At 39.7% G+C, this 144,179-nt stretch overlaps 5 protein-coding genes across 10 annotated transcripts; 3 read left to right on the top strand and 2 right to left on the bottom strand.

The window, feature by feature from the left end:
* Nucleotides 1–31,303: 31,303 nt before the first annotated feature.
* LOC122991762 (basic leucine zipper and W2 domain-containing protein 1-A-like) lies at nt 31,304–38,345 on the bottom strand. Of its 3 annotated transcripts, none has more exons than XM_044365055.1 (12): nt 38,155–38,345; nt 36,909–36,982; nt 36,426–36,602; nt 35,966–36,060; nt 35,797–35,862; nt 35,490–35,625; nt 34,018–34,127; nt 33,576–33,746; nt 33,090–33,236; nt 32,711–32,849; nt 32,297–32,419; nt 31,304–32,052 (listed from the first exon to the last, which is right to left on the bottom strand). In XM_044365055.1, exons 1-12 carry the CDS (start codon nt 38,328–38,330, stop codon nt 32,021–32,023), a joined length of 1,446 nt encoding a protein of 481 aa, XP_044220990.1. In that variant the 5' UTR covers nt 38,331–38,345; the 3' UTR covers nt 31,304–32,020. The 3 variants fall into 3 exon arrangements, with proteins under 3 accessions (XP_044220990.1, XP_044220992.1, XP_044220991.1); XM_044365057.1 differs by lacking the exon at nt 38,155–38,345 and adding an exon at nt 37,968–37,991; XM_044365056.1 differs by lacking the exon at nt 38,155–38,345 and adding an exon at nt 37,737–37,901.
* A 621-nt stretch (nt 38,346–38,966) lies between these two features.
* On the top strand, nt 38,967–103,861 carry myo1b (myosin IB). Of its 3 annotated transcripts, XM_044365052.1 has the most exons (32): nt 38,967–39,284; nt 48,498–48,644; nt 51,362–51,477; nt 69,976–70,070; nt 73,540–73,644; nt 75,040–75,086; nt 77,503–77,566; nt 79,727–79,825; nt 80,863–80,966; nt 83,736–83,883; nt 84,764–84,882; nt 85,484–85,570; nt 85,716–85,781; nt 88,700–88,804; nt 90,671–90,733; nt 91,019–91,219; nt 91,546–91,772; nt 92,248–92,448; nt 93,378–93,471; nt 94,582–94,731; nt 94,853–94,921; nt 95,025–95,111; nt 95,541–95,627; nt 96,737–96,823; nt 97,680–97,766; nt 99,195–99,269; nt 99,448–99,582; nt 99,959–100,065; nt 100,226–100,358; nt 100,764–100,916; nt 101,301–101,431; nt 101,531–103,861. In XM_044365052.1, the coding sequence occupies exons 2-32, from the start codon at nt 48,519–48,521 to the stop codon at nt 101,661–101,663; spliced, it is 3,501 nt and encodes a 1,166-aa protein (XP_044220987.1). In that variant the 5' UTR covers nt 38,967–39,284; nt 48,498–48,518; the 3' UTR covers nt 101,664–103,861. The 3 variants fall into 3 exon arrangements, with proteins under 3 accessions (XP_044220987.1, XP_044220988.1, XP_044220989.1); XM_044365053.1 differs by lacking the exons at nt 95,541–95,627; nt 96,737–96,823 and having other exon boundaries at nt 38,969–39,284; XM_044365054.1 differs by lacking the exons at nt 95,541–95,627; nt 96,737–96,823; nt 97,680–97,766 and having other exon boundaries at nt 38,969–39,284.
* A 14,368-nt stretch (nt 103,862–118,229) lies between these two features.
* On the top strand, nt 118,230–122,670 carry LOC122992295 (motor neuron and pancreas homeobox protein 1-like). The gene is made up of 3 exons (XM_044366056.1): nt 118,230–119,095; nt 120,195–120,355; nt 121,376–122,670. The coding sequence occupies exons 1-3, from the start codon at nt 118,633–118,635 to the stop codon at nt 121,706–121,708; spliced, it is 957 nt and encodes a 318-aa protein (XP_044221991.1). The 5' UTR covers nt 118,230–118,632; the 3' UTR covers nt 121,709–122,670.
* Nucleotides 122,671–122,880: 210 nt separating this feature from the next.
* cfap65 (cilia and flagella associated protein 65) lies at nt 122,881–136,113 on the top strand. The gene is made up of 35 exons (XM_044366238.1): nt 122,881–123,018; nt 123,279–123,361; nt 124,201–124,388; nt 124,562–124,664; nt 125,101–125,267; nt 125,624–125,832; nt 126,298–126,434; nt 126,522–126,747; nt 126,894–127,162; nt 127,247–127,441; nt 127,527–127,765; nt 127,878–128,034; nt 128,249–128,380; nt 128,594–128,848; nt 128,945–129,084; nt 129,233–129,317; nt 129,436–129,582; nt 129,735–129,900; nt 130,016–130,144; nt 130,252–130,465; nt 130,680–130,808; nt 131,037–131,127; nt 131,274–131,359; nt 131,596–131,662; nt 131,890–132,000; nt 132,464–132,655; nt 132,928–133,086; nt 133,276–133,419; nt 133,574–133,690; nt 133,882–134,001; nt 134,098–134,148; nt 134,450–134,670; nt 134,883–135,020; nt 135,181–135,528; nt 135,679–136,113. The coding sequence occupies exons 2-35, from the start codon at nt 123,281–123,283 to the stop codon at nt 135,719–135,721; spliced, it is 5,256 nt and encodes a 1,751-aa protein (XP_044222173.1). The 5' UTR covers nt 122,881–123,018; nt 123,279–123,280; the 3' UTR covers nt 135,722–136,113.
* Nucleotides 136,114–136,531: 418 nt separating this feature from the next.
* On the bottom strand, nt 136,532–141,778 carry LOC122992446 (FAST kinase domain-containing protein 3, mitochondrial-like). Of its 2 annotated transcripts, none has more exons than XM_044366240.1 (10): nt 141,661–141,778; nt 140,479–141,393; nt 140,128–140,278; nt 139,829–140,016; nt 139,510–139,678; nt 138,973–139,058; nt 138,591–138,762; nt 138,336–138,405; nt 138,061–138,175; nt 136,532–137,585 (listed from the first exon to the last, which is right to left on the bottom strand). In XM_044366240.1, the coding sequence occupies exons 2-10, from the start codon at nt 141,346–141,348 to the stop codon at nt 137,484–137,486; spliced, it is 1,923 nt and encodes a 640-aa protein (XP_044222175.1). In that variant the 5' UTR covers nt 141,349–141,393; nt 141,661–141,778; the 3' UTR covers nt 136,532–137,483. The 2 variants fall into 2 exon arrangements, with proteins under 2 accessions (XP_044222175.1, XP_044222174.1); XM_044366239.1 differs by lacking the exon at nt 141,661–141,778 and adding an exon at nt 141,569–141,652.
* Nucleotides 141,779–144,179: the final 2,401 nt, after the last annotated feature.

The following is a 144,179-nucleotide window of genomic DNA, read 5'->3' on the forward strand; positions in this document are numbered from 1 at the left end:
TCAACAATAACTTTGACCAGTGTATAAAATCAGAGCTTACAGTGCAGTCAGTATAATGCATGAATGTGTTAATGTATGAATATGTTGCAGGGGTATTTTGCATATATAACAGCTTTTGTGCAAGCATATGCCACCTATTTCAAATGAAATGAGCAAGTGATCCAGATGACTTACAAAGTGAAAAGGGAAACAGAGGGATTGTCAAAGACTGGGATGCATATAATTTTGAATGCAATATGCCTCTCACTCGCCTGTTATGCCATCTGGAATTGTTTGGGGGAATGCTGCAAGGCACATATTTTCTAAGCGGTAAGTGAAAATGAAAATTTATTCTTTTTGTCCTTATCTTATGCACTTGTACAGTGTGTATTTCACGGAACGCCATGCAGCACAAGACACTTCCACTTCCTTGGGGTTCTTTTATTTGTTTGTGTGTCTACAAAAGTGCAATGTTGCAAAAAACACATCCTTTATGTATACAGGGCATCACATGTTTTATGTTTAATGTTCATGGGTTCAGGATAAACCAGACATAGAAAACAAGACTGTATAAAAATGTATCCTCTCTAAATCCACAGTAATACACTTGACACTCTTATATGTCTCTGGAATGCTTGACGCTCAAGGTCAAGTTCATACTTTTGTCCATTTACTGTAAAATCCAGTTGAAATGGTTTGTTGAATGTGGTTATTTAGACCTTAGCCACAAATAATACTTGTTTCTGATTGGCCTGATGGTGGTCATTAAAATCCCATATTAGGATAGCTCAAAACTTCTAGTCAACAATTTAACCATTGATCTACATCAGTGTGTAAAATGTACTACAGTAAACTGCAGGTAGCTGTAGCAACAATTCGTCTTTTGAGCATTGAGATTCATTCTTGACCTTGGGAGCACATACAGAAACTTTTGACTGGTACTGTATTTACATAGTTGGAGAGCTTTCGACCATTTTCACAGCCTTTTTCATATACGACCACTTAACTTCACCATTATCACATAACTGAAGTTCTGTACTCAGGTCAAGTGTTGAAAACTGAGCAAGTTTCATTTACTGAAGAACGCTGCGCAATACAGTCGGAGGCTCTGGAAAATGCTAGTAAATAAACTTTGACTTTTACCACAAGTAATTCAAGCCAAGTCGAGTCAATTTTATTTATATAGCACCAAATCACAACAGAGGTTATCGCTGGGCACTTTTCTCATAGAGCAGGTCTAGACCGTACTCTTTAATTTACAGGGACCCAACATTCCCACATGAGCAAACACTTGGCGACAGCGGCAAGGAAAAACTCCCCTTTAACGCCAAGAAACCTCGAGCAGAACTGGGCTCTAACTTTGATTTCATGCAACATTGGTTAACTCTCACAGGCATGGGCATCGTCTGGCATGGGCATTTTTTTCTTTAGCCCCGAATAGTTCTCCACTTTGATCGGTTTGTCAGTAAAGAAGACGACTGTGTTGTAATTTTGTATCTGCAGTGAACAGAATGGAGGCAAGACCAATCACAGAGGGTTTACAGGAAAATACTTGGAAATAGTTGTGTCTTATTGGCTGACAGTTCTCCGTCAATTCTTCAGCTGATGGGGTTTCTATGTAAAATGCTAGCTGGTTGGACAATGGGCAATTAAAAGTCTTTGCCTTGATTGTAGATAACATTCTGTATCGATGATAATTATAAAAATGTTTGTTTTACTTGCAAACTTACAAAGTAATATTAATCATTCATAGATTTAAAGGCTGTTCACTTCCTTGCAAACACTGTTTATTAGCTTCAGAGAACAAAGTTCTATTTCTTTCTTTCATTCTAACTGCAAATAAATTCAGTCATTTCATTTAATCTTAATCTATTATCTGTTCCCCTTATACTGCAGCCTGGACAAGTTGGGTCGTAACAATCATGAAGGAGGCAAAATATAACCAGAAAATATAATTTCAAAAAGACAGAAACCAGTCATTGTCTTCATTTTTCCACAGGTAACAATATTTTCCCATGTTTTACTGCCCGTACCATTGAGGTGGGAATTATGGTTCATATCAAGGAGGTCCATCGGCAATGATTTTGCAACCAAATTATGAAAGTTTACTCATTCACTCTGAGTAGTTATCCATTTTCAGCTTTCATTCAGGATATTGCCATTGTATTATGGGTTTTAAGGATTTTTCATCATGTAGGTCTAGTGATAATGGTATATATGATATGATGCTCACGTACGTTAAAGTGACTACAAATAAACATTGAGAAAAGATGAAAAGACTAGATTTGCAGTGGTATGAGCAAATGAATGCATGCCAGGCTTCAGCTTCACAGTGTAGCGTTCTTCAGCTCCATCTTGTTTGTTATTTAGAATATCAGGACACCTTTTCATGTATTACTGCTTACTTGTCTTTGTACACACAATTGATGTTATAATATTTAAAATATATATATATATTATTCATGGACTACCGGTGCTATTCATGAGCGCCTCATTATATTGTATGAAATCTGAATAATCTGCAAGAACTTCAAAATACTCTGTAACAACCCGTGTTTGCAATGACTGACCCACATCTTTAGAACTAGACTACATTCTTCAACCTCTGGGTTAAAATATACTGTACTTTTGATGTACTGATCTCATATTTGCATGCTTGAAATGTTTTAAATTTATCACGGTCATAATGTGGTTTGAATCTACATGGTTGCACAGTTGGAAATGACTTGTGTTTTATGATGACATGCCTTGCAGATTTTTCACTACACTTCACTACATCTTGCATTCACAATCACATTTGTACCTGAGTAATCTGCTTGGCTGCATTTAGCTGCATTATTCAGGTATGCCCTTGGTCTGCAGATTCTTTGGAACAGTGGGAAGCCACATTGTGAGAAGAATATTCATTTACACCTTTGAAATGCATACTGCATATATGTATGTACATGGACTAATGCCCATATACTATACAGTAGCACACCAAAATACCTTGTAATTTGAACTGGGCTTGAAAATCATTAACCCAGTGTCAGTTAAACACATAATAAGTGTCTCTATCTTGATGAGCTAAGAACTTAATTACACAAGCTAGAGAATGACATGTAAAAATTGTTTTCATTCTTGAACAAGAGAACCAGATTTGCACTCATTGTAGATCCACCATAAAGTTTCTTTTCCAGCTGGATATCATCTCTCATTCTCAAGGCTACTGGCATAATGGTGGTATGCTAAACTGGATACAACTCACAGCCGATTGAAGGTTTTTATTTTGTACAATCTGAGATTAGAAATATTGCTTGGTTGACCTTTCATTCATCGTGCATACCGTAGTAGGAAAATTGAATCAAGACATCAGCGAATCACAGACTTTCCTTTATTTGAGGATATCAGTTCTGCTACCTGTGCATCTCACAAAATTTACTGCCACAGGGACTGGACAATGTAATGTGCAGCTTGCTTTAATTAAAAGCTAATTCCTTTAAGAGCACTAGAGGAAAAATGACTGCATGATAAAAAGGTCAGCATGTCTGGGGCTTCTAAGTTTTGATGTGGATTGAGGCCTTTATTAAAATGAGCGTCACACAGTCTCAGCAAGGCTTACAGCGATCAACGGTTTTCACAGGGCAATTTGAGAAACCATCCATTTCCCAAACTAAAAGCTTGGTGTTTCGACTCACAGACTGAGAACATGTGATATCGAACTGGATAAGGTGGCTAAACATGGCAGCTCATTCATTCAGACAAAAGCAGCTCACCCAGGGCATTCACTAAGAAAGTTCCTATCACTTTCACCCATTTCTGGTCATTTTTAATTTCAAGAGCTGAATTTAAATGTTTGTGATACTGAGGAAATTGTCTTTACAGTATTACCACCACTTATTTGCAAAAGAAGTTGTAAATAATAAAATAAAAGCAGAAATATATAAAAAATAATCAGACTTGATTTCATTCTTCTATGCCTCTTAGCTTGGGACACTACATTGTTCTTCTTATTATTCAACATAATATATATTGTATATTTAAACACTGACATGAAATGAAAGAAAGAAAGTTATTCCAAATTGAAATGTGAGTCTGAAGTCAAACTCTCACAGCAGAACTGTGCCTTTTAAGATGCTGTCAGCACTGCAGAAGTCAGAGCAGCTCCGCTTTCATCTCCATCTAGTGCCACTAAATGAAACTGAACAATAGATAACAACGATCTCAGCAGATCAAAAGCCGAGCCGTGCTCTGGGACGTTTCCTGCATATTTCCCTGCTGCATCTCACCTTTACTGTAGCTCTCACGCTGCAGCCAGAAGGGAAAGTCATCACTAATTAACATGTCAGAGCTGGCTGCTGCCATATGAGCTCCAAAACACTGATTGACTCATGGCCTCAGGTCTCTGGCATGAACTATTCAAAGTGCACTCCAACATGTCTTCAGGCAAAGACAACAATGAGGTTTATGTACTATTTATATTATTTAAGCTGGCTCTATGTGTCTCTGGGTGACTCTGTCCTTTATGTTGTGGTACAACATTTGCCACAATAGTTGAATGCATACCAGACAGAAAAAAGGGAACTTGAGGAGCAAGGTGATCCCAGTGGAAATATGGCTCATGTGCATCCAATCCCTCACCTGCAGATTTTCGTGCATTGCCCTGGTCCAGGTCATTTCCATTTAGATGGGCTGGGTTTTTGGTGGTGAACTTTCTGAGACAGAAGACACGAGTGGATTAGCTCCACACATGGTTTCCTTGTCCTCACTGATGTATGGTAACATGAAGGACAGTCCTGAAGAGTCTCATCAGTCTGCAACCCCTACTCCAGTACATCATCTGCACATATGTAACGTAGCCTTGGTTAACCTCCAAATGTAACAATTTGACACCATCATCGCTTATGTATGCAACACCAGTGGTGTGTGATGAAGTCTCCTCTCACCTCCCTGAGAGCTGCATGAGCAGCTGTTTGATTCAGTTAGGATATCAAGAACAGTGAAGCCACTACATAAACCCAATGTAAAATATTTGAATGCTTAGCTGGTTAAAACATGGAATGACAACTGTTACTTATAACTGTACTGCTACTTTGTGATGAATGAATGTATACATAGCATAGCTATTGTAAATGTCAGGTGAAATAGGCCTGTTTCATGCTGGCAAAAAAAAGCTGCCAGTGAATGCAAAAATGTGCAGGCATGAGAGGAACAATGTGTGGTTTAGTTCTGTCAAACACAAAGCTGCTGAATAAGTGCTTAGATTTCTGCTCATGCCTCCAAACCCTGTCCATAAATGGTCTGCACAGAGCCCTGCAGGTATCGGGGGTACATTATTCATAAATTGTTTTAATGAATTACTGTAATTTGTATTCCAAATAAGTAATATGCGTCCTAAAATTAATCATTCTTGTGCACCATTTGTACCCCAAAACCCTGCATGTCCATGCTACGCAGACTGCTGCTTTAGAGCACTGGCTGTTTCAGTTCAAACAATGACTTACTGTTCTTTTCTCTGTGTGTTTCACATGAATTTAATATTATAAGAAACATTATGAGAGCAAGATAACCACAAAGTACCCTCTGCAGGAGACCTTTTTGGAGCTTTTTTGATAGAAAAAACTAGGGAATGGGAAAATATAGCCACAACCATTTCTGGACATAAAAATATGCATTAATATTTCATTGCTTTCGACATCATTAGTATGAAACTATTGCATATACCAAACAACAACCAATAAATTTAGCTCATCTGCTACATGGGAGTAATTTGCAATCAATACCAAGCAAATGTATACAAATAAATCAAGCACCATTATGGAGCAAATTTAGCAACCAGCAGTACTAGACATTACAGTATGCAGGAAGGCAATAAAACCAGGACAATTCTTGCCTATAATAAATCGAATCTCAAGCGATGCCAGCAGCAAGTACAGCAGAAAAGCTAAGAGAAGAGAAAATAGCCAGCAGCAGCAGGCTTATTGTTAGCTTACTGACATTCAACAAGCTAAAGCAGACTGAGCAAAGACATCTCTAACAATGCATGAAAGAACAGCATAAGATAATACTGTATATCCCAACAACTGTTCACAGTCCAGATGATTGCAATTATTCTCTATCAAGTGTTATTTGTTATTAGATATGTTATTTTAAAATGATTCCTTTCCTTGCTGAGTCATTTTATGTTTCTGGTTTTGTGGATTTGTCTGAGTTGCATGCCACAGTAGAGTACCAACAAATGTCCACAACACATTTATTGCACATTTTATGTGTTTACACACCATATGGTCTATGTTAGATATGGGGGATGCACAGATCACAGCCCAGCTGTATGTATAAGATATTAAAAACAGAGTATCCCATATGCTACACATACAGACAACTAAGACCATCCCACAGTTGTACATTTTGATACAAGTCACTCAGTCATTGGTCAATAATAATCCAAGGCTAAACCAGAAAAGGAGAACCAAGTGCTAATAAACTCAGTTAACTCAAAAAAAAAACTCTTGTGGAGTTTTAACATATTAAAGTTCATTAATTGAATTCTGTAAATGAATTCTTGCAAATGTAAGGATTATTTATATTTCAGAGCTAACAAGCCAAGGTCAGTTTTAATTTTTGTGATAATGCCTTGTATTTTTGGCTGTAGGATCTATTGTTCTGTGTATCTGTCTCTGTCTTGATTGACTGAACAAGAGGCAAGGCGTATCTAAAAATAACAAGTAGGGCTGAGACATCCCATACTACAATTTAGCTCACTAAAGTAACCTCTGATAGATGTGTTTATTTCAGACAAAATGTTACAATTCAATATCAGGACCTCATCAGATTTTAAAGGACTAATTATGCCTGGTAACAAAGAAGGTTTTTCTCCTAGTTTTTAACATATCCTATTCAATCTGACGTAACTGGACCAGAAACAGCAGTGATTGTGAAGGTCATTCGAAGTGGCTGTGCACATATTAATGAGCCGCAGTCATCACTAATGGAGCTACAGTAATAAATATTGACACTATTGAATCATTACCATGAATCCCAGGTCTCACGGTGGCTGTGTACTTGGTCAAGTTCATTTTTCCTCATCTGTTACTTTTCATCTTCTCCACTTTCACACCCCATTAGTGCATGCCTGAGTCTGGCACACAAGCAATTTCAGATCAATGTGGATACTGTGCCTGCACCTCCCCTCCGTTGTTCCTCATCCTTCACACCCCAACAATGAATCAACAATGGATACATGTTGGCCATCAATATCATAATCTAAAAGTTTAGAAGGCACTTAAAGTGCAACAATGTGAAGAACAATACTCTTAGTTGCAGTAGATTGAATTGACTTTGCATTACAGCCAATCATCATCATCACTGTGGTACAAGCATTTCATTAACAATTTCCCAATAAAACGTGTTTTTACTGGCCCAATGCTTCAAATGATGCACGTTAGTACAACCTAATTACTTACACCTTACTTACATTTAGATGATGCATGAGCTTTCTAGAAACCTCAGCATTACAAATAATAAATGGACAGTAATTAATTGACAAACGCTCTGTTTCAACAGCAGTCTCCATGTGGCTGACCCATATACTGTCGTAACATTTATAGCTCATAACATCAGTGGAGGGACTTCTTTGATTAAGCATGGGTAATGGACAAGACAGAAATGCATTGTAAAGCACTATCGTGCTGGCTCCTAATTGCCTGATGACTTTAATTAAACTTCAGGCTCTTATTCTTGACTAATCACACAGCCTCACAGTACCCAACCCTCCTTTCAATGGTACTCGCATGACTTTTTGCAGATGTCAGCATTCTGTTAATAGGAACTTGTTTCAAAAAGTGGCACTTAACAGGACTCATATACTGTACACAGATGAAGCCCAAGTGTTGTCAAGTGAGACGATTTGTCAGTGCAACCATTACAATTTGTCAGCAAACAGTTACCATGGAGTACAAATCAATATGCTCTCAAACAGCTACCAATTGCATTTCATCTCTGAAATTAAGTATCACTTTATTTTATATTAATGACACTTCATGGTTCCTCCCAGTGACACTTTGTAGCAGAAGCTGTAAATGTCTTCCTTTCTTTGCAACTCCAACAATGTGCAACCTACTAGGTTACCTACATTTCTTCACACCTATGAATAAGATTTTGTGAGCACGCTTTTTATTGCTTAAATGATTCAGATGAAAATTGCTCCCTGCAGTAGCAGAAAAAGCACTCAGAGGAGAAGCTTTTATTTCTAGAGGTCCAGGAGTTCATGCCTTACTTTTATATTTTGTAACCTTTGAAATTATTCCAACTTTGTTACAATTCTGCACACACATGCAGTTGCTCTGAATGTAACCTTTAAAAAATGTGCTAGCTATGGCCTGAAGTAATTTACATTACTCATCAAGAATATTGTGGATATTATAAAAAATGTTAGTAGTGGACAAAAATACACAAGGTACACAAGGTACATTAGGTGACATTGTAACTATATGTGGACAATCTACTTAACATTCACTTCTTTTGCAGTTTCGTCTTTATTTTGCCTTATGTAGGTCTACATATTGTACTCTCTGGATAGCATAATGTGCAGGAAATGAAAATGAACTGACATTTTTTACTCAGCAGTTATTTTGACTTCCAGTTATAATAACATATAATAACACTGAGGGAAAGTATTTATTCAAAGTAAATAATTCAAATACACTATCATTAACAGGCTTTGAAAATTGAGAAGTGCAATATATTGAAATCTCTTTGGTAGATAGTCTGAACATTCACATATTTACTATTTCAAGAAAACTCTTAACGTCACTGGAGAGATTGAGAGATATACATAAGTGAATTTACCAGTAGGGTTTGTTGGACTGTGAGTAATAATGTATGATGGTTGCAAAAAGAGGTATACAGGATACAATCAAGCATGATCTTCACTCATCAGTAAATTTGAATTTGTTCAGTAGACAGAAAACATCACCTTTCACTTGTAATGTCATTAGCGATCCAAGCAAATCAGCCTTGAAAAGCTCAAACGTGTTTATTTGAACCTAAGTGCTTTGGCACCATTATGTGGTGGTAAGGTCTGACCCCAGTTACTGTATTTCACTTAGAGAGATCAAGTAGAGATGAATAGCAATATTTTATGTTTTTTTTAGATACAGAAAACAGATGCATCTTCAGAGAGACATAGGACTTAAGAGTAAGGACAGGATCTCCCTTGGGAGTCTAGATGCTGATCGAGGTAAAGGAAGAGTGGAAAGAATAAGGTTGTACCAGCTGGGAATATACAGCAGATCTGTATGATGATAAGAAAAGTGATGGTTTGTTCAATGCTCTGACATTGAGAGATCAATAACACAAGCCAGTTGGTTCATTGACTGCAGGAAGATTGCTGAATGTTTAGATATGATGATTTGTGAAATTTGTAAATGAGAGGCTTTGTGCTTTGACAGTGTGGTAAAATGGAAATGATGTGGATTCCAAATTTATGAATGAAAATGACAGCAGGGAAAGTTGCACCCATTGACAGATGAGGGGTAAATGTGAGAGAAATTATCTTCTTTGTTGAATTTTTGCAAAAGCTTTCTGACAAATTGTTCCAGTCTCCACAAAAACACCACAGGATATCAAAAGAAAAGATCGCTGGTCTGTGAGTTTGTGACAGAAATGTTTGAGAAAGTGAGAATAGGGCATCTTAGTGCCTTATCTCTCCAGTGAAGAGGTGGATTCAAACACTGAAAATGAAATAGAAGATTTATTTTGATGTGAGACTGACTGCTTCATCCCAAGTCATACAAAACCCTTCTCTTCTAGCAGAAAACATGGCAGATATCCTACTTTCATGTAGCGTATGTGGGTGTATACTGTAGGTATTTCTTTGATTCTTTGGTTCAGATATCAGAGAGCACATGTAATAACCTGGTAAATCAGAAAATAATACCACTAGGCAGAAGACATAGCAGGACCAAATCCATAACAGTGAAATGACTTTGTTTTTTGTTTTTTTTTCACCTGCAGAGGACAAGATTGCTGAACCATCCTGGCTCAGTGCTGTTATGACCACTGCAATATTTGGACAATAATTCTCCAATGAACATTTTCTTTTCCTGGGTATCAAGTAAAATGTGTTTTAGTGGTGCAGAAAGCCAGTTCACTCTCCAACACTGCTGTACCATATTTTTCCTTTTTTTTTTTTTTTTTTTTTTTTATTAAACAAAGAAAATACATTGTAGTAGCACATAGGGTGCTGCAGTCAAGGAATATAATTAATGAACTGCTGCTGTGTTTCTCCCTATATGGGCCAACACGGTTGAAAGTCAGGTTCGAAATGATGCAAAGTAAAAACCTTTCAACTCAACTCAGCAGAAGGCTGTGTGATTCTTTCAAGCTGTTAGGACCCTTGAGGCACACAGCAGCAGATCAGTGTAGAAGGTAAAAATGGGCATTTTCCAAAGCTGGATGATTATTCTCACCTAGCCAGTCATTACTAGAAAAGAAGAATGAAGTGCATTCATTATTCGTGCCACTGCACAGCTTCTATCATCTCAGAGCAACATATTACATGCAGGATATATACCCTACAGCTCGCATCGAACACTCTGCTACTGGACACACATTCTGTGTGAAGTCGTCTATCATGCTGAATCTGACAGACGGTTCAGGTTATTGATTTTATGAGGGAGGCTTGGTGGGAGATATCTACGGGTGCCATCAGAGACCAAAGAAACTCCCACTGTTTAACATTTATTGGTTCACCAACTCGCTAAAACTTCCTGTGGTTTTTTCAGTGTTTAGACTGTAGTGTACTGTATGTCAGGGAGGAAAGTAAAACTTCTACGTGACTAAACAGTTTTGAACCCATGAACTTAATGAGCAGTCTGACAAAAAATAAAATGCTCATTGTTAAAAAGTTTTCATTGATGGTTGCACACCCAGTATGACATTCTTTGTAATTCATGTTTGTGAAATTCTCACTTCAGGCTGCTTTAGTCCATCTAAATCAAGACTATAAATAAGTATAAGACCATGACTGTGCTGTCACGCTCCATAAGGTTGATGTGTGGTCTATTTTGCTATCGACTTCCAAGGGGAACTTAGAGGTAAGAACCAGCTCAAAGGCACCCGGAGTGCCTTTGAGCTGTATAAAATATGCATGCCTACTGGACACAGTATATCAGCTCTTCTTAATGTTTTCCTTTCCTGTATCTTCACATCTCATTGTCCTTAATGTATTTTGCAACTATTTTATGAATTTATAGTGTAATGATTGAATAAGTGTGATACTTTTAATGTAAAGATATGACAGACTGTTTTGCTCTTCCTTTAGTAAACCAGTTTACTTTTTTGTTCACGTGTTCATTAGCGATTCTGTTCAGGGAACTGGACATACAGCAGGATCCACTGGACTCCACACCAAAAGGCAATAAGAAATATCAATAATTTATGCCTCTTGGAGTGCTATTAAAATGATGAAAACTGAACCTGACAACTGAAGGGCTTCCTCCAAATGTTTAATGAGCTATTATACTGTCAGGGATGGTTGTTGTTGACATGGATATGCACAAACAGGCACACACACACACACATTGCAAGACTGTTACTGGTAATTATATGAGAAGGCAGACATTTCTCATCTTTTGTCATATAAACAATGAGCTGTAGCAAAATAGGTCTCACAAGCCTGCTATCAATCAAGACAGAGGGATTAGAGCGGCTTTAGGTTAAGCTTTAATTTCCATACACCGGTGGTGGATGTAGTTTTGGTTCTATCTCTCTATTTCTTTACCACATACTAAAGAGGGATGGACTCCCTGAGGTCATTAGATCAATGTAGGTAAAGCAGTAGTGGTTTGAATTAGCCAGCTATGAGCAATAACTCTGCAGTATGGTAAGTGATTTAAACTTGCACAGGGAAAATGTAAAGATTCATCCATCTTACTACTCCAGAACATAGGAGATGCAACATTAAATAGTGTCCCCTTCTTACTACTGGAGATGATGTGGATTTGTACACTTATGTGTCTAAATGAAATTCAAGTGTTGCATGTGGGAATAAACTTAAACTAAACAGTGAAGAAAAAAACCTCATCTACAATGATTGAATCTGTCAGTGAGAGAAGTATTAGTAGTTGTAGCAGGAGTAGTACTGGTGGTAGTTTTGCTGCTTTACCACCTTGACCTCCACCAAGAAAGAGATGGTAATGACGTCCTTCAGGTTAAACCTGTCACTGCACTTGGGGTCATTAAAATATGATGTTGCCGAGTGCAGATATAACACTGGCATTAATAAACTGTGGTCATCCATGACAATTCCAGATTCATTTTGAATGAATTTTGAATGACTTTCATCTACAGTGCAGAAGCATTTTCATCACATCTATTTTTATACTTCAATCTTGCATTTCACTGCCACCCTTGTAGCATAACATTGGCTAACTTGATGGTGGTCAGCTTGTGGGATTGATGTCACTGGCTGCTGTTATAAACAATCAAATCTTTGGCTGCACAGTGCACTGTGGCTTCTTGGCTGAAGTGCCAGAATGTTTTCTGAAAGCAGAGTGATAGTCTGAAAATATAAACAGGACCTGTGACAGTCCTCTGAATTTATAAGCTAGAGCTTTTAGCAGCATGGTGCCAGGAGAAGCCCTGCTGCCTTAAGTGCCTACCTTTGCACTAAAAGGTTTAAAAATATAATAAAATCAAATCATAATGCTGTCAGTTACAGGGGTGTTAAGAAAATAATGTGCAGGCACGTACATGTAATGAAAAAGGAATTTCAGTGGAAATAAACAATTATTGAAAACAACATAGCAATTAGCAGTATTTGTCCACCCTTCAGTGAGCCAGCATGCACAACACCAGGATCCTAAACCAACACCAACAGCTAGATGAATTTCAGCATTAATTTCAGCACAGCATTAGTTGTATTATTAAAATCTGTGCTTTTCCGACTGTGACATGTGTAAATGTTTTCTGTGAAAAAGGCCTATATAGGAATCGCTCATTTCGACAAACCCACAGATAATTATGACCTGACTCTGCAGTCCCCCTCAGCCATACATAGAGATTTAGTGTCTCTCAGCTCAGTGTTTTTGGTTTTACGGCCCACAACTTTACATCACTTTCATCAGCTGTGTTTTCTGACACAGCAGGCAGCAGTTCTCAGTGAAAACTATCTGATAAACACACTATACACACTAATTATCATCATTTTGCATCTTAAAAATGTGAAACATTGCTTTGTGGGATTGTTAACAGAAAGTAGCATATATGCCATTGAAACTACTTTCTTTGTTCCATTGTGGATTTTTTGAGGACACTTAAATAAAATTGTGGAGGGTAAATATAGTGCACTATGTAGTAAATAGGGAGTGATTTTGTACACAGCCAGACTAAGTTGGCAACTAGCTACTAACTGGTGAATATAGACGAGCATCTAACAGCTAAGAGTGATATTTCCCCTCAAGTTGTGAAGGATTGGCTTATCATTTTAATGTGCAGAGTTGTGCAAGGATGATCATTTGCTCTGTTAATGCATGCATGTCCTTGAGAGAAGGAATGTGTTTTAGGAGGCCCACTCCTCTCTTTCCATTCTGGCTTAGACTTAGATAAGGTAACATCTTGGATCTTGGAGTAAACAGGACAGATTAAAGGGTCAAAGGCCGCATACAGGTTAAGGCTCTTGCCTTCCTGTGTCCTTAGGAGATGGGCACATACATGAGCATGTAAATATATACCTTGTGGCTGTTTGCCATTGGCTGTAATCCATAGGTTTGTATGATTTGACCAATCGGTGACCATTTCTTTGTCTCTGAAGACTATAAGAAGGTTAGTTTGACTTTGTATTGTGAGACAGGGGAATGATTCACTTTGTGTGAGTTCTGTCTCCTTATTGATCAATAATAATTCCATTAATCTTCAGATCAACCAGAGTCTGTGCTTTTATTTCTGTGTTTGTGTCCAGTGTTTTTGCAGCATTTCCACGACAAAGTTAAGAACAAAACAGAAAAAAAAATGAATGATTTAATTACATGTTCGCTACATACAACAGGATGTGGTTAGCCTAGCTTTGCATAAGGACTTGAAGTAGCTAGTCATACTTTCACCAAAGTGAAAAAAGCCCACTAGCACCTCTAAATCTGACTAATTTATATGTTGTTAGGGGGATTGACATGATGTATAGTGATTATTTCTTGGCGGCATCCTGGGGTTTTGTTGTCAAGGTGAGTTTGCCAGATTTAGTACCATTATGTGTATACAGAGACAAAAAGCCTGTGCTCACAACCAAATCTGGTAACAGATGCTGAACAGATGGATAAACTACTGGTCATCAAAAAGTGTTACAACATTCAGTTTCTATTGGTGTATCCATCAAGTAAATTAGATACGTGTTAATTGGTGAGCTTTAGATTTGTTGGTAGGCCTACTTTTAAACTTTGGAGAGAAGCAGGCTAGCCCAAATGAACATTGAAATAGGTTTTTCTTGCCATAATAATTCCTCCTGTTCATACTGACCATTAGAAGATCCATTCATAATACACTTACAATGTCAGTGATGGAGGCCAAAATTTTCAGTTTTCCTCCTGTGCAAAAATGTATTTAAAAGTTTATCTGAAGCTAATATGAAGCTTCAACATGTCCAAATTAGTCAATTCAAGTAGATATGTCTTAATGTTACAGTCTTTTTAGTGCCAAAGTCCTTCTTTTTGTAACTATACTTCCACCACAGCTCAACAGGGAAACACTGTCTGAGGAAACACAAAGAGGGAATTTGATGCTAAAAAGACCGTAAATGTGGCAGATATCCACTTGATATGACTAACTCAGACTGCTGAAGCCTCATATAAGCTTCAGATTAACTTTTAAATGCATTTTTGCACAGAATGATTGTGTGGACACACTGTGGATTTTGGTCCCCATCACTTACTTTGAAAGCGCATTTGAAGGGATATATTTTAATAGCTAGTATGAATAGGATGAATGATTACAGCAAGGACAACGTCTTTCAGTGTTCATATGGGCACCTGACTTGAAAAATTGTAAACCTATCCTTTAAGCCGGTCAGTATTGTTATAGTTCAATCAGGAGAGACATTGTGAATGAAGTAAGAATAATTGTTTTTTATAACAGATGATGTAGTGGTGATTAAGTCTTGGTTAGGAAACTCTTTGGCCCTTACACTCTACAGAGAAATTTTTAATCGGGGGGCATCAGCCCTGAGCAGCAGCATAATAAATCCCCCCATGGAGTCCAGTGGTGGTGGTGGTTGGCTAATGACTTCTGCTGAGACTGATAAGGCCCAGGCTTACGAAGTGATGAAACTGATGAATCTGCGATGACTAGGTGGTAATGGCGAGGTAGAGGGGCCATGCATAACAGCAGCATGAATGCATTAAAGGCAGAAGGGAAAACATATTTAAAAAGACAGCAGGAATATGATAGGCTCACAATGGAGGTGTGTCGCTGTGCTATTGGATAGACATGAACAGCTGATGTGAGCAGCTGATAGCTCAATTGACAGGCCCAGATAATGACAGCAAGGGAAATTATGTGAGAGATGTGAATGGAAGGATAAAATGAGAAATATAACTACAAGCCTATGCATGCAAAAGATAGTCTTCCTGACAGAAATTTCGCTAATTGGTCCATTTACTCAACTCAAATCTAGTATTTCTTTCAGCTGGGGCAGCAGCTAAAGATCAAGTACCCATGATTATCATTTGAACTGAAGAATCTTATCACACATAAAAGAATTTACAACAAGGCCCGCTTGTGTATTTAGTCATATCTGCTCTTTGTCTATATAGGCACAGCATGAGTTCTACTTATCCACATATTAAGCTTTTATATAGGGGGGAAATGTATTTCCTCTCTCTTATCTAATGTAGATCAGAATCACACAGTGTTGTACAGGATGTGTGCATTTTTAAATTTTTCTGCTATGTATTCAGTGATGCTGGTCCCAGTATGTTTTATTCAAAGAGATGGGAGTTTCACCCTTATAGTCATGGAAGGTAGCTGATGAGGAAATGCACTACATCTTTTATCTCCATCTTATTCTCCATCTTAGGCATGATATTTTCTCCTCTATTCATATCACCCAGCTGCCAGGCTTTCAAGGCAAGGACTACCTTTCTTCAGTGCCAGTGATGACATCATGAGACAGACCTCAATGTTCTGTGCTTTTTAAAGGGTCTCACAGTTTGCTCGCTCTGCTGTCTCTGGGTACAGTTTCGAAAAAGAAAAAAAAAAAAAGACAGAGTTCACTTTTTAATTCATTATACCTACTTAAGGTCTTTAAGGTCAATGGGGTTACATGTATAGATGTTTTGAAAAGGAATCTCTAGCTTAGAAGAGAACATATTCAAAAAACCTTGGTTATGTAGTCTTCAGAATATACAATAAGGAAAAATCATCACATTTCTGATAGCATTCAAAAAGAATGTATAGTGTATAGCAGCAGTTTTCACAGAGCCTGTAACAAATTCATATCAGTTGACTTCCAGTGTAATTCTTTTGGAAGAGCATAAATCTGACAAATATTTGCATTGCGGCAAACATTTCATGATAAAATGCCCACTGTTATGCCAGTTCTGTAGATGAATGACTTTGCTTTTGAGTGTGTTGGTGCTTGCGCATCCGTGCATGCCTGTGTGTGTTACAGTTCCACTGCTGCTTTTTCTGTGGCGCGTGGAGTTACAATGCGGCTGTTTTAATACACACCGTCTGCATGACTTAGTCCTACTGTCTCCTATCAGCCAGCGGAGATAAATCAGGGCTTGTTGGGTGCTCGCTGAGGCACTAACAGTACCGGTTATTCTGATTCTCAATACATTTACACAGCTTACAAGCTGCAACAGTTATTCTAATTCAAATCCCTCATGCTATGGATGAAGAAACAAGATTTTTAGACATCTTTATTCAGCTGAGTCAGGCCCTCTGTGGCATAGCTCATATGAAGAAGGGCTGTCTACTGTATTCAAGTAAAATACTCTTACTTAAAGTATAAAAAAAAACATACATAATGTGAAAAGCAAATAATGCTGTCAGACTTCAATTTCACAACTGTACTGTTTTTTTGTTTTCATATTTTAAATCTGCCTCTCCCATATCAGTCTTTTCATACTATTTATGCACCTTGTGCTCTTTAATACTCAATATACAATCAGTAATATTTTACCGTCTAATTGCACAAAAGGACAATGATACATCAGCAGGGGTTTGCAGGTGTAATTAATCATTCCACTCACAGTTAAAATAACCTGTCTTGTCTACACTCCTTTGCTTTGGTTCCACCCCCAAGCCTGATTTTATTATTTTATCATTTTTATCTCTCACCGGTTTTTACAGCCAACAGTAAAACAGTAAATTCATTTTGATTCCCACACAGTGAATAGAGCTGATTGAAGGTTACTGTAACTATTGTTTTCTCCTGAGTGAACAAGCATTAAATCATTTTGCAAAGACATCAGGTAATAACTACAATCATTTTAAAACACTAGTGGCACTGAGATGGCAAGGGGCACCCATTCATGTGGGTGAGTAGAAAAGGCAGAGCAGCGTGGAGAATCGGCTCAACCTCACCTGTGCTGTGATTGTCTCACACACATCCAAGTTGCCTCCAAGTTAAGCCATAACTTCTGAGGTAAAGCAATGACGGGGCAGTAAGCAGATGAATTTTAGGGTCTTGCAAAGGTCCATAATTATTTGGCAGATATTTGCTGCTACTGTACCCCTGTACCCCAACATCAGAAAATAACAACTGCAATGGTAAATTCATCAAAAAAAATCATCAAATCAAGTCTCTATTGTAAAAATGCATGTTAGTTGTCTAGTTATGAGCCAGTGGGATGGTAGGGCCTAGAGAAATAGGTTAAGGTGGAGCTGGGGGCAATTCTGGAGAATGTTGTTGAATTCCTCACTAGTGAATGTTGTACATTTGTATATCAAAATCACAATCTGGAAACTACACTCTGTGTAAATGCAGTTTGAGAGCTACACATGTAACAACGGTTCTATGAATTTTGGATGACCACCAGAGTTCTCTGTCACTCTGTCACGCTACGTCATGCCAGGTCACATTTGACTTTGTTGACATTACATACTCGACCTGCATATGTGCGAGACGGATAGCATCCGCCTTTGGCAGCCAGGAAGAATGAAATAGAACATTTAATTTAGTGGCTGCAAAAAAATCTCCAAGCTGCAACAAACAATATTAGGCTTTTTCCCTCAAACTTCTGTATTAGCCTACAAAAAGATGCTGGTTAACTAGGGTAAGTTGATGTTGTAATTAGTGGCCACAAGTTTAAATTTGTGGACTATTTTACTAATAAACTGCCACTTGTGTTCTCAAAAGAGCTCTTTGGTTTATTGCTATGTTCACATTACAGACCTTAATGCTCAATTCCGATTTTGTAGTCAGATCTGATCTTTTTGTGTTGATGGTTCACATTCATGTATGTAAGTGACATCTATCTGTATCGGCTCTGGTAAGAACACGACTGAGGTCCTAAGCTGCCATGAATGTGTACAAGAATAACAATAATGTCATTCGTGTGACGGTCAAACAGAATAGAAATAGAATGAAATAGAAAATAAATAAAATAAATAAATAGAAGCTTCTACGTAATTGTCCACATTTGAAACTTCCTCATCTTTCCATTGACCCTTGTCACTATTGTTGCTCTCCACCATTTTTACTGGGCTGTGAGCTGCTGACACTGAATGATGGCGACAGGCAATATGCACATGTGCAGAGAAGTGAGACATTAAAAAAAAAAAACACATGAATCTGGTCTGAGATCAGATATGAATCATATCTAGGACCACATGTGCAAGTGGCCAAATTAGATTTGGTTTGTTCACACTTCCATGAATAAATCTATAATGTAAACATAACCAAATTTACATGCTCAGAAATGAGTCACACAACAAGTCTGTTCCTAAGACATGACTCATCTTTGCCACCTTGAACATTTCAAAGGTGGACATTACAAGAGTTCGGGTGGTTGCCATTGTTATCCTGCAGTAATGTTAATACCACAGCAAAACTCCAGGATGCCATATATCTGAAATGAATAAAAAGGAATCATGAATAAATGGAGTTTGTAAAAAGTAAAAGTAAATTGAGAGCCAGCTGGCAAATAACACTAGAAAATAATCCTCTTTTTATATTTTAAAAACAGTATTGTTAGATGTATTTGAGCAGCCAGGCTAGAGTGGAAGCAGTCTCCAGACCCTATTGTTACCTTGCAACTCAAAAGCTGCACACTTTTTTATTATAATAGGATGCTTTTTTGTGTCAAGTTAGGTTGATTGTTTGTGCAGTGGTGAAGTCCAAGAACAGTGTCATATCTGTTGTGTGTATCAGGGTGAGGGAAAGCTTTTGGGGAAAAATCCATGAAAGTAAAGCACAGCTTCTGAAATGTTTTCTGTGTCCTTGACAGTGAGAGCCCCACTGAATCCTATGTTTTCCACACTTTTTTGAATCCTGGGGGCCACTAAGGAACACAGACAGGTTGTTCTTCTGGAGATATTCTCAATGATTCCTGTAGGTTTCTTAAACTTGAGGGGTCCAAGGAGTGATAACATTCTTATATTGGAAATTCTTTATTAGGAATAACCCCTTGAGATGTGCCATCTCATTTTCGAGGGTGTCCTAAATGACAATTATACAATATAAGCACAATTAGACAAACAAAAAAACCCAAGAGTAATTAAAGATTAAAGATAATTAAACAATATCAAGGACCTGTACTAACTAATAGGCTTCATTTTCACTGAATATGTTTTCCTCAGGTACTTGGTATCACCATTTCATCTCATATCATATGAAGTTCATTCAAGGTTCTGATGATGTCGCTCCTAATTAATAACCCCACCTCTTTCACATGAATGCGCTGGATAGGAAAATCCAGATTTGACTGAGCTAGTTGACAGCCAGCTTCATGAAACTGGTTATCTGGATGAACTGTGTTTGGCTCAGTGAAGTCAGATAATGAAAAGATATCCTGGGTATATTGAACTTGCTTTGTAGTACGGGCCCCAGGCCTGAACTACAATAACAACAACAAAAAGCAGTATATATCAAATAATAAGACATACAAGATCAAGAGATCATACTACAAGCAGAGCAAACAGATCATTCATTTACAAAAAAGTATTAATGTCAGTGATAGCATTAAGTAATAAAGTCATAAAATATAATCATAGAGGTGTTATTATGGACATGTACAACTGATCTCATAATAAGAAGACAGGGCATTTTTGAACAAGAGGAAAGATGACATGGATCGAATATTTACAGGTAAATTATTCCGATCAGATGGAGCGTTAAACATAAAGGCTTTCTTAGCTATAGACTACAGGAACAGAAAAAAGAGTTGTATTGAGTGTCTCAATAGATAATTGGAGGAGAAAGGTACCATGACGTGTTATAAATAATGAGGGTAATTGAAATGTATACAATTAAAAATAACCTGCAGCCAATGTCACTGTTTTCATATGATGAGAGAGGGCCAATTAAGAATTTCATACATTGTACGATGATGAGTTATGAAAGGACAACCAAGAGAAAATCTGAATAGTCTATTATAAACTATATTGAGAGGATGAAGATTAGTTTTGAATGCAGCCTGATATACAACGTCAGCGTAATCCGATATTGGTAAAATGAGTTGTGAAGCAAGCTTCTTTTTAACAGTACAAGAAAAACAATTTCTGGATCTGTAAAGAACACCAATACCGAAGTTCATTTTCTTCACAATATGATTAATAAATGAAAATGAAAGTCAAGCCATAGGCCCAGGTATTTGGTGTGTTCAACTCTTTGCAGTTATGTACCATCGAGATAGGCAATAACACATGAATGAGCTTTAAATTTGGATTTAATGCTTTGGCGGGTACCAAAAATCATAATGTGAGATTTAGTTTTATTGAGTAGTCATTTATTAGCTGTGAGCCAGTATTGTAGGATATTAAAATCAGACCGCAAAGCTGATTCAATCTGTAATAAATTAGTTTTAGAAGTGTATATTACTGTGTCGTTATGGTCAAATCAGTGCAAATTAAAGTCTTGGATGTGACTATAAATGCATAACATTACTGAGCAAATCAACTTTGACTTGGATAAACCTGGGATAAGCAAATATCAAAGGTGGGATGCACAAGTTGGAGACTTACAGTGTGAAACTTTCTCTCTGGTTGCTGTGTTAGAAGCTGCAATAAAAGAAAGCTGAAAATAGTCCACGTTCCAGTATATTTCACTGCTGTGTTCCCCATGATTAATTACCTCTTGGTCACAAAAACACGTCTACTCAGACATACTAGATGTCAGCATGAAGCTGGTTGAATTGGAATAATTTTGACCAGTCTGTCCAGCAGTGTGCAGTGATGCATAGATAAGCGAGAACCTGCAGGGAAAAGTAATGAAGAAAACACCTCACACAATCCAGCTTGGAGCCACCAAACAGCAACACAACAGATACAGGCATGACTTGTTGTGAAATCAAAGTTGGGGAAAGTGTATATTTTTAGCCACTAAATAAAACCTATTATTGACTCCTTGGATCAAGCTAAAAAAAAAAAGCTGAATTTAATGTGCTGCACAAAACCGCATGCACAAAATACATTTAATGAACTAGATATTAAAGACATATTCTTGATATTAAGCAGGAGCCCCACAGTATCGCCTGTCTCTTAAAAATCTTTCTCTGCCTGGTTTATTCCTCTTAATCTCCTCCTATGAAAGGGGAAATCAATAAGGCATGATGTCTTTCACCTCTTTCATCTCACCAGTGACAAAGGCAAAATGTCCTTATTGTGTATATTCTGTGCAATATCACCAATAACACAAACCCGGAGCATCGTATGCAAGCAAATGATAGTGCCAGATTTTAGCAGAAAGATGAAAATTCACATCTCACCATATTGTGTGTAACATAGAATTGTTTCATCAATCAACTGTATGCACTACTCTGATTCCAAGCTGTGTAATTTTAACATGTGTATATACAGTATGTTGGTAATGAAAAATGAGAATCAGCACTGCTTGTGTGATTCTTCTGGTAGTAGATAAAGATGGTGGGTAAGAAATAATGAAAATAATCTTTCCTCGGTGCAGGAGAAAAATATTCCTGCAGTCTCAGTATAATCACCACTTTCTCCCACAGTGTTGCTTGGCTTCCTGTCTTTTTTTTTTTTTTCTCATCACAAGCTCAGCTCAAATAATCAATGAAAATTACATGTTCTTTCTTCATGTTAGAAAAATCTCAATGATCTGTCCTAAAATAAAAATCTGAAAACCTTTATACATACCTTCATTATTTTCCATTTGGAGTATGGCTGTAAAATGTCTCTCTTCTGCTGACAACATGTCAACATGCCAGATTTTTAAGGTGTTTAACCAGCACTAAACAAACAAGAAAATATAACTGCAATGCTAACATCACTTGACTGGTTAATTCTATGATCTTAGTCATTGCTTTCAAAGCACATTTCAGGTGCTTTAATTCCACATCTACTGGTTCATTGTTTTGCTTGTTCAAAGGAGAGAATAAAGAAGTTTTTACAGTAGCAGATGGTAGAGATGGTAGCAGATTAGAACAGGTTAGCAAATGCATTATCACCTTCATATTTCATTCTCTGATTCATTTTCATATTTCACTTGTTTTAAACGGCCAATTTATTTTATTTTATTGCATGTTATAAAGGAAATTGCTTTAAAGTATGCCGGTGAAAAACAATAAAAGGTAATTGGGAAATAATGTGTGGACATATAGAAGTATATATATATATATATATATATCTGCACAGCAGGAAAATTGGTTGTAAGTTCCCATAATGACCAGCTACAAGCTCAGCACAATTAAACATATGCATAAACAGGATATGTCATCCAGGGCTCTAATCAGAATTGCACATTATCACAGTTGTATAACAGACAGCAGCAATCTGATGGAGGCATTTTGTGTTCAGTGCAGGAAAACTTTCTAAACCTTGTGAGATGTTGATGTGATGTATCTCTGATGTGATTTCCTCTAGGCCTATATTTAATAAATGACTGTTAACCTTCAAGTCTTGCCCTGTCGCCTCTGTTTCCTGCATGATGCAAAAGGATAGAAATCAAATTCAGTTTTGTATCTGATGTCATATTCATCTTAAATTCTTTTTTCTTGTTGCCCTGTCCAAAGGAGGTCAGAGTTTAAAGTCAGCTCTTGATAACAGCACCAGAGGAGCACCAGCTCCGATATATCCAACTTGGCATTTAATAACCTGAAATCCAAGCAAACATGGGCACCTTACGTCAGCCAAAGAATATCGTTGAATGTAATTAAACCCAAATTTAATGGATATAATGTAATTTTGTCAATGCACAGTATTTTAAATCCTCATACAACCAACTCAGTTATCATACAACCTGCCTGAGTTGTCAGATGACGGGAACACTTGTAAATCCTTAAAGGGGACATATCATGCACGTTTCCAGTCTCTATATTTATATTCTGGGGTTCTACTTGTATATCTTTGCATGATTAACAGTTAAAAAAACACACGAAACAGGCCGTTTCAGCTCCTGTCTTTTTAAAGCCGCCCTCATGATGAGCCCATTCTGTTCTGATTGGCCAGCTTCCAGAAGCTGAACATCCGACATCATAACAGTAAAAAAAATTACAGAGAATCACAAAAAGCATGATATGTCCCTTTTAACATGGGAATTGTTCTGATCCCCCCTATCCATCCAACATAGCATGGCCTGCACATCTTTTTTAGCTAGTGGCGTGGCTCTATAGGGGTGGCAATGCTGGTCTGTTGGTCAGTCAGTTGGTCGGTTAATCACTTTGGTCCATGCTGAAATATCTTAACAACTTTGTTCAAACATGCATGTCCCCGGAGGATGAATACAATACTGACTTTAGTGGTCCCCTGACTGCTCCTCTAGCATCACCATGATATCGACTTTTTTGTTGTTTGTGTGCTGTGATGTAGTTCACAGAGATGGTAGTGTCTTGTTTAACGTCTGTCCACTGTAGGTTTCCGTTAAGGTTATGTGGTATCTAGCAGTTTCACAACATAAGAAAACGTATCCAGTCTGGAAAACTTGACTCAACTTCATGACTTGTGTGGCAGGCTTTGTTCTTTAAATTGTTACCCAGATTTTAAAATATAAAATGTGTAACTTTCTGCAAACTGTCACTCTCATCAGCAGCAAGAGGTAATAAAAACATTGTTTAAACAACAGCAAAGGTGATGGAACTGTTGTTAATATTTGGGAGGAAGCCTGCTGTTTATTTGAATTAGCTTTTGCAAAATTTGACAGATAACCCAGCTAGCAAGGTGCAATTTTCTTATTCACAAGTGAAAATATTCATTTCCAGCATGCTGACTGTTTTGAACAGACTTCCTTAGATGAAGACAAAACAGATTATCAACTGATGAAGTTATAAATCTCAGTTTTTCTCAATGCCAACCTCAGTTTTACAAGATCAGCTTTTTATACAAAATTATATTTTTGGCATTTATAGCAAAAATATGAGGTTTCTAACTAAAACCAGACCTGGAGAGACTTGCTCATGCTTTTGTAACCTGTAAAACAGATGTAAGATGTGTAGATACTGTAATATCCTTCACCTCGGTCTGCCTCAGAGGATTGGGGGACAGCTGCAGCTCATTCAGAAAGCCAGTTAACAGGAACTGTGAAAAGGGAGCACATTGCACCTCTCCTCAAATCACTGCTGTGTACTGGTTTCCAGAATGAACAGTTAGCTTCTCTTGCTTCATATAAAGCACTGAATGTCCTTGGTCCACAATATGTGTTGGGAAATGCTTTAGAGCTATGAGCACTACACATTTCAGTACACTACACAAGCATTGTAAGGGTCTATTCAAAATCTTGTGAAGCTACTGTTAGTTTTTGCTTCTCGTTGCTGTAAGAGCCTTTCCGAGGACTTGAGATATGTTCAGACGCCCACCTCTTTTAAAAGTAGCCTCATAACATTTTTTTTTTTTGGAAAATTCTTTCAACAAAGAGTATCGTATTGAATAGTAGAAAGAACATGCATGGTTTACTGTATGCTTGTGAATGTGTCTTTTTTCTTTCTTTCATTTTGAATTTCATGTAAAGCCTATTGAATATTTCCTTTTTATATAAAATATGCTTTATAAATTTAAGTTTCCCTTGCCTTTGCTGTTGTCAGCCAGGATAGGACCCAAAATGTGGATTTTTTTTTGCAATCGCATAATATGAAGAGTATTTCTAGTCTAAATCCAACTTGAAATCTCAACTGCAGATGTGCTGTTTGTTATGTTATAATACAATACACAATACTGTAATACAAGAAGTAGAGTAATAATATTCGTAATAAAAATTAGCATCATGGATGACATTTTCAAAGCTGTGCAGCAGAAGGAAACAGTCACTCAACAAGCACATGGACCTACACAGACAAAGGATAAGTGCAACATTTTGGGCACAGAAGGCTGATGATCTGAAAGAGGTGTGAAGGAATCCATTAATGTCAGGCGGCGACAATCATCTCTCAGCAGTCAGGGAGGACTGTGACTTCACCTCTCCGTTTTTCAAAGCGTTGTAATAACCCCACCATTTTTACACCAATTCATGCTCTTACACAACTCAAGCAACGCCCACGTGATGGTGTGACTGCCACAGAGGTTCAAATGCTTCTTCTTTGAAGACGTGACACCTTTTCAGTGGACAGAACATGTATCATTTTGGTTTTCATTTTTTCATTTTCTTGAGATAGCTAACTTTTACTTGTTAAATACACAAACAAAGATCATTAGCCGATACTGTTACAGTTACTATAATGTTGTTACTGTTACTGTATAGGCATACATCTCCTCTATGTATGCCTACAATGCCAAATTGCAATAATTATTTGGTCAAATTTGAATTAAGACTCAAAACTGACTTACTGACATTTTCTTTTACCACATGGTAAATAGCGATAAGCCATAGAAATATATAATTTCTGTAAAAATAACACATCAAATGTCCTTTATGACTGAAAATGAAGTGAAAGCTAGCTGTGAACAGTTAATTATTTTTTTAAATGAAATTTTCATTAAATTACATCTTAGTAATTGATTTGGTATTTCACATAACTTGAAGCAATAAATCCAATCATGACTGATAAAAGAAAACACACCTGGGAAACTCATCCGCTAAAAGTAACTCGCTTAGCAAAATATCATTTGAGCTTGATAAAATTGATGTGATTTGGTGTGTTAATCATCAGAATAATCAGCCTAAAAGGGAACAACATGAAGGCATTAAAACCTGTAAAAAAAAATATCTGTCTTGTAGTTTCACAGACCAGCCTCAAAACTTTAAACTTTTTTCTCTTAACTTCAGTGGTTCTGTACCTGACTTGGATAAATGATCATGCAAATGAAGAATCTGCATGTGGTCTTCAACACGTCCTTATACGAGTCAGCTAAATGTAAGTGCATGTTGGACATCGGTGATGATTATTTGTTTGCCGTTCTTTAAAACGCATCTGCTTCACATGCATGTTTCATTAATCTGCTGATGATCTGACTGAAACGACCATATTCACCATGTAAAAGAATGAAGATGAAAGAGTGAAAACGGATCAAACAAAACCTTCTGGGTAGTTAATATATTCCCACCCTGTATTCAGATCTTCTGGCTATCATAGATTCTTCCCTGCACAAGTTTGAGTGATTATGAAAAAGAAGTCCTTTAAATATTGGAAAAGCTTGGAAGTCTTGAAAAAACAGTAATTACCCAGCAATGTCAAATTTTGTGTCATTGCTTCTGCATGAGCTATTCTTTGCAAGAGGCTTTATTCTTGTCGGTTTTTGAGAGAAAAATGTATTGAAATATGAAATCCCCCCAAATTAAATTTATATATTGGATATGTGGACACAAAGAACAACCTTAAGTCTACTCTTGTAAAAAGTATTTCGTGTTGCTTACATATCTGCCCTTGGTGAGGTTTTATTAATTACATTTTTGAAAATGTCAATATTCTTTATGTTTTGTATGTTTTTATTGAATATTTTTAAGTATAACCTGGGAAGAAGTAGTTATTTAATATTAAGTGGATTCCTCCTCCCTACTCCGCCATTCCTTACAAAAACAAACAGTTTTGTAGAGGCTTTTTCATGTCTTTCCACAGCCTGTCTGAGTCCCTAGAGCCACTGGTGCATAAATGGGCAAAAGAAAGCTGAGAGCTGCATGCAGACCGAACACTCACACACACACACACACACACACACAGCCTCTCTCTCTCTCTCTCTCTCTCTCTCTCTCTCTCTCTCCATTCCAGAGTTACAGTCATTATACCACACTCCAGGGAGACTCGTTAAAAACATTCTGGAGATGCAAACTTTCATTCCATTTGCAAGTTATCAGTGCGGTTTGTCACAGCCAAAGTGCTGTGATGTAGCTTTGGTGTTCCCGTGACGGCTCTGTCAAAGTTCCCGTTCACTTCTCGCACAGCTCCAACCCAATGTGTACCTCCAGCAGTGGCCTGTTAAGCCCTGATGATAGTGATTAGATGTACGAATAATCAGTGGAAACCCTTCAATAAGCAACATGAGCTGCAGCAGGTGGGATGGTAATAATGTGTGCTCGTCAAAGAGCTTTTTTTTTTTTTTTTCTTGACATGGAGCAAGAAACTAGCTTGTACCCAGTGAATAGCAGCCCTTAAGTCAATCAATCTTTATCAAAATAGGCCATCCATCCCTTTGCTCCCAGTCGTTTGTACACAGCTATCAGACCTGGGCCACAGAAGAGGGAAAAGGACAGGCAAAGAGAAAGTAATGATGTTTGTGATGAGCCTCAGTGTTGACTCAAGTTTAGCTGCTAAATCCCTCGACTCTCACAGCCAGGCCATTTCATACACTCGGTGTGGTCCCCGTAAGCTGGTGGAAGGGCTTTAAGGGAGTGTAGATGCTCTTATTTGAGGCTGTTTTTTACCACCAGATAACTCAGCCCTGTCTACAAAAACTGCATGTTTAACCCTTTGAATGATTTCAACTCTCACCCAATTTTGCAGTGCTCATCTTATCTTATGATTTAACTATTTAACTGTCTTGATTTTTTTCTTGCTGCACATCTGCCTTGACCCCCTCGTTTTTAAATAGCATGGTGCAGCATATGCAAACAGCATGGCGCCTGAATTATTTGAGGAGAACCTCAGCTCCAGTTGGGTAATTTGAAATGATTCTTTGCTCACTGTTAATATTTCCTTTTTAAGTAGTCTATTAGTCTCAGTCTATTTGAAGAAACATATAGTTGTGAGATCGGAGTTGATAAAAATGCAACACCTTTTTATCTCTGACATTATTGGGACTAGTAATGTCAAAATGAAAGTATATATGTTAACGCATACACACCATTGCAGTTGGACTTGTATGTCTCTGGCCCATTGCCTTCCTTTTACATTATATCTGTTAATGTGTTTCTGACATAGGGGATGTCATTAAGTCACACTATATGCAAAGGTGCGATTAGAATATATCCTGCCAACATTATCTATCAACAAATGTGACAACGTGGGTCTAGACAACTAAGACACATGATCTGAAAGACCTATATGCTATTACCGTAGCAACAAATTAACTAAGATAACCAAAGATTCATCTGGGAATTTTTTGAAAGTCACACAGCAGCCATGGTCTAAAAGCTTCAAACCTGTGGTCGTCATCTTTGATTAAGCTGCTTCTGGAGTGCAGGAGTATTATACATGATGAATAACCTTGAATATAATGGTTTCAGGCCATAACATTAAAAAAGGCTGCTATGTGCTGCCTGCTTCCAAGAGACAAAGCCGATGAGGATGGCAGAGTTATACCTCCAGCAACAGAGACCAACATGAGCTGAGTGAGGACAGCTGACAGACAACAGCGGGTGTCAGCCTATAACCCAAAAACTCTTCAGTCCTCTTGGTTTTAAGAGCTTAGCTGCAATTTCCTGTCACAGAGGTGCTCAGTTGTCCACACTGTAATATGGCTACATAGAGGTTGGGAGGCTGCACTGCTTTAGGATGTTTGGCAAAAGTTGATCCGAGAACAAATTGGCAGAATTTAGAGAGTCAACATGTTGATCCTCATTTCCATATTTCACCTGGGTGCTAAGCCCAGCATTAGAGTGGTCTCCCATAAATACAAAAGCAGCAGAGCAGAAAAAACTGGTCTGCGTGCAACACAATGCTGCTTGAAATGCAAAGCAAACAGATATCACTTACAATTTAAATTCAAAACAAAAACAACCCATCTTTTGTGCTCTGCACATCATGGCACAGTGGGGGAAGGAGGGAGGGGGGGGTATTTTTGTTGAAAACCGGGTAATTATCGTAAGTCTCTCTCTTCTCATTCAAAAGAACCGTTGCCCTGTCTCCCTCTGTTTTCTGACAGCATTATTCAGATGAGTTCTGCATTGCAGTCTGAGTCATGTTTACTGACCAAAGCCGCAGTGTGAAATCCAGAATAATTGCTCTCCACAACTCCCCTGGCATTCCCTGGCACATTGTGCTGTTCTGTTCAATTCAAGCAGGAAGTCCAACTGAGAGAGAAATTTCCAAAAATAAATTAAGTCAATGTTCTGTTCCTCTATTTTTCTGACACATTTTTCAGTGTCATTGAAAAATTAATGATAAAATATCAAAAATAAAAATCCCCATATTTTTTTTTTTGTCATTAATGCTGCAGGGTGATAAGATGAAAAACACAAAAAGTCACTCAGGAAGGTAGACACCTCCAGCCTCCCTGTCACTGAAAAAAGGTCTCTACAGTATATTTAGCACCACCAACTTTCACACCTTGAGATACACCTGTGATAAGGTAAGAGACAGGTAAGCTTTGAGATACCTGCTGTGTATCCACTACTAATTGCTTAAAAAATGGCAGATAAGCAAAACAAACAGATGTGTCAGGGCACAGTGTGCACAGCTCATTATAGCAGAGCCTTCTTCAGTATGGAGCCATACTCTGTGCCTGTACAAAATGACATGCAGGGAGGAGCTCATAGTGTGTGGTGTCAAGCGAGGCAGCGCTGGTAACAAGCAGATAACAGTCCCACCAAGATGGCATTACCAATGCTTGGCACAGGAAAGGATGGGGTTGGGTGTATCATTGCCATTCAGAGACGCACAAGTGTAAATATGCGCACGCTCTCTCACACACAAATCTCACAAGCAGCCGTGTTTCCTCTTGCCTGCGTGTCAGTCTCCCCAAATTGTTTCATGTTCTTTAGAGTGACAAAGTAAAACCAAAAGGCAAACAAATCCTCCTGGGACAGAGAGGCAGAGAAAATACTAGTGTCAGATATTTTGTAGTGCCGCCTGTGCCTAATAGGTCTTTCTAGTCTTGTTTCTTCAAAATGGCATTTTCTAGTTGAGCTCCGCTCTAAGGCTTTAATAGGAGGAAGCATCTCCAAAGGACTTACTGCCATCTGTTGGTACTGAATGTAACTGATTATCAGTCGATAATCTTTGTGCTCTGCTGTACAGTACATTCCTTTGTGATATGCATGCTGACTTGGACTACTATTAGCCATTGTAATAAAAAAAAAAAAAAAAGACCCTTCAGAAAATGTGACCAATTCTGATTCACAATGGGTTATTCAGCTACGTCTTTACATATGGATTTTCTTACATTCAAAGCCTGAGTACTCGCCTGAATGATAGCTGGAGCTGAAGAGAAAAATTTACCTCTGGAAGCTGCAGTACATGAAAAAGGCTCAAACATACACAAATCCTTTCCAGAAATAATGGTTATTCCTCAACACCCGGTTAAAGCCCAGGTCTACTAATATAAAAAAACCAAACATCAAATATAGAAATTGTGGTTAGGAAATCAGAATTAAGTTTGCTGACAATGTAACATCATCAGGCAGGCATCGGTTTAAACATACCCACTGAAAATTTCAGGATTGTTTCGCAGCACCCGTGACATTAAAATGAGCTGTCTGTTCTTTAGACTTTGTAAAATAACTTGTCATAATGAATGTACGTGGATCTCCGTTTTCATAACATCTTGAATCACCATCTCACTTTCATTTTTGCATGCTTCACTGAACCATAATTACCATAGTAAGTAGGTTGGGAGTGTAGTGAATGAGATCGTTGTTTGCACCTCAGGTCACGCATGCCAAGCTGCCTTTCGTGATTACTTGATTAGGTGAGACTAGAAGCGACCAGTCAGTTGGACATTTTCAAGGGTGTACAGGTTGATCTCTGGCACAACAGATGGATTTTCTAAATGGACCTTTTTGTATGTTTGGCTGCTTATGTATGACTTTTCACACTGTGAGTTATTTGATGTGACTAATTGTACCCAGCAATAATAAAGACATCAGTAATGAAAACCATTCATTTCCTTTTATTTTAAAAAGTCAAACTGTATGGTAAAGGAAAACAAACTTACAAAGCTACTATGGTTCTGTTACATAAGATGTAAAGAAAAAAACAAAACAAAATTCATTTTGTGGGGCATTGTCATCGTCACCGTTGCTATTTAAAATGGCACAGGTCCGTCACCAATGATGGAGAAGAATCTAAAAACGAATTCAAAGTTGTCACATAATTGGCAGAAATGTAAAATTAGGTTACAAAAGCAATTTGCCTTTCACAGGACCAAGATATCATGGCTACACAGACGGACCTCTGGCAAACTTGAGTTTCAAGAGTTCCGTGACTAAATACTATAGCTGTGAAATATGCCTTCAAACTGGGTAATTTTAAAGGGAACCATTCAGAAAAAAAAAAAAAATCAAAAAAAAAAAAAATTCCCCTTTGTTACATGAAAGGGGTTTCAATCTATTTAGCTAAATGTGGCACTGTGACCGGCTCCCGAAGGAGTATAAAGAAGAGTACAAGTATTGAGTCAGACAGAAAAACATGTCTAAAATTAAAACAATTATTACTACAACTATTAAAGCCCTTGATGAGGAGGTAGAAGAGAAAAGGGAGGAAAAAAAAAAAGAAAACATAAACAGACTTCTGTAACAAACTCTTCTACTGCATCTGATGTTATGTTAATGTAAAAAATACAAAATCAGGATAGTAGAGGTTCTTCAGTCTGCCTCCTCTTCCTCAGACTCGGACTCTGGAATAAATAAAAATAAAATTAAATTAAAAAACAACAACAAACACATCTGTCAGCACTACGCACAAACATCAAGTTACACTAAGCATTACCACCAATGACACATTGTCTTAGAAGGGGGACAGAAAGCAAGACACCTGGTAGCACTAGTAGCTTGAGTGACAAATACAAGGGATAAATCAGTTTAATCCATTTGTGAACAAACCCATGTCAAACATTTGGGAGGTGAGTGTGAGGTGCTTACCTTCCTCTGCGCTCTTAAGCCATTCGACAAACTTTTTCATCTGTTCAAGGAAAACGCTCTTTCCTTTGGCTAAGTGGGCTTCATTGTACCACTTCAGAATTGCCTCCTCACTCAAGACATCTGCTAAAAAAGTAACCAAAAAAAAAAACAAACAAACACATACATAAAACAAACAAACAACAAAAAAAATCTATTCAACATGACGCCAGAAGCACAGATGCGTCTGCAGGTGCCTGATAAACAAATGTCGCCAGGCAGGTTGACGACATCAATCAAGAAAAACTTTTGGCTATAATCTCTGGCCATCTGGTATCATTCATACGTGCCTACATAGCTTCCCAATACAAAAATCTACTTTTTCCACAAATGTGAGGATGGGAAAAAAAGGAGCCTTATGGACACCAAATAGCTTACCTTTGTAAAGTAGAACAACTATTTTCTGGAAGGCCTTCATGAAATGGATGTTGTCGTAGCAGTACTCCTGGATCTTCAGCAGGAGAGTGAGCTCAGAGAGACCCTGGGATGTAAAGGCCTTCAACAGTGGGCTGTATTGCTGAAAATGTACAACGGGGAAAATTAGAGTTGTATAAATTCAGAAATAGTAAAATTTCAGAGGATAGAATTATTTTCTAAATGCTTCCATTACTTCTACTTTTCTGACGGTTAGTAAATCAATTGTCCTCTCTGCTTAGTTCGTCTACATTCTGTTAAGTACATCTCTCATTTCTGAGAGTGTGCTGTCATGACAGCGTGAGAGCCAAGGAATAGCAGAGCCGTATAACGAGGGGGTCACCTTTAAATGTTTGATGGCTTGTTCTGTGACTAGCTCCTCCTTCTTGTTCCACTCCACGGAGCTCATTACACTGGACCAAATTAGTCCAATCATCATCTGCTCTGAGATGTTGTTCTTCTTGATCTCCTCGCGGATGTTGGCGATGATCTGTAAGGCCCAAGCCCAGAAATGAACTCACATTATTGGCAAAGCAGGCAAACCATGGCCGGCATATGCTGAGGCTTATTGCTTATCAAATCCTGCAGACGTCTGAGGTATGAGAACCCTGGCAGGAAACAGAGGCTTGTGGCAACAGATAATATGTGCAAGTTGACTGGATTTCAGCAACTTGTCATTGATTCATAGCATCCTTTTCTGCTGCACTCCTCAAGACAAAAGGGGGCAGAGGTTAAGTAGGAAGCGATCTTAAGTGCCACCCCTCAGTGGTGTGATTGAAAAGAGGGACCCAGTAAATGTAAAAGAAGCTGAAAAACTAACAAAGCTTACATCTTTGAGGGGTTCCCCACGTGACATCTGCTCCTCAAGCTCTTTCTGCAGCTCTTTGCGGGCACCTATGGACTGCTGGTTTCTGGCAAAGTCCGAAAGCTCCTTGAGCCCTGCGTCTGTGAAGTACTTCGAGAAGTGCTCACAACTCCGCTTGTTGGCAGGGAAGAGCTCCTGAAATAGCACACAGTCAAAGCTTGAGACAGACCTTGCTCAGCAGACAAGACCTCTTCAGCAATTAAGTACTGCCTTGAACACCAAACTCAAATAAATTCATGATTATTAACTTTTGTTTTCATCAAACAAACAATCTAAAAACTGCTTACACGTGAGTAAACAGACTGTTGACCCTTATTAATCTAAGAAGCATAATGCTTAAAGGTTTCTGTTAAAGGACCAAATCCAAATCCTGTTAAAGGTTTGATATTTGAGATGTCACTCTCACCATGAGTCTGTTGTCCATGCCAACCTTTCGGAGACTGGCAGCAACAGAGTTGATGTCCTTTTCAGAAAGCCAGGATTTGAAGAGTTTTACAGCAAAGGATGTTGAAACACCTGAGCAAATGCATTCAAATGTGAATCATCTGTTAGTAACAGACCTGCTGGGATAAAGTTAGGCCTGAGTAAGACATTGGTAAACACAACTCCAGGATGCGATTAGACAGGTTTTAACTGGAAAAATGATGCATGTGTCAAAGAGTAAACAAAATTGGTGTGGACCAAAGGCATATAAATGAACACCTAAATTAAAAGAAATACTATAAAAAACAATATGGTTTCAGTAGAGCTGCATCAATTATTCAATCAACAGAAAATTAATCAACAATTATTCTGATCAATTATTCTGATTTTAATCAATTAATAATAAATGATAATCAGTTTTTAAAGAAAAAATGCTAAAATATATTTGGATTGTGGACTTTTGGACGGGACAAAACAAGACATTTAAGGTTGCATCTTGGGCTTTGGGAAACAGTGATCAACATTTTTCACCATTTTCTGAAATTTTATCGACCAAACAACTAATTGATCAATCGAAATAATTGACTGATTAAATCTACAAGGAAAATAAGTTAGTTAGTTGCAGCCTTAGATTTCAGTAACACAGTTTGAAAACATGAAATGGACAACCTCATTACAGAGCTCCCTCCCTGGTGTAAAGGCCATGACACATCAAGCCAAGTGTTGACAACAACAGAAACAAAAAGTCAAGCCATCATTAATTACAACATGGCTAAGTAACTCTGCTAGTGGCATCATTAGTCACTTCTCACCTTTACCACTCTCACTGTATTTATTCCTGCTGTCCATACTGGCTGTGAAGAGATATGTTCCTCAGGCAATTTTAATGCAAGTGATGAGGAACAAAAGTCCTCGTTTTGTGCAAAAATGCATTCTTAAGGTCAGCTGAAGCTAAAATGAAGCTTCAGCAGTGGGGAAATTGTAAAAGAGTGCAACTTTGGAAAATACCCACTTGAACTGACTAACTCAGACTGCTACATTGACTTAACAAAGGATTTCACTCCAGTTCTCTGAAAGTGTGCCAATTTGTGAAGTCTTCCTGGGGTAGTGTCTGGTTAGAATGAAAATGTTGTTAAGTGAAGCATTTAGGCAGATATAAGGATGTAAATTTATGTTAATTCAGACCTCAATCCTTAAAATGTTTGATAAATTTGCAAGGAAATCCTCAAGAAGACAATAAATCATTAATTCAAAGAGGACAGATTATTGGACAAATTGTAAAAATCAATGAGAGAGAAGAAAAGAACACAGTTTTATAATGTTCTACAAGATTAATTTGAAGGTACATGATGCTCCTCCTCCCTCTTCAAATCTGCTTCTGTCTGTGGACCTTATCTTCTAAACAATGAACTAACAAATAAACTTGGTACGCCTACAAGGCAGAAAAGTGGGTACCTTCTTTGACCAGGTTCTCATTGAAGAGGCTGCTGAGAATGGATGCAGAGATATTGCTGTTGGCCAGCAGAATCCCTGTCAGCATGGCCAGCTTGTTGCGCTCAGACTCTGTGAAGCCCTTGAGAAACAGCAGCAGCTGCCAAAGAGCAAACATACAGTATCAACACAATCCTATAGGTTGAATTGAGTCAGACATATTTTCAGAATTTTCTAGCTTTGGGTTGTAATAAAATAGTCATGAAGACAAAAACTTGACCTGGAAAGCTTTTATACTATGTGTTAAAAAGACCTCCAGCCAAAAACAAACCTTTTTAATCTCCTCCTCAAGTCCTTTTTCCAAATATTTGTAACGTCTGATGAGCTTGTTGAGGACCTAAAGGAAACACAAAACATTTTTTTCATTTTTTAATACTAACTAGAATAGATTTTTAACTTCCCTGCAATAACATTTACAATAGTGCAAGACTGAAATTCACCTGTGCATATGCCTGCATGGTCTCCATGTCCTCTTGTGCTTTGAAGAGACAGAATTCTGTGCAGGTCATGTCATCTGACAAGGTACCACCTGGGGCTGAAAAACACAATTTCTGAAGTGAGTCTTAAGCATTACCTCCTGAAATACTTTACTTGTGCAATTACGTTTCTATGATTGTATTAAAAAAAACTTGAATGAATAAATCAATAAGTTCTTTTTTTCTTTCTGTAAACATGTTTTTAGAATTTAGTACACATTGTCCACACACAACTGCAGGCTCTTGTTTGCAATTGTCATGGGTACTATTGTTAGTTTGATGATAATACTCAGCTGTTCAAAAGACTGATATCCTCACAATCAAACCAATAACAACACCAAAAAAGGCCCTCTTTAGGTATAAGTGCAACTTTTAAAATCTCTCTGTAAAGGCAGAACAAATATGAACGAGCCCTGTCTCTTACCCAGCATTCCACCGGCCACCAGGATGTCGAATAAAGTCTCAGCATAGCGACGGTAGTCAAGTTTGGCACCAGAGGCATCAAGGAACTTTGCGACAGCCTCCAAATCAGTGCCACTTTGGTTCAGACCTTGTACGATACTTTCCTGAAACTGGGTAGGGTCAAACCTCTCCTTTTCATCTGTTGAAAGAAAAAAGGTTCACTTGAGTTTCACCCTGAAACTTACATATGATCTTTTGACATTCTGAAGGAAATATCAAACCCTATGAACAGTTCAAACATATAGAGATGTGTAAATTCTTTTGACTTAAGCTCTACAAGCCAAAACACTAATACTAAGCTGCTACCTTACTGTGTGTGCTTAATCTTCATTGCCACTGAAAAAAAGACCCTTTCATGTATATTTATTTGCCACAAAACAGTTTTGGGCTAAGTGTAATCCAGTTGCTACACACATCATTTACGAGTCATCTTGAAGTCTCTCACCTCTTTTTCGTGTTTTGAAACGTTGGCCTGTTAGTGTAGGCTTCTGCTGCCTTTGATTACTCATAAAAGACACTCTGGAGGACACAGGGAAAAGCAGAAATATGATTGGGATTAGCAACCAATAATGATAATAATCATCTGTACCCCTTGTACTCCCTCCATTTATCATGTTAAGCTATGCATGTGGCTGAAAACATCAGTTCCAGCAGTCACCTCCTTTTATTAAGAAACTGAGGACATTGTGCCATACTACATTCCTTGGTGAAGGTCGTTCTTAAATGAACATTAATCAAAAGATAATGGAAACAAACAAGGGAACAACAGTGGAGTTAAAAATGGGTGTAATGTCATGCTTATGTGTAATCACACATGCAGTGTGGGGTAAAACAAGCCAGAGTTACTCTACTCATACCAGCATTAACGATAGGTAACGTTACAATTAGCTAAATGTAGTTAACATTGCAAACACTGTCACATCTAATTAACTAGATAGAAACTAACTTATCTAACTTACTCATAGCAAGTCACTAGACGTTTATGCCGGTATTCACTGTTATGATGTAAATCTAACAAACGACATGACGTTAGTTACATATTTTCTAAAATAACGATTAAGCTAGAATTGACAAAGTAACATTAAACTGTGACAGTAATGAACATGTCTAATGTTAGCTAAAGCCAGACAGAGCCAAGCAGGACTTCAGTTAACACCGGGAAATGTTAGCCAACTCCAGCCAGCTTCCTTTATTTTCCTGACGCAGTGCCTCAGAAATCATAAATATATAACCACCGCTCAATTACGTTGACCTAACACGAACAGCAACTCACCGAAGTCCTATTTATGGGCAAAAACAGTCTGTGAAACAAAAAATATCGCCACTGGGTTGTAGCTTAGTACAATCAGTTCCAGACAGTGGAGAGGAAATTATAGTAACGACGCATGCGCGTTAATGCTAAATCTATTTGGGTCATTACACTCCTGTGGGGAGAGAGTACAGTCCACAAACGGCTAAAAGTTGACAAAATAACGTTAAAGTGAAATAACAATGGGAAATTTACCAATGAATGTAGTATTTCGTGCATTATGGCTGCATTACTTCTCTGCCTGTGACGTTGGCAGGAGTAATATAACGACAGTTCTTGTAAATTAACCCCCTGTGCATTTCCTAAAATTAACGGTCAAACAAATAGGCTAGCAGAAATGTTTCAACCCCGTTAAAAACTGTAATAGAATCACTCTCCTTACCGCAGAAAAGACGTTTTAATTTGTAATACAGAAACACCAAACTGCCCCAGAGCTGGTATCGTCAAATAATTGATTAAAAAGTCGTTGCTATCTAGAATTAAGACACAGGAGGGGAGTGTTGTGCTGTCCGGTGGAGTAGTAACCGTCTGTCTTTGGGATAAAGGGAAAACTTTCATGATGCGTTCACTGTTGTTATTTCATCTCGTAGATCTTGTTTCTGATTCCAGCAACTTCTTTTACTCAGATAAAATTAGATGTTTTTAGCAACGGATTGAAATTGGAACCTAACAATTCCCATAATGTTTATATATGCTAAACAAAACGTTGTTTTTTTTAATCAGCCCATCATTTATTCATTAAGTTTCCAGAGAGTCGTGTATACAAGAAACACCCACCTAGTCCGTGAAAGGTTATGCAAATATGGTTTAAGATGTTTAGATATGCTGCTTCAATCAATCAATCAATCAATCAATCAGTCAATCAATTAATCAAACTTGATTTGTATAGTACCTTTCATACGGATTAGTGCAGTTCAAAGTGCCTTACATTGAATGACAAGCCGATTATGTGACAGAACAAAACAATTTGAGACCAATGTACGAGAGAAATACAAATGATGTAAATTTAAGAAAAGAAAATATATTGAAATTAAAGCTGGACTAAAAAACTAGATCAAATATTTACATTTCAACATTAGAAGTGACTGGTGTTAGCTAAAGGTTTGATGTGGTTAACGTCTTCCCTCTGTGGGATTAATAAGTGATTCACGTGGACAAAAGCATATCTCCCAATATTTCCGACGACACCCGAACGCAACACAACCCCACCTCTCCCCCCACGCTGGAGGTGATTAACAGACGCTGAACTAACACAGAGACGCCGCTCTGGACGCTCCCTTCGACCGGCGGACAGTCCTCTCTCCATCCAGAACTCCATTCAAAGTGCTGAGATCCAGATGAGAGCCCCATTTCAGCCCCATCCAGCACAGCAGACAGGCTCCGAGTTAAACTAAAGACAGCGGGGAAGGGCTTCAGAGCCACTCCAGACTTGGAGAGTCACCTCTGGGATCCTACTTTTGTCTGTAGAGTGGATTTAGGACGAGAGGGAGCAACTCTTGCGGAGATAAAGAGGCAAGTTTGACATCTTCTCTTGCTTGGCTAGGTGCTAAACTGCGAGTCCTTTTGTTACTGTTTGATTCATATGTTTCACTCGTTGTAACTTTTCTCAAAAGTTAGCTTTACATGGTCTTTAGACCGCCTGCTTCTTCAGCTCATTCATTCCTCTTCACTAGGTGAAGGGAGGGGGTTGGGATTTTTGTTTATCTTTTTTCTTTGTGAAGGAATTGTAACGGTGAGATGGTAAAAACTGTGACTATGTCCTAGATTAGTTTCGCCGTTTGTTTCTGTCTTACAGGCTAGGCAACTCTAATCAAAGCTTATTCAGCGCTGTGAATCAAAAAGTGTGGTCGTTAATTGCCTACATCTGCGGGTTTAAGCACCATCTTTGTATTTCAAGAGTCAAACCACTGCAGACCCAAACGCCTAGGGCAGTAGCAGATGTGTCAACTCTGAAACATACTCATTCAGAGTTCAGCCCTGAAAGTTTGGTTTATGCAGCGTGGAGCATAGCAGCAGCAGAAAGAAAGAAAGAAAGAAAGAAAGCCAGCTCAAAAACACCCGTGTCTTCTTCATACGACTGAACAATGTGTAAATGCACAGCTCAAGTCAGCTTTAAATCAGACATGCAGGGATAAATGAACATGGGGAACTGAACTCTGGTTTTCTCATTGGGGTTGTTCAGAGCGAAACGACCACCATCTTTCACACGTTTTGCTGACTAAAAGCATATTCTTACCCTATGATCTATGGATAAACATGGATATGATATAAAGAAAAAGATCAATGTCAGCTTAAAAAGTGGATAAACTGTCTGAAGTTGGGCTTACTCTGTGCACCCATGGTTTTAAGACGTCTTTATGTCGCTGACTGGAATAAATGACTGCTCAGCACGGAATGCATGAATAAAACTATTCACCTCCTCTGAGAAACATCCTTAAGTTCCCCATGTTGGAGTCGAAATGCTTTCTTCCTGCTGGGGTCCCCTGAGGCATCCAGCCTGAAACCCAGAGGATCAAACAGGAGGAATACCTTATGGCAATGGTTCTCAAAGTAGGAGTCCTTGAGGGGCTTCCAAGGGGTCCCCAGCTAAAAGGGGAATCATTTATTTTCACTGTAATTTCATCCATAACACAATGACAGAATGTGTGACTATTTTGGTCATGGGTTTCATACACTTTCTGTAACAAAACATCCAGCCCTGGGACAAAATCTTATCAAATGAGGGGGGGTACAATGGTCTAATCCATGTCACTTTAGGGGCCCTTGACGCAAAGCAGATTGAGAGCCACTGACTTATGAGAAGAATATTACTTTGAAATAACAAAACAAAACCATACTACATTAGATAAAAATAGCCTGTAGACTACAGGAAATAATTAAAATAGGGGAAAATTCTGCTCTCTGGTCATCCTGGAGTGCCATTGAAACTGTCTATGTGTGCATGTACTTCAAAAATATTGAAGTTAAAGAGTTTGTTTGTTAGTGCAGCCTACTTGGTGAAGAAGTTAAGCAAGTCTGCAGTTTCTAAATGGAAATAGCAACTCTTATAATTATTCAGATCTATGATTCAAGGCCCGCAGAAACTGCTGATTGTACTCAGTCTAAACATAAATTGGTCCTTGACTTTGACTCAGATTTTTTTTTTTCTCTCTCTCTTTTTGGCAATAAGTAGTCAAGACCAAACTATGAACATTTCCATAAAGTCTATAAATAACCATGCTTCTGAATTAACGGCCTTGGCTCAACCCAAAACTGATTCAACACATAAAGTTAGTTGAAATCTAATCTTTGTTATGCTTTAAATGTCACATGATCGCCTTTGATGCAACACTTGTTTTTATGCTGGACTGTGTTTCTGAACGCTGCAGTTTTTCAACTCCTAATTCCATCCGTGAACTCGAAATCCCGAGAGGATCAGATAAGACCGTCTTTTATAAATGATGTCTGTCTCTTTGTGGTTTTCCACAAATATGTCCCGCCTCTATTGGCCCTAGAGTCCCACTCGGGGGAAACCAGATGGGAACTTTATTACCTGCACTGATCAAACAAACAGTGATGTAAGACGACTGTGAGAGGTAGTGTGTGGTAAGCCCTCAGAGCTGCAGAAAGACTCTTGGAAAATATAACAACCGTTTAGCTCAGACTTGGAAGAGGGCAGTGTGTGAGTCTGTTTGAGCAATTGCCATTGTAGTAGCTCCCCTCTGTGTGAGCTTGTTAAGTTGCAGCTGCTTTTTCTAATGTGCCAAAAACTTCTTCACGAACACTGTCGGGTGACATGCTCTGATGTAACGCGGTGTGTATAAAGGACCAAAGTCCTGCAGCCAGGGCCATGGTGATGAATAGTGTTTGCACTTGTCTGCCCGTGCAGCTTAGTCTAGTGAGGCGTGTGTCTTGTGTTAGCCCTGCATGACAGAGATAGACAGGGGCACATGTGCAACTCCACAGACTGGACAATGAAAAACCTTCAGCAGCTTTGCTTTAAAAGAGGATTTCCTAAACCTAGGCTGCATGAAAAGTCCAGTGGATTAGTTGCATTTCCAGTTCTGTGCCTCGTCGGCATCATAGGTCTCAGATGTGAAATTTTCTGTTGTCTCGCATAAATTTTGGGATCGAAAGGGTCAAAATCACACGTTGTCTTCAACCGTCCCCCGTGCTGTTTGACTCCGTTAGAGTCCACCTGTTTGACTTGATCGCTCTAACTCTACGTCCTTTGTCTCCCCATGAAGCTAGAGTAATAATGCTGCACATTCTGATTCAGCTCTTTGTTGCTTTGTTTAGTCCAGGACAGCTGCTTTCTCCATTTTACTATATGAAACCAAGCCAGGCCAAGTGTTTGACTGCCTGTTGTGCAGACGGTGCAGATCCAGCTAAGACAGAGCAGCCTGGGGAACATTTGTGTGTATTTATGTACTACAGTGAAAATTTGTAAGCTCGCAGGGCTCTCCTGTGTGCATTCATTTCATAGCCGACATGCGGTCAGGTCACTTTAAAGCTGTTGTTTTGTGGTGAAGCGCAACATTTCGAACCCCGAGGATCGAGAAAGGAGTGCCGGCTGCATTAGTCGTACAGACCGGTAAGCCCCGCAGGCAGGGTTTTCTTTAAATCTCTACCTTGCTAGGCTAAATATATTCCAAAAATCAGGATGCAAGTGTCATCACCACAGCTGAGCGTTCCCTTAAGAGTCGTGAGCGAGCGCTCTGTCCAGAGGAATCTGCCGGTGTTGTATATTTTACCTCTCTAATCGTTTTGAAAGCATTACCTGTTGACTGTGGATAAATATGAGAACGCTTCGTGTTTGGTACCTAATGGCACTTCAGAGGACTCAAACAGTTCCCTCACGTCGCCGTTTAGAGCTGCCAACGTGAAAAAGGTGCAGAGCGCGAGGTCACCTGCTACCTGTTTCACGACGCAAGTTGAAATCAGAAGTAAAGGCTCATAGGTTGTGTACTGTAAATCACTCTTGCAGTGTGTTTATACCAGTAAGGGGAATAAGAATCCGCTGAAGGACACCATCCCAAGCCTCATTGCCTATAAAGAGGAGAGGGAAATGGGCCAAACATTCATCTGCTTCATTTGTGGAATAAATAAATGCATAAAAGAGTAAAACTCAGTCTTGTAACACAGACGGAAATTCTTTAAAGTCCCTGAATACTTTGTTTCTAAGTTTTTTTCTAACATTATATATTCATGACCAGCAAAAAAATGGTATTATAAGAGTTTAACACACAAACATAAACAAAACAAGTCCACAATAGGCCATAGACATTTCGACATGTGACAGTAGGGGAAAAACACAGGTGTGAATAATGAAACTGAATCCCACATAACTGCTTTTTGTTTCTGTGCACGCTGGCTCACTATCACACAGTCATGGCACTTAAAAATACAACAGGGTCATCGTGCTTTTCCTACAATGACGAGTCAAAACACCGTGGAAAAAAAAAAAAAAAAAAGGCCTGCCGTCATCATATTTTGAGTCAGATGTTGCTTAAATCTAATTGGTGCATGGAAATACATGACATCACCTGTTTCCCAAAAAAAAAAAATCAGCGAGAAGAGACGCAGACGGAAAGTACAGCGATTTCTCATGTGACGTAACCAAAACTGTTTGCTTTGTAATCAGGCGCTGTATTAGTACCTTATCTCTCAGTCAGAGAGGATAAAATATGTTTTTAGGGCCTTTTTAAAGCTAACACATTAACAATCATTCCCGGTCCCCTTTTTTGTCAATAATGGTTTTATCTGCCCAGTGAATGAATGATGGTATGGTTGCTCGATCCTTTTGTCATCTTAATGTCAGCAGCAGGCTCATGTTTTGCATATCTACTCGTCTTAATCTCCGCCTGCAGTTTGAGCTGTATTGTAAATAAAGACCCAGTGTTTGTTTTTGGGTCGCAGGTTTATATTTAACCGGGCCGGATGGTTGAAAGGGATTAAAACACCACACCATACCCACCCCGATTTACCGTGTAGGTCTACATTTTAAGTTTTATCTAACGTTGGCACTTTTCACAGTAGATGGAAATCATTTAATAGAAGTAATTAAGTGCGAAATGTTCATTTTGTTCAGTCATTTAGTGCGCCCACAAGTGGAATGACTGCCAGTTTGTTCGTGTGCCAGCCTGTACTCACTCTCTCTCTCACACACACACACACACACACACACACATACACACTCCATCTCCACCTCCACCTGGAGCGGCGTCGAGGACTCGTGGATTGGTGGTCACTTTCCCCAAGGCAGCAGCTGGCTCTCTGCTCCTCTCAAAAAAAAAAAAAAACCTCTGTCCTCCTCTATCCCGGGCCCCGCTCTTTGGCACGGACCCATGCCACGCCGCTGCTCTATTAGGGAGGGTTTTTAATCTCCATCATTGCCAGCAGGCTGTGATATTGTGACTCTTCTAGCCCCGTGACAAGGCCAGCTTGATCTGCGGGGGAATTTACAGACTATTACGCGGCGTAATAGATTTTATTATCGTTTGTTAGCACATAGAAGCCGATGTGTTCTCAAACAACCGCTCCCAAGGTAGAAATGACACCAATCATCTCTCGGTGTAGCTCACACCATACCCATTTAGTCTCTCACATACCGCATGTCATTGTAGAATCTGAGCTTGCTTTGTTGATCGTGATGAAAATGAATGGCCACTCACTCTGAGCTGCCTTTTTTTTTTTTTTTTTTTAAAGCAAAATCAAATACATGCACCCTAACAACAAAAGCTGGCGCATTGGCTCAACTCCTTGTATTTTCACTATTTGTTGTGTGTTTTTCATGCATGTGAGTGCTTGCACGGCTGTTGACCTTTTTTGGGGTAAGTGACTTGTCTCCTCGCTTAAGGGCAGAAAAGAACACGTGGCCCCAGTCTAGAGCCTGTAAATAATACATGTATGTTTTAATGGTGTGTTTTTTTTTTTTTTTTCATGGTTTTCCCCCATAGCTTGAACTGGCTGGGAAATCTGGGTCAATGTCAGAGGCAGGAAGAAAAGCAGGTCTCATAATATCGTTCCCAGGTCCAGCCCTCCACTCACTATCAGACTTTCAACGATAAAAATCTATTTTCATTCTCTCCTGTCGAGCATCTTCTAAATACAGCACTTTAATCCACCGTACGGTAAAAATCCCAATTTTAAACAGTTAATTCTGTGACGTGTACAGTATTTTTTGTATGCGGGATCAAAACGGTGACTCAATAGTGCCCTTCTGCTGACATTCAGGGCGTGGTGCATTTGATCTCGCCGGCACGCTGCATATTGCGTGACACTAAGGAGACGGTGAGGGCGGGGGGGACTGCTTAATGGAGTGCCAGTGACGGGTATTAAGTTGAATTTATATCGCTGATATAGCTTTTATGAAAGATGGCAGATAGTTGTATCAGGATGTGCTAGCAAGAAGTCATTTATAAGTGAGGGAACCATATTAAACGTCTGTTCATTTGGCCGTACGGTTCAGTTATCATTCAGTAAGTGTTACAATAAAGTTTCAATTTAGATACAGCCAAGATGTTTTAAACAGACGCTGATGTTTGCCCTGCTTTTTGCTACATTGGTACTTAAGATCATAGTGCTGGTGAGGTTTTGGAGAGCATGCAGAGTTAAAGTAACATACTACCAGACAAGAGTATTTGACCATAGTTTTGCTACATCACCGATTCATCAGATTTTTAGATTTGAGATTAATAGTAAGCTAAACCATGTGTGTGTGCTTACTGGCCGAACATGCATCAGAGAGATTTCATCAATCTCTCTGATGTATTTTGCATCAGAGAGATTGATAAAGCGGGACACTTCTAATCCAGTTTCTAAGTGTAATTCGCTAAAGGGTCATACAGGGTTCATTTTGATTCAGACTGATAAAATTAATCTATTCTATCATACAAGGTTGACAGCTGGTTTATTGTGGGTTGTTTTTGTTTTTTTGTTAGGTTTTTTTTTTGGAAGGACAAAAAACAAACTCTTTTTTTTTTTTTTTTTTTCTTATGCCCTTCATGTGTACACCGAGGCAAACCACAAAAAAAACAGTTTTTTTAAAATCTACCAATACAGACTAGTTATATTCCTCATCTCTCTACCACTCAGCAGTGAGGATAATCCCCCGAGTTTAATCAAGGCTGTCAGGTTTTTTCTCTCATTCTCCCTCTTTTTGGATTCAGTACAACATTTAGCAGCAGGCAGCAACTCTTATTAATGGGATTGTGTCACTGGCTGCCTGGAAGCCCCTTCCAAATCTGGGGTAGTGGGTTATCAACAGAGGAGCTGAGGGCATCCGGCACCCAGGCTGCAGACAGATGCAATATGTTGTCGGTCAGAACGGCATAGGCACTCAGGCGACATGGACACATGGTGTTCTCCCCCCAGGTCAGTAGAAAGGCGTCAGCATCTGTTTTCACTGAGGAGGAGTGGGCTCTGTCCTTTATACTCTTGTTTGTTCATACCAGAGACCAGACTCAGCACTTTCAGTGTTGCATGTCTACTCTCTTACTGTCAGGCACTGGGTTAGCAGAATCTGGGTAGTTAATGACTTTGTAGTAATTGGTGCGACCAATATTGATTGTGGCAGGCTCATACAAATATTTTTCTGATGCTCTGGATGGCCAATATTCAAAGAGGTCATGATTGTTTTTTAATTTGAATGTATTTTCATGGACAGAATATAAATGTAAGACTAGAACCCTTTTACTGAAAGGAATTTGTTTAATTGCATCCATGAAATATGTGGATGGATTCCAACTATTCATAAGGGAGCTCTCAAGACCATAAATATAAACAAAAAAAACTTAGTAGCCCTATGAGAAATGGCATATTGGCAGTGCGAAGAGAATTCACAAACCGACTAAAATGAAACCGAGGAAAAAGGGGGGACGGGGGGGGGGGGACAGAAGAATCAGAGCAACACAACAAGGCGAACGCCATGCTCAGTTCTTGTCGAGAACAAACAAATAACCCTGGAATGCTGTAGCAAAGCAGCGGCGTTATGAAGTCTCACAGAAAGATAACATATGGGGATGAGATCACAGAGCAGGTGAATGCCGTTTCATCTCTGCAGAGAATCAGCAACTATGTCAAAAGGAAATAACTCGATTTTAAAAACCGCGTCGAAAACAACCAGAGCAGCTGGTAGATACGAGCCTTCACAAGGAATGTGTTGGCACAGTGCCATCATACCCAGTACTGGCACAATTCAGTGTTTTGGTGGGCACAAAGTCATATACTCTGCTGGACTGCACGTTGACAAGCAAGCAAATATTTCTTCCCCCCCCTGTGTTTTGTATATATCTGAGTCCATATCAAGCATCTTTGCAGCATCCTCGCCATTTAAAATGTCTTAATTGCAAAAAAAAAAAAAAAAACATCAATCATTTTGGTGCATTCTTCCCCCTGTCTGTCTTGGCCCAACTTTTAAAAGTTTTGTTTTCGTGCTCAGTGTGACAGTGAGTGGTTTTAGAGTCTTAGAGTCTTGCCTCCTACTAAGAGCCTGGCAACTTCTTTATGGGCCAATAACATTGTGCCCTGCAGGGGAACAGAAGCCAGGGGAAAAGTGAAGTGGAAGTCTACCCAGGGAATCCATTTTCCATTTCCAGGAACTCACGCTGTTTCTAAGTTACTGCTAAAAGTAAGTTTGACAGCTGATAGAGAGTTATTCCTTTGAAACAAAGCGAGGGTTTTCTGCGGGAGCTTTAAGTCGCCCAGTTGTAGCTGTCTGCGTTTTTGTTTCAGATCACATAAAACCCCTCTGATCCGGTTGTTAGATTAATATGCAGAGAAGTTTTGAAAAGTGTCAGATGTCGGCCAATTTTAGGGCTTTCTCTAATTTCCACTCGCGTCACTGCTTTATTCATCGAAACACATGTCTAAAACATCAGAGTGCATCATAAATGTGTAGCCTTGACATATTTTCATTCAGTGCCCATCAGCGGCGGTTACTGGTTATGCAAAAAGAGTCATCTGTACTACGAGAGCGGTGAACAATGGTCGACTACATGGCCTCATCTATTGGCCCGGTGTGGACAGTCTGTCACAACAGCAGACATTAGGTTTTTGGTACAGCAAAGCCCTGTATCCAGGCCCTGAATGTATCCTAGGCCCCTCTTTTATCTTCAACCCTATAGCGTTGGGATTACTGTCCCAAAGGCAACGGGACGCAACGCTGGACTGAAAACTGCCACCCCCAGCAGTGTTTTTGTCTAGGTGCACTCCAGCCCCAGATCCTTTACCGGCCCCAAATATTATATTGCTGCAACAAGCAAAGATGGGTGGGGGGGGGGTGGGGGGGAGAAAAAAAAAGTGATGAATTTGGGGGGGCTATTTCTTTGATGTACAAAACACCCAGAAGTGGGAGCAGATTCCAACTGAGGTCAGGAGCTGACTTCTCCTCTTATGTAATTACCTATGGGACATTCTCACATGCCAGAGGAGAACAAGACTGAACAGCCAATCGAAAGGCCCTGCTCCTCCCCTGGAGTCAAACCACTGCTGTACAAACATGTCCACCCCAGAGTTTATTTGCATTAGCTAATTTTAGGACTGTTTATTTACCGATCAGAGAATGTCTCTTAAAAACTTTGCCGGAGACCTCGCAAATAATGGCCAACAAACAGAATAAAGGCGTCTTAGGTGTAACTAAGTGATACCTTTTCTTGAACCTGACCCGCCAATCTTCTCTCGCTTTTTTTAATGCACAGCATGATTGATGTATCTCTTCCTTCCTCTTTTTTTTTTTCTGTGCAGGGGGGGACACCGGCAGCCAAAATGGAGGTGAAGACGTCACTTCTAGACAATATGATTGGGGTTGGGGACATGGTCCTCCTAGAGCCCCTGTCTGAAGACTCATTCCTGGAGAACCTGAGGAACCGCTTCGACCACAATGAGATCTACGTAAGTCTCCACCAATTTTATGTTCAAATAATAATTGTATTGTTGTAACTGAACTTCCATCCATGTAAAAGAAGTGTTGTATTGTTCTGGTCCCTTTTTTTTGCTCATCCCTAACTCCAAACACTGAAATAGAAAGCTTCCCTAAGGAAACATGCTTCTCATAACTCTATTGTTCCACCATTCACTCGCTCATTTTAGTCCTGGCAATAAAAGTAGCACAGATACAGAGACCACAGTAACCAGCCAATCAATAAATCACATCACAGAGGAATGTAGATGATACATTTAAATGAGGCATGAAATCCACTGCTCGGGGGATAAGGAGGGACCGGCTCGCTGGCTGGCTGTTCATCGCTAGAAGAAGGGAGTTGTTGAACTATCATCCCTGCATCAGACAATTCGTTATGGGCTTTATGCTCTGGCACTCCAGGATTTTCTCTGCTCTGCAGGTTGGCTACCCCAGACATCAGCCACAATGATTACAGCTCTGCCCTGATTGCTGTTGGCGCACAGGGCTCCTCGCCCAAGGGATGATGTCATCTCGCATAGAGACGATTGCCATAGCAGCGCACTAGATATTTTCTGGAGATGCAGCCCACATCCTGCTGAGGATTGGGAATGGTGTTTTCACATTTCTGATGCCCTCAATTTTCTGTCCTAAACTATAAGCTCAGAGCTTTTTTATTTCCTGCGGTGCTGACCTAAATGTTGTGGAAGAGGTTAAACATGCACAGTTGTTTTTTTTTTTAAGATTATTTAAAGAAAAAAAAGAAAATCTGCTTATGTTTTCATTACACTGGTTTAAAATCTTTTAGTTTTTACATTTCAGATGTTACCTTTTTAGTTTAGTGCTGACTGCATATGAAGTGAAAGTAAAAGAAAATAGCATTTTCATGGAAAGGTAAATAACATGGTACTAAGTCTATAATGGAGGCATTTTGGTGGCATAAGCTGCACTTTAAGAGTGATGACCAGGAAAAGCTCTGAAGCCTATACTTATCCAATAAATCTGTGGTGTGCAATCCTTGCATGTGAATGTATTTTTCCCCCATGTGCCATCATTCTTTACAAATGGCCCCAACCCCCCCCCCACCCCCACCCCCACCCCCACCCCACCCCCAAACTATCATATGACAGCTCACAGCAGAAGAAACATGACTTTGTTTTCCAGAGGGACAGTGCATCATGTATCCAATAACACTGTGGAAAAATCAAAGAGAACGAAAATTACCCTGTTAAGTGTTGCCCTGCGTCTCATGTCTGAAGCTCTCTGCCTTTTTTTTTCTGAGCGAGAAGAGTCGATGGAAAATTTCAGCGTTTCTCAAAAGTTCATTTAACTCCTGAAGCTCTCTCCGTTTCAACCGGCAACTCCTCTTTTCCTTCGCACCAAAACTAAAGCAGTATGTCTCACTTTAACATAAGGATTTCCTCTAAAGGCATAACCAATAGATGTCCTGAAGTTTCACAGTGAGCATCAAAGTCTTTTTTTTTTTTTTTTTAAATGGCGTGACAGATGAAGAGATCAAGACACAGACATATGTTTCGTACATAATTGCTTAGGTTTCAGCTCCACCCGTTTTTAATTAACCGATACCCTAGACCCCAAAGGCCTTTTCACACCGAGTCCCAAATGTTCACTTTTTTTTTTTTAAACTTAATCACATCCATGCCGTCTTGCACATAGATTTCTGGACATTAATTTTTAATTATTTTTTTTTTTGTGCTTTCTTGCTTTTGGTCAAGTGAAACCCTCATTAACACGTTACGCTGCTTAGATTGTACACACTCTTTCCCTTTGTACCCATCCTCCTGCACTTCAAAAGGGCTCATCCTGCCTCCAGTGCGCTATCGAACGAGAGGCTGTGGGAAGTTGTGGCTGTGGTTGCCACAGGGAAGGCCATGCTCCACTCTCGTCAGAGTGGGTTATGCAACAGCCATTACCATGGAGAGCAAAGAAAAATGTTTCAGGTTGATGTTTGAAAGTGCTATCCAGGCTCTGTTTTGAGCGTAGGAGGACGATGATGATGATGATGAAGATGATGGTTGGTTATGTCTGCTTTCAAAAATATCTGACAAGTGCTAGCTGTTGAGCGCTACCAATGTGAGTGTTATATAAAGGTGTTCTTCTGTGAGAAAATGTAAAAACATATAAAGCGGTGCTTTTATGTGTTAACAGATTTTTGATGATAAATCCACTGTAGACATGCTTTATCTCCTGCATTTTAATAACTGTGTAATTAATTTTTTTTTTCTATGGGAAGCCCTTAACCTAAATTGATTCTTTTCAAACATTTTCATTTTATCTTTAGGCTTAAAGTTTTTTTGGTTTACAACAAATACCAATATCTAAGCCTATCAGGCATTAGCATGCATACTTGTGCACATACACTTACTGAAACCCTCCTTCGGCACCTTGACCTCTTTGCAGTCTGTTTTTACTGCCCAGCTAACAAAATCTAACATCTAAATCTAATCAACTTTTCTTTTTTTTAAAACATATCTCCAGTTTCACTTCAGGCATTGCATGCCTCAACGATGTATTAGGAATACCAAGCAGGGAAAAGCTGACACAAGCAGAATTCCTCCTATCACTACTCAACAATTAGCACCCCAAATGGATAGAGGGCAGGAGAAGTTGTTGACAGCAGTGTTGTTGTGAAGCTGAGAAACGCCACGTGGAGTCAAACTAACTGTTCATGTTTTTCTTCACCCTCCAGACATACATTGGCAGTGTGGTGATCTCCATGAACCCCTACAGGTCCCTGCCCATCTACACGCCAGAGAAAGTGGAGGATTATCGCAACAGGAACTTCTATGAACTTAGTCCACACATGTGAGTCTACCCGCCCACCCCCTCCAGGTCTTTCCCAAAACCACTCAGTTTTTATGTGTAGCTTAAAGGCTCGAGCACTTTCACAGTGAGGTTTTAAATTTTTATTCTTTCTTGTGATTTTTTTTTTTTTTTTGTGTGGCTGTATCAGTGAACAAGTGACAAAGGCACTTCAAAAAAAGTTTTTTTCAAGGCTTTGTGAGTCAGAATGTGTTGAACAGGAACTGTCATCTGTCTGTTGAAGATACGGTGTGTTGCAAAACCTCTGCAAGGATTATCAATTTGGACCCAGTGACTAATGGGGAGGGGTGGGCGGGATCGAGATCAGAGGGACACTAGCTCTTGTATGGAGAGTCAGTCTGGTGGTGCTGCTGCTGCTGCTGGCCATTCAGCACCGTGGCACGCCATCTGTCCATTGGCAACATTAAGTCAGCATTGCTGTGAGGCTGCCAAGATAAAACAAAGCCCAACACTCGTCAATTAGCCTGCTGTGTCTCTAGGCTGCGGCTAAAAACCCTCAGAGAGACGAACTGAAAGAGCGAGAGTGCCCTTGTCCCAGAACAGACATACTCCCTGCAGACAAAAGCAAGCGTCTTGGCTTCACTTTACAGCCAGCCATCGAGAACTGACATGACACAGTTTCAGGCTGTTTTGCCCCCTTTTTTTTTCTCCCTTTTGTTTTCCCCGTGGCTGTCTCTTCACTCTTTTCTTTTGTATAGTAGCTCGGACTACTAGTGTGTACAAGGACTTTTTCTCATGGTCATCGACTTTGTGCAGCGTTTTTAGGAGGTTGTCCTAGTTTACCTGTTGAGTTATGGGGACTTTAATTGTTCACAACAGATTTCCCATTTAAAATAACAATTCAGGTCCTCGCTATGCGCTTTTGTTGGCTTAAAGCAGTGCTCTATCAAACACAGCTCACAGGCCAGCTCTGTGATTAATATCTTAAAGCGATATGTTGCACAGAAGTGAATAAAGAAGGTGGACTGTCAAGTCTTTTCTTTAATGTTTTTTCATTGAATTCTTATTTTGAGTACTCTTGAACCATTATTATAATAACAGTGATGCCAAAATGCCTCATTTTACATAGTTAGATACTGTATCGCAGACCTCTGTAAGGATTATGAATTTGGACTCAGGGAATTTACAGGCCTCATAAATAAACTTGGACTCTAACATAAACATCAACGCCGCTAGTGTTATATAAAGCTGGTAAACACTGGTGCATCTAAAAAAAAAAAAAAAAAAAAAAACCTGTTTTGCAGTGGACAAGTATTTTCATAAATGGTCCCTGCTCTGATTACCACAAGACCATTTAGATACCCAAGGCTAAAGGCTAAATACCTGACCATTTGTCAAAGGCTTTGCGAGATCATTTTCATACCATACTGACATGAACTGAAACGAGTGGCTGCTTTAAAAAGACGGTGCTGTAAAGTATGAAAGGTTTGTATGAGCTAAAACATGCACAAACACTGCTCTGATCTCCCAAAGCTACTAACTTAAAGCCCTTTTTTAAAAAAAGAAATGATTTAAGAATATAATGCATGCTGTCATATGTCTAGGAAAGTCAAAGTCCTAAAATACACGCTGATTCAGGAAAATAGTTTTTGTGCTATTTGCAATTTACTTCTCTGGTTTGGATGTCTGAGCCGTTTCAACTGATTCGTGTGTGAAACCACAGAGCCAGATTAAATGAGTCATGGTAAATCAGAGTGGCTGATTAATTATTTATTATTTATTATAGATATTTTAGCTTTGACCTGGTTCAGAGATAACTAGGAGCAATAAGGTGAAAGAAGCCTCCAACATCCTTATCTGTGCAAGCTCAGCTCAAAGCCATCTCCCATTTCTGCATATCTAGAGATAGATGACTCGGTCGTATTGGCAGAAAGAAATTTCATCAGTCGACTGAAACCCACATCCTCCTAAACACATTAAACATCACCTTGCTATTAGTCTTTAAGTAAAGAAGATTAAACCCTGTTTAATAGGACGGGCTCTTGTAGAAGACCTAAAATGCCAGTCAAAGGCAGATTGTTTCAACATGCTACATAAATTGATCTTAATCCTCCGGTCAGGCCATCTGGACCAAGCTTTGTGGCTTTGCATTGATCTACCCCAAGTAATGTTAAACCCTCAGTCCAGCCAAATGTATCAGCACATTTGTTCTCTATGCAATCTCATGTTTAACTGATGCGCAAACAAAAAGAAGGCTATCTCGGGTCATGCTACCTGTCCTTCCAGCATCGGTGCTTCTTACATTATACCATATACTTTATTACTTATTTACTTACAACATTTTAATTGACTTTATTTATTTATTTATTGCTCACCCCATAACTGTGTAAGTGATGCCAAACACAAGCCTCAGCATTATTTTTAGAAATCCGCTTCCTGTTCAGAGCAGGTAGTCGTCTGACATGTTATTTACTACAATAACTACCGGAGGAAATGGCTAGCTTATGTCAAAAGGGGAAATACATCCCATACGTAGGTGTTTCCCCCTGCTTCTGCGATAAGCTTGAGTTAAACACACATCACAAAGGTACCTCAGCATTGAAAACACAGAAGAAATTTGATGCTGATCTCCTTATCAAACTCTGGTTAGGGGGGGTAGCATGGCATACTGAAATGACGTGATTTAGTTTTAGCATTAATTTAGTCCTCACCACACTGTTATGCCAATTCTAAAGCACATAGAAATCATTACTACTTAATGTTTGAAACACCGAAGAATCTAGTGTCCAGTTAATATTTTTAAATCAAAAAAATGACTCCCAATTCCCTGTAATGTCTCCAAAACCAGACAAAGGTTGCTGTTTTCCATTTACCCTGTTTTTTTTTTTTTTTTGCATGGCTGAGCCTCAGCTGACTAACCGGGCATTATTACCAGAGTGACCAGCCAGCGCTAAAGGGGATCAGTGTTGGGCTTTAATTAAGATAACGGGGGGTCCTACGAATCTTCCTCTTCCTGTCTTTGATCCTCATTAGACACTTCAGCAGTATAAAACCAGCAGCTCAGAACAGGTTGCAGGGGTGTTTCCGTTGCCCTCTCAAGATGCCGGGGGCATGCATATAAAGCTCCTTTTGACTTGCTTGTCTGGAAAACCGTGCACCCTCTCAGGTTTGACCATATTTTAACTACTGTCTTCTTGAAGTAAACTGGTATTGTATGATTAATGGAAAGAATACGCTCAAGTACTTTTAAAAGCATTTGCATTGATGGTTATGTTGTATGCTACTGCAAGAAATTTGGTGAAATATTTGATGGGCATAATTAATATTGAAAAGAACATTTTGTTGCAGGATTGTTTTTAGAGATGAACATTTATTTGAATTGGCACCCAGCCTAAGAGAAGGCTCTTGAAAGCTTTTATTGAACATATGCAAGAGGGGGAAAAAAAATTACCCCTAACATATGTATTGGAAAGCCACTGGTTTGTGTGAATTTCTCACTTTACTGACACTGCAGAGATACTTTTAGAGAACAAACAACAAGCAGCAGATAACTGCTAAACCCTTAAACCCCCCCATCCACAACACCATACATCCAGACACGCAGTGTAAACAACACCGCCGTGTCGCTCGGCAGCACCGAATCGGACATTTAAGGATTTGTATACAAACGTGTCACGGGGCGCGCCGTGTCATAATGTCACAAATCTCTTTCCTGTGACATCCTGGCAGAACAATGTGCTTATGTAGTTATTGCCACTGTAAAGAGCTGCGCACAGTGACAAAATGTCAGCTGATGCGTCTAGCTCGTTCTCACTAAAAAACAATCACTGGTCCTCTCTGTCCTCCTGCTCATGTTCACACATAGCTGTGTCTGCTGTGACAGTTTGTTCACTGTTTAACTCGGTGGCGTGGGATTGTCTAAGCATCCTGGATGGTAATGCAGCTTAAGGATCACCTCCAGACATGTTTTAAGACATCTGAACAATTATCTTCTTGGAATAATATATTGTCTGATGTTTTATTTCCCCCCCCCCTAAAAAGTTCAAATACCTTGATTAAAATTCACATCTACTCCTTCTCCCTCATTCTTCTTCTCTAGAATTTATGAATATTTTTTCCATTTCAAAAGTTTTAACTGCTAGATAAAAAAAAAAAATCAAGTCTCCATATTACATTTGCGTGAGTTGCATACTGGACTACGATTGGCTCCAAACTAGTTGTGATGTCACAAATCATACCTATAGGTACACGCCTTAAACTGAGATTTAAGAGACACAGAAATTTCCCTCTTTCAGCAGATACAGTACATCATTCTGCACAGTGAAGCCCAAACATTCAACTGAGGTAACAAGAAGAAAAACACATTTTTGAGTGGAGGGGGGACTTGTTTTCTGTTAAAAGCCAGGAAAAGGTGCCTGAGCAGGATTAGTTTTGTAAGATGTGTTGCTTTTGATTAGTGCTGTGGCATTATAATTGGGTAAGCGTGTGTGTGTGTGTGTCTGTGTCTCCATGGATGTCTTAAATACCTTGTGTATGTCTGGCAGTGCTTGTCCATTTATATGAGCACAAGTAAGTAGTGTGCGTGCAGGTGCTCATGTATTTCACACCTGCTCCTTTACCCCTAAGGCAAATAGGGGTGTGTGTTTGTGTGAGCGAGCGCACGTATGCTGGAGGGAAAACTGCAACTGGTCTCCCATCTCTAAAGTTGGTAGTAGACTAATTGCCTGTTAAGTTCCATCTTAATTAGAGTTACTGCAGATAAACAGTGAGGCCAGGGACATAAGTATCGGTCAATTCAGAAACAGTCAGATGATAGGTGTTTACATGCAATTGTCAAGTACAATATTACATATTCATCAACTGAGTTGAAGCAAATGAGTTTATCTTACAAGAAAAGAGGAACAAAACAAAGACATCAATCAGAATCACTTAACAATGTTCTAATGTACCAGCTATAGGTCACACAACCTTGTTATTTACACAGTTATGATCTAATATTTGTGGATTGTGACAGATTTATTATATAATTAGGTATATGGTACATTTTTGTGATATTGAAATTTTAAAAGAAATTTGACTGTCTCTTACTGTTTCCATTTGTACTAACACGCAAAAATCCCTGAATATAAACCCAGCCACAGAGTTTATTCTGCTTTCTCGAGACCTGCACAGCCCACACCCATCTCTATTTATAGAGGACCGCTGATCTATCCATCATTTCCTTTGCTGTCCAATTTAGCAAAATTTTCTCCACCCAGATGAGGCACCCCATAATTAACTGGCAGGTGTTTTCCTCCCCCCCCCACACACAGGCAAAGCATTAGAGGTGAACTAATCAGCGGCCTTTCTCCATGCGCAGCAGCATTACAGATGGCTTAGAGTCATCTTTTGTATGTTGCTTGCTGCCCACTCCAGACAAAGATTGAGAGGAGTGTGTGAGGCGGGGGCTAGCCCCATGTCTCTAGAGTAGGATCATATTTCCCCAATGTTTAATGAGGTATTGAGACCACCAATGCTCTCAGCGCTCAATACCAAGTGCCACTAGAGCATTGGCTGCAGAGGGGCATCACGACTGGCTAATGGAGCAAAGAAGCCCCCCTATGCAAGGGGTATGTCAGGGCTTTCAGCTGTCATGCATACATGGTTATGACAGCTTGACTGTGACATTTGCTTTGTTAGACGTCTAGAAATATTATCTCCTTTATTTTTTTATTTAGGTTGTGTTGTCTCCTAGCAATGCCTCTTGCCTTGTGATGTTGCCACGGTCATTTTGGATTGTAGCTTCTAAATAGTTTGATTTAACCTTTGCTGTTGTACAACTCCAGTTAAGTTTGACATATGTCTAGAATGTCAAGTATGAAGTTAACTACAGTAAAGTTTGACATATATGTAGAATGTCAAGTATGAAGTTAAAATGGTAAGCAATAGCCCAACTATAAATAACACAATATGAAGAAACTCTAGTCATTACACATCCTTGGTTACGAACACAAAGATTCAAAGTAGTCATTGCTGTAACTGCAGTTTCTAGAAAAAGGCATCTGCCCTCCATGTCAGGGCACTGAAGAAGTCCAGAGATTGTATGTGGGAGTAAGCTCATTTACAGACTGCCTGTCTGACACTAAAAGCATTCCCTCCATGCAATCTCTTCCTACATAATGTGTTTTAGAGCTGCAACTTTTAGTCGTTTAAAATCAATCAGCATCTATTTTCATAATCGATCGTTTTGAGTGGGAAAAAATGCTGAAATCTTCTTGTTCAATCTACTTAAATGTGAATATTTTCTGGTATCTTTAGACCTCTATGATAGTAAACTGAATATCTTTTGGGTTGTGTTTTTTAGTCAGGACTAAACAAAACATTTTAGGTTGCATCTTAAGCTTTGTGAAACAGTGATTGACATTGACCATTTTCTGGAACTGTCAAGACCAAACAATTAATTGAGGAAGTAAGTCGACAGATTACTCGATAATGAAAATAATGGTTAGTTGCAGCTCTAATATGTATGAATATCATGATTGTCTTGTGCCTCTCAATCCTTTAATGTAACAGTATATGTGGTCCTGTATTTAGCTTAATTTCCCAGTGCAAGTACAGTCATGTATGAATAAGTAGTGGTGCTTTGGATTTGTCAGATTGGGGTCAAATTTCTGGCCCTGGTATCACTACGGGTGTCTTTCTGTCAAACTGCTGCCGAGTGTGCGAGAGCAGCACAAAACTCCCAACTGCCCATTTGTATTGGGATTCATTTCAAATGTTGTCATCAGGCGTAAGACCGAATGTTGTTTTACATCTCCGATATTGGATTGAGATAAAAGACCCATGGTGATTCACAGCTGTATCTGTGGGTAGGATGGACTTTGGAGCCATTTACTGCATCATGGCATTGCACCTGTGTTTGCCTTTCCAGTATGGTCGGTTGGAACACTGATCAAAAGGCAATATGTAGAAGTTGTAAATTACCTACACATAGCATTTGGGCAGTGCACCCAAAATACATTTGCCCCTTGCTTTGTATTAGTTTTTCCTTCAAAAATCTGCATTGAAATCCTGCTTAAACTGCCAAAATACAGCTAGAGTTGTCATGGATAAATGAGTTCCCCAGTTGAAATAAGGTGAGTGAACGCCGGGTTGTTTTGCAGCAGCCCGAAGTGTCAGATTCGGCAGTAAACAGTATGAAAACCGATTGCACAGTAGATCTTTAATAAGACATATGGATGTTTCTTACAAGGAAGTCTAGTTTGATGTCATTGCTTCTTGACATCATAAACATAAAGTTTGATGTCAAAAAGACAAAAACTGTCAAAAGATGGGAACCATGGACAGGCTATAAAATGGTACACATCTTTCCATTTTTTTTTTATCCATCACAGCTGCAGTGATTTGGTAACAAGCTTATAACACGTGACATGCCACGTTTTTGTAGCATATAAAACTGTTTTTGAGCATGCCTACATAAATTGCAGCACAGAACCTGTTTGTAGGTAGATTGAAGTGGGCACTTACTGAAATGGCATTTTGACTCAGGTGGGTAGAGTGAGTCCTCTCCAGTATGTGTGTTGGCGTAATGGAGAGCTTGGTGAGCCTAGAGAGAAATGATTGGGAAAGTGTGTGCGTGTGTTCCTTTTTTCCACCTACATCTACAACCTGAGAATAAAATGCAAATGTATTAAACTGGATAATGCAACCATTTATAATCAAATCCTACATTTGTGCATACAGGCAAAACTTTCACACCCACCTACTCTATTAGCGGCACAGAGCACTTGTATACACACTTATACATACACAATCCTGGTCTTTTGTTCTCCGCTAAAGCTTATAGATGCCCAGCAGAGCACGTTGTTAAAATGTACCTATATTGACAACACAAGCCACTGACCAACCTAATTATGTTTCTTCGAGTATGTTAGTATTAGATAAAAAGAAATTACTTCATTGCCATTTGTATGTATTGAATTTTTCAGACTGTGTGAACTGTTTGGTATCTAAAATTACTAAGCCTGTTGGCAATCATTAATAGAGCGAGGTTATGAAGTCCCTCTGTTGTTTTCAGAAATAATGCATCTACCTGCCAATAGTTCAACACACGACTGATTAAACATTGCCTACTCTGTCATTTATTGCTTCTGTGAGCATAAGATTTCATTTTTATAGATTTTCTTTTGTCTGTGACTGTCCAAAACCATTGTAAACTCTCCCTATTCATAGTCAGAACAATGACTATTGGGCTTTTTATCTGTGCACAGAGCTTGCATAATAATATGTGAGAAGTATAACAAAATAAAGGAACACTGATAAGACTCCTATCAGTTTCACCATAGAACCATATATCTTTGACTTTAACCTCGACTGTTAAATACAAAACTATGCCATGTACACAACTACTATGTTTAAGCGGGTACTCATGCGACATATCTTTTGGAAAGCTAAGATTCCTGTGATTCCATTGATGCAAACTATTTCAAGATACAGTCACAGCAGCAGATATAATCAAACAAACAATTACAAAATTCAGGCAACTCCCCTATGAAGCCTCATATTACACCACTGATCCATAAAACTCAAAATGGTCTTGTTACATTGGCAAAGGTCCAGTAAAATACTTCAAAACACATTATTACATCAATAAATATCCATAAACCGCTGTTGCATCATTTCAAATTAGCCGACAGATGTGCTTATCCTCCATGTATTTTCCGTCATAACTCAAATTAGCAGGTAAACATTAGCGATATCTTGGTATCAAAATGGTGGCTGCACTCTAACCTTTTCGATCGACACCGCACTTGACCCAATAGGAGCTTCCATGTCCTGTCGGCAGCCCACAATAGCCAAAAAGAATCCGCGTTGAAAGGAAGTGCCTGCCCCTCTGCTTTAGTGTAAAGACCAAGCCACTTGGAACAGATTGTGCTGATGACTTGCACTTCGTATAACCAATGAAATTCTGAAAATGACCATGCGCAGCTTTAATGGTTTCTATAAAGCCACAACAGGAAATGATGTAAATTTTAAATAGTTTGCTGTGTGTTGCCTTTTATATAAACTGTTTTTTCACCATAGCACTTGTTTTGACTCTCTTGTATGCACAAAGTTTAGTTTCAAGAAGTGGGGAAAAAGCACTATAATATGTATAATATGCTTATAGTATGCTTCAGTTACTTTGAAGCACGGATCCTTTGGAGTCTCCAAATGGACTTTTTTTGGAAAACGCCTAGATATATCCTTAGAAAAACATTCATTTTCTGTGGTACAGTTTATTAAATTTGAACTTGGACTAGGTAAGGCTCCATGCTGTGGTCCCATTGTGTTTTCCAGCTATTAAGTCACAGCTATAGGTCATCTGCAGGCATCTGTTTGCAAAAAAATATTCAGGCAGAAATAAAAACCCTCTACTTCAGTGTGCTCAAACTCCTATTACTCAACGCCAGTAGAAGTAACAATGATTCTTACTGTTAGGGGAAAAAACTTCAGCGTGTTAACTTTGAAAAGAGACCAAAACCATGCATGTACTCCTAATGGTTCAAGAACAGTTTTCAATTTACTTTAGGTATGCCTCGGATAGGCATTCTAGGCTAATTTTACAGGAATGGTAATATGTTTTTATTATATTTTTTTTATTGGCAATCATCAAGAGGCCCACGCTCAGCCATTCATTCTTTGCAGATTCTGGGTAACAAGACAATGACATTATACTTCTATTGCATTACAGTACAACAGCGGGCCAGCCCTACACACGCCCAAAGTCTGTCACCACACGTCACATGCGTCTAGTGTATTTTAAAAATAAAGCACTTCCATGTTCATGATAGATAAAATAAAAACAATATAACAAATACATTTACGAATGCAAACTTTACACACATGAAACATACTGTATTGGGGTCACTTACACTTAGCATTCATGATTAACGTTACTGCATTAAAACTATTTTTCAGGTTGTGGGTAACTAAAAAAAATATATATAACATTTAAACAAATAGCCTAAATCTTAACTCAACCCTTCTACACCATATAATCTACAGCCAAAATCTGGTGCAATGTATTTTTTTTAAATATTTTTCTTATGAGTACAGTACCTTGAGTTACAACTACTGTATGGAAAGTGCTATGCAAATAAATAAACTTAAACTTACATTAAAACATCTTAAAAATGCTGGTGATATCCATGTCTGATGATAACCAGGAGACGTACGAAGCGTTTCATACATGGTCCAGCTATATACTAGGTTTCGACCAAGTCTTCTCTTATGTTATGTTGGGTTTAACTGCAACCGAAGCATCTTTTTGGGCTTCAAAGGTGTTTTCTTTACATTTTAATGCATGCATCCATATTTTGGTGTACTGACATGAGAAGTCTATCAGGACCCTTCTGAGCTCTACAGAAAAACTGTAGAGGAACAGATCCAATGTAGGAACTGATGTTTATACTGTACAGCCGCTGCTAAGTCATGGTGGGGCAGCACGTGATTGGTCACATGAAATCAAACAAGCTGTCAAACCCGATTTTGAAGTGATTTGTGTGGATTGAGGACTCAGTTGGCTGTGGAAATTTGGCTGTGTGTAAAAACATTTATCTCTTCCAGACCTCACATAGGGCTGTACTAAGAGCACTAAGAGTAAGATTGGCAGTACACAGAGAAACTGTACATGCTAATGGAAATCTGATTTGACAGCCATCGTGTCAAGGTTAAGCCTGCATCAGCTAATGTTCACTGCCAAGTTAGTTTTATGTATGGGAATGGGGTTTGAGAAATTTGTGTATGTATATATATATATATTAAAAAAAAGGCTAAATCTGGATGAAATTACCAATATATACATTTCTTAGTTTGAAAAACGTGCGTGTTCTATTACATTGTGCAGTTTGACAAAGGAACTTACAGAAGCACATGAAAATGGTCAAGATGAAGGAAACAATGAGTAGAAAAGAAGCAGAATATAAAGCTATGTATACCCAAAGCCAGTAAGGACATAGTTATAGATATAATGCTTAACCATAAACTTGCATATAGCCTACTCATCAATCTTGACATATTTTTCTTGGATCCAAGTCATTGGCTATTTTCTATCAGCTGAAGGTAGTATTAGCTGGCTCTAGTGCCCAAATGAAGCTGAGTTTTTTTTTTTTTTTCCTGGCATCGTGACATGCTGCATTGATGAATTTATGCAAAGCAAACATACAGTGTGATTGATCAGTGAGCTCCTGCTCTTTTCCACTGAAGGTTAATGTTTTATTTGATGGACGTGTTTTTGTTTGAGGTGTTCTTTGTTTAAGGCGAGGCAGCCCGCATCTCCTTTCCAAAACGCTGCGGTCAGTATTTTCATTTGCTTTTGCATGAAGAGCTTCTGTTGGTGATGCAGAGTAACCCTTAAAATCAGTTGCATTCAACTGGCTGGCATGTGTTGAATCAACCCAGTATTTATGATTTTTCATGAATGAACCAGCAGCGTTTCTTCCTTACTGTTCAACTGTGATCGATCAGCGTGAACTCAACTGTTTATTAGCAACCCCTCAACAACTATATTCCTTTCCTCTAAACCTCTCAGTCTGCGGCCTCCTCATTTCCTGGTGTGGAGCAGGAGAAGGTGTTACCCACCAGTGTGGTGCTGATGAGGGACCAACACTACACTGTCGGTCAGACCCACAATGACTCTGCCTGTTGTGTGAATGGGCTCAGTGGGTCACATGGTGGCCCTGAGGCCATTGCTTCTTTGAGGACATGCCAAGTGATCTTGTGCTAAATTAGGCATAACAGTTTATTTCTATGCAGGCTTTGTGTGCGTGACTGTATATGTGCTAGGGGAATTTTAATTTTAAGAAAGAAATCAATTGTTTGGAGTCAAAAAGACATCATCCACTCTTGCATAGATAGATCATCCACTCCATTATGGTGTCACAGTTGTAAACCTGTTAACTGCTGGATAGTAAAGGACAAATCCACCTAAAATCAATTTTAATGCTGTTAAAAAGCAGCTATTGGTGTTGCACTTTAAATTGGAAACAATCTGTTGATTTATTTTATTTGGATATCAGGCAAATATATAAAGTATAATTTGATGTTGAGATGAGCTTGGTCCAGTGCAGAATAATGAATATCCACAATCTATTACTGCAGTCAGCAATGTGAAAGATGTCAAAACATCCCCTAGAATTAAAGGGCAAGGGAGTCTCAGTGGACTCCTTTCTGTTGCAATATTGAGCACAAATGTAAGGAGAGATCCAAGCCCAGTACAATTTGTCTAACTGAATGGCAGTTGGTCTGTATGTCAGCAGCACTATACCTCAGTGTCAAGATGTGTTTTGTGTTGCAAGGTATCTGAGAGCCAGAAGTGACCACAACTGCCACAGTGGGAGGCTAAGACAAGGAGAGCAGGGTTAAGAGAGGAAGTTCTCAAATCTGACATGGCCGGGCAATAAAAAGAAGTTTTGTTCTTCTGTTTCCATCATATTGTCTGTGGCTATACACATGTGGCTCCGTATTTTGTTTTTTCCCCTAAAGCTGGACTCAGAGTACAAGAGTTGTAAAATCTTAACCACTTTTGAAATCAGGTTGCATCACACACATAAGGAGAAACTTCACAGATGTTCTTTTCTCTAATCTCAAACATGCACACACACACTACAAGATTTGAAAATAATGGTGCATCACACACTACAAGATATTATCGTGCCAGAGGGAGTAATGCACCACCTCACATAATCTCATGGGGAAGCAGATGTAAACAAAATGTGGAGAGTGACATGGTGCAACAACTTGCTGTAGTAATGCTTTGTAGTGAGGAAAAAACAAAAGCAGAAGGCTAAACGAGTCTGAATGGGGGGGAAAAAATGGTTGGGGAGACGCAGACGGGTTGTCTGTTCTTCAGCAGGAACTTTTAATATCTGTCAACAGTAGTATGCTAGCTAACGTTAGCCTCAAGGGCTAGGTTCTTTACAGTTGCTTAACAACACCATCAGCTGCTCCAGGACTAACGTTAGCTTGTAACGCTAACATTTAGCTACCTAGTCCTTGCAGACTTGTCTCTCTCATTGGCTATTGTGGTCCCGCTCGGAAAGTAGTGATGTTTTAACTCCTAAATATCAAACATATTTGAAATTATCGGGCAAACCCTGATGAGTCTGTGAGGTTCAAGATTGGATCTGTAAACACCTCACATTACCAGATAATCTGAGCCGAACATTGGTACCAAACAAGATCCCAGACCAGATTTCTCCTCTGATTGTCAGGAGGGGTTTACTGAGGATAAATCGGCCCAAAACTCCTGTAGTCTGAGCTCGGCAAAGACACAAGGACAAGAGGATGAAATGTCATGACTCGGAGGATTCAGTCAACTCTTTGAGGCTTTTGAAAGGACCAGTGCGTAGGTTTTAGTGGCATCTAACAGTGAGGTTGCGGATTGCAACCAACTGAATACCCCTTGCCCTCACCCCTCCCTTTCAAGAATGTAGGAGAACCTACGGTGGCCACGAAACTTTCAAAAAACACAAAGGCCCTCTCTAGAGCCAGGTTTGTCCATTCTGGGATACTGTAGAGCATGAGGGGCTCCATGGAAGAGGACCCGCTCCCTATGTAGATATAAAGGGCTCATTCTAAGGTAACGAAAACATAAGGATACTTTGTTTCAGGTGATTATACACTAATGAAAACATAGTTATGAATATTATATTCCATTTCATAATAGATTCCGCTAAATCCTACACACTGGTCCTTTTAAAACCTGATATTTGGAAGCTGTTTGAATATTGTGGGTTTTTGTTTTGAATACGCTGCATACAGATTCACACAAACTTGCAAAAAGAGGCTCATGAGAGTCTTTGTTCAAGTACTTTGTTTGAGGATGTTTTTCTACCTTACTCAGCATGCTTGTTTCCTGCTTTTCCAAGGATCAGACAAACAACTTGGAGCTGTGTTTTTCCCTGCTGTGGAACACTAAATTGCTGTGCAGTAAAGTAAATTAAAGCTCAGGACCCCCCTCGAAGTTTGATGTATGGGTGGGGGAGTATCAATGAGTAATTAGTGATTCAGGTCTCAGGCAACTTCTAGTGAGTGTTGGATGAATTAGAGATCTATGGCAGCAGTACTTCACTCTTGGCTTTTAATTTAGAAAGTGGAGGTATTCTTTATTGCACCTTGTTACTTTCACATTGAGAGTGCTCTTTTGAAGAGCGTTAGCATGATCTTGTGTTAGATGGTTGTGAGATTCGTGCTCCGTTTCCTGATCTTCTCCCTACCACCTGTTTTACAGTAATACATTGTCATAACCAATACACAGATGGGCCACATCTGTTGGAACCAGTATCTTTAGCATGCACATGTGTGTATCCGTTCCCCACCCACACATACACACACACACGCACCAGCAAGTTTGCCACCAATCTCTGAATGCATGCCACTGTATTATTGTGTGCGTGTGTGTTTCTTACACAAGCCACCTACTCTACCACCTGGACGCCAGGAAAGAGATGCTTCCTTGGCTGCTCCATCAGAGCCCGGCGGATTTCCTGAGGCTTCCTGGGGAAGTCAGATCACACTGAGATCACAGGCTACTGTACTGCCCCTCATACACACAAATGCATAATAGAAACTGCTCAATTTAGCACCAAAGTTCTATGAACCTATGATCAGGATCCATTTTAGGACTGGAAAAAGAACAAAGTTGTATTTTTTTAATCAAATGTGCTATATGTTAGTATGAAGACATGGCAAACAGCCTCTGAGTGTTTGCAAAAATCCCTTTGTCATCTTCCAGTAGCTGGGTGGGCTGCTCTCCAGCCCATACATTACAGCTTCATTAGCATTTACAAATCACAACTTTAAACTGTGCTGAATCTGCCCTCAAAGTACTCCACCCTGTTAAGATTCAGGTCACACACAGCAAGCCCATCATCTCCTCCTGTGCCTCAGTAACCAGAGGTTGGTAGTAAAAAGAACTGACGAGACTATTTTCTACTGCTTACCTCATGCCAGTGTGGCTTTGTGTTCACCGCTGCCACGTGCAAGTCGAAATTACAGCCTGCAGGCAGATGTAAAGGGGAGGTGCCAAGCAGCACTTAGGTCCAAGGCCTTATCCTAGCCTAACCCCCACACACACCCAGCTCCGCACACTGATCAGGGAGACCTTTGAGATTTTGGTTCATCATTCACTGCTCCCCCTGCCTTTGATGATGACCTTGGTGCTTCATCATTATTTTCATGTCCACATTTGTGAAGTGGTACATCCAGTTGCTGTTCCCACTGCTTTAATGGTCTTCATGATAGCATAATGCGGTAACCACACAGATGTACAATATATCTAATCCTGCCTTGTTTTTGCTTGCTGTGCTTGTGTGTTCACAGATGGGATATAAAAACAGATTAGTCTCAGCTGTGACTTGGTTTTTTTTCTCTTAAATTTTTAAGATTTAAACCTGTGTACCATTTTGGGTGTGGCCCCTTGCTTCTGCTGACCTCTATTCTTACTGTGATTATGTGACGGCCATTCATATTCATATGACCAGCTCTGTGTGTCTGTGTGTGTCTCACTGAGAAGAGCTCTTGGCAAAGGACCTCCCACTCCTATTTTACACTCTCTCGCCTTCTCCTGGTCCCCCCCCCCCCTTCCTCTGGGGGCGAGATAATTGTGTGATGGTTTGCTCATTGTCAGGATCAAGTCAGGCAACAGAAGTGTTTTCACAAAGCAGACATCTGCTGCGCTGTGCTGCCCTTTTCAGCAGTGACGTAATGTCCTGTGGCAAGTCTCATCCATATAAAAAGTGCACAGTGGAGGGCTGGAGTGGAGGGTTGGTGTACAGGAGAAGGTTGGGGGGGGGGGGGATCTGAGATTGACTAATCAGTAATGGATGCAATCGTTAGTTCCCTGGTCTTACATCATGTTTACACAGGTTAGCAGTCTTCATCCCCGTATTTTATTGGCACATTGCTATGTTTCTTGGCAGATAACAGTAGAAGCAAACGGTGCTCTATAGCACACTTTTATTAACTAACTTCACTAGCTTGACATAAAGGCACTTTTTATGGTGAGGAATGCTGCATTAGTGTACCCCTTTTCCTGAGGGTTTGCTAGTGGAGGGCCCAGGCTGGGGGCTGAAGTGGGAGGGGACTGGTTGTGAGGCTGCATGGGCTCTGGTCCAAAACGATGTGTGATGGTGCAGAACCCTAAGCTCCATTAGCCAGCTAGAGCTTTAACTTTGTATTGTGGCCTGGAATGCATTCATCTAGCTGTCCATCTCTGGCCCCTAGTCTGTCATGGCTTCTTACTAGCAATCAACTACTTTACAAATTGGAGGTCAGTGTTAGTTCAGAGTGTGATTATATGCTCCAAGTTCTGCTCCCCGCCGCACTGACTCCACTAATACATTCGTCGCTGTACTCCAAATCAGATTTAGGCATTTTTAGACATTAGTTTCTTTTTCCATGTCTTGACGTATTTGCGAATGTTGCAGTCAATAATAAAAAAAAAAAAAAAAATTACAGAATGACGCTGCCCAACCATCCAGCATACAAATTCAAATGCAGTCTGAACATCTCCCGTAGAAATCACTTTGGACCCCATTTAATCTAGTTTTGTAGACTCCTTGTTGGTGCCAGACTACTTTTCATGCAGTGTGCTTGAATATGACAACAGCTTCGCCTCTTCAAGTACACACATCCTCAAAGTGTTGCCTAATGCGTGTAAGATATCCCATTTCAGACCCAGCTACAGAGCCCATTGGTTAGTGCCATGTGAAAATCCCTGTCAGCATCTGTGAATGTCAGACATTCCTTCCTGCATTCATGTCTAGTGTTCTTAGTGCATATAAATACTTGATTAATAATATTACTCAAACCTGGGAGACATGGGGTTCCCCCACCCTCAAGCCACAGAATTAGAGCAAATTAGACACTTGGGAGAGACTATTTTGATGCATTCCTCCAAAATTACCTCAAGCTATATTTACCCTGTACTCAAAGTGTAACATAAGACTTAAAGATGTTGATCTTAGCTTGATATGTAAAAAGTTGAGGGATTAAGCCCTTGATGGTTTTGCAGCTACTAGCATTGAGTTAAATTACCACCTGTATAGCTGGTAGAGATTCTTGCTCAAGGAGACTTCAGCAAGGCAGATGCTTGAGTTTGCAACTATTTTTTTTTTTTTCTGACTGAATCATGCTCTCCCCAGCTACATTACCCTTGAGTCCAGTTTCCTATCCCTCCTTTGATGATCCACCAATACAGATGGACTCAAAGAGACCCTCCTTAAACATGGTAGAATTCATCATGAATGTCTTGGATGACAGTGTACGCCAAAATCCACTCATCCTTGTTTCAAACTAACTATTTCTTAACAGCAAATACATTTTGAGTGTGTCATAAGGCAAAAGGGGGATGCTACATGCAACATTTCCCCCCATAACCACAGCTATTACCAGACGTGGCTTTGGAAAAAATTCCTGAGTAGTGAATGCCAAAGTACGGGGGGACGGGAGACGAAGCAAGCTCATTTGAAACACGGTTCTTGTAGGACTGTACTTGACTGTTTGCCTGCCAAAATGGAAGCTGTAAAAAGCTGTTGCTGCAGCCTCACCCTTTAGTATTCCTTCTCTTCGGGCGTATCATGTTGAAATTACAGACCACTGTGCCACACAAGATAAAAAGTTGTCATTGTGATATGGTCCTCATGCCATCCACACCCTACTCTCAAACCGTCATAAGGGATTTGTCTGCATAAAGAGAACAAATAATATATTGTTCTGGAATTCAGTGGGGGTGAAACTGCAATAATCAGTCCCATTTCCCATTGTATCGCTGTCCTGGAATGTATGACAATAGGTTTCATTTTACAATAGGAATAGAAACTCCCCTTTTATCACTGACTAATCCACCACGGCTTATTTTACATTCTCATCAACTAATTGCATTATTCAAACACCTGCCAGGGTATGATTTGAAGCAGAGTCATGTCTAATTATGCATTTTTATACTAACAAACAAATCCTGAAAGTAATTACAATATGACAATTTAAACAATTAGTCTTTGGAAGAGAAAAATTGTCCTTGAAGAATGTAACTATTGTTTTCTGCTTTTTGATTGCAGTAGCTTCAGCAGCACCGCTGTAGCGGTTTAGTTTAGAACGAGCAGGAAATGGCTAGTATTCCAACTATCGGAGCCAAATCCCAAATGCAAACCGGCCTGTGTAGCTAAATAAAGCTGCAAGTTACTCCAGTCCTGTGGCTGTCCCACAGATGCAACCTAATTTCCAATACAGCCACATGTTATTGATTAGGGTAGACGCCATGCAGCCTGGCAGAGCAGTATACCATTTCTCTGAACTTCTTTAACCCCACTACCTTCTCATCACCCTCAAAATATGCTGGAAAATGGACGATTTTTCTGAAAAGCAAAGGCAGATATTTACATACAGTATGTTAAAGAACATAATCATGAGGTGTAAACTATAATCAACTATACTTGGAAAGAAGGGTGTTATGTAAGCATTTAAGTTGTATTTAATTGTATTATTAAGTCTTATGACTTCGTGCTTCTTTTCTTCCAGCTATGCTTTGGCAGATGAGGCCTACCGTTCACTGAGGGACCAGGACAAGGACCAATGCATCCTTATCACAGGGGAGAGTGGGGCTGGGAAAACTGGTAGGCAGCCATTTTCACATTTACATTACATTATTTTAGTTTTTCTTCATTTCAGGGAAATTGACTGGTGCATCCACACTCCTGTCAAGCACCATCCTGCGTCATAAATAAAGTCATTCATGTTCGTACAGTAGCCGGGATCTGCTTGATACAGCCACATATGTTAATGCTATCAGTTCAACAAGGAGAGATGATTTTGAACAATATTTATTGATGTTAGCGACAGAAGGATTTTTGGCGGTTAGACTCCACTCCATTGACGTGAAGCATTAGAGTGTTGGCTCGTATCAAGAAGGGAGATTGGACACGATCCCCCCCAGAGTCTAGACGCTGGTGGTGGTGGTGGAGTGGAGCTAGCAGGTCCTTGGTGGAAACCTTTGGACGAGTCTGACCGGATATCATGGAGGTCACGGTGATAATGGGGGAGGAGGTGGGTTGTGCAACAGTAGATCTGAAAGACAGAATGTCAGAATTGCAGCAATATTTAAAGAACAGCCTCTAGTATAGAGACTGATTGGCTTGAGGAACACAGACAGAAATATCATTGATCCAGTCTGGCAATTACGAAATTGTGAATTAAGGGATTTTTGACTGTGGGAAAGCAGATGTGACTGAGAGAAACAGAACAGGAAGAAACAGCTGACATTCACCTTTAGTCAAATAAAAGCAGAACGCAAGGGAAGAGAGCTTCATTAACACATCTGTTTGAAGCATGAACATAAAAAGTTCCTTATTTATCAAAAGCTAAGCAAAAAAAAAACAAACCCAAAAACAATTTTCATAGATCCAAGAAAAGAGTATCTTCACAAATAACCCAGTAGTTGGTTAATAGATCTCTGGAAGATTAAAAATGTACTGTCTTGTCTGTTCAGCTCTTCTTGTTTGTAGTGCTCAACAAAAGTTTGTTCAAAGTGTAGTCAAAACTTACCTAAAGGCAACTGTAAGATGAGGGTTGTTATGTAGAAAGCTAAAGTGCAGATTTTTAGATCAGATCTACCTTGAAAGGCAGCTTGATGCCAGTTTTTGTTTTGAGAACATCATGTCGGTACACGAAACACAACAGTAGATCTGTGATGAGCCGTGTATGGTTGGCATGTAAAACGATAGCGGTAGACCAGCAGCACACAGAAAACATAACCTTCACACTGGTCAGGTAGGAAACTTGGAAATTCCTGTTAGACTGTGTGTCAGACTAGAAATACTTAATGGAGCCTAGAGGCAGCTGTGTTCTTCTCCTTGTCCTTTATGTCTGTCGGGGTTTTTTTATATTTATGTGGCCATGTTCAAGAGTAGTTTCACATACCTTTACAGAAACCCAACAGGGATGGAATTTCCTGCTGTGTCACAGGTAAAAAATTAAGTTGGCAGCACACAAACTGTGGGAAGTACAAACTGTTGCAATCTACTCATAAAATATCTACCTGCACAGTAGACACACACATACATACATTTTAGAATTGTAAATCTTGACCTTTGCACTTAGGTTTCTTGACTGAGCGCTCTCATTACAGCTGTTGACTCACAGCATATCAGTTTTGATAACCGTTTAGTGAAAGTTTGTTTTCTTTATGGTTCCTGTCCATTTGGTTCCAGTTTAAACTCACCACATGGCTCAAGGGGTGGGCGATATGGGGAAAAATAATTATACCGACAACAATTATCACAGCATTATCTCCATCTTTTTTTAATATTAACTGAATTATTGAATATGGGGAAAGAGTGAAACTTATGCTTGTCCCATTGAGTGTTAAACTCGACCAAAATAATGTAAATTCCAAGAAATAGTGTTTAGGTTGTTATGTTCTGATTTTGGTTAAGCATAACCTATCAATAATTTACACATCAGAATTGATCCATGATATCTCAACATGAGAATTTTGTCAAAATACAATCATAAGGAGAGATGATAAATGATATTGAATCATCACCTTGCCCTACTTTCTTGTTATGAGTATCAACACTGATATTTGTTTACTGCTGAAATTATCCCGTATCCACGGCCCGTATCGATGATATGACTTTCTGTTTTCATGCTGTTAATGGTTTAGCGCTATTGATGCATTGATCTCTGGCTAGAGCTCAGATTTCACAACATAACCTCCCCTGTAGCACTTTGGTAGAAAACATCAAGAGCCCTGAAGCCACACAAGTATTTGAACAAATAACACTGTCAACACTGTATAAGATCAGTCACTTATTCATAATCATTTAAAATATTAACTATACATTTAAAGGTGAAATGCAGTGATGCAATAGTAAAATAGGCCCAATACAAAGCGGCAGAAATCACAGCGCAGCTTGACAGATCATGTTTTGCATGATGTGGTATCCTTTATTTGGCTGCTCCCAACCTCTCATGGATATTAAAAAACCCCACTCCAAGAAGCTGTTCAGCCAAGTCAAAGAGATAAATTCGGATTTCAGTAATCTCATCGTCCCCCAAAGCTTTGTAGTGGAGTAAGGCCATCAAAAACAAGCCTGCCCCATCAATAAGGGTCACTGACATCCATGTCTTACTAAGGGTTTTCTCATGCCTCTGCGGCTTCCTCAGGAGCGAGAGGCTATGACGAACATTACTATCAGATGCCAAATAGTGTGCAAGAGACATAACATACTGTAGTTTTTATTGCTTGAGAGAGATGACTGAGGACGTTTATTTTGCTACTCTAAGAGATAAAAAAGGTGCTCATGATGTCTACATTTTTTGACGCCACATTTTTTTTTTTTTTTGCCCACCTTCCTCTATCCTGGTTTAAAATCTGCGAATGTGTCTGGACCTGTATGTATGCCAGGCTCATTAGCAGTCTGTACCAGCAACTACTGTCAAGCTCTTTTCTATCCCCTCTTTTGGCACATCGCTCACATCGTCAGTACTGGGTCATCTCACTGGACAGGAGAGATGATCCCGATGCCAATAGTCATCTTACAGGACATGTCACTCGGTTCAGACAGCACATGACGCCTTTTGAACTTGTGTCACATTTGTCACATCCAGAAAATTATGTTTGGGGAGCACGCTCCCCTCACAACACAAGTCTCTCAGATCAGCTTCACTTCTAATAAAAGTGTGTGAACAGGCATCATCTCTGTAGATCTAAACGAAGTCATGTTTCTCCGCCGCATCCTCTTGTTTCTCAGCGAAATCTCTGTTTTTAATGATGATAACATGATGCAATAATGGTCATCGTCTAACTAAACAAACTGGGTCCTCATTTTGGGGTTTGAGAAATGAGGCCTCCTCCTTTTTGCTCCAGACAAATGATTGATGCACACCCTGTCTGGATGGGTGTCAGGGGGGATGATGTAAGAGGGGGATTTTATGGGGAGTGGTGAGATGGGTGGATATGTCGCACTTGTTCTTCAGTTATGTCTAGCAAAAGCTTTGACCTAATATTTATCTGAATGTGTGTGTGTGTGTGTGTGTGTGTGTGTGTGTGTGTGTGTGTGTGTGTGTGTGTGTGTGTTTCAGAGGCCAGTAAGCTGGTGATGTCATATGTGGCAGCGGTGTGTGGGAAGGGCCAGGAGGTGAATAAGGTCAAGGAACAGCTGCTGCAGTCCAATCCCGTGCTGGAGGGTGAGTGAAGCGCTCTGCATATTCAAGCTGCTCCCAAATCAAAAGGCTCTTCCAAATGCGGCCGTGCTTTGCCAAAATTTGCAAGATACAGATGTATAGTTGCAACTCTCAGTGACCTCTTTAACCCACTGAGCACTAGTGTTTATCAGAGTTTAATTTTATAACAATCTTTGATCATTAAGCTTGGTTTTAGAGTAAATTATGTCCATAAAGATACATTTTATCACCACAAAACTTCTAGTAATTTTCTATTGAGCACTATATTTCACACAACTACAAAACATAACCTTTTAGATATAGGATATAGACACTGAGAAACACAGAATCATGAATTTTACACACACACACACATACATACTGTCTCATTCCTCACAGCTCAGTGCTGCCACCGGAACAGCTGTATTTTAATTGGGGGCAGTGGACAGGAAATGCCCATGAATGATGAAGCTGTATGCCTGGGTTGAGTCGCTGCAGAAAACCCTGCACATCTGCAAGAGCTTAGCTCCTGCAGATCTAATTGCCCTAACGCTAAAAAAGAGGGAGAGGGGAGCACAGTTAACCAGCTATACACAATGTATCTATGTCAGGCTCTCTCTACGACTCTCAGTTTTGCTTTCGCTCTCTTTCAGAATCTTAGTTTCATTCTTCGTCACCCCTTTTTTTTTTTATTTCTTTTCATTTCTCGCCCTGACTCCTCTTACCCTTTTATCTTTCCGTTATTCTCTGTCTCTCTCGCCCCTCCAGCTGCCATTGTACCAGGCTAGCACCCCACACATTCACTTTAACGATAGACTTAAACACACATTAATCAGCTGTTATCAGCAATTAAGCAGTTATGCTAATAGCGCTGTGATGCATGACACATTAATAGCATTTTAATGTAGAAATGTGGTTGGAAGCAAACGGAGAGGCCCTGGATACTATATATTACTCTAAAAAGGATCCCTTATGCACATAACACAAGAGGCACATGTGTTTGATGTATTTAAGGTGCTCACACACGTAAGAAATCATACTTTGTGTTTGAACATCATGTTTGTTATTGTTTATTCATAAACGTGGGCACATATTGAAGCACTCTGACTCGAATGCGGCGTGACAGCAAGGTTCATCCCATCCTAAGCCTGGAAAGCCCCAGTGCTTTGCTTAATCCATACAGAATTATGGGGCTTCATCAGTACAAATGGCTTTGACATCCAGCCCTAACATGATTGACAGCTAGCCGGAGTGAGACACAATGTTAAGGATCATTTAAATAAGGTTTGCGATATTTCGTAAATAAGATTTGATCTGTCTTTTTAATATCATCGGCTGCAACTATATACCAGACAGATTAGCATAAATTATACTTTATTGTACTTTATTATGCTAATTATGGTTTTCCTCCTTTTTCAGCCTTTGGAAATGCCAAAACAGTAAGGAACGACAACTCCTCCAGATTTGTAAGTATCCCCTCTAGGATTAATAAATGCTAATGTCGTTTGATTAGATGATTAATTAGCTAATTATGATGCACAGCTTGGATGTTTTCATCCAGACTTAATTCATGCTTGTGAATAATCCAGTATTGTCCTCTAGTTTTTTTTCTGTTTCCCTCATAATAAGCCCCGCTGTTTCCTAATGCGATGCATTTTTTTCTGTCCCTCTATATTTCTTGTCATTTCCTTACTGTGAGAATTACTAATTCACGTACTCGCATGATTCTGTCTTCCATTAAGTTGAACACGTAGGAGCTACAATATTTTGGAAATTAGTTTTCTTCTCCTTGTTCAGTTTGAGCAGGATCAATAACTCACTCATAACAGTGTAGGTGTCACCTGGACACAAGTCCTGTTTTTTCAGTTAACAGCCTCTGCAACATCTTAATGGTTAAAGCAAAAGCCCGAAGGTGTTTACACATACAAAACTGGTTTGAAGCTCACAAGTTGTCAAGGTCGATGTTTCCTGTAGACACACGTCCTTGGCAAGTGATGCATGTTAGTACATGTTTCATAGCAACACGAAAAATACATGAAATAACATCCTCAGAATTGGACTCAGCGCAGATTCAATTGGATCTGTGCAGAACACCGTTCCACGCACTGCCTCAGTTTTAGCAGGCCTTTTATACTTGATATATTGCACAGACACATGCGAAATAGCCTTTTATAAATGTTCTTTACATGCAGCATACAAGACAGTCATTGACACACAGTACGCTGCTTTTCATCAGCAGCACAGTGTGGCCAAATGCCAGCACAGACCAAGAAATCAGTTTATCTCTAACCAAAGAGAAAGCAAACTCTGGCACGGCTGCACTGATTTTTTTTTTCTTTAGTTTTATTTTATGTTCATTTCTCAATCGTTTTTAAAAATGAACTTGTTTATCAGTCGAGCTTCAGACAGTTTTCTATCTTGATTACCTGTGCAACCTACTGTGGTCTTAGGATGAGTAATCTGAAGACATCTGATCTCAATGGAAGATGGAGATAGCATCTTAAGAATGATTCAAAGTCTGCTTCGCTTTCTGTACGGACAGACACAAATCCAGACATTTCCAGGCAGTGACTGTATGAAGGGAGGCAGGGTGTTTTCCGTTTTTTATTTTACGAAGAAAGTATTTCGACACATTTACTGGCTAAAAGGTTTCAGGGAGGCCCGATCATGGATGTAGTAATAAAAAAAATTGGATCCCATGTTCCAACTTGGCATCTCATTCATTCTCATGAAGGATTGTCAGCATCCTCTGGCCCGGCTGACTTCCTCTTGGCTCCCCCGTACACACAAATAGCATGAAGTAATTTAATGATACAGCTCCTCCTAAACTTAAATAGACCCCAATGGATCAAATTCTGATATTACAAAGAGTCTTTTCAAGGGGGACACTCAGAAAAAATGAATTCACCGTTTTTACAGCCACTACTTCTCTAATGACTGTGTGTTAGAATAGGTCTTTTTGGTCAGTGTGTGTGTGTGTGTCATGTGATGCTGCAGTTCAGAGTGCTGTTGGTGGGGGCAGCCTGGTTCGGTTTCCTCCCTTATTTCATCACATTAAATTACCCCGATTGCGCTACCACTTGTGTTTATTTTCTAACGTGTATTGTGTTTTATTTAACCAGTGAGTGATTCAGCTAGACTGAAGAACTTCCATCACATGACTGTTTGGTGGTTATAACGGAAATGGTTATTCTAGCCAGTACCATGCTTTTTCACACTATGTTTAATCATCTACCTACATAGTACTTACGAATACACGCCAGTGCTCGGACTCGCAGTTGTAACAGAGAGTATTATAAAGGATTATGCCCCTGATCTGTTTATATTTAGGTAACCTTGGCATAAACCTCCAGGCAAGGACCTCAGACCTCCCCACTAGTTCATCAGAGCTCAATCAGTTTATCAGAAACCTACGAATCAAACTCTCTCTCCCTCTCTCTCTCTCATTTTGCTGAGTGCAGAGGACTTATTGAGTTTGGCTGGAGCCCACTCACCAGTAGAGCTTGGCCAGTTCTGAGGACCTGTCTGCTATTAATACATCAGAGGGTGAAACACACAGAACTCTCTGTTCTAACTCCCAAATTTCAGACAGAAGGAGAGAAGGGGCCTGAAATAGTTTAAGTCCTACACTAGAGGGAAAAAAAAACTGGCATTAGTTGGGGGGGGTCTTTCCCTCCTATAGAGGCTAGTTATTTCATAGCAAGTCGTGTTTATGATTGGCAGCTGTCGCCTCAATCGTAACTTGAATGGGTTTGTTCAGAGATCCTCCCCTTGTGAAGTTGAACTGAGCTCATGAGTTTGGCTTCGGGCCGAGCTCGCAGTGTATATTAGAGTTAGAGTTATACCTACTTTCAGTTCTAACTGTCGTGCTCTGTTCAACAGGGGAAGTACATGGACATTGAGTTCGACTTCAAAGGGGATCCTCTCGGTGGAGTCATCAGCAACTGTGAGTAGTGTCAGGATGAAAATGCCCTCACCAATTAAAGATTTGAAGACATCTGAAATTGTGAACGCAGGAAATGACACACATCATATTTCCTACTTAATCTTTATCATGTCAAGTACTTTTCTCTCTCGTGTCACATCCTTCATCAACCGGACACTGATTGCTTCGCCGTCTCGAGCAACACCACTAAACTAAATATCTAAGTTATTCTACTTTGAGCATAGCTTACTTTCAGATTGCTCTCTTGCACCTCCATATAATTCATCCTCCTACATGGGTCATTCGTAGCCAAAGTCTTTGCAAAAACACCACCAGAGAGCAATCCATCTTCTATTTGTTGTCAGTAGAAATTCACTAAAAACATATTGCGGGGGCAGACTGAACAAAACTCAGCCCTTCACCTATCCGACTCCCTTTCCTCCGCTCTTTTTCTCTGTTTTGCTCTTATCTTGCCTCTGTTCACATTGTTTTGTCTGCGCCGGCTTCCCCGCCATAGGTCACGGAAACAAAGAGCGGAGCTGATGGCGGAGACACAAGTGAACCTCTGTCTGCTGGCCTGAGTTAGTCAAATACAAGGGACTGTCTGTAAAGAAGAGCCACTGACATGTGACTTCTTCAGACAGAGGCTGCCTGGCTGGCTGGCTGGCTGGCTGGCTGGCTGGCTGGCTGGCTGGCTAGACAGTTGGATGAGGAAGTTCTTGCAGGACAGACCTTAAGGAATTTCTCTTAACCTCCCAGTTCATTATTTCCGCTTGGATGTAGATCCTCGGTGTCATCAGTACTTCCTACAACTGAGAATAGATAGCTGTATTTTTCGAAAAAAAAGCCAATTCTCAGTAGCTTTGGTAATAACGGGGTGGTAATGGTGTTTTGGCAGCCAAACAGCCAATTCCTTTAGTCAAAACATAACAGGATATTGTCCCCACATTGCTACTTTAATGTGTGTTTGCTTATCTAAGGGAGAGGGGAACATACTCTGAACGGAGCAAACAATAAATGGCATTCAGGATGCTTTGCTGCAGAAAATGGGAAGCTGTGGCCCCCGAAAAAGCAATAAAAAAAGATGACTGAACGGTTTTGCCGGACACAAGGTGAAAGATTACTTTAGTACCCTTAGGAGTAGAATAATCTGAAACTCTTTGTTGGCCCCCTACGCTGACCCCCCCCTTGTGTTTTTCACAAAAAAGGTGTCAGACAGCTATCTACATAAAGTGGCTCCTCAGGGGTGTTTTTTCTTTTCTGTCCTCCTCTTTCATCACAGCTCTGTATTGCTGTTGGCAGCCACTCAGTCCTGGATGTTGTTTATTATTGATGCGCTGGCTCTCCGACAGCCTCTGATGTCATCGGTGGGCAGCGGGTGCCACAGATTCACATTCAGCCTGATCTGCCACTAACTCTTGACAACCCCGGGTCTCTGGACAGAGCTCTCTAGTTAGGTGCTTGTAGTGTTTCCACAGAAGTATTGTAAAGTAGCACTTCTGTCCTCTCAGCACCGACTGACTGGAAGAGTCAGTTTTTTTTTTTTTTTTTTTTTTGAAGCGAAGTCTGAAAGTTGGCAAAGCCAGCAGCCATTCTTTTATGGCTGGAAATTTGATCATCTTTTAAAATGGCAGTTAATGTGGATGTTTCTCCAAAATGTTCACTTCAGCGTAACATAAACTCCAGAGTCTCCTAAAATAAGATGTTTTCTAACCAGAAAAAATGAACGCTATCATCCAGCCAAACCCGGCAGTGAAGAGGATCTCAAGCAGCCTCAGCTGCTGAGCTCTGTAGTTGGTCTTTAATTAAATCATACTCAGCCTAATGCGGTGAACAGATGACGGTTCCCCTTTTTAATCAGGTACTATTGCACTTGGTCGGAAAGCTGTGTGCGGTTTCTTCATCATACACTTCCTGAAGCGCGTGTGCATGTATACACATGCAAATATTTACCAACATTGACTTGGTCACCATGGCAACTTTAAATACATGGTTAGAAGCCATATGAGCTCCACACAGATGTTGGGCATCCTTAATACTTTATTATAACAGGGTCAGCCATGTATTTACTACTCAAGAATACCCCACTGCACAAACATTTCCAGAGAAGACTATTGTTAGGGACGGACTTTTTGTCATCGTGTGTCATTGTTTCCTTTTTGTCGTCCCTCGCTCTTTTAGATCTGCTCGAGAAGTCACGTGTGGTGAAACAGCCAAGAGGAGAGAGGAACTTCCACGTCTTTTATCAGCTCCTGTCTGGAGCTTCTGACGACACACTCAGTAAGTCGTATTAATACTGGAAATTGGAGTTGAACGGAAGCATGAGTGTGTGTGTGTGTGTTTTTTTTTTTTTTTTTTTTTTTTTTTCTAAATAGTGTGCAGTTATATACACACACATCTGTACACAGGAAGTAATAAATTAAAACTGAACCAAAACAGTGGCTCGCAAGCAGTCATGTTCAGAGTAAACTAGACCTTTTAACTCTCATTGTTTTGGTTTCGTTCACACCAGAATGGAAGGAAAACCTGACCGTGCACTTTGAGTCACCTTATTTCTGGGTTTCGGATTTATTCATTTCATTTCTATCCACCTAACTGTAATCCGAAGCCAGCAACACACCAGTCTTTGTGTAAAGAAGTAACCTATGCAGCTGGGGTAAAAAAACACATTGCTGATGCATTAAGGGCCCACTCTTCCTGCTTAACAAACACCGCAGAGAACAAAGACTGGCCGTGAAACCTGTTCCCTCTATTTACTTTTCTGCGGACAGAGGGCATTGTTTTATGTCCTGAACACAGGAGAACAATGTAATGGTCATTCACTCCAGAGTACACACATCAGAGGGGCTTGATTCAGCTGTAGTTAATGCAGCCGCTAATGAAATTCGACACATGCACCCACGAGAGGAATGGATTTCTTTGCTACTACATAGAGGGCTTTTAAGAGGGCTATTTGATCTTCCAGAATAATGTTCACAGCAGTAACCCAGTGAGTGCATATACTGTGTAGAAATTATGTTTGAAGTGACAATGGCCTGGGGGTTAGATAAATTAGTTCCAGGGTATCACCCATTTGAATCTTTGCGCCATGAAGTGCTTTTTTTTTTTTTTTTTTTTAGAAGGTACTTTAAAGAAGCAGATTACATCATTACAATATTGTGGTTTTTATCAGGCACCTCCCAGCTGTGAGTGTGTAGGTCTGTAAACGCATTACCTTTCCTGCTCACCCTTGCATTTAATGTAAATAATCGCCCTCAGCCATGCCGCTTGACCAATTGTAGTTTTTAAATGGTAACCACATGGTTTGTGTGTGACAGGGAAGCTGAAGCTGGACCGGGATTTCAGCAAGTACAACTACCTGAGCCTGGACTCAGCTGTAGTCAACGGGCTGGATGATGCAGCCAACTTCAGGACAGTCAGAGTGAGTACTAGCTGCATGTGCTTATGCATTATAAAGATTATAATGGTAAAGTTTATTTGTATAACACCTTTCAAAAAACCAATGTTACAAAAGCGCCTCGCACAGACGGCAAACAATAAAAACAGAGTTACTGATAAAATCAAAAGGCAGACACCAGTAAAACCAGTATGTTACAAAGTTCTTTAGATAAACATGAGATAAACAATCTAAAGTGCAGAGTATAAAACATAATAAGATGGCACGCATAAAAGAAAAAAATCAAATTTGTTTTATGAAATGACTTAAAAGAAGTTTTGATTTGGTGAATCTGAGCTCCTCAGGCAGATCATTAAAGAGTTAAGGTGCCCCGACAGCAAAGAAACAATCCCCTCTGGTCTTAAATCTAGCCAGCAGGTTCCCATACATGTTTTTCTTTAAGGATACATTCACAATTTGTCAAGTCCGTCTTAAAACACCAGTCAGGTGTCCATATGAACAGTGAAACAGGTTTTGCTCGCTGTAATCGTTCCTTCTGTTCATACTGACCATTAGAAGATCTCTTCCACATGTACTGAAAATGTGATGGGAGACGAAATCCACAGTCCTTGTTTTGAGTAAATATGTCTTTAAAGGTTTATATGAAGATAATATGAGGCTTCAGCAGTCTGAGTTACAGTATTTTTAGTAAAAAAAAAAAAAAAAATCCCTATTTGTGGCTGGACAGACAGTGTTTTCCTGTTCAGCTGCAGTGGAAGTAACAAACAGAAGGAATTTGGCACTAAAAAGAGTACAGAAAGTAACTGTGAAAGACGATGACTTGATTTGACAAATCTGGACGGCTGAAGCTTCATATCAGCTTGAAACAAATTTTTAAATCGTTTTGCACAGGAGGAGGACTGTGGATTTTGTCCCCCATCACTTAACATTAAAAGTGCATTATGAAGGGATGTCTTAATGGCCAGTATGAACAGGAGGAGCGATCAATCACAGCAAGAAAAACACATCAATGTGCATTTTAGCACCTGAATATTATAATATTATACTTTAATGATGTTAAACTTAAGCCATAATATGACCTAAACCCAACAGTTCTCATAAGCACAACCTCAAACTTAAAGTATCCCACTTGAAACCTGAGACCTGAGACCTGATAGAGATGGTCTCACTTTATCAAAAAAGTGCTGATAATGTTTTGTTTTTTTTTTAAACCACCAACCGACTCGCACGCAAATGACTCACTCATCACACAAGCGCCGTCTCGCCCCACTACCATTCAGCACCGACTGTCTTTTGTTGCATAATTCTGAGTTAATCAATACGCTGCACAGAGGTTAGAGGCGGTCTGAATACTCCTTATCTCCCGAACATAACAAACTAACTAAAGTGTCGATTGTAAAATTGTGAAAACTCTCCTCCCACCTGTTGCAAAACGCTTTGAACTTTGAACTGAATCTGTAATCGAAAGTGAACTTAAAACCTGAACTTCAGGTTTGTATTGATTAAACAAGGGAAATTTCATGCGCACCATTTAATACAATATCAAAACAACAGCGCAGGGGCAGCAGAGCTTTGTTGGGGAAATCCACCACAAAAAAAAAAAACACCCTCACCTGCTTCCTATTTGTATTTGAATAAAGTTACACATGCGGGATCTCTCGTCCGCATGTGCAGCGCCACTCCTCCTCCTCGTCTTTACCAATGGCGAGACAAAGGATGTTGTGTCTATAAGAGACCCCTTCTACCCCGACCTCTATTGTTATCAGTCCCTGCTCCAGCATGCTCCACTCAAGCTACCGTAGAAGCCTTTTGCAGTCTGTGTTACGTTCTACTGTTCTCGTTTCCCCGTGTTTCACCACATCCTGCTTCTCATCCCCTCTCCTGTTGGGTTTTTTTTTTTTTTTTTACAGTATTCCCCGTACAGCTGTATTTCACCAGCGGAAACACATGCGGACATTCTCACTAAACAATGAGTTCCTCCACATGGCCTTCTCTCTTACTGCCAAACATGGCCACACATTTCCCCCCCCCCCCCCCCCTTAAAACATTTAAACTTTTAGATACATGTTGTCACAACAATAGAATTTGGAGTGGAGTACCACAGCAAACTAGATTGTGGTTGTGGGTTTTTATAACACAATCATCTCAAGCACTTGAGTTCATTGTCTGTTTTGTCAGCTCTGTGAAGGGACTTGTTTCATATTTTGGCACTAGTGTGATAAACTGGGATTCACTTCAAAACAGTTTATTTATTACTTTGTGCAAATGTAGTGTTTTTTTATGAATAGATTGAGCTTATATGTGTTATGTTTTTGCATTTCCTTTTTCTTTGCTCTTTTTTTTTTTTATATGTTATGTATATTAAATGTACTGAGGTCTCTCAGAAAAGAGATGCGGTGTGAAGAGACTGCTCTGGAGAATTAAAGGTTAAAATTAAGATCTGGTTGACACATTTAATTGACTGCTGCAGCTCTGTCTTATTCAATCTTTTACAAATACAACTTTAGACAGTGATGTCTTTGATAAGATGGAATTTATGCCTGCAAAAGACGTTTGTGTTGAACATGTATATCCTCATTTGTCACCTGATTACCATGACAACACCAGTGACAGCGCCGTCAGGTTGCAATGATAATGTTTCAGTCATATTAAACCGTTGTGTTTGCATAGACACCATCACAGTACGTTTATAGCTTAGTTCCCGTTGTGCCCATGTTTTCCTTTAGGATTCAACAGCTGATCAGTGACTCACTCATTCCTTTTTTTTTTTTTTTTTTTTTTTTGCCCTCCCAGAATGCCATGCAGATCGTGGGCTTCATGGAGGACGAGGTGCAGTCGGTGCTGGAGCTGGTGGCCGCCGTGCTGAAGCTCGGCAACATCGAGTTCAAGCCGGAGTCTCGCTGCAACGGCACCGACGAGAGCCGCGTCAAAGACAAAAACGGTGGGTTTGACGGACAGCAAACAAAAAGCAAAAGAGTCCCTTTTTACAACTAACTTCCTCCCTGAATGAAGTGATTCAGCAGCATGGTAGTCAAGAACTGTGCTGTCTGGATAATTAGGTATGAAAAGATAAATTAGGAGAGCTTTATAATTGTATTAATTTTTTCATTATAGTGTTATTATTATGATGCTTTATTGTGAATTGTACACAAAATCCCTTTGGCCCACAGGCCCAGTTGACCTGATGTTGAGCCACTGCCCCCTATTGGCTGCTTCACTCTCCTCTGCAGTCCTGCTCACCAAATATTTGTGTTTTATGATTTGCGTGACAAGAGCTGTGTTTATCACTCCCACAGCTGTTCTCTTTAGGCAAATATTGCATTTACATATTTTCCTCCAGGACAGTGGAATGATCCAGTTTCACTGTCCTTACTGACAGTTTTGCAGAGAAAACACATTTGTGTTTTTGTTTTTTTGGTTTTTTTTCATATGACTCAAAGACCGTCTTGTTGAGATCATGTTGCAGCATGTTGCTTGCTAAGAAGATGAGCATAAATTGAGATGGTTTTATGTTTGTATGTATTTAGCATATTATTACAGGAGGTTTTAAACTGCAACCATTGATAAAATGTTCCATCAGAACAAAGGAGCAAATTTCAGTGGAGTATACAAGTGGTGATCTATATCTACAAAAACATATCTGAGCATAAGCTTAACATAAAGGAGGACAGAATAAATAAACCTGATAAACAGGTTGCTCACAAAGTTTAAATTCACAATAGAATATAGAATAACAACATGGATCACAAGCAGAAATTGTTCATTGTCAGTGGGTTTTTTTTGTGTGTGATTTTTTTTTTTTTTTTTTTTTTTTTTTGCAGATCTGAAGGAGATGTGTGAGCTGCTGGGCATCGAACAGTCAGTGCTGGAAAGGGCGTTCAGCTACCGTACAGTAGAGGCTAAGCTGGAGAAAGTGTCCACTACCCTGAACGTTGCCCAGGTCAGAGGGATAGTTACAGTTATATGCATTTCTTGCATTTCCTGCTCCTTGTTGACATTAATGCACACACACACACACAGAAACACACACAGTGCATAAAAAGGGCAATTTCTTCCCCCTGACTTCCTCCGCCGGCTGCCGACTCTCATCCATGTCAATTTTACGAAAACCCCTCCATTATAGATGAGCAGTGTTCCTTCTGGAAATTCAAATGTAGGTCATATTTTAGAGGTTAGTGAGTTCACTCAGACTGTTAAGAAGTGTTCATATAATGTGGAGGCTGTAAACATGGGCCCTATGTCCAAAAGCAGAAGAAGAAATGGTTCAGAGAATCACCCTGACCTCCAGAATAATGTTACCATGCAGTCGGTGTTGCCCTTTAATCTTCACTGTGTTTGTGTTTATCAAGGTTATTTTTTTTTGTGTTTCCTAAATGATTGACTTGCTGGAAATTCAAGCGATAACTTCCTGTTATCAGCCCTGTTATATTAGGTCTGCAAAGAAGAAATACACACTTTTAGTTAGTAAAAAATGAATTGATGCATTTTCTCTTTGTTGCTGCATTTTCACTTCATCAGGATTATTGTGTGTTTACTCACAGGCCTACTACGCCCGCGATGCCCTTGCCAAAAATCTCTACAGTCGTCTCTTTAGCTGGCTAGTTACAAGGATCAATGAAAGCATAAAAGTAAGTGATGTGCAGAATTTCAGTTATTTCATTTGATTTAATTAGTTATTCTGTTATTTTTCCTTTTTTTTTCATGACAGTTTGAAGTGGTAGTACACCACTATCCTCCTCTATTTCTAATACTGACAATATCGTCTCCCTGCAGGCACAAGCTAAAACTCGCCACAAGGTCATGGGTGTGCTGGACATCTATGGCTTTGAGATATTTGAGGTAAGAAAAAATGGCCAGATCAAACCTCGATTAAGCCACAATCTGACCACCAAACATTTTTTTTTTTATCACATTTTTAAAAGGAATTTTCCCCAGGCTGCTTGCATGTGCGTCGGCGTACCTGTGAGGAGCTTATCAACAAGAACTGAGAGCTGATAAAACCATATTCAGATCAGATTAGTTCAGCTTTATTGCTCCCAGGAGTGAAATCATTTTTTGTGGCGATGTGATTCCGACACTAAAATCAGCATTTCACAGTGGGGAAAAACGGACAGAGCATCAAGGCACTTATGAATACACACTTATCATAGACATCATAAACATGTTATGGACACAATATCAAAGACATTGCATAGTAAACAGTACATAGTGGATACCTTAGTAATGTTGCCAACCACATAGAAAATAAACAAAACACAAAAACAGTCAAGTGGACCAATATTTTGATATTTTTTTATATTTTTTTTTAATCTGACCATTATGTTCAATACATAGCAACTGATGCAGCACCAGACATTTGAGTATCAAGTGTTGTTTGGTTCAGGTGCATGTAAATGAGCATGTGCATGCAAACACATGTCAGAGAGTTTGAGTGCACTGTACAGACTAAATGGGGATGGAATAAATGTTTCTTGTCCTATTGCTTGATGCCTTCAGCCACCCTTCCCACCCCCCACCCCCATATGTTCATGTCTTTCACATATCCCTGCTTGTTCACTCCACTCACTCTCAAGTCCTTCCTCTCCTCTGACTGTTGTGTTGTGTCTTGGTCACCAGGATGGAGTAAGTAACACCTGCACCAGCCTGTTTTGCTGTGCCAGTGTGCATGCTGTGATCTTAATTCAGCTCCTCTTTTTTTTAAAGACAATTCAGGGGGTGCTCCTGGTGCGCAGCAAAGCCACACGGCTGAAAACACGCTAAAGACGCCTTTGCATCATTTGAATCAGGGCATACACATGGCTAAAACTAATGTGATCTGATACATTAACAGCCCCCACAATAAATCTAAAGGTTATACTGCTCAGCTTCTGTTGAAACAGTTTTAGGAGATGTTGATTGAACTGTGTGGTCATTCTGGAGGCTTAAATATGTGTTAAATATTTGTCCACCTGATGTAAATTTGAAGGATTTATTGTAGGGCTGTTGCATTAGACTTCATTAGTTTTTGCTACTGTGCGTATACCTAATAAACTGGCAACAGAGTGTATTGCAGCTCTATTGAATAGATACATATTAGACCGATGCTTTAGATGTTTTGGTTGTCAAACACTAATACTACACTGAGAGCAGCACAGAAATCAATTTCTTAACATGGGTTTGACAACTTCATCATGATTAGTATGTTTATTGCATATGTTTGCCATAATAATAAATTGAGAGAAATCCAAATGAGATTCTTCTTAAAAGACAAATTTTTGTATTTATAAAATCATTTAGGGCCAGTGCTCCTTCTTAAGTATGGCATTTAATCAGTCTTTGCTCCCAACATTTTTCTCCGGAAATGTTGTTGAGGTTAAATTAGAAAAGCAAAATATTAAATCGAGGGACTTTCCCCTACCCTGTGACAAGGGAATACACACTTATGAGAAATGATCCCATTGTCTTCAAATGTAGTTTTAAGATGATTACTTCCTTAAGCTGCTGTAAACCGTTGGTCATAAAACAGCACAAGGTCATAATTCAGCCTGCTGTCTGCTGCCACTTGGGTATACACATGTATCTATATGCTATTGAGTGTGTGTGTGTGTGTTTGTGTGTGTTTATTAGGGGTGAAGGCGACTGTGGTTTCTCAGTTAAAGGAAATGAGTCTTAAAATGAATAACCGATCTCCTTGTGGCGATCCCATTTCCTGATCACTGAAAAAACTCGCCGTGTCCTTCACTCTACAAGCTCTTGGACTAAACACGCTATTCTAACCGCCATAGTGTCTTTTAGCAAATAAATGCTAACCTAACCCCGCACACGATAAGATCTCCCAGGAAGCATGACTCTCTCGTCAACGGGTCATAATTGACAACAATATTAATTGTGTAACGTTGGGAGTAAAAGGTTTTCAAATGGTTAACACTCCATCAATGTTTAACGATGTTGTATGACCGTTTACAGGAACTTTTTTCCCTGATAAAGGTTTATCATAAAAGTTCATCAGCGTACATCAGCAAGATTTACTGCTATCAGTTGTCAACTGTCCAGATTGATTAAACGTGTGTTCAGTAATGGTTGTCAAAGTGATGAGGCAGCAAATCGTCAAGTAGAAGAAGAAGAGCTGCAGGTTATAGTTTTTTCAAACTGGATTATTACTGATATTATATGCCATCAAGAATCCACCGTATTGAGACTTTTTGTTCTAACAGAATGTAACGTCAGAAGCTCTGCCAGACTAATTAAAATTCTAATTAAAACTGGCCATGCATTAGAGTTTGCAAATGTTTCCATGAGAGTTAGAATCATTGAGGATGTAGGAAAAATGTCATCCCCGCTCCAGAGCTGATACAAAATCTGGATTGACCGCTGGACCGAAGACGGTCTAGCAAGTATGTTTTCACATCTGTAAACACAAGCTGTCCTCACTGGACCGCTGCACACAAACAACTGACCTCTTTAATAAACAGCAAGTTGGACAAAGATGTGAAAAAGTTTTATGGAAGCTTCAGTCAGCTAAGAGAAATGAGAAAATGGTGCAGGAAAAAAAACAACCCCTAACATTTAAGATTTAATACAACCTTTAGGGTGCATTTTGTAATTGTAAATTGTGAATTACAGGAGAAATGACAAGAACCAAGCTCAGAAATGTAACAGATTCTAGTTTCCATTTCATCCAATAACATAACACTGAGTTCAGGCACATCCGGACTCAGCCTATCGATTAACAATAGCTGAAACTAATACGTTTTTTCCTCCCGCCGCTGCTCCCACAGGACAACAGCTTCGAGCAGTTCATCATCAACTACTGCAACGAGAAGCTGCAGCAGATCTTCATCGAGCTGACCCTGCGTGAGGAGCAGGAGGAGTATGTCCGAGAGGTAAGTTTTTGTATACTCAACATTCACACATAGAGCAGAGTAGCACACTTGGATAAATTGCCCATCGAGCCCAGCCTGTAGCCCTGCTATCACTCTGTCACCTGCAACCGTACATTTACATCGTTCAACATGTCAGCACTCAATTTGTTCAGCTGACAGTTCATCGTTGCAGGCCCCGCAGCATGATCTCAACCTGGTCATGTCACTCATCTGTTTAACCTCCTTATGCTATTTTGGCTTAAATTTGCATTCTTGACCTCGACCCAAACACATTTCTAATTCATATATGTCTTTATATCCCATCTCCATCTTCTGCCACACGCAGTTTATTCTCTCTCCCCGTCTCCCTCTGTGGATCGTCTGCGACGGAAGTGATCCCTCACTTGAGCAAGAGTAAACACTCCCCGTTGTGGGCCTTTAAGCTCTGTTTGTTTTTAAAGCTCTATGCGTATGAGTGCTGCAGCGGTGACCCCCACACCCCTTCCCTACTGACACCACCACCAATGATATTCCGCTTCTGGCCTCTGTCCAGTATATTGCATGGGAAAATACCACAGAGGCCTGGAGAAAGGAGGGGAGGTCCACCAATCAGGAATTTGGCTGATCACCCATCAGTTTAAGCCACACCTTCCCTGCTTCCCTCCCCCCTTCAAAATATCTGTCACATTACTTACATCAACTGAAGCTATGTTCCCAACCCTTTAGGAGCTGTGAATTAAAGGTCGACAATGTGGGTTTTTTTTTTTTTTTCAAGGAGCAGTGGCCTTTTTTTTTTTTTTAAAGGGCTGGATGGAAAATGTTTTCCTCTTCAGAAAAGCTTTATGTTCTCTCCTCACTCAGAGACAGACACGAGTAAAACTGAGATGGAGACGCAGCAGGAGAGAGAATATAACATCGACCCAGCACAGCAGAGACAAATACGGCTAACCATAGAACTGTTTTCTTTTTTTGTTTTTCCTCCACTCATTTAAAAGAATTAGAAAAAATGTGTCAATTTGTATGAATGTGTCAGGTCAGTGCTGTTTGTCTAGACTTGGTGTAACCTCAACTTATAACAATGCAAAACTCATTAGGATTTAGTTAAGAGGGAGAAACACATCGGAGATAAATTCACAGCCACTATCTAGCCGGCCAGACACACCATTTGTTTTCCGTTTTCAAAGTCAGGCTGTGGACAAAACAACATCTTCCTTTGTCCCCATGCCAGACAGACTTGCTAAAAGCCACTTTGGTCGCTCATTCGGAACGTGCTGTAGATGTTTTGATGGCTGCATTATTTTGCGAAGCAATCACCAGTGGAATAAACGTCCAGCTCTGATTCTTTATCATTATTAACGTGGAGCGTGGCTTGTTAATGCAATGTAAATAACTTTTTTTTTTCTGTATGAAGCATTGTTGGGCACAAATGACAAATTTCTCAAGCTATAGGAACAGAAAATGCACCTGTGAAAATGAGCTGTTTAACAACTCTGGTTGTCTAGATGATGGACATCATTTGTGGCTTCTTCAGACTAACTTCAAAAGGTTGGAAGGTGGTCATACTATATATTTTGCCATCATGTGGTGTTGTGGTACATCCAGTACTGTTAGTTCTGGCTTATTAACTGTTCAGAGCTGTCTGTGGAGCACTGCTGCGTAGTCTACAGTACTTACAGAGTTAACGATGAGATCAATCTTTAATTAAGTAACTTTCTTTCCTTAGATACACGACCAGGTGCTCAGTGTTGTGTTGACACACAGGGACGTTCAAGATTATCTCATCACACACTCACTCCTGCGTGGGTCTTGCTGACGTGGAAAATATTTCTTTTTGGCTCCAGATAGAAAAGCCATTGTATCTTTTGACCTTAATTTCTTTTGTTACAGGGCATCGAATGGACCAACATTGAATATTTCAACAATGCTGTTATCTGTGACCTCATTGAGAATGTAAGTCAGTTTCTCAGTCCCGAGAAACCACACAAACCAACTCAGCATAAATCCACATTTTGAGTCTGGCCTTGTAAATTGAAAGTAATCATCAACAGAAGCATGATTATTCCAGCATTTTGACCCAGGTCAAAAAGGCTTTTGTAGCACTTTTAATAAAAGTGTTTTTCAGTGGTCAAAAGCCAATTTCACAAAGTAATACTGTTACATTTATAGTGCAGTATCAAACTGTTTATTACTGTGAATTTAAACCACTTTCATGTCTGTGCACATTTCTTTGCCCAGAACCAAAACGGCATCTTGGCCATGTTAGACGAGGAGTGCCTGAGGCCTGGGACAGTCACTGATGAGACCTTCCTGGACAAACTGAACACCATCTGTGCTGAGCACCAGCACTTCGAGAGCCGCCTCAGCAAGAATTCAAAGTTTCTCACCGACCACAGCCTGCCACACAATTGCTTCCGCATCCAGCACTACGCTGGCAAGGTACCGGACAGGAGTCTACAGCAAATGATGAAGACTTTTCAGATGAAATGCTTTATAGTTGTTAATGTATACACAGTTGTTAAGAGAATGCAAAAAAAACACTGAAGAGATTAGAGTCATGTTATGATGGTATTATCCATGATGCAGAAATGGGCATCAGTGAACTGTGAAGGATCACAAAACAAATGGAGAAAGGTGTAATGCTTAGTGTGCAGCCAGTATGCATAATTTAAATTTTTTGTTCAGTTGTTCCTCTTTTCATGAATTAATAAAAAGAAAATTCATTTTAGTAATTTAGTGTTTTTCATTCTTCTGTCTGTATCAAGGTGCTGTACCGTGCCGAGGGCTTTGTAGATAAGAACAACGACCTGTTATACCGGGACCTGTCACAAGCCATGTACAAGGCCAACCACAGCCTCATCAAACAGCTGTTCCCTGAAGGCAACCCAGGCAAAGTGAACCTGAAGAGACCACCAACTGCTGGATTCCAGTTCAAAGCATCCGTGGGGACGCTGATGAGGAACCTGCAGACCAAGAACCCGAACTACATCCGGTAATTTATACAGAGAGTATATCAGTTATTATTGTGTCAGTCTAGGATATTATGAGTATGTTTTGTGTGTGTGTGTGTGTGTGTGAGAGAGAGAGAGAGAAATTTTCTGTTATTGTTTAAAAATGTTGGCCCCAAAAATAGTGCTTTAATGGAAAATGACACAAACCTCCCATGCAATAATTACTGATATCCATTACCATTTTAAACCCCCATTCTACCATTTGATGAGTAGAAAACAAGGTATAATTCCCCCCAAACAGTCTTTTTCACCTTAGTATTATTGACATCAGCTATGGCATAACCACACTGTGACATAATAAGTCTTTAAAGTGCTTCTGATGCTTAAAGATTCAAGACAAATATGCTGTCAATCTTGAATAAGCTGGAAAAACAATAGCTAGCCCATATCTGATTTTTAAATAAAAGGATGTTATCAGATCATCACAACAGTCTAACCTCTCGTCTTGTCGCCCAGGTGCATCAAGCCCAACGACAAGAAGGCATCCCACATCTTCACCGAGTCTCTGGTCCGCCATCAGGTGCGCTACCTGGGCCTGATGGAGAACGTCCGTGTGAGGAGAGCAGGGTACGCCTTCCGCCAGGCCTACGAGCCCTGCCTGGAGCGCTACAAAATGCTCTGCAAAAAGACCTGGCCCCATTGGAGAGGGCCTGCCAGGTAATTGTTATATTTACTCCGAAGCAGTTAAGTTATGCGGCAGGTGAGGGGAGCAGAGTGGGGGGGGCCCAGTCACTGGAAGGTTGCCAGAACAAATCCTGCCGAGGTTTTTGGTGAGAAAATAGTGACACTGGAAACTAAGCACACTCCCAGGTGTCTTTAACCGAGGCACTGAACTTCTAGTTACTCCTGATGGACCGACTCTGTGACCAGCGCTAATAGGTTGTAGCTGGAGCGGTCAGCTCCCAGGTGTGATTGTGAGGACCTGTGTGAATGTGAAGCAGGTTGTTACTGGAAAACAGCTCAGAAGACTTTCCCTGGATAAACCAAGATTTATATATAAGACTAGTTGACCCAACAGACTAACTTGTATATCTTTTATTAAGCATAGTGTTCGCCTTGATGATTATAACTTTATTATCTCATATACATATTTAGTAATATGCACACAACACATCAAAGTCCTCTTAGCCTCCTCCTAGAATCTAGTAGCAGTTTTGTCACATACCACTTGTTCACCATTGACAATTTCCTCCAAACCACAACATGTTGAGACATTTCATCCTTATCTGTCTCCTCCGTTCCATATCAGCCAGACTTGCATGTTTCATCCACTGTGCTGGTAAAAGCACTGATTCCTATCTTGTGCTTTTCAGCCATCCGTCAGTGCTTTGTGTGGTTTCCTTATACCCTCCTCCCACATGTTTCTGTAGATATTTTGCTATCTTCTTTTTATCATTTTTTTGTCCATTTCCTAAACTCTTTGTAATCCATGCTGTTCTCCTCTGTTCTCTCCTTGTTCATTTGTGCCCATTACGTGTCCAAATTCTTATTACCGCTTCTATACATTTGTGCTTGTGTTGTTTATAACCACTTGACATGTGAAGGGTGCTTTCAATGACCTCTTTGACTCCTCTGGTTTCCCACAGAGAAGGAGTAGAGGTGCTGATGTCTGACCTTCAGGTCCCCACTGAAGAGTTCTCCTACGGCCGCTCCAAGATCTTCATCAGGAACCCAAGAACGGTAGGAACCACACAGTAAAACACAAAATTTATATCCCTAAAATTATGTTCTTCCAGTTTTGACATCTGCTGTGTATCAACTAAACGCTTGATCTGGTAGATCAAGCTGTGTTTGAATGTTTAAAGGTTGAATCCAGTGTGCTCAACCGCCCTGTTTTCTCACAGTAAGATGTTTGTAAAGCAGGGTGGGCTGTACATCGAGCCCCCATTTGAGCAATTAGCATGCAACCACCACTCTGAAAACACATGGTTTCACTTATCCATCCCATCTAACATGGGAAATGAGCGTCTTTACTCCACGCTCGTAGGCTCCTCAAGCCTGCAGCATTTGAGTGGACCTTCTCCCCACCCTGCAGAAGACCAAACAAAGCTTGGAATAACATGATCTCATAGTGGGAGAATTTTTTTGTTTTCCCCCCTCTAATTGCTTTCTCTGTCTGATCAACTTATCTCCATTAAATGTATCTGCCAGCTGCAAAAGCACTAAACAAAGCAGATTTTAATCCATATTCCCAGATCATATTTGTTTTGGCTGTTAATCCAATGCAGCCACACCTTTTTGTTTAATTGTCATCAAGGTTTTGAGAAATTCTTTATTAGAAAACAAAGAATAATGAGACCTTGCCTAAACTAATGTGGCATCTCCTGCTTATCTAGACACAACGCTGATTAAATTCAGGTTAATGTGCAAACAAGATTAGACGACCTGGCATTGAGAAATTCTACATGTATTTTCAAGCGGTGATATCAAATGACCCGAGAATCTATGCCAGCAGATGAACCAATTGCATGAGTTTACAGCAGAACAATAAATGGTGTACTCACACCCCCTGATAAAGATAAGTTAATAGGTAATTTTTTATTGTCTTGCCGTAAACCAGAGCAATAAATGTGATGATTGTGGTGATTGGACTTTGTTCTTGATATCACTGAATCAATATTTGCCATGATAAAATTAAAAAAAAAAAAAATTCTATAAAGATAAACTTTGCTTTCTCCATGATGGTGTTACAGATGTTAAAAAGACTTCCCAGAAGAAAACCGTCTTTTGAAACCCCTCTGCACTGTATGTAAGGGTGTTGTCTTCTTCTCTCTCTTGTCTTCTCTGCAGCTCTTCTTCTTGGAGGAGAGGAGGAGGCAGTGCCTACAAGACTTGGCCACACTCATTCAGAAGATCTACCGCGGCTGGAAATGCCGCAGCCACTTCTTGCTGCTGAAAAAGAGTCAGATCGTGGTGGCAGCGTGGTACCGTCGATACGCAGTGAGGCTCTTGTGGAATTAAAACAAAAAAAAATACACACCTAGCAAGAATTGAAAAGACAAATAACTGATAAAATATGAAGTGTTGTTAATATCTTATCTACTCCTTTTTCATCTCACAGCAACAAAAGAAATACCAGAAGATCAAGAGCGCCACCACTGTGGTGCAGTCCTACACCAGAGGATGGCAGGTGCGCATTTCTCTCTCTGTGTATTCATTTTTGTTCAGAATAAAATGATGCAAGAAGCAATGCGGAAATCATGACATAAACAACATTAAAATATTTCCACCAGGCCCGCAAACTCCTGAGAGAGCTGAAATATCAGAAGAGATGTGAAGAGGCAGCAACCACCATCGCAGCCTACTGGCACGGCACCCAGGTACTGATGCATTAAAGTGCGGGGGGGGGGGGGTATCAGAGAGCGAGGAGCCTACCTCGACAGAGCATCAGCCTGGCTTTGATCCAGGCTTTTTTATTCATGTTGCAAAAAAAAAAAAAAAGACCACTCTTGAAGACTTAACAGTATTTCCTACATAAATCTTCATCTCATGCAATGCTCCTGCTAATGGCTCCACTTTATTACAAAAATTATGTTCCTTTCTAAAAATCTTTCTATGCTTGGTGTTTTTTTTTTCTGCTGTATTCCTTTAATCCTGCCTCTTTTTGCTGATCACACAACTGCCACTTCTTCTTCTTCTTCTCTTTTTTTTTCTCTCTACCCCGCCCCATTCCTTTTTCACTTTCCTTTCTCGATCCTTTTCCTTCTCACAACCTGTCTTACTCCTAACGCCCACCCGCATCCCACCAGGCTCGGATGGAACTGAGACGTCTAAAACAAGAAGCGCGGAATAAACATGCCGTGACAGTAATTTGGGCATACTGGCAGGGAACCAAGGTATTTCAACCCAGCTGTAGTGTGTCCCTGTCCCAGCTGTCTTGTCATCCCTGTTCACCATATCCCATCCCATTTCATTGAAAGTGCCTAATAGAGTAGCTGCCCCTCTGAATTAACCCCAATCCCGGTCCTTCTGTTATCCACTAGCCTGAATATTGTGCCTTATTGTTGTTTTTGTTCTGTTTTCTGTTTTGTAGCCGTTAACCGCGCATGCAGGATTGTCTTGAAAGTTTGCAGATTGACATGTTGTGGTTGTTAAGTTTTGTTTTTCAGTCATGGCATCATAGGCATATGCAACCGAAATTATCTCTGAAAAGCAGCTACAATGAGATCCTTTAACATGGCTCACATATTTTGAATTTTTTTTTTTTGTCTTTAGTTTGTTTTCTATCTAATATGTTTTTCTTTTATTATGTGTTTATTATAATTTGTTGCCCACCACACAGATCATTTTCACTGTATTCTTTACCCTAGCTCATGTTGAGGACTCTCAGTAAACTGATATGCCTACAACAAAACACAGAGAAGCTCTTACGAACAAGCATGGAATAATGACAATATGATGGCAACGAGCATATGTGTATAATTACAGCCACTTCGACTTGTCGTCTCCACGCATAACATACCATTATTTTATCAGCATCTACATTATCATTTCAGATATCCTTTGTTGTTGTAAAAATTAATATTTTATTTCAAGGTCTCATAACGCTGATAACTATCAATTGAGGCTCATTATAGATGGCATATAAGATTATTCAGTGTTGTATGAGAACTTTGCTCTTAGTAAACAAGGCTTCTTATTCGTCAACATTTTTACACAGCTCTAGATAATTTTAATAATAATCCAGCTTGTCACACCAGCAAATAAATAAAAGTTTCCGTCAAAAACATGAACAAAATACAGAGGCAGAAAACACGAGCAGCACTCAACCGGCATGTTGATGTTTAAATACACGGTGTCCCATCTCTTGACATCTTCTGTTGTCTTTCGTCAATGTTTCCTCCATAACGCTTTTTTACACCTACGCAGTATCTCACCGCGGACAATTAACTTTTGATTTCCATTGAAATTAACCTCCTCCACAACTGCCACCGCTTTTCATCAGGCTCGGAGGGAGCTGCGTCAGCTGAAGGAGGAGGCGAGGAATAAACATGCCGTATCGGTCATTTGGGCCGGCTGGCAGGGCACCAAGGTATTTGGGAAGCCTGTTGACTTGACTTGTCGTGACTTGCCGCCTCCATCGACCCCCACCCACCCACTCCCACCCCTCCCATCCCCACCCCCAAAAAACCCTCAACATATATCCATCAGTCTGCTTACCTCATTCTAAACATTACATTTATGATGCAAGGCAGTACCAGACACCCTTTCACATACACTCAGACTGTCGTCCCCTGGATGGAGTCTTACGAATAGAAGCAAAACAGTTGTTATTGCAGTTACAGTCCTATGTCATTGAAGGTACAGTCACACACACACATCAGACAAGTCTCTTCCAGGTCATGTTTTTAAATGTGTTTTCAGCTCCTTCATCCAAGGTCCATGCCTCTCCACTGCACGCTGCCTGCTCTCCCTGCACGATTTCCTTCTATTTGTGTAGTTAATGCATGTTTTCTCTTCGTCTTGCAGTACTGTTTGTCTTTTTAGATGGAACTGTTTGGATCCTTTGAGGTGACCTCTGCTGCCTGAGTTGTGACTTTTGCTCTTCTCCTGTTTCACTCAAAGTTCCACTAAAAAGCTCCAAGTCTGTTTCCCTTACAGAGACTCCCCTGATAAATGTTCATGTGACCCACAGTGTCATGTTCGTTTCTGGAGGCGGGAATAGAAGAGCTGTACTTTTTACAGTCTCTTGATGGTCACACAGGGTTTGAGTGCAGTGGGTGTGGGCGTGTGCGTGTGTGTGTGTGTGGTTGTGTGTGTGTGTGTGTATGTGTGTTTTTTGATGTTTGCTCACCTCAGGCAAAAGAATGTCTCCCTCTTCTTCCTCTCATCTTCTCCTGCTTCATTTTTTCCCGCTCCTTGTCTCCTCCCGCCCACCCCCTGAACAGGCTCGCAGGGAGCTGAGGAGACTGAAGGAAGAAGCCAGGCGTAAGCATGCTGTCGCTGTGATTTGGGCCTACTGGCAGGGACTCAAGGTACCTACCAGCCCCACAGCGCAGCTATCACCATCACGTCTTGCCACCCACTCAACACCCCTGACCCTCCTCATCCTCCACAATCATCTATCTTCAGAAAGCCAGTCTCTGCCTTGTATAGCGATCACACTTAATTCATAATGGCATTGTTTCAAACTGTGTGCAGCTTTTGACACAAATGTCCCAGAGGTTAAAGACATTGAGAAACAAGTTGTTACATGTGGTTATCAGTTGATCTATTACATCAACTCTTGTTGAAACTCGCTGACTAAATATTCCCACCATCAAAACAGTAAAAAAAATGTCCATAATCAACACTGAACTATACTTTTACAAAGATTAATATAGCATGAACAGACGTAGATTTATTTACATCAGAGTCAAGTATTGTTTTTCTTGCTACAGTTTTTCCCCTAGTTTTGCTTCTATATAGAAAGCCTAATCCCCTCGCCTTCGTGTGACTTTCTTGTGGGACTTGCAGGACTTGTTGTCCTTGAACATTTATCCCTGAGCCACCAATACGGCCCAGAGAAATGTATTTAACACAACAACTCTGATCTCTGAAAACAAAAGAACATTTTCAGTTTAACCTGGTGGTTTTTCTTTGCAGAGGTTTTGAGACTTCTTCCCACCAGTCATTGCTCAAAACACTGAAAAATCACACATGAAACAATGTCCTGGTTACTGGTTATCATTAGAAAACTCTGACTAGAGGATACGGTAAAACAGTTAAGTCTAAACATCCTCCTGTAATTCCATAGTTCAGATGAAATGACTTATTATTTAGGGACAGACGCTTTTTACTGGTTTTTGAGGGTTTCAGTTATAAACCAACACCCTGACCGACATGGCAGAGGCTGTCTGTCTGTTTCCGATCTGTTCTTTTCTTAACATCTTACTCTGTCCTGTTTATCTGTGCAACTAACCCTCATGTAAAGCAGCGCCGTTTCTGTACGCAACACTATTTGTTTCACCTCTTATTTCTGGCATATAAAGTATGTGTGTCTGACGTTTTGTTGATTGTGTTCCGTGTCTGCTTGGTCTTAGAAGAATCGCACTGGTCATTTGTTGCCGTGTTAATCTTTTCATCATTTTAATTGACCAGCCTGCACCTCACAGTACACAGTGCACCTGTTCACAACTCAATTTGTGCAATTAAAGTCAGCATGAAGGTCATGTGTCATAACCATCATTGAGTTTTCAGTAATTAATTTGAAGCAATCATTGTAATTTTAATTAATTTCAGCAGCTTGGAGGTAACTCCGTCTGTTCCAGGTGTTTGGTGTTTGTGACTAACCAAATGTCTGTTGTTCTAGTGTGCTGTTTGTGTAAATCAGTGTCTTCCCTTTCTTTCCCGCCTCACGTCAAAGTAATAGGTGACAATATGTGTTTGACAGTTTACTTTTTTTTACTCATTTGCTGTAACAGGTCCGCAGAGAATACAGAAAATTCTTCAGGGCAAATGCAGGCAAGAAGATCTATGAGTTCACCATCCAGAGAATTGTAAGTAGAACTTGAATATTTGCTTGAAAGCTTAATCGAATAAACGTAAACACTGAAAACAATGATGTATGAGTGAAGGAATTTTGTTGTTGTTCTTTTCAATATTCAGTAAAAATGTAAGTTACCCCCCTACATTCAGAGAAATCAAACTAGATTCCCTTGTGTCTGTTTTTTCTAGATGCAAAAGTACTTCCTGGGACTGAAGAGGGACTTGCCTTCCATGTCACCCATAGACAAGAGCTGGCCCTCCAGGCCTTACCTCTTCCTGGACGGAGTCCACACAGAGCTCCGGAGAATCTTCCACCTCTGGAGGGTCGGTCACAAATAACCTGTCATTTCATGATTTATACAGTCAAAGTAAATATCGTCTGTATCTGGTAGACGGATGCCTAGTAGAACGATGTCAGCATTTCAGTCATAGACGTTTGTCAGATATTAAACTTATGATATGAAATAGCATTAAGTACCAGAACCTCAGGCTGCAACAACCAGTCGCATAAGTAGTCAAATCATAAACGTGTACCAGCAGTGATCCTGTCAATGATTGATCAAACACATATATAGATTAAGATGAGCTATGCATGACAAGATCCATTGAATACAATAGAAAATATTGGATGTGCAATACACTACAAGATGAATAATATTAACGAGAGTCCTGTATGTGAACTTTTCATTTGTGTTTTCAGTGTAAGAAATACAGGAGCACATTCACAGAGGAGAAGAAGGCAGTGTATGAGGAGAAGCTGGAGGCAAGTGAGATCTTCAAGGATAAAAAGGCTCTCTACCCGAGCAGGTACCTGAAATCTACTGGAGCAGAGTTCTGTTTCTTTCATGGCATAGGTGTATATGAATAATATGTATGGACACATGGGGGGAAATAGCTCACTTTCTGATGAATTAGTTAAATGAGTTTTGTGAGTCTCTTCCTTTTTTGACTCTGTGTTCTCTCTCAGCGTGAGCCAGCCCTTCAAAGGAGACTACCTGGAGATCCGCAAGAACCCCAAGTACCAGAAACTGAACAGTGCTGTGGAGGAGAAGGTTCTGCTGGCTGATGTGGTCAACAAGATCAACAGGGCCAATGGCAAGGTAAGAAAGATGGCACACACTACAATATTTAGTTTGTACAAGAGCTGAAAAGTCAAAAAAATATAAGCTGTGATCACATCGTGACCTGCTGTTTAGAGTCTTGCTCCACTTTTCGGCACAAGCCTCGTTGAGCACAAAACTATTAGGTTGTTTTGATGTGTATTTCACCCAGCTTTACAACAATCTGATGCTTTTTTGACATCCTAACAACTGACATCATATTTGCTTCAGCAGATAGCGGACATTTCTTGGATAGATGTATTATTTCTTACTCTTAACCCTGCCACAGAGAAAAAAAACAAACAAAAAAAAAACAATTTCAGCCTTTACATCTGCCTTTTGCCATAACGTGGAGGTGAGAGGCACAATTTCAGATTGACGGACTGGATCTGCTCTCATTCGCAGGGTACAGCTCGGATCTTCCTCCTGACTAAGAACAGCGTTGTCCTGGCTGACCAGAAGACAGGCCAGGTGAAGGCCAGCGTCCCTCTGCCGGACCTCACCAGCGTGTCAGTCAGCACACAGAGTGATGGTTTCTTCGCTCTCAAACTTAAGGAGGTGAGGGAGACCTGTTGTGATTTATAGTTGTAGTGGAATTATGATTCAGATCACGTCAAAGGAATAGTCCGACAATTTGGGAGATACACTTATTCCCTTTTTTGCCGGGAGCTAGATTGGAAGATCAATACCACTCTCCTTGCAAAAAATATGGAGCCAGAGGGGGTAAGGGATTAGCTGAGCTTAGCGTAAAGACTGGAAAAAAGGTGAAACAGCTAACCTGGCTCTGTCCAGTATCTGGTTTGTTCTATCTGTATTAAACATAAAAGTAGTATCAATCTTTTCACTATTCCTTTAAGGTCTGCTTAGACACTAATGTTGTTAAATGGTGGTCAATTGTGCATCTGTGTTTTTGATGCCCGTTCCATCATTATTTTGCTGTAGGGGTCAGCCTCAGCCGTCAAAGGAGACTTCTTACTCAGCAGCGAGCATCTGATTGAGATCATCACCAAACTCCACCACATCGGCTCCACCGCTGCGGACAGGGAGCAGCTCAACGTTGACATCTCAGATGAGTAAGAGAGCATGCAGAGTGCTATTCAGTTTTCAGGCTGAAACGTGTTAATATGCATCTTCCACCAGCATCCTGTTCAATGATGTTTTCTGTACAACAGGTTTCTGGTGCAGTTCAAGCAGGACAAAGTATGCGTCAAATTCATCCAAGGAGTCGCCAAGAACGGCAACAGCGTGTCCTGCAAGCGTAAGAACAACCGCCTGCTGGAGGTGTCAGTACCCGCAACAGCATAGAGCTTCCCCCTCAACACCTCTCCAGTGCTGTTCTTGAGTGCTCAGATTGGGCACGATTAAAACACCAAACCACCATCCACTCCGAAAACTCTGGTCTCAAGAACCATCACCCCAGTGCCCACAATGGGCCCAAAAATGACAGTGCAGTTATTTGAGCTTGTTGCGATTTTTTTTTTTTTTTTTTTTTTTTTAATTTTGTTTTTCGTTTTTTCCTTCAGTCTCTTCTTATCAGAGTTACCATGGCACCACTATAGCTGTAACCATGTGCCACCTTTTTTGGCAAAGAAAGCCCTTGTCGGGGTTGCATGCCACAGAAATTTGGTGAAATGTTTCAATGGTGTTTTGTAAAACTGGGGTAAAGAGTTGAAGACGGATGAAAAAAAAAAATCTCGTGGGCACAAGAGATTTTTGTATACCAATGGTGATGTTGATAATGATTGTTCTGCCTGTATGTCGAATCAGTCTTTTGAGATAATGTTGTTATTATAAGAACCTTGTGACAAGCTCCAGCCTCAACTGGCCTCGACTGATCCATTTTTAAGTATCTCTGTCTTAAAATGTGAGACGGATGGGGAACTTTTGGGCTCGGCCTGTCAGAATTAGTGTCTCTGAAGAGAATACTGCACTTGTCTTCACCTCGGTGTAACCAAAAGATGATGACCTGAAAATGAATTTGATTGTATGTTGTATTATTTTCTATATATTTTTTCTGACAAAAAAAAAAGCACAGCGGGCAGTTGAGGAGTCAAATGTAATTTGCTATATTATTGTAAAACCACTTTTTGTATCCGCAATTCCTATGTGCCATTGAACAGGTCCCATGACTTGTCACGTGTCAGTGTACAAATACAGACATAGAAAAACCATATAGGTGATGGACCCTGTTCAGTTCCTGTTATTGACAATATGATTGCCAGCAAAACTCTTTGAAAGGGGGGGTATATCATCCTGTAGTGGCTGATTCTTGTCATCTTTGACAGCACTGCACATGTGATCAACTTCCATTATTCCCTACTAGCACAGCACAGTACAGTTTGTGACCATTTCCAAGCTTTATTTAATCTCTAAAGAGTTATTGTAAACTGAATCCAATGTTTTGCAAAGGCAGTAACACGTAGAATGTCATGTATGAATCAAAGAAGCATTATGTGGGACTTGATTAAGGATACTGACAAAGGCAGTGCAGACATTCCAGTGGAAGTATACCCGACCACAAGACGCAAAGGTACCCAGACCCTTTGTAATGTCCTCACCCGATTTTAAAGCTTTCAGTTTCTCTGGTGCAAAGTGAAACCCTTGACATTGATATTTCTTTTGCGTGCAATAAATAATGTTTTTTTTTCTCTTGATTATTCTTTTCCTGGCTAAACAGTAGTGACCACCAATAGAAGTCGCCATCACAAGCTGTACATAGGCTTTAGGCTGTAGCCCTGGCATGGACAAAGGGTTTCTTTAGTATCCTAACTTTAAATGCTGTGTTTATGAAATAGCTGTTTTTGCCACTGCAGCTTGAGCTATTGTAGTGCTTGACCCACTCTGACCTAATGTTTATTTTTCAAGGGGGAAAGACCAAATATTAAGCACACGTGACCATAGATATTTTTGATGTATCAGAAGAAATTGAGCAATTACAGCTTTTCCACCTTTCGAGTACTCGGTATATATTTACACACAAGCCAAATTTGATTATCAAAGAAGCAACAGTGCGCTATATTTTCAGGTATGTTGACTATAATCTTTATTTGGTTGTACTGGTAGTTTGTACTGATTTCTAAGTCAACCAGTGGTTTCTCTGAGGGAATAACACTTGGTCTAGTCGTGTTTTGCAATCCGATGTACCTTGGTTTGTGGCTGTTTTTTGTATTTTTTCATGTCACATACGACATAGGGATTTGAGAAATCGGTTGTTCCTGTCCCTTGCACAGGAACAACTGAGCTTAACGCCAGTCTTGATGTATTTGTTCCTTGGCTCTGCACAGTTTAAATGCAATTTTGCTAAGGGTGACATCTCCCTCCCCTCTCCTCTCTTCTGTGTTTTGTATTTGAACAATGGCTAGAACTGCAAAAATGATGTCTGCATTCTTGTGTGCCTAATGTAAACCTGTGCTGAGACAGAACATGGAAATGTTTCAATAGAACTCAATGTAACATTTACAAGTAATCTTTTTTAAATTAAATAAAGATCAGTAATAAATAAATGTTGTGGGAGTTTGTGACATTCTTTGCATTGTTATTATAGTATTTATTCCGGAGATACTAATTTTAGCCATTCACACATACCCATAAAGGACATTTCTGACCCTCAATTGATACTGAATGACAGATGCACAATGTTACAGGGCATTTTCCATGTACAGAGCCTTTTGAACAGTCTTTTTATCTAACCTACAGTGTACAAGCAACAGTCTAAATCAACCACATAGTACAACAGATTATTAAATCTCACATTCCTGAGAGGGTCTTGGTTGCTATTTATCAGCAGTATCAACAGGGGGGTTGGTTGGGACTGAATAGTCTTATGGGGCTTAGTTGCATTGGGGCTGGGCAGGCAGGCCTTGTAGTCAAGCAGCTGGCCAGATGTTTTCCATCACATCTGGGGAGAGCTGTCCTGGGTTAAATTCCGCGGCTTGGGGAGCGCTGCCGGCAACAGGTCTCCAGGGAGCAGCCCTCAGATTGAGCCCAGAGTGGTAAAAATAGCATACCATTTTGGGCTGCCCAGTACCCGGTTCCCACCACTCGGAAGGCTGGGAAAGGAAGGAGGAGTCCCAGCCTCCCCGTGGATATTCAACCCTCACTGGGAGTGCAAAGGAACTATACAATGTACAATCCCATCTCCTGCAAAGCCAAAGCAACACATCAGGAAGTAAGTTCTGGAGAGACAAGGTCCTTGTGGAAAAAAAATAAAGATTATTATAATGGTTCCTTCCTGAATATGAAGTACCACCATTCTAGGTTTGATGGAAACAAGAACTAGCACTTACAGGACATAGTTTTATAATGAAGGATCATAATGATATTAATTTGATTCTAATGAGAGGTGAACATGCTTATCATCTCTCAGAGGGGTGGGAGGTAGAATCATATTACTTCAGAGATTTGGTGATCTTTGGCGACATCCCATGGATTTTAAATGGTATTACAACAAAAACAAAAAAGAAAGCAAGGAGGATGTACAACAGGTAAATTGTCATTTTGATGGATTATTACCAATCTAGAAAGCTATGTCTTGCATTAGAGAAGTGACATGATACTGGCTTTAATACCTAAATGTCCTCTAATACATAAATGCACAAAACATACTCTAATAATACATATAAGATTGGCATTCAATATATTTTTTAATATTTTAGATATTATATTATTGTGATCCAAAATTTTGTATAAATGTTTTCCTGCAGAACCATTTATACAATATGTTGCAAAGTGAGTAGGCAGACTGAGAGCCTGCAAACAGCTGGATGTCTTGGGGAACTGTCCTGTTGGGATTTCACATCCTGTCCAAAATCCTATCAATTGAAGTGGATTGTAGTGCTGCTGGCAAAAAATGCAATGTAGAAAAAAATGTAGTCATACAACATGACTGTGCAAACAGAATTACTTTCCCACAACATGAGGAATACCTAGACCACACACACACACACACAGGTGTGCCTCCTATCTTGATCGTGAAATCTTCCCTGTCTAGTAATAGATGGAGTGGGTGGACATTTGTTGGCCACAACTCTCTCTCTCTCTTTCTCTCTCTCTCATACTCTCTCTCGCTCTCTCTCACTAACAAGCTAACAAAGTTTGGTTATGGGTTTGTAGAGACCCAGAAATTATCATTGAGTATCCAAAAGGAGTAGATGATGTGACTGTTAAATTGTACCACTCAGTGTGATGAAATCTAATCCCAATTTTTTGAAAATGTGTATGGCTTGAGATAACATTTTGATATCCAAACCACTGCTGAGTGGCAGCTTTGTCACTGTGAATAATCACCCTTTACATTAATTGGTGCTGGTGCTGGTACCCCAATTTAGGTTTCCTTTTACTTCCTAAATCTGATTACATGGCCTACTGTAATATCTCAAAATGAATGGGAGGAATGTATTAACTGTAATGTGAAATGAAAGGACTCCAGTACTTTCTTGCCTAATGAAAAACTACAAAACAAAAAATACAGAAACTCACAATATACTGCATTACATTACAGTGTACATTTTTTTTACTAACATATAATGTTACATATAAGTACAGTAGGCCTATTACAATGAAAACAAAATTACATTTAAAAAAAGATATGTCAAAGTATGAGTAAAATGAGATAAGATAAAGAGCACAGTGGCTGCTCGCCCCTGCATGTGCCCTGTAGACTGTTAAAAAGTCACTGCCTGGGGATAAAAGCTGTCTTTGAAAAGTGCTGTGTGCCCTGATGTAGCGATAGTGCTTACCTGATGGTGGCAGTGAAGATAGACGGTGACCTGGAAGAGTGAGTGAGTGTGATAATAGCTTGTGCCCTGTTCCTGCACCTTTGTAGTGTAGATCTCCTCCAGCTATGGCTGACCGGGCTGATTGCTATCTGTTATTTTTGATGCTGGCTTTGTAAAGTCACCTCACGTCAAGCACACACAGGTTAACAAACTTCCACTAGGAATCCTTTTTTTAAAGGTGCACCCATAAATGGTCACAATCCTTTGTGACTGGAGCTATTGGTGGTTTTATTCTTCCTAAAATCATTTGGTTTTAAACATAGTTTGTTCTATCAATTATATAAAAAGCAAAAATCATACTTTTTATAGAATGTTTACTATCTTTTTGCTTTAACAGTCTGCTATTGATTTTTACATTTTTGCAAATTGTAAGAATCCATAATTCATTTCTTGGTTAAATTGTTCTAAAGAGTCTCTTATATCTTGTGATGTTTCCTTTATTAAATTTCAGGCTCAGGTCTTTTAACTGTGGAGTTTTAGCACTTTATGCTCCAAAATCCCAACAGACAGGCCATAGGTGATACTGGCCCCCAATGAAATTGGACATATTTGTGTAATTATATAGCACAGACACTAGGGGCCAGTCAGATCCAGCTTGTGGAGCCGGCAATAACTTCCCTTAAGACGCATTGATTTTCATAATCTGAAAGGAGGAAATTCTAGGCCCAGAGGTCCTTTGACTGCTGGTCATGAAGCTCTTGCTTTTGTCAACATCATTTAGGTGTATTTGAAATTGATTTGAGATCTTGATTTGAGTAAAAGCACATAATTAAATACATTCATTACTCATCAGTTAGTTCCTCATTTACATTCCCAGAAGAGGCTTTATGCTGGCATGTTGAAGCTGCTTCTCTTCCACAAGCTAATACTTACACATAGTCCTCCACAGTGCAACAGCACAACTACAACTACTGCCGCTCGCACTGTATGGAAGTTTTTACGGGACTTAAATAGTTGTAACCCACAGAAGACAATTCACAAGTGTGTACCATGATCCACAAATATTTCGCTATCCATAAACATGTATTTTTTTAAAAATTTGTGTTGTGTAAAGGTATAGCCACGAGAGAAATACGGAGAAATTTGCAAATACGCATAACTTGTTCTGTAAACATTTGCACATTTATGGATCCATTTGTACATGTGAAATTGGTTTTACACATTTGTTGATCGCTTCCTGTCACTTTGCACTGTGAGGTCGCCAAGGAGAACTAAAATAAACCAAATAATATTAAACCTAGGAGGCTACCATTTTTATGCCCCTGGAAAATTACCACAGCCTTTCTCGAGTCCTGAAATTTACTGCTGGCTAAAGTCAATAATATCAAAGTGCGGCGAAAACTAATGAATCTCTAAATTCAACATGCACCAGCCTCCCCCACCCTTTCTGTCTGTCTACCTTTAATATGATGTTGCATATTATTACAGATGAAATCTTCATAAGTAACCTTTCGTCATAAAGTAGTGAACAATGAGATATTATATAATTATATATTATAATAGCATATTGTCTGCCCCTTAGGAGAGCATTTCTGAACTGACAGTGCTCTCAAGCCATCTATTGTGATGCCATTTGTAGGCAGTATATGATTTGTTTTTCCAGCACTTTGGGTGGCAATGACTGCCAGCTCCACAATAACAAGAGCTAAGTGTCAGTCATTTTTAGAAACTGAGAAAAAGAGCAATTATTAAATCATGTGCATCTTTAAAGATATCTTCCCATTGCGGTCAAAAGAAAGATATTTGCACCCAAATTAGGGGTTTTGTGTGGCAGCATTTATATATTACAAACACCTCCTATGTGAGCGGGAAGTTAGTTAACCGTATTGACTGGCTGTATTGAGCTGTCACAGCGTCAAGGCTGATTTCATTATTGAGTGAGGGAGTTTAGGATGTAGATGTCAACACATTGGCCACCAGCCGGGTGATTTACTTTGGCATAAATCTATGCTGTGATTTAAATGAAAGCACCCCTCATGACCAGAAACAGACTATCTGTCACTTGGGGGAAATTCATTTCTTTCACCTTCCATGTAGGATTAATAAGGTGAATGTCTAGCTTTGGAGGTCACCTTGCAGGTCATTTTATTGGCAATGTTATTATTATATTTGTGGAATTCGTGTTTTTGAACTGTTAAGATTTTTAATGGTAAATGCCTCTTGTCATTGGTAATTTGCATTTTCTCTTTTCTTGGTTATACAATGTGTTGTTGCTTTTTGATATAACAATACCAATACAAGTACATCTTATTTTATCTTTATTAAAACAAGTTATAGAGTAAATTCTTTTAATGATAAATGTGCACTGTGGTGACTGATGTGGACATAGGGACAACAAGACAACAAGAATACAGAAAGTTACGGAGAAATAAAGGCAGACAGGGAGGGACACCCACACAGAGTATTACTGCCCCTGACAGTGTGTCAGGCAGTCTGGAGGGAGGGACAGGGGCTAGAATAGGTCTGATTAATGAGTGTTACTGGGTGGTGGAGAGTTTGTGTCCCCACTCACCCTCGTGTCACCAGCACACTCAATGGCTTCATCAATTTGTAGCCATTATCACGTCAATAGGCAAGAATGTAGGGAGGAGGGGACTTAAGGATTGAGGGGGAAAATGGGCTTCTGCTGCACCATCTGTGGATAGCTGAACATGGTTGAAGCAAGATGTAAGCATTTGTCTCCAATGTCTACGTGTAGCACAAAATAGAAATGTGTTGAATGTGGCCAAATCTTTATCACTAACTAGCAAACCAATATATTACATATGGTATGCCACTACTTTCTTTCTGTACCAACTCAAATGATGTTACTTACACACATTTTTACATTGTCACCTGACAAAAAGGCTTACTTGCTGATATATAACGTCAAATATTTAGCTATATGTTTAATTTAATTATAAGGAGACTAAATCTAATCCATGTTGTAGTAGTTTTCTGAGGTTATTTTGGCACAGCAGTGCTTTGAGCTAAATGCTAATGTCAGCATGCTAACATGTTCACAGTGACAATGCTAACATGTGGATGTTTAGAAGATATAATGGTTACTATGTTTACCTTCATAGTAGACCTTGTTAGCATGCTAATTAGCACTGAACACAAACTACAGCTCAGGCTGATGGGAATGTCATTAGTTTTGCAGATATTTGGTTATAAACCAAAGTAAATTTGACCTGATGATGCCGTTAAATGTAAAGTCAGGGGATTACCAAAATTATTACAATTCATCCTGACATAGTTGCAGAGATATTCCAGTAACACCAAAAATGTAAACCTCATGGTGGCACTTGAGGAAACGTCAGAGGATCCTCAAAATCACAGGTATTCATCCAATGGGGATCATGTATATATACACACAATTCTGTGATATTATATCAAATTACTGTTGAGATATTTAAATTTGGACCAAAGTGGTTGACAGACAGACTGACTAATATTGCAATTCCTTTAGCCACGCTGTTAGCTTGGCTGAAAACATGAAAGTAAGTATCCCTGACTGGAGTCTGGACATATCAGCTCTCATATTTATGAAGTTTTTTGCCCTAAACTGAGAAACTGAGCTTTGGTGGTAACCAACAAAAATCTGTAGTAACAAATTGCTCACTTAAAATTTCTCTATCTCTCTTACTTGTAGAGTTGTCTTTTCTATTTTTAAAAAAAGAAGAGACACAGGTAAATGGACAGTGTTATTGCTGCAAGGATACCCGCATGGCTAGGTTTGAGCAAGTAAAATATAAATCATCACTGTAGTGGCTGTTTGTCCAGAATCAAAATCAAGCTTCCTACCTACTGAGGTGCTGCACAGTGTTACAAAATTCTCACAAAAGAAAATAAGATAAAACAAAATACCAGTAAACTAAATATGCTAAACAAACCAGTAACAAAACAAAACAAATAACTGGCAAACAAAAGTACTAATAATCTAAACAAGATAAATACTGTGTCCAGAATAAATAAAATACTCAATATAAATGATGAATAGCTTGTACTATCACTATGCTCATTCATCATGTCTGCATGTATATCAGTGTATTTTAGTGAGTATGTGTGTCTGTGTGTGAACACGAGCAGCTGGAAGTGATATGGATAAGCAAATAGCTGCACACACATCATTAGGAGCTTATTTGCAGACATTAGGCAGGAGCTTGTATGCACACACACACATATGTGACATTCCAGACCTGAAAATTTATGAAAATACTATTGTCAAGTATTTTTCCTACCATCACCTTCTTCTTTCCTTTCAGCTGCTCTCCACTCCCTGCTCATTACATCTTACTGTGGTAGGAAAATGCCTGAAAAAAGCCAGGATTTATGATGTTTTACTCACTGTCTTTAATCCACTCCTAGCACCAAGGCTTCTTATCCTCTTTTCACACTATAGTGCAAGAATCCCTGAAATTTAATAACTAATAACTCAAACTGGACTCTCTCTCGGACTCTCTTCGGCTCGTCAGCGTATAAACCTTTTTTTAACCTCAGAGGTTCAGTTGTCAGTTCATTTGCGGCTGTGCGAAACGACCTTTTAGACCAGAGAGCGCTCAGAGTGAGACACTGAGCATAGGCTAATCATTTTTCATTAACAAGTTCATATGGCCTCTAATGAAGTTAATCGGTTCAGCACCTGGTTTTTCATTGCATTTTAGTGTAACTAATTAATTTGTTCCAACTGCCATTAGACAAGCAACATCTGGGGTGGGGGCAAAAACGAAGCTAAGGGTGGGTCGAAGCAGAGGAGACACGGGCAGAAGGTAGAGCAAAACAAGACCAGAGAAGGTGTAAAGTGAGGGCAAGGGGGGGGGGGGGCTCAATTAGGGAAATGAAATCTCTTCAGTGTGGGACAACATACATCAAGCAGTGACAGCCCCTCCTTTAAGCCTGTCAGTCCCACCTCTGTCAAAACGACCAATTAAAGCAAAGCTAATTCCCCCGTTAACCCCTAGATAGCCCCTCTCTAACACAACCGCCTCTCTGGAAACAAGAAGACACAGAAACATGACATAGTCGAAAATACACTGTGTACAGGTACAATTACAAAAGTTTATTTGGGAGTGTGTTACTTTTCCTCAAATGATGACATGCTTCTTAGCCTGGAACTAGGCTTTTTCATCATATATTTCCCTTTTTGCCTGCATTTATTCAACAGAATTAGCCTTATTTTTGACTGACTTTAGTAGCTGACACATATAGAATTTGGCTGTAGCGTTTCAGCTATTTCTGTGGCAGTAAATTTGTATTCAGATAGCTATAGTGCACAGCCATAGTGAAAAACATGTTATTGTAGTGGCTGTATGTCACCAATATAAAAGTGGATGAAAATCCGGTTGATAGCCTCTTTTATCTGAATTGCTTTGAAGCCATAAATCATCATGCGAGCCATTTAAATATACACTTACATACAGACTGTAGCAACATCGCCATAGAGGGCTATGAAGTGACTGCTAGAAACCTGTGATGGACGCACATTGGAGACTTTTCATATAATCCGCCTCATTTCAACAATAAGTGTGCTTTTCATCTGGTTTCATCAGGTGCAGTAACAAGAGGAGACATAAAAAGCCAGAGAGGAGAGATGATATGACTGTGTCAGGTAAGGTGGTAAAGAGTTATGTGTTTCCCTTCATCCCTTAACCCTAACCCTTCCACACACACACACACACACACACACACATACACAAGCAAACACACACACATACACACACAACTGATCTGATTAAACCCAGCAAACATGAATTGGTGGGAGTGTCCATGGACCACAAGGCTAATTGAACTGTCTCCACTCGGACGGGATGGAGAGAATGATGAGGACTAGATTAAACATGCAGGAGTAGTCATAGAAAGATGCATACACAGAAAGAAAAGGAGGAGGGGAGCATGTCTGAACACTCAAGATAGAAAATAGGTAACAAAAGCAAAATGGGTCAAAATGCCGCATGATATCCCTTCCACAACCACGCCATCTTTTATCCTTCCATTGTTGGATTTTGTAGGGATGGCAATGTCAGTCAGATGGTTGGGCGGTTGATACACCATGTTAGTCCAGAGTGTAATTTCTCAGGAACTATTGGATGGATTGCCATGAAATTTGGTACAGATATTCAATGTCCCCAGAGGAGGAATCATGCCCCACCATGAGGTTGACTTTTGTGGTTCAATGTGAAATGTCTCAATAACTCTTGAATATATTGCAATGAAATGTGGTACATTTGGACATTCATGTTCCCCACAGGATGATTTGTAATAACATTGGCGATTCCTCTATAGAGCCGTTTGTCCAATACTTTGGTTTATGACCAAACACCTGCAAAATCTGGTACCACGAAATGTCTGGTGATTCATTTGCCCAGGTGTTTAGAGCAATTTTACAGCTGTTTTCTGAAACTTTAGGGACCATAAGCTAACTTTTTGAGTCATATTGCAGGTTTCATTTTTTTCCCACTATGATTGCTTTTGGAAATCAACACTGTGTTTTCTGTCATTTCAGTTTCTCTGCAATAGCATTGTGGTTCAGACTAGTTTAATAATATTTATATAATTCAGTAGAGTAGTTAAAAAGGTAAGTTTAATTTCTCTTTACCAAGTACTTTCTTTAAAAGTCTAATTTAATTTAAAAAAAAAGATCTGCTTTACTTGCACAAACATCCCCAGAATGTCTGTCAACAGCTACTGTAAGTCCAGGTTCAGTCTTGCTTGAGTTGACCATTATAATTTATGATTTTGTATATACGCATGCTTAAATTTCTCTTTCATATCTGGAGGATAAATTGTGTTCAAGATTGATTCTAATCCCCACCTGTAACTCGCTCTGTACATGTTGATACTTACTTAGTGTATCAACTTGTATGCCCTGCCTACCAGAGACTGCCTGGTCACGGTATGCATAGTGTGTTTGACTCTTGCTTTGTGCTCCCTTCCCTAAAGTACTTTTGCACAATAAAATTTATTGAAGGACTCGAGTTGTTGTTCTGATTTTAAAGTGCTGTATTTGCAAGGACTGAGCATTCATTAAGTGTTTTTATGACAAAAGTTCTGTATGATTCCAGTAATCCACCAAAATCTTTCATGATTTGTGTTCATTTATGTATCCACAATAGTCTCAACTGTCAAAAGAACATGGTTTTCACTCAGCCAAATCTTCCTATAGTCAATTGAGTTTATACTAGTTTACAGCCATCGTGTTTTTGTGTTAAAACATATCTGGGTAATAACACTCATGGGATCCTGACTCTGCAGAGCAGTCTGGGTGTCCCACAGTGCAACAGATGTTTAACTACTCTCCGCCGCCACCGCTCTGCTGCCCCGTCACTGCCCCTGTCTTTGTGTGTTAAACAGCTCTACGTGTGTCTGTCTCCTCCTCTCATTCATAGACCTCTGTTTAGGACTAATTAGCTATGTGCCTCCTCTCCTTTCCTCCTCCTGCTCCCGCTTTTCCACTTCTACCCTGAGGTCTCATTTCATTTTGTTGTCATCTCACTGTTTACTGTGCTAAGTAATAATCATCCAGTCTCAGCTCTCCTCCTCCCTTCCATCCCCTCCTCTTCTCCTCCTCCGCTCCTCCCTCTTGTCCTCCTCATTATGTCCTGGTCTCAGTTGTGACGGCCATCGTTAATCAACTCATTTTAAACAACGTTGAACCTTGCAACCCTTGGACACCCACCTCTGCTCAACCAGGAAGTATTCTATTCCCCTGCGGTCCATTAGACCAATCAGAGCAAAACTGGGGCATGACAATAGACACAACAATAGAGACCAGAAGCAGATATTAGACTAGATTCCACAATAGGACGCTGCAGACAGCAGGAGAACAACAGGCCTTATTATACTCTATCTGTTGGGGATTTAGGGGGATTTTCTTCTTCTGCCCAAATGGAAATATAGTAATATTTTACTTTATTAACACTCTGACCCTCTTAATCTGTGTCAGGCTCTAAAGAGGGTCATAAAGTCACAACCATGGTGAAATAAGTTTTCTATACTATCGAGAGGAGAAGTACACTCAGTTCATAAAATCTCTTACATTTCTTATCACAAACACTCTTTCTTTGGGAAAATCTTTTGTCACACAGGAGTTGATTACATTTATGTTTCCCTTTCTATACTATCACATCACTTTTATATTTCAGCAGTGGTTTATTTGGAACAAACTGAATATGAGCTGGGTAATTAGTATTTACATGATACCAACTGAAACTGACATTTCATCAAAAGAAATTTAAAATTAGTGCTTGTGCAAGTCGTATCGGCCAGCTGATCAATAAAAAACAGAATGTTTTTGGGTTTTTTTGCCTTTTTAAATTTGGGTGAGGAACTCATGAAATCATGTCTTGTGGTTGTCTCATTTTATGTTACATTAGTTTTTACATGAATTTAATGCTATTGATGTTATGTTGTTTTGTGCTTAAAAATATATGAAAGTATCCTTTGTTTTTTGGTTTATCACCTCACTTACTGCAATTAATATCCTCCATAGAAATGACCCTTTTGTAATCGAATACGTAAAATCAAATCAGCCTTTACCCCCCATGCAGGGACGGTATAACCTCTTCGCCTCTTAACTATGGTGGTTTGACAGACGTCGCCCACTGGGTTAACCTCTTTTCCATTTGTGTATGAATAGAGGCAACATGAATGGTTCTTTTACAGCTAAGGGTAGAGAGGAGCTATGGGCTGAGTAGTTGTTCTGTGTCTCCCAGACTTGCTCTTGTCAGTTTCGCCTCTGCATGAGTATGTATATGTGTGTGTGTGCAGTCCAGTTCAAAAAAAGAGTACTGTGTAAAAGCTGCTATACATAGACAAACAAAGGGCAACAGTAAGATGATTCAATTTAGAAGATTATTCCAATGTCGCTATATTTAATGCAATTGACCACAACAAAATCATCAGCGCTGATGTAAGTCTGGCACAAAACACATTGCCATTAAGTCTACACTTGTCAATAAACATTTTGGAGAAATTTGAATTAACATTCAACACTTGTCAAAAAGTTTTGTCCTGCTGCCAAGAAGTACGATCTGGCCAAAATATATTTTGTCAAATATATGGGGTAGGACCAGAATCTGCAATAAGTGCACTCTGGTTTTGTAAGCCACAGAGAGACACCCAACTAAGACAACTAGTTAAAGCAAGAGAACAACATCAAGCAAAAGCTAACTAGTGAGAGTGTCATGGCTAACTAGCCTTTGCTAAAGCTACGTTTACATGGTTTTCATTTTTTCCCTTAGCTGTTCTGTCAAAGGAAAACTACCCATTTTTATGTACCCACATCTTGTTAATTTAGTTTGTTATTCCACTAGTAGCTAAATTCAATAATGATGAAGGATAAAAACCCTGTTAAAGTCCTGCCAAAGCTAACATAACAACTTTAGCAGAATATCAATGGCTGTGTAGCCTGTGGTGTTAATCTGAATTTTTGACATGTGGCGTGGTTAAGATGACTTTGAATCACACATTTAAATTTATAAATGTAATAAACTGTAAATCAATTTATTATATTGATTTCAACATAGGTAGGAGATTTTTTTTGTAAAATAATCAGCCTTAAAAGGTATAAAACAAGGATATTACAACCTTTCTATTTGTTACATCTATCTGTTACAGCCTGAAATCACTTTTTCTCAACCTCACTGCTCCTGCATGCCTTTGTAGGGCGGTATGATTTTTTAAATTTATTTTAATCTGAATCAATTAGATTAAGACTATAAGATTATAACATACTTTTATGACACACCTCTGGTTTAATAAATGCTGGTGGAGATGAATGCTGTAATTAAACAATGTTTCCATTTTAGTCAGACAAGACATACAGCAGATAGGCCTGACTCATACAACTGATCATTCCTTCTACCCCCCTCTGACCAGACTATATTACTGTACAAAGTATCAAGTTATGACTGCTATCTATTTATGAATAGATAAATACTATGTGCGTGGGTTATATGAACACAATGGCTCTTTTGTCAAGGGTTATTCACATGGCAATCTAATGACCATAAATCCCAACTCCATAATATCTCTCAGTGGTGTGAAATTTCAAAAACCGTCCTTTATATCTCCATAGCCTTATCTTGAAGGATGTGATATTTGCGCTCAGATATCATTGTCAAGATATGATGTGCAGACTTTATTATATGGTGAGTTATATACTGTCTTTCCCTCATCTTATGAAGAACAGATCACAGAGTATTAATTATTTTACAACTGTCTTTTACCACCTCACTTCTATCTCAGTATGTCACACATTACTGCCTCACTATCAGTGGCAGGGGAAAAAATTACCCAATCATTAACAAATAAAGCACTTTTTAATAATAAGTAATACAGTGTAGAATTTGATAACTGTTAATTTGAAATTAAATCAATTCCTCCTGCTTAATAACAGAAAAGAGTGACAAAACTTAGTTATAAGTTGCTTTGTGGACCTTCGCTCAAAAAATACTTTGACGACACAATGAACAACTAAGCAGATTTTCATGCTTTTGTATGCACAAGTTTAGTATGCACTGTGTTGTTTCCATTATTCATCATCTGTCTGACTGAAATAGTTTGCGGCAGCATGTTAACATTTCCAGGTTTACAAAATGTGTCCATATTGTAAAGCATCCAGTCTGATGTTTCTGCACCTATTTCCTCTAAATAGCTTTTCTTTTCACCCCTCTGTGGTCTAGATAGACCTGATTAGTACTAAGGGTAATATGGTTTTTTGTGTTCTTAGAAATGATTGATGATAACCTGTAAATAAGTAACCTGGGTCTCCTGTGAGACTAAATAGAACATCAAAGCCTCTCGGTGTATGTCTGTGAGTCAAATGAGGAAGGAGACTTTATCAGTATTTATGAGTTCATCACACTAAGCCTTGTCTACAACTGCTGTTCATGCACTCAGTACACTACAATTATAAGATAAGAGTGACTAATTAGAAACTTGAGAACTTTGATGTCTGGAAAAACTGAAAAACCGTCATACTCTGATAATCATTTGCCTCGATGGACACACACATAGACACACATGCCTGCACACACATACTGTATGCACACATTGACCGTTTAGTTTATATGTTGGGTAGTTCAGCAGGTGTTAGTGTGTTTGTCTTCAAAGTGAGAGCAGTTTGTTTTCCCAGACTTATGGCTGTCACTTATCAGTCCTGTATGAACTGGCAGGAAATCACCATTGGTTAGACTGTGGCAGAAGCACATAGATGCAGAGTGTAAGTCCTTGTACAGAGCATTAACTTGCCAAGACAGACGGCAATCAGCTGATGTTGACAGGAAGATGTTTCCTGCAAAGATGGGCTTAGATGCTATTATGAGTACAGTAATATATGAACTGTACTGCTGCAGCCAATATAAAAGACACAGTTTCGTCAAGTTATCGGCGACCATATGCACATATCTGATCACCTTTTGTAAGATGATTGCGTATTATAGAGGGGGAATAAAAACTTAACAGGCTTTTGTGTCACCTGTCCACACATTGACTCTGGTTTGCAGGGAGAGAAAATGTGTTTGCAGTCTGTTGGTTTACTGCCCCTTTATCTGCTCCGTGGTGTGGTGATGACCGATAATCATAGCAGAAACCACTGATAACTGTTGGGTTTCTCTCAACCTTAGCAGGTCATAAAGTTTAATGAAGAGTTAGTTGTAAAATGATGAATTTCTTCATCTCGCTAAAGTCAGATTACAGTAATTATGGCAAAAAAAAGTCTCTCTCTCTCGCTCTCTCTCTCTTTCTGTGTGTGTGTGTGTGTGTGTGTGTACATCTTACATGTTAGTGAATGTGTAATACAATGTGTGTTTGCTAGACAGTGAGTGTGAGAAATATGTACCTCAATCACACCTGAAACAGGGAATGGGAGGTCAAACTGTCAGACAGATAGCAGACAAACCGTCATAAAGAAAGAAAGAATGTCACATACACTTTATTCTTTCTTTCATATATGAATAAGATTGTGAATGCTTGCTGGATTGAAATTAAGCAGAAAATATTGACTATGTTTTGAAACCAGCAACCCCTACTAGAAATATTATCACAATACTCATGAAAATACTTAAAACGTTGCTATACCGTGTAGTATTTGTATAGAATTAAACATCAAGCTGATACATTAGTGCACGAATGCCCATAATTAACCCTTTAAAAGAAAGAGTGGGCCTATACCCTCCCTACGCGCCACGACTCTGGCCAATCACAACGCAGCAGACTTTATTGTGCCATTGGGTGCGAGTAATTTTTCAGCTCACTGTTGAAGTGGGTGAAGTGGTTTTTTCAAGTGGAGTGCGCCAGATAGAAGACATTTCTTCAGAAGGGAGGAGTGACAACAGTTTCCGTTAACTTGAAGCTTCTACATACTGTGTTTTGTAATTAGAGACCAATTTCAGTCCATCAGAGGACTTTATTTGGTAAGTTTAAGTTTCAGTATTGAATATAAGATACTGAGAAGAACAGGAGGCCAGTTTCATACGAATTGACATCAGGTGTTCTTCGGGCACTTCGTGGACAGAATGACTACCACCATGGAGAAATCCAAAAACTTTCGCATTGATGCGCTACTGGCGCACGACGTGGAGCAGAGGACTGATGGTGCGTCCCCCGAGTTGTATTACAACAGGAGCCCCAGCGACAGTCCGGTGTCGAACCGCGGCTCCGAGACGCCCTCTCCTCACCAAAACCCAACAAATACCTCTCAGGTCCAGCCAGGACTTCTCTCTAAGCCACCCCTCTTCAACTTGTCCCAGTCAGGATTCACTGCTGTGCACCAGGGGGGATTCTTTGGAATGCACCCGAGATCCATGTATCCTCTGGCGGCTCTTGGCGGTCAGCACCCTGCCTTCATCTATCCCGGCTTGACGCAGCTGGTCCAGCCATACCCGGAGCAACTGAAGGGGTCCACGATGGCCGGGGCGATCCCGCTGGAGCCCTGGATCAGAGCTGGAATGATGATACCCAGACTCGGAGAGTATGGAGGTGAGCGGCTTACTCTGTCTGGTGTAACCTAATAATAAACTTTAACATCCTCCTTAACATGGTGAAAGAGCCAAAATGCATGATGTTTATCTACTTCGGAATTTGTGGATCAGAGTTTATCTTTATAAGACATGAATGTTTTAAAGGTCACAATTTAAAAAAACAAATATTTGTATAATACATGATTGAATTTATTATATTAAATGTTAAAATATTTCTACAACGTCTTCGATGATTTTATTCGATTTCATCTTATTTATTTTTCAAATATGGCACCAGGCTTATAATTGGAAAAATAAAGTTTCATTTACGCTTATAAGAGGATTTACGCACACACCTTAAAAAAGATCTAGTAAGATCTATAACCTGTATTCCATACTGATTAAAAATATGTGCATCATGTAGGCTACCACATCATTATTTTACCTTTTAATTTACCAGTCCATGAGGAAATGCTGTATTTTGGCACGTTTTTGTCCAGTGATGGGTAGGCCAACGTCCAATTTATGTTTATGTTTTAAGGCCCTCGCCTGCGTTCTGGCACTGCTTTTTGAAAAGACCGTGACATTGAGATGCTGCCGCTTAAGGACAATTTATGTAATAAAAAAACAACGTGCAGCATTTACGGTTAAGGTAACACCTGAAATAGACCTACCACTTAATCAAATGATAACATTTACGGTGTTTTCATTAAGGTAATGGACCTCTATGATGTTTTATTGCCTCTCCAAAGCAATATCCTCTCACACGTCCTCACATCAAGGCAATAATGGTAACAGACAGAAGCAGCAAGATATACAGGCAGGTAGGCCTGTGGCATCCAAACAATGGGATAGAGACAAAATGTTTGATTCTGTGAGGATTTCTTTGAAGATTAATTAAAGAAAAAAAAATCTCTAGAATGAAACTGTTTCTTTTTGTGTTTCTTTCTTTTACTCATAGGCCTGCATAAGTGAAATACTCTAACAGTGCAGTGTGGAGCTGTTAAAATAAATGGCTACAAATGTAAATAGCAACAAAAAATGTAAATAAATAAAAATGCACAAAAAAATCACTCTCTGTTTGTCTCTGCTCCTCTCTTGCTCTTTTCCCTTCTCAGGCCCAGCCCAGGCAGGTTTGTTGGGGAAGTGTCGGAGGCCCAGGACAGCTTTCACCAGCCAGCAGCTGCTGGAGTTAGAAAACCAGTTCAAGCTCAACAAATACCTGTCTAGGCCTAAACGCTTTGAGGTGGCCACTGCACTCATGCTGACCGAGACTCAGGTAAGAGCCTCAGAGGCTGCAAATGAATTATTATTATATCACATTTATTCTGTAAAACTATGTGTGGGATTCATGCTGCATGGCATCTTTGAAAGTGTGAACTGATTTAATGCTTATACAGATGCAGGACTGGAAAACCTTTTAGAGGCCTACAGAATACATTTCTTTGCAAACCCACTTTTTGTGCTAAAAAGTACACTCATCAATAATAATTTAGGAAATACGTGTTTAATGCATTTCAGCCCTTTCACTGTTAAAATATAGGATAGCAACACTTTTCACAGACAAATTAGTCACATTTCACCTATTCTATATATGGTACAAGAAAAAAATACAAAACATGCTTTTCATCAGTGATGTTCTACTAGTTTTATTTTTATTGATAAGGTTTATGGTAAGCAAAAATAATAAATTCTGTTGTTGTGCAGCTACAGTATGCTAACTGTAGCTGCTCATGAACAGTGTGTCTGCCAATTATGTTGCTACTATAACCATATAATGCTTAAAAGCACAAATATTAATAGTTTCATAATCTTTGTTCAACATACAGTGATAAGAATAATTTAAAAACTCTGGCTTTGAGGTGAATGGACTTTCATTAAAAACACGAAAGATTCTATTACACCTGAATTGAAACACATTGCTTTGGTGTGTATTTCATCAGTGCTTTGAGCACCACAAACAAAATACACTCACCTTCATTAAAGGCAGAAGTCTATTTCTCAAAACCATAGCAAACAAAATTAAAACAATATCTGAATGGCTAGATACCACTTGGGGGAAATATTAAAAAAAAAATGCGTTATGTGATTTGGGTGAAACAGCCCTTTAATAGAAGTAAAAGCAGCTATGTATCCTGCCAAGTCCCTGCTTTTTAAAATTTTGTTCATCACCAGCCTTGTTTAAATATTGTCTGTAATATCAAAATTATTACCATCCTCCTCCTCCTCTCCGACAACATGAGAAGATTTTTCTCAAAGTATCTTAACTCCATTGTGATTCCTGTTGTTTTTATACCAGGTTAAGATCTGGTTTCAGAACAGACGAATGAAATGGAAGAGAAGTCGCAAAGCCAAGGAACAAGCAACCTCCGCACTGACTGACACAGAAAGGACTGAGATGGGTATACACAGTGCCAAGCCTCAGGGTGACTCTCACAGCTCGAGCCTGGAGGATGAAGAAGAAGGAGAGGATGAAGATGAAAAAGAGGAGATAGAGGATCTGAGAGCAGGTTCTTCAGGCTGTCTAGGCGTCATGAGGCATGCAGGAGGAGGAACAGGGAACTACAGCTCTTATTTAGAGGAGGAGCTGGAAGAGGGAGGCCCAAGAACAAGAACTGGTGTTTTCCCATAGTTATAAAGTTCAGCATGCTTTTATTGTATGTCTTTTTATGTTTATTGCTCTTGAGAAAACAATGCACAATGAAATCAGGTAGACAAATAAGGTGGCATAAAGCGGATCATTCATTTACCACATCCAAATAGTGCCATATCTGTATCTGCAGCTCCCAAATTAGCAAAGGGCTTGTTGACACCTGCACATCGAGCTGGCTATGAAAAATTATTACATCGAACCAGGATAATGCCAGCTTTATGTGTCTGGACATTTGATGGTTTAATTGCCAGCAATCCATCTGAGTTATTACTTCAGCACCCACAAATAATTCTGACTTATAATGGACATTTATATGCATGGTTTATTTTTGATTTAAGCAGTACAAACACATTGAAAGTCAATGTCCCTGCCCTGTGATTTGCAATAAACTAATTTATCTATGAATGTACATGTACTTAAAATTATATAAATGGCACTTTGGTGGGAGGATGAAGAAACAGAAAAAATAACTTGGAGACTGAATTTGTAAAGAGAGTAGTGTTACATTGTTATCGGTGCTTCCTGGTCTGTTACAAATGCTGGACAAACATTTCCACCAACATGTGAAACCTGAAATATTTTTAGGAAGACACAAGTAATGGATTTATAATGACCCAGTATAAGTTTTAGGGCATTGTAATAGAGTGGCAAGAAAAACACTACTATGTTTATTGTAGTACGTTTTGACTATATGGTCATGAATTTTAGTTGTGTAATATTCAACTGTTTGTTTTGTATTATCTTTTTGAAACTGCATGTCATATACAGATGAAGCCACACAGAAAGAAATGGCTGCACATACTATATGGTATTTGGAATGTGCTATTAGTATGACATTTTCCCTGTATTTTGTAAACCTTTTCTTATATTAAGTGTGTTGTTGTCAATATAATTTATATAATTTAATATATTTCAATTTAAATGCAACAGTGGTTCTTTTTTGTGGAGAAAAATAAAGTTTAATTCATGACTTTGTGCTGATCCAAAAACTTCAGACTGACAAAGTGAATGAAATGTCGCCTTTGCCTTTTAAATTAGCGGGTTAAAGTATGTAAGTCGTTAAAGTATGTTTACCCATTATGAATTCTGCCAGTTCGCGATATGTATATGTCCTTCTTGGCCTGCCGTAGGCTAATTTCTAGCGCGATACAAACAGTTCTTCGTTGCCAAGGAAACGCAGTGGACAACAAACTTCCTTAAACTAGCCCGGTGACTGTTGTTAGCGGGGTTTTCACCACTCAAATGCAATAAGTTGTGATTGTTTTCAAGCTTTATAACGTTTGAATGAGGTAAGTGCGGGTTTGTCGGTTTGACCAACCGTGCTCTCAAGCAGTAAACTGTGTTACAGCAATTGTCCGTCTCAGTTTATAAGGTATTTTATGAGTGTTTTAGCAAGCTTTTATAATTGGCTTACACTGAAGCTGGAATATGAAATTTGTCATTTTTTAGTAAGACTTAAAATCCTCATCAACTCGGTCCACGAAAAACAGCTTCCGGAATTTGCAGCCATACTGTATCATAGTTTGTTGTATTTTGTTTCTTTCTCCAGTCATGTTAGCTGAGGCTCGGGGTCCAGACCTTTTGGGATCAGGCGCACAATGGAAGCCCTCCACCTCGGGGAAGGGTATCAAAGTAAACACCTGCAAGAGCTCGTCATCATCAATGATTTGTTGCCTGTTTTCTTCCTCCAGCCTAACAGACAAATACTGTCTGTGTGCTGAAGTTGTGTGTAAAATGATCCCACGCTGAGTAAAAATATGGCAGTGGTACTTAAGTAAAAGTAACAATACAGCAATGTAAAGATACTCCATTTTAAGTAAAAGTCCTGCATGAAAAATCCTACTTAAGTAAAAGTACATAAGTATTAGCAGCAAAATGTACTTAAAGTATTTCAGTAGTGGTTTGGTGCCTCTGACCGATTATTATTAACACTGAAGCATCAATATTTAAGCAGCATGTTACTGTTGTTGCTGCTGGAGGTGGAGCCAGTTTGAACTGCTTTACATATGTTTAGCTGGTTTAATCCAGTGGTTCCCAACCTAGGGGTCGAGCCTCTCCTAAGGGTCAACAGATATCTCTGAGGGGTCATGACATGGTCATGTAATGGGAGAGGAAAGAAGAAGAAAACAAAGTTCTGATATACAAATCGACAGACTACAGACAGTGGACATTGCACTGTAGTAAAATTAATCTCATTTGTTCATCTGTGCATTAATTATTAGTTCTGAAATAATGACACTTTCATAAAAAAGCCATATTTTCCTACTATTCTATCCCACAATGTTTTCACAAGTATGAAAACCAACTAAGTGCTTGTACAGAATGTGGCTTTTTCTGCAATAGCTGTCACTACATGGCTGTTTCAGTTACAATAAGTATTAAATACTAAAGGTTCAATGTATAGAGTTTTAAAGCCATTTATCTGTTTCTTTTTCCAAATCTTACATCTTCTGCATTGCCTCACTTGGCAGCATTCAGGGAATAAGCATAGGCAACAGGGAGCAGAGCACCTGCGACAAGCGTCCAGCCGAAAATGCTGCTTCCTAGGACTGGAAACGAGGCCAGAGCTGGTCTGGGAGGACTGGGACCTGGGGAAAGAGTTCACCAAGACATTAGTGATAAAGAACATTCAAAGCAAGCCGCAGAAGTTACACTTGAGGTCTAACAAAAGCACACAGACACGCATATGTATAGATACACATACTGTATAAGCTAGCTCTAGTGTTCACACAAACACACACGGGTCAAAGCTTATTGTTTACTCCCAAGCTAAGCAATATAAATTTGATGGGTATCCACAGGCTAACATATCCTGTCTTTGCCCCCTCACAGACCTCCAGTGTCCAGATTCTTCACCACCTTGATTCCCCAGATAATTGTTGTCAGCCCAGGGACTTCTTTCTCAATACCAATCACCTTTAGACCACTCCAAAGGGTAACACATCACAATCTTAAACAGAATGGCATATATTAATAGATTGTACCAGTATTTTGAAAGTGTTGTGCCCCATGGATTTCAAATGTGAGTATGCATTTTGTATTCCTGGACCACAGGCATCCCAAGTATTTGTAGTCTTACCATTAAAAAATGGTCATATACTCTAAATAAATAACTCTAAATAATTCCAAAAAAACTCCTATCTACACCATAATATAACATTGCTAAAGTGTCATATTTTGTATCATTCAGAGCAGAGAAAGTTGTGTGAACAAAATCATTCACATCCCCTCAGAAAGCATACATGGCTATAAAAAGATGAAAGATTATTACTCATATAAAAGTATTAGATATGTAACATGATCTGCCTCTCCTGTTAAAATGTTGTCTGTCTGTGTAATGGTTTGTGTGTCTGTCTGACTACTTGGGACAGTGTGAGTATGAGGACAGCGTTGAGTTCCAGAGTAAAGATGGCAGCTTCCAAGTATGCCTCCGTGCCATCATTCCCTGTCATGCCCTGGAGGTGCCTGACTCTGTGTTGCTGCCAATCTGTGCTGTTCAGCACTCCACATATACTACCTTCCTGCTCAAAAATGTCAGGTACTCATTAGAATGTTTGAAAAAAATGAGAAAAAGCAGGAGGAATGAATAACCTGGGAGTGACTGAGGAAGGGAAAGGGATTCCTTTATTCATATAATGTATGTACAGTACCAGTCAAAAGTTTGGACACACTTTCTCATTCAAGTGAATGAGTATACATACTGTATATGTAATATGTTTTATATGATTATATTTTAAGTATTTGCATGTTCGTGTTTTTAAATGCATTTTTGGAGAAAAGCAAATTATATTAAAATCTCTCCTCTTTCTCCTTTTAATTATTTTCATCAATCCCTCTCTCCCTCCATGCTTTTTCTTTATCTTCCCCATTTTCCTGCATACACTCTTCACTCAGCAAACTCCAGACATGCTTCCAGTGGGAGTGTGCAGCACCTTTCCAGCTGGGGCCTGAGCAAGGCCTGTTGAAGCCCGGCCAGGGGTGTCACATCACTGTCATCTTCCACCCACAAGAAGCACTGGTGTACCAGCAGCAGGCCTACTGCAGGTTTGGAGAAGAGGGGGACAATGAAATGAGCTGCTGCACTGTGCTCCTGCAGGGACTAGGTACCGTTAACATAGGCAGACACATAAATCCGTATCTTAACAATTAGTGTTGGGGACACAGTTTGTGATATAAATAAATTGTATAAATTGTCCACTACCGAAATCAAAGAATATGATTTAAATAGCTTTCAAGCTGATTTATGGTTTGGTTACATCAGTAAGGTTAGTAAAATTTAAAAAAGACCTGTGAATTTAAGTATGCTTGGTTGGGAAGCACAAAATGCAAATATTCATGTTTATGAACACTGATTTCACCAAGCTGTGCTTAGGTCTGACTGTGTATTTATTTAAACTGCAATTTTATTTTTTATATACTAACATAATAGCGCTGCATTATGGATTGAACCATAACACTAACCCTAACCCCAACCCTAGTTGTCAGAATACTGTTTGTCAGAAGATGAGGGGGAAAGGAACTAATACTCCTTCACTCGCTTCTTGTCTCTCCTCTGCTTCCCTTGACAGCCAAATACCCATGTCTTCAGCTGAGAAGTAAGAGTTCCAAGAATGAAAAAGAACAGGGTGGTCCAGTGCTGCACTTTGGCTCTGTGGCAGTTGGCCAAAGTTTGCAGAAATACTTTGACATCTTTAACCCCTCCCCTGTGAGTGGCACCCAAAATATGCACAAATGCACATATACACTCTCAGTGGCCTCCCCTCTCATCTATCTTTCCCTCTCTTTCCTCCAGGTAACTGCATCTTTCTCTCTGTCAAGACTTTCTGGTGGAGTGCCTTTGTTGGGGTCAGAGTTCAACTGTGATATCACCAGGGGTAACGTGGCGCCTGGAGGATCGCTACAGGCTACAGTCACCTATACTCCTGCTGTTGTTGATACTGTCTCTGTTGAGTATTTGTCTCTAAACTGTAAAGGGGCACTCAACAAAACCCTGCTCAAACTCACTGGAAACTGTATAGGTAGGGGGCACACACACAGACAAACATACAATGAATGAATAAATGCGTTAGTGTATTCTTTAACTTTTTTTTATGAAAAAGGGAAGGGAATTTTTAGAATCTAGAATCAGAGGCATGTGTATAAAAATATTTCTTTTTGTAACTAGGTCCCAAAGTTTCCTTGTCTTCCTCTGTGGTGGACTTTGGCTGTGTTGAAGAAAGAGGAGCAGTAATACAGACAGTGGAGCTGGTCAACTCTTCACCTGTTGAGGCTATCTACCAATGGGACCTTGACTGTAGCGGGCACAGTGTGTTCAGCATGCAGCCAGCGAGCGGCACTTTACGCCCACATAGCTGCACAACACTGAAAGCAGTGTATAGGCCCACACAGCCTTTTGCACACCACAGGAGAGTGGCATGTTTCATACTGCACAGGGTAGGAGAACATAAATGTGAACACAGACATCATTAAGACTATTGATTCAATCTACTTTCTTACATTATCAATCTCCTCTTTTAGGACCCTGTGTTCCTTGACCTGATTGGTACCTGTCACTCAGAGTGCCAGAAACCAGCTGTACTGAAACCCGAACACTTGGTTCTGGACAGGCTTCATTGGAACCGTAGCGAGGACCCACCAGACACTCTCACTGCCATGCAGCAAGACCATAATATACAACTGGACCAGCAGAGGGTCCTCTGTCCACTGGAGGAGGTAAGGTGCCAAAGAGAGATGTGTTACCATCTCTTTTTGTCCATTTTGCTTACTCTGTTTTTTTTCCTCTGTGTCACTTTGTTAGCAGTCAAACCAAAGACCAGACAGTGCTGCTGTTGTGTTGAGCACTCCCATGGAGGACTATTACCAATTCTGCTTGGGGGGCATGGATCTTCTCTCTTCCAGTTTGTCTTCATTGTCTCCGCGTGTATCTGTGGTGCCCTATGAGCTGCTGTTTAATCACAAAATACCCTCCTCCTTGTCTACTTCATCCACTTCCTCTCAGGCTGTCACCATCACCAATCACACCAGACGGAAAGTCAGGTACAGTACCACTTGCCTGTCTTTTATTTGTGGCTTCTTCTCTAGAATATCTGTTTTATTGTATATCTTGCCCCATACAGTATGGCTTCTACTGCATGTTTTTCTTTTCCAGCCTGGTTTGGACTGTTGCCCAAGAATCTCCGTTCTCTATCTCTCCCTCATCATGTGACCTGGCTCCACTGAAGTCCACTTCATTCAGAGTGACATATGACCCCAAACAGCTCAATACTCTGCACGGAGGTCAACTGGAGTGCTTTGCATACTATAAGGTAATAATGGAGTATAAACTACAGAAAAAAATCCATCACAACAAACAATGGTGCCTTGCTTTTTTGAATGAATAAAGTTGAAAAGTAAATAATTTCATTATTATCATTGTTATCTGGAGGTGTATTCTATCCTTTGTCCTCTGTATCTGTTGAGACTACAACTATCAAATTGTATTCATTTGCTGCAACTAAACTATTACCTGTTTGGATTCAGCAAGACAATCATCACGTTGAGGAGCGACTGCTACATCCGCCCTGGTGTGTGATTGTCAGAGTCATTGGCCACTCCTTCCAGCCAGGCAAAGAGCACTTTATCCCACGCTACTCCCTTAAGCCCCATCAAGTGGTGAGGCATAAGCACTACAAAGAAGAGTTTTGCTGTAATCTCAATAAACAATAACAGATGACAGTGGTATTTCAGCTGATGCATCTCATCATTTCCCTCAGAAAACAACTGTTAAGCTAAAACTTTCTTTTGAAAGCAGTATGAAGCACATTGTAACGCTGATATACACTAAGAGATTATACTCGGCTAACTGTAATATTTTGTTCTTTATAGGTGTTTCCAGGCCTGAGTGTTCTTTGCTATCGGACAGTACTCCTCCAGAATGTTGGAGACCTGCCGCTCACTTTCTGTCTGGACCCACACCACAACTCAAACCCCGCCTTGGCATCGATGTCTGTAGTGCCGAGCTGCGGTTTGATCCAGCCAGGGGATCACAAAATCCTCACGCTCAGAACAACTCCCACAGAAGACAGTCCCAAACAGGGATTTAGTTTCCAACTGCAGCTCAATGCAGCTAAACACACACAGGTACACACATGAACACAGAGGACAAGAAGAGTAAGACACACCCACACTGTGCTTGCATGTTTTTTCTATCTGTGCATCTCTCTCTATCTGCTTTAGGAACTGACAGTTGTCAGCGTGGTGGAAAAGCTTTGTGTGTCTCTGGAAGAAGACAGCAGTATATATTTCAAGCCTACAGCTGTGGGCTCACAGACTCAGCGCACCCAAAACCTCAGGAACCTCAGCCGCCTGCCTCTACGGTTAATTGTTTGTCTGATTTATAATGGTTGTTATCCAAAGGTTGTTATTCTGGTTATGTATTTCTGACATTTTCAGTGTATTGTTTGTTTATCCAATCATCATTAATCTTGTCTACAGCTGGTTTTCTGTGATCATCCTTTATGATAGGTTCCAATGGAGCATTCCAGAGTCAGACCAGGAGCTTATCTTTGTTGAACCAGATGCTGGTGAACTGCATCCCAATGAGAGCTCAGTGAGAGACTGAAAGGATCACACACAAGTTTATGCAGACAGTGATTTTGTGACTTCTTGAAGAAAGTTACTGAACAACTGACTGTATTTACTATTGTTTGTACCTCTTGACATTACAGGTACAGACATGGTCCTTCAGTCCTCTGGCAGAGAAAACATACACACTCAAACCTACTCTCACCTTCTGGCCGACCCAGACTCCTGAATGCAACATATCACACCTTACCCTCAAAGTGGTGGGAACGGGCTCCATAGGCTTCATCAAGGTGTGACTCTCATCTTGGTTTGTTACATATGTGTGCGTGTGTGTGTGTGATGTTCATCTGAGCTGTCACTTTTCAAGTAAAATCAAATGATTGTTCCACTCACCTTTTTAGAGCATGTGTTGATCTGGAAGCAATATTTGTTTACTCCTCAGGCAGAGAGAGCAGTTGTAGATGTGGGGGAGATTCTGGTTGGAAGTTACCGGTCAATTGAGATTCCTCTGGTGAACAACAGCCCCTGTCCTGTCACCTTTTGTCTCTCTGTACAGCAGATACTACTGGATGAGGAAGATATTTATGACCCTAAAACTGAGCCAAGTGGTATTCTCTATTGTGGTGTTCTTATGTATATTTAAGTTATTAATCCGTTCATATCAAAATGACCACTGATCATAACTAGTTGAACCACTAACTTGGTCCTGTCTGATCCATTAAGTCCTGCAGCTGGACTGTGAGAGGGGAACCATCGCCTCACATACCACAGTGCTGCTCCGATCCACGGTCAGGCCACACAGACGAGCCCAGTACTTGTGGACCATAAACTACCAGACAATGAACTCCAGTGGTAGACAAAAAAAACATACTCTCACTCACATTACTCAATGTATACTATCATTTCATTCTCTATTATTCGATTCTTTAAGCTCTCTGTCTCTCTCTTTCTCTCCCTAGGTTTTGTGTCATCCCCTCCCCAGGCAGTGTGTGAAGTGCGTGCTAAGGGTGTGTTCCCCACCCTGCAGGTGACTGATGCATGCAGTAGTGGCAGTGTGGGCAGGCTCGACAAAGTGCATCTGTGGAAACTCTTCTCATTGGATAGCCTCAACGAGCACTTGCTCTCCAACCCTTCCACTGTAGAACTCACTTACAGGACCCCCACCAGGCACAGGTTAGGGGCATAATATACTATACCCAGTGAAATTGGAATTGTACTTGGGGAAAAAAGAAAAAATAGAAGACCATGATAGCTTACTGTGGGTCTTGAAATTCATACAGTTTTTGTTGGATTCCAATTTTACAATCTTACTTTTTTTTGTTTTTTTATGAAATAAAACTGAATATCTTTGTAACACCCTGACCTTGTCTTCTCTTCCTGTCTCTAGTTTGCGCTCTTGTCCTTCTGTCTTTACCAAAGTCTTGTTGGATTTTAACTTCAGTGCAGCTCCCCTGAATTCACACCCCTCTACTATCGTGTTGATGTTTCACAACCCTGGCTCCATCCCTGTAGACTGGTGAGTAAAAAACAGACTGTATAGTACAGAATATATAATATACAGTTAAGCCAAGTTAAGGATAATTGCATTTAGCATTCTATTTACTTTTGTTAAAATGTTCAGTTTATGTATACAGTGCAGATACAATAGATAGACTGATGAAAATAAGAAGAAAGAAAATAAAGAAATTGAGAAGAATTTGAAAAGAGTGTTCTAAGGATTTATTGATGTTTGGCTTCCTCTTAGGACATTCTTGTTTCCAGAGGATCAACAGATAGAGTTGGAGTACTGGGCCGAGACAGGAGAGTTCAGCAGCACTGAACTGTACCAGATGAAGGTCAGACATGTCATGTATTTATCTAAAAACATGAAGGAATTTTAAATATCACCATCTCCGCAGTGATTCAGATATTTCAGATATGACATTTTGCCTTCAAAAAAAAATACCGACACAAAGCACAAATATTTTCATTTTATTGGCAGGTCCAAGAAAACCAGCTTTTCAGCATTTCTCCCCGTTCTGGAACTTTGCTCCCTGGCCAGCAGAGGGCAGTACAATTCAGCTACAGGTCAGAGATTATTTTACAGGATACAACACAGACTGGTGTCCAAGTCAGAAAAGTTTGTCATTTTGGCAGTGGCGATTAAGCTGTAATGCATTTATTTGATTATTCTGACATTTCAGGTTTATTTGGAAATTGAAATGATGACAAATGATGTCATTTTAGCAGAATGGCAGACCTTCTAGATATGTGATTATACTAATAATGTGATCCCAAAATAATCTAAACTTTGTCCTTCACAGCCATGAATTTGCTGGGGCAGATCAGTTTCCCATCGTGTTCAAACTCTCTTATGGCAGAGAGATCTTGGTGAGGCACAACTCCTGATAAATTTACATGAAACTATTTATGCTAACAAAACAGCAATAACATTTTGCTTAACAGTAACTGTATGAACAAAAATAAATTGTTTCTTTGTTAGTTGTGCTATTCCAGTATTGTCTCATTTACTTGCTGTAGAGCTGGAGGAATGCAGTAAATTGATATATCACTAAGTATGGTCTGTTAACTTGATGTACTTGTGTTTCTGTGTGCAGCTGAACTTCCAGGGGGTGACAGTAGAGAGAGACAGACCGCATCTCCACTTCGCCTCCAATCAACATGTCTTCACCCCTGTAACTATTGGGGATTTAACTCCTCCAACCCAGGTGTGTGTTTGATTTCTCATTAAGCCTTAACATAAAGTCTGTATGAGTCACCTATTTACAGTTAGCTGAAATGTATATTGCACACTTATCATATAATATTTCATATATCAACTCATATTAAGTGCAACAGCCTCCACAGATTTCTCCAGATAATTAACTTGCAGGATTGTTTTCCATTAGGAACCTCAACATAGATGTGATCCACCAAGTAGCAATTAAAAATCTTTTTACTGTTCTCACATAAAGATAAATTGGTAAATACAGTAGCAGCCTGAGCTACCTGAGCTATTTTTTCCAAAAACAAAATTGATTTTGTGTATTACATTTTTGTACTATTCCCAGACTTTCCATAATACATTTGTTTGGTCTGTTATACCTATAACTACACACCTGTTAAAATTAGACAAAAAGGTAGACAAAACTTGACTCACTTAAAATATGTTCATCTTTGGTTGTCCTGTAGGTGTATGAAGTATACAATGGTGGTGCAGTGCCAGTCCATTATGAAGTGGATACAGCTGTTTTGTCACAGCTACAGGTGGACAACTTTAATCATCCAGTGCTGTGCTGCCTCAATCCAGTGGGAATCGTCCTACCAGGGAGGACAGCCATGCTGGAGTTTATCTTCTCACCACTGGAGGCAAAGATATACTATGTATGAATCGAGCCATACTCTGCCTACCTTCTGCTTTTCTTAACAATTCCCTTCTCATCCCATTATAAAGCCCTTTGTAGAAGCAGTTTGGCCAGTTGAAACTGTGGTCACATGTTAATGTCCATTTTACTGCAGTTTTTTTTGTATTTTTCTCTTTTGTAGCATTGTTTTAGTCAGTCACATAGCAATTTAGGAATCAAGCTGTCAAAGAAACTCAGTTACTGAAACTCAGTTTGTTATTTTGAGACTTGTCTGTTATTGTGTATTACCAGATGGATATTCCTATCCACATCCAAGATGGAGACTCCACACTGGTGAGGTTTGAGGGATGTGGGTTTGGATCTCCAGCACTGGGCTCCTCAAACCCATTTAAATGCAGTGATGCTGAGCCACCTGTACCCTGTGTGCAGAGAGTGCCTTTCCCAGGACAGGTGAGAGCAGCTATGAAACAAAACAGAGACTGACACTCTTCAACATATTTTCATTTGAATCTAACGTAATTCAGATTCTGCTAAAATACCAACAGTCTAGTCCTCATAAGTCTTCTTGCCTTTGTGTTTGCGACCATTTGTAGCTGTATATATGCGTTCATCCCAACATGTATGTGTCTGTGTTGGTAGGTGGTATTCCTGTCCGAGGACAGTGTCTCTCTAGGCGACATCCCTGTGTGCTCACGATCTTCAAGAATCTTTTTCCTCACAAACATGTCCCGCAGAGACACCGTCCACTGTACATGGGACCTGGCCACGCAGTGCAACCAACAGGTACAGAAAAGTGCATTTGCAGCCTCTGCATAATATTTTATGTGTGTTAATAACGCCATTTTGAGAAAGAAACAAGCTGACTGTCCCTGTTGTGTGAGCCACGTCTATTCAGAATTTCAGGTACTAACCAGGTTTGTGTGTTGTGTTTTGTCAGGTGGTGCAGATCCATCCAGAGCAATGCAGTCTTTGTCCAGGGGAGAGTATCCTTTGTGTCCTAACCTTCACCTCTACTGACTACCCCACCATTTATCGGCTAGATCTCATCTGTCAGGTACCACAACAGTGCTAGTACAGAAATAAAATGGCAAGGGCCTGGTGAATTTATGTCCAATATTCACTGATATTTTAGTCCTGGTTTGGCAAACTATTGCCTCTCGTCTCCTCTCCTCTCCTCTCCTCTCCTCTCTTCTCCTGTCCTCTGTTCTGCTCTGTTCTCTCCTCTCCTCTCAACTCAATCCCCAGGTTACTCTGGAAGCAGCACTGGTTCGGTATCATGATGCTTTGCAGCTTTGGGAGCAAGAGAAAAAGAGACAGCACGATGAATTCACTATTATGGACAAAGACCTTACAGAGAGCCAAGGGGTTTGATAGATGAGATCCTAACTCAAACAAAGTGCCATATATTTGATGATAATGTGACAGTCATCTTCACAGCTTTCACCCTTTGTCTCATTACAGGAATCTGTAGCAGCTCCCGTAAGAAAAGGGCCACAATTCAGGAAATATAAGGTGACTCTTAGAATTTTAACACGAGACATCTCATTTTCATTCTCATCCCTGGTGTACAGTACCTGTGATGCAGTTTTTCACTGCTATAGATTATGTATTTTTATGACTATATACAAACAGCAGCAGTGTAATGCTACCAAAGGAAAATAAAACCATTTAAAAGATTGCAAGGTACCCTCTGTATGATTATTATAGCACATTATTCACATTAATTTATAAATAATGCAGGAAAAAATCTATGTCTATGATGCACTGCTCTATTTTGACTGTGCTTTTATGTCTCACTTTCTCTCACATCCAGACTCTTCCTCCTATCTGTGCCAGTAGTAGTTGTGAAACCTTGGGCACTATATGTACCAAGCTAACAAGAGCTGAACGGCGGGCGCATCGAGAACCAGCGAAAGTGTGGAAGAGTCCTGAACCTCCTCAACCTGCTCTGCTGCATCTGGAGGTTACGGCACGCTCCCATGGCACCCTGGAGTTCCTCACACACTTCCCTGACCAGTTCAATAAGCATTATAGGTAAAGCATTATTTGACAGTACACACTAAGCATCACCAAGCAAAATCCAGACTTTTGAGTGTCCCTTATATATCTGTTTACACATGAAATGTATTTCAAATTTAGGAAATAAATTGTGACTGCTGCTAAACAGAAGAAGATCAGGTTTCAGAAAACCCTGATCTCCATTGCATTTGTAGCAATAATGTTTTCATCTGTGCTGCCTTGCTAAGGTGCCTCCAGTCAGTCAAGTCTCAGAGGCCTGAAACCACTTTGTCCAGCACACCCCTCCCTGCTGGGCTGCCTCCACAGACACACATCCAACGCCCTGAGAGAGACATCCTCATATACATACTTGACTCTCTGCTCAGGTAACAGATAAAGTAAAGACTCATATTCAGCTTTTATGGTGATGGTTGGATTTACATTTAGGTTTAGAGCAGTTGTGACAAGAAATAAGGTGTATTTGTGTGTGTGTGTGTGTGTGTGTGTATTTAATCTTGCTCCCTCTCTCCTCCTCCCATACTCCAGGGGCATACTAGATGATGAAGCCTTCGCTCAGTCTCTGATTACTTTGGCGTCCAGGCCCGTCACCTACCAGCCACCCCTGCCCCCTACACCCCAACCTCAAGATCTGTTGAACGGGACAAAGGCTGAACTGAAAGAACAGCACAGCCCAGTGGACAATGATGGGACTGCAGGATGTTCAGGGAACAGACTCCAAACAAAGACCACACTGAGCACTGAACATGTGCCTGCTGACATGATTGAAGATGTTTTGCTGAACACCCTCCAGAATCTGATGATGGAAGCTGTCAGAGGAGAGCTTGTCCTTACTGTGCACCCCCGCACTATTATCTTGCCACCTGTTTCTGCCAGGTAAATACAGACATACGCTATGCACGCACATTTAGCTTTGGCATTGTTAACTCCATGGTGTATTTGTTGCATGAAACCTAAATGAAATCTGTACTTTAAGCAGATATAAAATATTACATGATATGGTTAACATATTGTGTGTTCCATCAGAATCAGGAGGGTGTCCAGAGCCATGGAGGAGGAGAAAATGTGAAAATCAAAAAGAAACCAGCAGGAACCATCTACCAGCGACCCAGAGGTCAATCTCCCTCCTCTGTTTTCACTGAAAACCAACTTATAGCCCATCAGTATGTTCAGTTTGACTTGCCACATACCATCCCACTCAGTGCCATCAAATGTTTGCTTTATTCATGTGTCTCTCCTACCTAGCCCAATATCTCTGCACTCACTGGACTTTATCTTTGCTTCTGAGCGATTACCTGGTGACCAGGCTCCTAACAGAAACATTTCATTTGTGCGGTTCTGTTGTAAGTCATTACCACATATTTTGGACAGTAATTAAAGAGATTCCATCCTACTAGTCATTTCTACATACTAAATGTTTCTTACCGCATTTGTGTTGTCATGCAAAACTGTATTACATAATAATAACACAACTACTACAGTATTACACTGCACATAAAACTGAAGACAAATTATTTTGTATGCTTGAGGACAAGCGTATGTTCAAATGTTGATTTTGTGTGACTTCATTAACCGACTATATACACTGCAAACAAGCATTTGCAAAACATTCACGTTTTAGCTTTTGCATATCAGGTTTACTGATGTCTCATTTTTCAATCTTAAGCCTTAATTAAAAATTTATCTCTGTTGCTGTATTTGTCTATATGCTAATGGGCAACAGTAGAGTGTATCTTTACAGACGTTATTCATTGTCTATGTACAATGTACTCAGAATATTTTTATACACATCACTGATATTCATTTACAAGCATGGCCCCTGCACATTTTCTAACAACTGTTCTCAGTGTTTCCTATTTTGAAAAATCAGTCCACCAGATAATTTGAGGCAATTTATGGTATATCTTCAAGCATTTAATAAAAGCACAGTGCAAATCACACATTGTACATCTCATGTATAGCTATAATTTGAACATCAACATTTCCAGACCAATTTCAAGTTCACATTCTTTTTCCAGCCCCAAAGAAAATCATGTACAATTAACAAGGCAAAGCCACAACGCTGTGCAATTAAATATTTACATAACCTTTTTAAATTATTATTTTCTATTCACTTCATCATGTCCTTTTACCTGTGTAATAAGTTAACAGAATAGAAATGGTCAGTATTGTTATTTTTATTTTTTAGTCAGTTTGACTATAGCCATTGACAAAGTAAAAAATCAGGTTACAAGGTGCATATATAAGATGTATAGTCACGCATATGGCCAGGGAACTGGTAGTTCAGCTGTTAAATAGCTCCATTATTTAAGGGATATGATTGTTCATCTTTTAATGGGAAAATGATTATATCTATCCACATATATCTAATTTCTCAATTCCCTTAATAGACAGCTTTGATATCAGCAGCAATGTTAAAAATATCCTTGTAAAACAGTCCATTGACATTTTTTTTTTTTACCTTAACGCTCAAAACAAGACAGGTCGATTCTTAAAATGACAAAGAACTAGGGGATCAAATTGTCAGACCATCACTCATATATTTATGTTATACAGTAACTTCGGTTTGTAACTTACAGGTCTGTGAAATATTTTATTCTGAATTATTCCCAGACATTAAGATTAGTATCCTCCTATTATGATATGTCTGCAGCATTTTCTGTCAGGCATTATATCGTCTTCATATTGCGCTGTATATAACAAGTGTGCAACACTCAGCTAAATGTTCATTCAACTCATTGGAAAGTTGGTTGATTTTATACAATAATGTAAGAATCGACCATTAAAAGTCTCTGGAGAATCTTTAGTTGAAGTTGTACTCAACCTGTGAGTCAACTGTGATTGAACTTGAAGATGGTGGGGAAGATCTTGCTGTGAAGATATTGGACCTGTTCCCTGTGAGTTCTTAACTTCTCAAATTCAAAGTAAGGGATCTGTAAGAGAAAAAAAATAGTAGAGATCTAGTTGGGAGCTGGAGAGGAAAAAAGTATGTCTTTCATTCTTGTTTCATTTTCTCTGGCTGAGAGTTCAAGACAAATAAAAAAGGCGCTTGGACATCTTAATGCTGACCATTTTTTCCTTGAATATCATGCCTTGAAGATAACAAATAAATAGAAATGCCAATACAAAAAAAATACTGCAACAAGAGGCCAGAGGCTGAGTCCATTATAAATCACATCTAAGCATGTGTGTGAACAAAAATGAAAAATACTAAATGTATTCTCAAAAATTACAACATAGCGTCAACAAATACAACTGTAAGTAAGGCAAAACATATCAATGTCTAACTAGTAGACTTAAAGAGGAAGTTGCAAATCAGCAGTGAACAAAGCTGTGATGCCTAGATGCAACAATCTAGTTTTATGATCATGATTTTAATTTTAATGCGACAATATTTGCCAAACATACCTGCACCACCTCATAGCCCATCCTACGGAGGTGTCTCCTCTTAGTGGCTTCCTTTCCCAGCAGGTGTTGCGTGTTGCTGCAGAAACGGTTTTGACCATCTAAACACAGTGCCATCCTACACATGAACGAGACATAACATTGTGTCATTTTTTTGGGGTGAGGAAGAAGATTAAATAATCAGTTTGTCTGTTAACTTCCAACTAGTTCAAAATGTAAATGGTGTGTTAATCAGTGTGTGTTTTATTAATCTAACACTGCAGCATTTGGGTTTCTACCTTCTATATGTGTGATCCCACTGAGACAGGGGCAGAACAAATCCTTCCTCATCCAGGCATATCTCCACATCTGGACAGAAAAGGGAAACAACAAGTTGTCCGTGAGTACAGCATGAACAATAAGGTGTCAAGACACATGGAGCTCACGTGAGCCACATGGTTGATTCTTTTTGAATTTTGAAGGGATATACCATTAAGTATTTCTAATATAGCATATATCATATACTTGTGTATATGTGTTTGCTTGTAGCTTACCTACAGTGTATCCACTATGAGTAAATATACTGGTGGAGTAAAACTTTCCCCCCAACAGCTGTGTCAGCGGCCGTTTGACCTGTTTGTACAAGAGACTCTCCATGGGTGTCTCAAAGGCCTGGTCCACAGACGAAAACCTCTTCACATGGAGGAAGAAGGGCAGCCTGGGACCCTGACCAGAAAGGCGAAAGAAGAATTCATTCCTGTTATCAATTCTCTGACTCAATCCTTTTTCTAAAAGCAAAGTGGAAAGACATTGCTTGTGCTTCACTTATTCAGACAACTACTACAAGTAATTTGACATAAAGTGAGTGTACGTAGCTCAATTAATACTGTTTAAGCTTTAAAAAAAACTACAAAACTTAGGTTGTGTGATGCTCACCCAGTAGTGACTGCACTCTAATGATGTGGAGAGATGGAGCTGTGTCAGTTGTCCCAATGCGTTCTTGTCCAATGGCTCCCCCTGTGCTGTAGGACAGACAAGGACAGCTTACATCATAAACATTACATAGCCTGTTACATACATATTACATACAGTGAAATGTTGTACATCCATGTGCTGTAAACAAGTAGCTTCGGTATGACAGCAGTTTTCTTTGACAAAAAACAGAATAACCACACTAATAAATAAACAGTATGGTACCAAAGACACTGAAACTATTACAAAATCCAGCCTTGTATATACAGACAGCAGCAGGTGAAAGGGTGATATAACAGAGCCCAAGAGTATTTTGAAGCCTGTTTGTTGAAGCAACAAGCAGTAAAGGGCACGACTGACCCTGACACTTAGCTGTGGGTGTATTTCTGAATCCTCCTCAGACAGAAAATATGGGAACACTAGATGAAAACATGATGTGACAAAGTTTCTTTCCCCCCTCTCTTCTTCTCTCTCAGTAAGCAATACAAAGCTTATACATACCTTGAAGCCTCTGCAGGAAGTACGGGCTGAAAACTTTGGACATGTAGTTGAGCGGGAAGCGTTCTAGGTGGATGCAGGCGTGCAGCACCTCTATCAGCGAGCGAGGCTGGAATTGGGAAAACCTTGATGATAAAATGCTCTCCAGCTTCTTAAACATCTGATTGGAGCACTGAGGAGTAAAGGAGAGATTAATTACTACAGATTATTTTTATAGCATGCTGAGGAACCTATTTTTTGTCCAGAAAGGTCCAGAAATGTGCTTGCATTTCATTGCCTTTTGATTTGTGTGCAGTATTACAACAGTATAAACAGCCCTCACCTGTGGCAGGTAGTTGAGTCTCCCCATGGCGACAATCTGTTTGGCTATCTGGAGGGTGGTGTGTCTCTCAGCATGGAGTACAAAGTTCTCAGCCACAGCTTCAAAGATGGGCTCAGAGCGGCACCTCGTTTGCAGACAGTACTCCATGACGGTGCTGATCAACTCCGGATCACACTTTCCCAGCCTCCCTGACAAACACAGCAAAATAATCCATGATTATCTCAACATTTCCTCATCTTTACATTTCCTTTTTTTAAAAAAGAAAAAAAATACAGAAAGTTTTGCAAAATAAACCACACCTGGCACGTGTTTCTCCATAGCAGCCAGGAGCTCTTCATCATGCTGTCCCAGGATCATCAATGCAGAGAGCACCTTAATCACTTCATTGTTACTGAAAGCTTTAAAGACTCGTGATGCTCTGTGACTCAGCCTCAGCACCAAGGAAATGGCCTGTCAAACAGGATATTAGTATGATGTATTAATATCCTTAACATAAAAAGGGATATATCACAACCATTACATTTATTTTTAACTGAACATGTCTTCGTAAAGAAACTGAATTATCAAAAGGACAATTAGATGTGAGGTGTTTAATAAGTGAGAAATCATCAGAAATTAAAGAGAACCTGAGAAAGGACTGCTCTTCGTACCTGTCTGTGCTGTAACTTCAGCAGGGACTGCAGAATGTCGCTGACTTGTCTGGCTTTTAGCCTGTGGACCAGCCTTTGTGTGTGTCTGTGCAAAGTGGACAGCAGGAGTGTCTGCCGCTGGCTGGCAGGCTGGTAACACAGAGCCAGGAGGGAGTAGACCCTGACAGCCTCGCTGGGAGAGACAATGTCCTCTTCTAAAGCTACACCTATGGAGTCCAGGACCTCTGTCACCATCGCTGACTGGCGGCCTTCCAGGGCGTACGCCACCTCACCCAGGTGGCAGAGCTGTGCCACCCTGATGTCTCTGTTGGAGAGGAGCTCCAGGCACTCATTTATCAGTCTAGAGACTAGAGGGTTGTGGCCATCCACACCAAACTCAACACATGCTCCCAGTAAAGTGGCCAGTCCCTCTGCCCTGTCATTGATTGGGAAGTGTGTCAGCCTGGTGCACAGCTCCTGGATGACTTCCCCTTCAAACAATGAGTGGATGTTGACAGCTGTGTTACTTTGTGGTTTGGTGTATGGGCTGTATGGGGACAGGTGTGGGGCCGATCTTGTAGCCGTTTTAGGTGTCATGCGTCTTCCAAGCTGGTTTAGTTCGTTCTCACTTTTCCCCGGTACATAAACCGGGATGGGGAGAGGGGCTGCGCTCACGTGCTGGACCGCTGCTGTATTTACGTGTGTACCATGAAAAGCACGTACACCGGTTACGCACGGTTGTTGCGCAACTACAGTTTTACTAGCAAAAGCTGCATTAGTGCATCTACCCACCGGACTGGAACGAATTAAAGCACGATTTAGAGAGAAACAAGCTGAGGTGTGCTGACACGCCGTTCTCACAGAGGTAGAAATACAAGCGATGGACTTCATTGTTGCGTCAGTGATGTAACAGCCCCTTCCTGACAGAAAAACACACTAAGACAAGAAAATCCACTGTCAGGGCATTTTCTTACGTTTACACTCAGTGCTTCACATGTGAAGTAGTCAAAGGATCTAAAGAAAGAGTAAAATTAAACATAAACACATTGTAGAAGACGCAAAGACGAGGACACTGTCAACTTTAAAATGAATGAAGCGGAATTGTACTTACAACGTTTAACACTTTGACAACATGACTAAAACTTAATTTAAACTCCTACTCTGAGTAACTTCTCCCTGTGTTAAGGATTACAGACGACTTACCTTCAGTGAGACAGCGGGATCATAGAGGAGGGCTGCGACTCATTACAGAACAGTCTTCAGCAGCGTTTGGTAACAGCTTGTGTAAGTTGACATGTGTTTACATGTGCTGCCACCCTGTGGCCAACCTGTATACTGCACATTATGTAGCCTACTCACGTGCTCTTTGATTGGACGAGCCGTGCCACTCCGGATCCATTGACAGACCGCATCAAATGTGGTCATATATTGTGGCCATAGGTCATATTAATTAAGCAACACTTTATCTTCACTGACTTTAATGACCTTCTTCTCTTAAAAGTGAATTAATGCCATGTATTTCTTCAAAGGTTGCTCTAATTAGCTATTTTTATACAAATAAATAAGAATAGTGAAGTCTAAAAAGTTTTTAGTCATTTTGATTTATCATATTTTATTTATTGGGTAAACTTTTTAATTATATTTATATATGAAGATCAATAAATACTGTTTTAAAACCTTCTCCACGTTGCCAGAAATAAAATTGTTGAGGAAATGCTGAATACGATGTTAAAATCGCCACAATGTGTTAATGTTTTTTTTTTAGTTGAAGAGTTTTAGTCTCCCCAGAATAAAATCCCACAGTTGTGATCAGTCTTTCCTACATGTCTTACAGATATTCATTGACATTCGCAGGAGACCTGCTTCTCTTGCGCCATCTTTAAAAGGGAGCCTGTGACTGTAATCCAGCACTACAAATATTCAGCAACTATCTTGGATAAGAAACTTACATTTGATGCCAACGCTGATTTTACTTACAAGAAGGCAAACCAAAGATTGTTTTTCTTAAGGATTCTCAAAGGTTTTAGTCTCTGTTAAAAGTGATTTATACTTCTTTCACTGAGTCATTTCTAACATTTATGATCAGTGAGTTCAATTTGCTTCCATCAGGGCGGAGTTTTACATCCCAAGAGGGGACACAAACAGATAAAACAAAGTCTTTTACTCCAACAGCTATCTGCTTTTTAATACGATGTGATTAGGCCTGTTACTAGCTGTGTGTGACACAGTGTCCCCTGGTTCTGGCTTCTTTTCTTTTGTTGCTTTCTCTGATGGTTTAGGTGACAAATGACAGCTGTGATGTTGGTGTTAACTTGTAGTTGTGGTTTTTTTTTTGGATTGATTACTGTTGTTACTCGTTGAATTCTTTTTGTATTTATTATTATGGACCTCTGTCTGTAAACCAAATTGACCTCGAGGGAACATTAAAGCTTCACTCTACTCTCAGTTAAATAAGAAATATAGCAAACATGACCACAGTGTCCTCCATGGTGGCTGTATGGCCCTGAATAAACATGTGGCTTGTGTCTTTCTTTATCCTCAAATGAAGCTACTCCTCACATAGTCCTTAAATACACGCTTAAGCTAATACAAAATACACAGATACCAATTTATGTTAGGTTATCACATTCATTGCATTTCTTCTAGCCCCTTCACCACATTTTTTTAAAATAGATTTTTACTTTTCTGTACATATGTATATTTGTACATACGACTGATAGCAACTTCTGGGGTGTGCCCGAATACAAATTCGTTATGTGGCAAAGCACAGATATTTTAAAAATTATTTGTTTTCGTGAAGAAAAAAAAAAAATACCAGGTTGGTTTTTGCAGGTTGGTTACATTGCTATCTAAGTCTCTGTCCTCTGCTCCACTGTTACGTCTATCAGCAGGTCTCAACGAGGGGGTTCACATCTACTTACTACATGACGCACATTTCCTAATTTGGACATTGCTCCTGGAGTTGGGGGTGTTCCCCAGAGAAAAACCTGAGCTACTGACACATGCAAAGTGCTCCCAAGGGACTCTCCATGTTGTTCCCCTTCTCCTTTCCACAAAGTTAGGTTGTAAAAAATAGGCAATAAATGAAAAGTGCAATGAGAAGTTCTTCCCTACACGTTACACGGTGTGCTGTCTCTGTAGAGGTCTGTCTGCAATGAGGCCATGAGAAAAGCTTTAGCTCAGCAGTTAGCGCAGTCTGCTATGATCAAGGAGACTCCTGTTCAAGACCCGGTGTGGGGACCTCCTTTGTAAGGTAGGTTATGCGTGAACACCTATTGTAACACTTTAATTTTCTAAAATTAAAAGTGTAATAAAAACAAAAACAGAAACAGGATTTTTTTTTACCCTCTTTCCACTTTATTTTAATACAAATACAAATACAAATACTTTTTCTGCCTCAACAAATACAGATACAAATACAAATACTAGGCATCCCTAATACATATACCACTGTGCAGCCTATTAATGTGGTGCAAAATAAAGAGTGAAAGTTGTCAGACCATAAATTATCTAATCTAAATGAGCAGCTTGGGTGTAATTCAGTATTGTTGAATAATTTTATTTTTATAATTTCAATTATAGTTCTATTTTAGTTATGAGTGATGATGAGAAAACATTCACAAGATTTCCATTGACACTAGGGGTCTTATTCATTTATTAATAATATGTAGTCACTTTAATTTATTGTATGTTCCTTTAGGTTTGAATCATCTATAACTAAC

Source organism: Thunnus albacares, chromosome 11 (assembly GCF_914725855.1).
Source record: "Thunnus albacares chromosome 11, fThuAlb1.1, whole genome shotgun sequence".
Lineage (NCBI taxonomy): Eukaryota > Metazoa > Chordata > Actinopteri > Scombriformes > Scombridae > Thunnus > Thunnus albacares.

Coding starts and splice junctions, on each gene's coding strand:
- LOC122992295 (XM_044366056.1), top strand. CDS start 118,633: ATGACTACCACCATGGAGAAATCCAAAAACTTTCGCATTGATGCGCTA. Junction 119,096..120,194: donor CAGACTCGGAGAGTATGGAG/GTGAGCGGCTTA, acceptor TTCCCTTCTCAG/GCCCAGCCCAGGCAGGTTTG. Junction 120,356..121,375: donor TCATGCTGACCGAGACTCAG/GTAAGAGCCTCA, acceptor TTTTTATACCAG/GTTAAGATCTGGTTTCAGAA.
- cfap65 (XM_044366238.1), top strand. CDS start 123,281: ATGTTAGCTGAGGCTCGGGGTCCAGACCTTTTGGGATCAGGCGCACAA. Junction 124,665..125,100: donor CCTTTAGACCACTCCAAAGG/GTAACACATCAC, acceptor TACTTGGGACAG/TGTGAGTATGAGGACAGCGT. Junction 126,748..126,893: donor ACTCACTGGAAACTGTATAG/GTAGGGGGCACA, acceptor TTTTGTAACTAG/GTCCCAAAGTTTCCTTGTCT.
- myo1b (XM_044365052.1), top strand. CDS start 48,519: ATGGAGGTGAAGACGTCACTTCTAGACAATATGATTGGGGTTGGGGAC. Junction 95,628..96,736: donor CATACTGGCAGGGAACCAAG/GTATTTCAACCC, acceptor GCTTTTCATCAG/GCTCGGAGGGAGCTGCGTCA. Junction 97,767..99,194: donor CCTACTGGCAGGGACTCAAG/GTACCTACCAGC, acceptor TTGCTGTAACAG/GTCCGCAGAGAATACAGAAA.
- LOC122991762 (XM_044365055.1), bottom strand. CDS start 38,330: ATGAAAGTTTTCCCTTTATCCCAAAGACAGACGGTTACTACTCCACCG. Junction 36,061..36,425: donor GGTGGCCGGTGGAATGCTGG/GTAAGAGACAGG, acceptor TGTGTTTTTCAG/CCCCAGGTGGTACCTTGTCA. Junction 32,420..32,710: donor AGTTGTTCTACTTTACAAAG/GTAAGCTATTTG, acceptor TTACTTTTTTAG/CAGATGTCTTGAGTGAGGAG.
- LOC122992446 (XM_044366240.1), bottom strand. CDS start 141,348: ATGAAGTCCATCGCTTGTATTTCTACCTCTGTGAGAACGGCGTGTCAG. Junction 138,176..138,335: donor TGGGATCACACATATAGAAG/GTAGAAACCCAA, acceptor GTTCATGTGTAG/GATGGCACTGTGTTTAGATG. Junction 137,586..138,060: donor TGGGCTATGAGGTGGTGCAG/GTATGTTTGGCA, acceptor TTTCTCTTACAG/ATCCCTTACTTTGAATTTGA.